Genomic DNA, 144,179 nt, shown 5'->3' on the forward strand with positions numbered 1-144,179 from the left:
TTTGCCCCACAAGGTTCACAGGCCTGACTCTTGATCCCTGCAGATGCCCTTTTAAATGCCCTGCTTCCTCTCAGATGTCCCGACTTCCTTCCCACCACATACTAGTTTCTTCCATTGGGCCACTATCCACATCTGTCACTCTTCCTTAAATACTGGCTATCCATCGGCTTGCTCTTAGCTCAAAGAGCCTTTCCTTAGGCCCACTTGCCAGATACCTAAGGTGCCCTTGCCCTCACCTTCCACAGTTATTTTGTTTCTTCTTAACATTTATTTGAAACTACCACATTCAGTTGTTTATTTCATTGGTGTCTGTTCCCCTATTAAAATACAAGAACTATTAGAACAAAGGCTCTCCTCTTCTTATCTAGTTCATATGTTCCCCAAGTCTAGCAAAGGGGCCTGCGCATAGGAGGCTTCTAAATATATATTGAATGAATAAACAAACATATTTGCAGCTGTTTGTTCAAAATATAAGGTCGTTATTACTAGAAAATGTTTTCTTACACCAAAATAAAATATTAATAAGCAAAATTATTTTAAACACAGTAGTTAAAGAAATTCACTAAAGGGTACTTGACTAATAGGAATCATCACGACATAATTTACGTATCTTCCTTGAAAAGATGCATTTTTGTGGGATAGGTTGATTTTTTTTCCTTAGAGAGTAAAACCATGGTATTAATGGAGTACCTATAAAATAGGTAGGAATATAACAAACTAAAATCTAGAATTAGGTCAGTTGTTGAATAAACATATACAATATACAAAAGAGAAAAATTAGTATCAAAATCCAGAAAAAGTTGAGGTGAAGACAGGAAAATATTCTAAATATTTGAAGATGAAAATATATCTGTGTCCAGTTAGTTTAGTTTAAAAATAGGTAAGTGCCATAAAATGGGTATCATAGTAATGCTGTTCCAATTATTCATTAGGGATTTGATGGCCACAGCTGGAATAACCCTATGGTTAATATTTCACCTTGATTTTGAATTTTCTCCCCATTTTTTTGTTTCTTACTAGCTTTCTTCTCCTCCAAAGATCCCACCTTACAGATGGGGGGGGGATTATGTATTAATTTGCAGAGAAGCAGTTTATTACATAGCCATTTTAAGTAACACCCAAATCTTTGTGCAAACAAGGGTCATGTGTTAAGCTTTTAATGAGTATGAATGCTGTCAAAATAGGATTTCAAGTACTGTAAAGTTTAATGCTAAAAGTGTTTTGTATTCAGTGACTAAAGAGCCATTATTCTGAAATTAAAACATAATTGTGAATACAAAATAGGTAAGGTTCTATCTGTGCCTTTCAACCCTGGTTTCTATGAATTAAAAGTAGGCTACTCAGCCAGGTGAGAATGACCTTCAGATAGATTACCAATCAAGAAAAACACAGAGAGGGCCCAAATAAACAAAATCACAATGAAAGAGGAGAAATAACAACTAACACAAAAGAAACACAAAGAAAAGATTATGAACAACTGTATGCCGACAAATTGGCCATATGAACAAAATGGATTAATTCCTAGAAACATACAATCTTCCAAAACTGAATCAGGAAGAATAAAAAAACCTGAATAGACAGATTACAGCTAATGAAATTGAAGCAGTAATCAAAAAACTCCCAACAAACAAAAGTCCTGTAACAGATGGCTTCACAGGTGAATTTTACCAAACATTTGAAAAAGAACTGACACCTATCTTTCTCAAATTATTCCAAAAAATCCAATAGAAGGGAAGACTCCCAAGCGCATTTTATGAGGTCAGCATTATACTAATTCCAAAATCAGATAAAGACACTACAAAAAAATGAAAAGTATAGGCTAATATCCCAAATGCACATAGATGATAAAATTCTCAAGAAAATATTGGCAAGTCAAATTAAGCAATACATTAAAAAGATCATACACCATGATCAAGTGGGATTTATCCCAGAGACACAAGTTTGGCACAAAATCTGCAAATCAATAAATATGATACATTTCATACAAAATGAAGAATAAAAATCACATGATCATATCAATAGATGCAGAAAAGCATTTGATAAAATCCATCACCCACTTATGATAAAAATTTTCAGCAAATTAGGAATAGAGGGACCGTATCTAACATAATAAAGGCCATATTTGAAAATGCCACAGACAACATTATACTCAATGGGCAAAAACTACAGATATTTCTCTAAAGATTGGTAAAAAGACAGAGATGTTCCCTTTCACCACTCTTATTCAACTGGAGATTCTAGCCATGGCAATCAAACAAGAAGAAATAAAGGGCATCCAAAGTGCAAAGGAAGAAGTAAAACTGCCATTATTTTAGATGACATGATACCGTATATAGAGATCCCTAAAGATTCCACCAAAAAACTTCTAGAACTGAAAAATGAATTCAGCAAAGTGGCAGGATACAAAATAAATATCCAGAAATCAGCTGCATTTTTATATACCAATGATGAGCTATCAGAAAGGGAAACTAAGAAAATAATCCCATTTACAATTGCATCAAATGAAAATAAAGCACCTAGAAATAAATTTATCCAAAGATAGACTAGACCTGTACTTACAAAATTATAAGACACTGAAGAAAGAAACTGAAAATGACAGAAATAAGTGGAAGCATATAACATGTTCCTGGATAGGAAGAATTAACATCATTAAAATGTCCATACTACATATATAGATTCAATGCAGTTGTCACAAGATAACAATGGTGTATTTCACAGAAGTACAACAAATATTCCAAAAATTTATAAAGAACCACAAAAGACCCCAAATAGCTACAGCAATGTTCAGAAAAAAGAACACAGTTGGAGGTATCATGCTACCTGTTATTAATCTATACTATAAAGCCACAGTAATAAAAACAGTATGGTGCTGGCATAAAAACAGACATATAGGTCAATGGAACAGAATAGAAAGCCCAGAAATAAATCCATGGTTTTCTGATTAATTAATACTCAGCAATGGAGGTAAGAACATACAATGGAGTAAAGATTATATATTCAACAAATGGTGTTGGGAAAATTGGATAAATATGTGTAAATAAATGAAACTAGACCACCTTCTCACACCATACACAAGAATAAACCCAAAATGGATTAAAGACTTAAATGTTAGATTCGAAACCATAAAAATTATAGAAGAAAATATAGGCAACAAAATCTCGGACATTTCTTGTAGCAATATTTTTTCTGATACGTCTCCTCAGGAAGGGAAACAAAGAAAAAATAAACAAGGGGGACTACTACAAGTTTTTGCACAGCAAAGGAAACATCAGCAAAATGAAAAGACAACCCACTGAATTGGAGAACATATTTGCCAATGATACAGCTGATAAAGGGTTAATATCCAAATTTTATAATGAACTCTTAAAACTCAACACCAAAAAAAAATCCAATAAAAAATGGGCAAAGGACATGAATAAACACTTCTTCAAAGAGGAAAGATAGCCAGTGGACCTATGAAAAGATGCTCAATGTCACTAATCATCAGAGAAATACAAATTAAAACCACAATGAGATGTCACCTCACATTAGAATGGCTATCATCAATAAATCAACAAATAAGTGTTGGAGAGGATATGGAGAAAGGGGAACCCTTTTGCACTGTTGGTGGGAATGCAGATTGGTACAGCCACTGTGAAAAACAGTAGAATTTCCACAAAAAAAATTAAAAATGGAACTGCCATATGACCCAGTGATTTCACTTCTGGAACTTTATCTGAAGGAACCTGAAACACTGATTTGAAACACTACATACACCCCTGTGTTTACTGCAGTGTTATTTACAATAGCCAAAATTTGGAAGCGGCCCAAGTGACCATTAAAGATGAGTGTATAAAAAAGCTGTGGTACATTGACACAATGGAATACTGCTTGCCCATAAAAAAGAAGAAAATCTTACCTATTGTAACAGCATGGATAGACCTGGAGAATATTATGTTCAGTGAAATAAGCCAGTCAGAGAAAGACAAATAACATATGACTTCACTTATATGTGGAACCTAATTAACATAATAAACAAAATTAAAACAGACTCATAGATAAAGAAAATAGACTGACAGCTGTTAGAGTGGAGGGGTATTGAAATGCTGTGTGAAAAAGGTGAAGGAATTAAGAAAACAAAACCTAATAGACATAAACAACAGTATGGTGATTACCAAAGAAAAAGGGGGGTAAGGGGAAGTGGAAAGGGTAAAAGGGGCATAAAAGTGACTGAAGGAGACTTGACTTGGGGTGGTAAACATACAATATATAGATGATGTATCATAGCTTTGTAAACCTATCATATGCACATATGATATATGTGCATATATCATATTTTTGAACTATAAGACACACTTTTTTACCACATTTTTTGCTTCAAAATTTTTTTTCTATTTTTTCCTCCTCTAAAACCTAGGTGTGTCTTATGGTGCAGACTCCAGATGCACCTAGGTTTTAGAAGAGGAAAATAGGGGGAAAAATTTTGAAGCAAAAAATGTGGTAAAAAAGTGCATCTTATAGTCCAAAAAACATGGTATATAAACAAAAAAGAACACTTAGACCATTCTTCATGTCAAATCAGTTTATACAAGTTTTTACACTAAAATACATTTTTGCCTTTTTTTAATTTTATTTTTCAAGTAGACTTTGCATTCAACACTTTTTTTGTGTTAGTTTCAGGTGTACAGTACAGCAGATACACATTCATATAAGTTATAAAGTATTTCTTCCAATAATTCAAGCGTCCACCTGGCACCACAGATAGTTACTACAGAATTGTTAACTATATTCCCTGTGTTTTATTTTACATTCTCATGCCTATTTTGTAACTAAAATTAGTGCTTCTTAATCCCATCACCTCTTTTTGACCCTGTCCCCAACATCCCTCCCCTCTGACCTCCATCAGTTTGTTCTCTGTATCTTACAAGTCTGTTTCTATTTTGTTTGATTGTTTATTTTGTTCTTTATATTCCACATATAAATGATATCACATGGTATTTGTCTTTCTCTGTCTGGCTTATTTCACTCAGCATAATATCTACTAGGTCAGCGATTTTCAACTGGTATTCTGCAAGAGGCATACTGGTGTGCCTCAAGAATTTTTAAAATATGCAATACCTAGTCAGAGGCACTGATGTCTTTTCCCTCAGATTGTCAAATAAAAAAATGAGACACTTTTATGCTTAATATTTATTTAAAAAATGACAACAGTCATCTGGTATGAATGTCCTGTCTTGAATAAATATATAGGTCATGTAACAGAGTTGCATCTTATTGGTCGCTTTGCATAATAATGTTGTGTCTGATTGGTTAATTCTTGGTACCAGAAATCTTTACATATAAGCAACCTGATTTTTTAAAAAGTCACTTTGGAGAAAAAAATTTAGGTAATTACTATTATTATTATTTTTAAAAATAAACTAAAATTATACTTTTTTACAGATCGGCAAAAAATCTAATATATTTTTTGGTGTGTCAGAGAATTTTAGTAATTACCATATTTTGCTGTGTATATGTGCACCCATGTTTTTGGCCCAAACTTTAAGGAAAAAATATTTTAATTTTTTAATTCAATTTTTAATTTATTTATATTTAGAAAACCTATTACTGTATTCCAGGGCACTCTTTTGCACATGGATATCATTATTGCTTTTTAGAGTTACATTTTCAATGCATTAGCATAAAAAGAAGAATTAAAAACATGTATATAGGTGTGGAATTAGCACTACTCATGTAAAATGCTTTTGAGGGGAAAACAAACATCCTTATTTTTCCCTAAAAAATTTTGGCAAAAAAGATGTGCATTATACAGTAAAATATGGTAGTTTACATGTGCCATGAGATTAAAAAGGTTGAAAATCACTATTCTAGGTCCATCCATGCTGTTGCAAATGGTAAGATTTCATTCTTTTTTATAGCTAAGTAAGATTTCATTGTATATATGTACCATAAAAACTTTATAAGCTGATAATAGCAACATTCAGAAGGAACTATAATTCAGAAGATGTCTAGAAATTGTCAATGTCTTTCAATGTTCTTTTGTGTTCAAGTCACTATTTAAAATTACAGGTATATTACCCACTTCTTGAAGAGATACAAAATCACATCTGCTCATATACCCAATTCATATATACAAGAAAGACAAAATAAATGGTGATGATTCACCTTACCAAAGTATTTACCACTATATATCTGTACCTAACTACTTCATCTGTGATAGAATATGGTTTCTTCATAGAATCATGTACACCTAGGACTGTTTTCTTTTTTAACTAATAAATAGCATTAAAAATAGTACTGCCAATAGTATCACAATGAGTTGTACTATTTTCCCCCAAAGATGCCAAACACACTGCCACATGTGTTCTCTTTCCTACCCTTTCTTTCAGTGGGATTGGTAGTTTAAGGCCTAATCAGCACAATGTTGCCTGTTTTTAGTAATGGGAAACTGAGTGATTAATAGACTTATGAGTAGTTGCCAAACAAGTTTATAGCAAAAGTGGAGTAAACTCTTGATCTCAAGTCTTACCTAACTAGGCAATGTAGATTTCTTTAATTTTATCCTGAGTGGTCACATGTAATACAATAAAAAAGTATATAGTCATTAATAGCTTTTCTATTGAGGTTGCCATACATGCAGCATTTCAGGTAGATTTCAGAACCACAGAACTTATATTTTTAATTCTAAATTAAGTTCCATAATAAAATAAAACAGTCTTTAAGAAAACATTGTATTTATTATTAATTCAAAATGTATCCCTTTTTCCCCACCAAATTGTTGTGTTTTGCCTTTAAGGTATTTGAGACTCAAGGAAATTGTCACTATTAAAAAAAAATCATTGTTTCATAGTATAGCAGATTCTAAAAGAGCATCTTATAGAACTTCTCTTAAATGTGAAAATTTTACATACTTCATTCTCAACTAAAATCTGTGCATCGCAATCAGAGTGCATTTTCCTTTATAAAAGTATTCATGGAATATCATTAGCTTTTAGTCCTTTTTTCATTGCATTTCCCCCCTTTTTAAATAATATTTCACAATGGCCCAACTGCAAGGGGTTAGAAATAAGATATTACTGCAGAAATGGAACCCCAGGAAAATCATAGTAATAAATCAAGTACTACTTATTTAGACAACTGGTGTTTATTTCAAGCAAATGCTTTTGGTGACCTGAAAACTTTCATTTTGTTTTTATTTTTCTAACAATTTGGTGATAAAAACATAGAAAATAAATATAAGCTATTTCTAAATCCCAGAAAATCTTGTTGGTTGGGATACAGGCTGTCCAATTTCCAATACACACAGGGAATGCTCAATAAATGTTACTGTCTCACTGATAGTATTACTTCTGAAGGATTTCTTCTCTTAACCTAAGCAGTTGCTTAATTTTTACTCAAAGTATGACTTTCTTTTCTCATCCCAGCATTTAGATTAATATACCATTACTATTTTAAACATAATATGCATTCATTCAAAGAACAGTTTTTCTTGAGTATCTGCAGATCATATTCCAGGATCTAGAGACTATGACCTAATGACTTAAATAATGACCTAGTAGAATTTTGGGATATGGTGCTCTCAAATAATGAAAAGATCTGCTGCAGTAGTTTTTTTTCTTCCTTTCTACTAGTGGAAAGTCCTTAAGTTTTTAAGTTGCCCTACACCACCACCACATTGCTCTTCCTAAATGTACATCCCATACATTGGTTCAAATTAAGTCTTTAAAGGGAGTTCCAGGTGTCGGACAGTCAAACTGGGGACACTGAAGCAGTAATCAGATTCCCACAGTATCCACCTATGCTTTCTGGAGGCAGGCAGAGAGTCAGGGTTGCATTAAGACTCCTGGTCTTAATGGAACAGAACAGAGAGCCCAGAAATAAGCCCAAGTCTCTATGGTCAATTAATATTTGACAAAGGAGGCAGCAATATAAAATGGAATAAAAATAGCCTCTTCAACAAATGGTGTTGGGAGAACTGGACAGCCACGTGCAAAAAAAATGAAACTTGAGCACCAACTTACACCATATACAAAAAATAAATTCAAGGTGGATAAAAGACTTAAATATAAAACATGACACCATTAAAGTCCTAGAGGAGAACGTAGGTAAGAAAATCTCAGATATTTCACGAAGAGACTTTTTTAATGACGTGTCCCCTAGAGCAAGGGACATAAAGGAAAGAATAAACAAATGGGACCTCATCAAAATTAAAAGCTTCTGCACAGCTAAAGAAAACAGTATGAAAATTAAAAAGAGAACCAACTGTATGGGAAAACATATTTGCCAATGACACCTCAGACAAGGGTCTAATCTCCAAAATACATAGAGAACTTACACGACTGTACTCTAAGAAGACAAGGAATCCAATTAAAAAAGTGGGCAAAGGACTTGAATAGACACTTCCCCAAGGAGGACATACAGAGGATCCAAAGACACATGAAACGATGTTCAATATCGCTAGCTATCAGAGAGATGCAAATTAAAACCACAATGAGATACCACTTCACACCAGACAGAATGGCCATCATAAACAAAGCAACAAACAACAAGTGTTGGAGAGGTTGTGGAGAAAAGGGGACCCTAGTGCACTGTTGGTGGGACTGCAGACTGGTACAACCACTGTGGAAAGCAATATGGAACTTCCTCAGAAAACTAAAAATGGATCTGCCTTTTGACCCTGCAATTCCACTACTGGGACTCTATCCTAAGAATACTAAAACACCAATTCAAAAGAACCTATGCATCCCAATGTTCATAGCAGCACAATTTACAATAGCTAGATGCTGGAAGCAACCTAGATGCCCATCAGTAAATGAATGGATCAAAAAACTATGGTACATTTACACGATGGAATTCTATGCAGCAGAAAGAAAGAAGGAGCTCCTACCCTATGCAACAGCGTGGATGGAGCTGGAAAACATTATGCTAAGCGAAACAAGCCAGGCAGTGAAAGACAAATACCATATGATCTCACCTTTAACAGGAACCTAAATAACAAAACAAAGAAACAAGCAAAATGTAACCAAAGACACTGAAATAGAGGACAGGCTGATGGTGACCGGAGGGGAGAGAAGAGGGAATTTAAGGGGACAGTGGGAAGGGTTCACAGGAACAAACTTAAAGGACACATGGTCATAGACTAAGGGGAGGGTGGTAATGGGAGGGAAGGGGGGGCGGGTGGGAGGGGGAACTGGATTGGGAGTAAAAAGGAGAAAACTGTATATGAACAATGATTAATAAAAAAAAAAAAAAAAAAAAAGACTCCTGGTCTTGAGGTCTGCGACTCCAGGGATTTCCTCATGATTACTGACTATCAACTCTCTACATACAGAACATACATATCTACACATAAGTCCTACTTTCTACCATTTTAATTAGTTATGTGAAGGCTTTTAATCCTTTGTGGACCAACCATGAATCACATACCTTTTTGTTGTTTGATAGTCATATAATTTTTTTGTCCTCTGTAAAATGACTTCAAATCTATTTGCAACAATCAAAATTCTTATCATTCTTCATAGGAGTTTGATGCAATAAGTTCTTTACATTTTTAAAGGGCAAATGTATAAAAGAAACTAGGACTTTTAAATGGATTGGGAGTAAAAAGGAGAAAACTGTATATGAACAATGATTAATAAAAAAAAAAAAAAAAAAAAGACTCCTGGTCTTGAGGTCTGCGACTCCAGGGATTTCCTCATGATTACTGACTATCAACTCTCTACATACAGAACATACATATCTACACATAAGTCCTACTTTCTACCATTTTAATTAGTTATGTGAAGGCTTTTAATCCTTTGTGGACCAACCATGAATCACATACCTTTTTGTTGTTTGATAGTCATATAATTTTTTTGTCCTCTGTAAAATGACTTCAAATCTATTTGCAACAATCAAAATTCTTATCATTCTTCATAGGAGTTTGATGCAATAAGTTCTTTACATTTTTAAAGGGCAAATGTATAAAAGAAACTAGGACTTTTAAATGCTTGGAAAACTTACTTTTACGAGAACTATTTTATTAAATACACACAAATCCTTTAGCATATAAATAAAACATTTAACTTCATAAATCTTACTTTTTGCTAAGCTGTCTTTTAACATTTTTAACCCCATCCTCACCAAAAACTTACTGATGATCTCTTCTAAATTATATCATCTTAATTTCATAATAAATCTTTTACATGTTCATTAAGAGTACCATAACAAGTAATAAAGAACTTAATGTAATAAGAATGTAATGGGACAAGTAGGCATATGAAACTTACTTTTCCAAAAGCTGAAAGCTCAACATCATGCATTTATCACCACTTTTAACAATCTGTTAAAGCAATCAAAATTACATTAAACTTTGATAAGTTCATACCGGGCTTAACCAGTTGATCTAATTTATTGATGAAAAACTGCCTAAAACATTCCATTAGCTATCTCTGCCATAATAGGAGCATAATGTTACACTTTGTTCCTTTATTCTCCTACCCCCTTAAGAAACAGGAATATTATGTGGTCATATTTCACATCCCGGCCTGAGGCACTTGAGTTTGGAAGACTTGGTTTCTACTAAGGTTGAAACACGTATCTCTGTATATTAATTATGATTAAGGACCTAAAATATTCTCTGTCAATTTTAATTATCAAAACATCCTTCAATAACAATACAGTTAAAAAAAATAAATGAAACATTCTCATAGCAAAAAAATTCCTTTGGGATAAAAACTATTTCTATTCTTCAAAGATTAAAGAACTGAATATAATGACTAACTGATTTATGTAAGTGATCATATGACTGCTAAAGCTGTAATATTAATGACATTTTGATTCCCAGCAAGACATCTTAAACTTGACCTAAAAGATGTATTAGAATGTCAAAGTTCAAGAGCCTCCTTCCTCATTTAAAAAAAAAAAAAAAATTTAAAGGAATGACCTTACCATTTTCTTTTGCCAGAAAGTAACTAAAAGATAATAAATTTGCCAGTACTTTCATAGCTGCTCTCTATACTGGGACTGGAAAGGGTGCTTGCTGAATTGTTCTGGTTTTCATGGCCCAGTCCAAACCGTATAACACTCTGGCTCCAACTAAGAGTTTTAAAATAAACAAAGGAAAGAACGGCAACTGTTTAACTCAGTAGGTTCTGCATTTATGGATCCCATAAGCTGATTTCCTGGGGAAAGTGAAAAGTCTCAAGACTTTAAATGAACTCTTGGATGCTGGAATCACAGCAAATACAAAAAAAAAACTAGGAATATGTTGGTAACCTCTAATCTTTCATAAAACTGACTTCACCCTGGGCAAGTAACCATCTCCTGATGCCATTGCTGGAGACAGAATTTCTGGCTGCAAGATCATTCTTCTGACTCAATTTGGCATGCTATTCTTGGTTAATCATCCCCATTTCTCTCAACATTTCACCATTTCACTTCTCTGATTACAGTGGTCAACATGCACTTTCAGGAAAGATTTTGTTAGGGGACTTGAATTTTCCAACCGTCTCCCTCTTTATCCTAGCTAAATCCCCCCAGACCCTATTTCTATCGCCCCTGTTTCACTAAGCTTTCGCTAAACATTAGATACAGCACACGACCTCCAGTGTTCCACTGTCTCGGAACAGACAGATATAAAAACATTGGTGTATTTGCAAGCTTCTCTAGGCTTGGTATTTAACAACCATTAGCTCTTCGACCCTTCAAAAAACTACAGCGCAAAATTTAAATTAAAAAATTTAAATAAAAAAACGCTCCCTTTTCAACCTCTAGCCACGCCCACTGCCTCCCCCTCTAGGCTCCACGCGAAACTGCAGGAAACCGGAGGGGCGGGGTAGTGACGTCACGACGCCGGTGCGTCGCGGAACGGCGGCGGCTGCGGCGCTGGCGGTGGCTGCGGCAGCGGCGGCATTTGAGTCGACAGCAGCGGCGGCCGCGGGACTGCTGCTCCTCCCAGCATCCTTGGCGCGGCCATTTCAGCCCCATCTTGGCCGAAGGGAGGGAGCTGCAGCCGCCGCTTCAGCAGTTTGAATTTCAGTTTCTTCAGGGTCTGCGGACCGGGCATACGGAGGAAGAGCCGAAGAAGCTACAGCCACTACCGTACACAACCGGAGCGCCTCCGCTCGCCGGCCGCCGCCCCTCACTCTTTCACGAGCTGAGAGGGGAGGCCGGGAGTGCCGCCGCCGCCGCCCGCGGGGGTGGCTCCCCCTGTAAGGGGAGGACCGAGCCGGCTTTCTCCTCCCTCCCCTGGAGCGGTTTCCGCCAGAGACGGTCGACATGTCCCTGGGGCAGAGCTTCAGCTAGTGCCGGGGAGGGAGGGCCGCCTGCCCGCGGACCTTCTGCCAGCCCCAGTCCGCGCCTGTTGGCTGAATCAGAAAACCCCGGCTCCGGACCCGCCACTCCTTTCAGCGTCCGAGAGCCCGGAGCCGACGCCCGCACCAGCCTGAGGAGACCGAGTGGGGCAGCACCGCCCCTCACGCCGCCGCCGCCGCCGCCGCCTCCTCCTCCCCTTGCGCCCTCCCACTCCCACCCCCAGCCAAGGCCTGCTGACCGCGCGGAGCGCCGAGCTGGACTGACCACGGCGGCCCGGGGACGGGAGAAGGAAGCAGCTGGACCGCCCCTGGGATTGCTCTCCAGCCTCCACTGAGGGGATTGAATTGAGGCGCCGCCGCTGCGGGAGGCGAAAAAGGAGGAGGAGGAGCGGACGCCGCGCGAGTGAGACGGGGGCAGAGCTGAAGAGACCGACACAGAAGGAAACGGTGAAAAGGATGTCTCACGGAGCGGCGGGCGCCCGGATCAGCCCTTGACTCTCCCAGCGGCGGGCCTCAGACCCCGACGCGGAATTGGACTTTGTGTTTGGGGGCCCGTGCTCTGCCCTTCCTGGTTTCCAGCAAGTTCACACAGGAGCCGGAGTGCCTCTCTGCCCTCCAGCCTTCCTCACCATGTCCAAGATGCCGGCCAAGAAGAAGAGCTGCTTCCAGATCACCAGTGTCACGACAGCCCAGGTGGCCACTAGCATCACCGAGGACACCGAGAGCCTGGACGACCCGGACGAGTCACGCACCGAGGATGTCTCTTCTGAGATATTCGACGTGTCTCGGGCCACGGATTATGGCCCTGAGGAGGTCTGCGAGCGTAGCTCCTCCGAAGAGACACTCAACAATGTTGGGGATGCGGAGACCCCCGGGACAGTCTCCCCAAACCTCCTCCTGGACGGGCAGTTGGCGGCCGCGGTGGCAGCCCCCGCCAACGGAGGGGGAGCCGTTTCGGCCCGGAGCGTGGCTGGGGCGCTGGCCAATACTCTGGCGGCGGCTGCCACCTCAGTCCCCTCTTCGGGGGCACCTGGAGCCTCTCCGGCCTCGGGTTCATCTGCGGGGCCAGGGACTGCAGCCCCATCGCAGCCCCCCACCACTTGTAGTTCCCGTTTTCGCGTGATCAAGCTGGACCACGGGAGCGGGGAGCCCTATAGACGCGGTCGATGGACGTGTATGGAATATTACGAGCGGGATTCCGACAGCAGCGTCCTGACCAGGTCCGGGGATTGCATTAGACACAGCAATACTTTTGACCAGACTGCGGAGCGGGACAGCGGCCTGGGCGCCACCGGAGGGTCGGTGGTGGTGGTAGTAGCCTCCATGCAGGGGGCGCATGGGCCCGACTCGGGAACTGACAGCTCCTTGACTGCTGTGTCACAGCTACCCCCGTCGGAGAAAATGAGCCTGCCCACTCCGGCCTCGCTGCCGCCGCCCGTAGGTGGGGCTGTGGCTCCAGGGTCGGCTCCGATGCCGCGGTTCCCGGGAGCTGTGGCCGGTCCGCCGCAAGTGATGGCAGCCCCGCAGTCCTGCCAACCCCAGGGAACCAATGGACAGAATGTAACCCTTGCGCAGCCCGCCATGTCCCTGCCTCCGCAGCCTGGCCCGGCCTCCAGCGCTTCTGCGACGCAGCAGCCCCAGCAGTTTGCGTATCCTCAGCCTCAGAATCCGCCGGGGCATTTGTTGCCGGTCCAGCCATCCGGTCCGAGTGAGTACCTGCAGCAGCACGTGGCCGGCCTGCAACCGCCGAGCCCTGCACAGCCGTCCGCCACCGGCGCAGCCGGAGCGAGCCCCGCCGCGGCGGCCAACCTTCCGGTGGGCACTGGCCAGAATGCCTCCTCGGGGGCTGCGCAGATCTTGAGCTCCTCTTCCCTGCCTAGTGAAGCCGTGGCTCCGGGTCCGGGACCCGCGCCAGGTGGACAGGCCGCACCTTGTCAGCCAGCTGGAGTTCCCCCCGCCGCTCTAGGAGGCGTGGTGCAACCGGGCCTGGTTCCTCCCGGGGCCGGGCTGCCCCAGTCCGCGCCTCCGCCTCATATGGGAGGCAGCGGTGCGCCGTCTGCCGGGCCTAGTGGCCCTCACGCCATGGTGCCCGGAGTTTCAAACGTGCCTGCCACTGTGCCCGCTCCAAGCGTGCCTAGTGTGTCTACCACATCTGTTACTATGCCAAATGTACCCGCGCCCCTGGTCCAGTCGCAGCAGCTGAGCAGCCATACTCCAGTCAGCAGGAGCGGCAGCATAATCCAGCAAGGGCTGTCCTTAGCGCAAGGTACACAAAGTGCACCAAGTCTACCACAGTCTGACTTAAGCCAGTTTCAGACTCAGACCCAGCCTTTAGTCGGGCAAGTTGACGATACTAGAAGAAAATCAGAACCCCTACCTCAACCACCACTTTCTCTCATTGCTGAAAATAAGCCTGTTGTGAAGCCTCCTGTTGCAGATGCCCTGGCAAACCCCCTTCAGTTAACACCTATGAACAGTCTGGCCACCTCTGTATTCAGCATAGCTATTCCTGTTGATGGTGATGAAGACAGGTATGGAAATTTTATTTTAAATATTTTATAGGAATATTTGGCCAAGCACTGTAGTTTGGGATGCAACTTTGGGAGAGTTCTTTTTTCAATTTGAGGCCCTTTGCAGTTTTAAATGTAACATTTTGTATTTAGTAAAGTTGATTTATCAGTTCTTGAAAAAATGTTAGTTTTAGATTGCTGGTGGGAAAGTGTGTAATGAGAATTAGTCTTGTCATAGTTGCTTAAAAGGACTAAAGTGGATAGGGAGGCCACATTGTTTATTTCAAAATGATTAATTTTTATCTTAATCCTCCCAATTTAGAGGTGGTAGCTGGTAGGTTATGCCCCATAGGATTGTCCCTTTCTTAGATGTCAATCACACTTGAGCACTTATGGCAGACATTTGTCAGTGTGAGTTTTGAGACAATTAGCAGTTTCCCATTCTGGAAAACCAGAAGGCCCTCTAGTAAAGAAAGATACCTTACACATAAGGTATCTATCTCCTCCAGTGTATCTGGAAAGGCTGGAGAGATAATGGTGAAATGTCAAATCTGGCTTTGAAGACCATATCTTCATTCAGCCTTTTAATGAAAGAGAATAGAAAGTGAGGAGGCCTCCCAGTGACTTCTGTTAAGATTTTTTTTTTAAGCAGAAGTGTATCTGAAGATGCTCTTATCTTCCATCAGCCTTTTTACTATGGGAAAGAAAGGTATAAGAAACTCTTTGACAGCAGTAAAATGTATAGTTCTTGAAATTAGAGTAGTTTTATAGTAAAAGGGTACAATGTCAGCAGTTGGCTCCCTCTACTTAAGGGAAGCTTTTTTAGTGGTGTAAGTGAAAATTGGTTTATTTGCCATATCAGTTCTACAGTTGATGTTTGTTTGTGGTTTAATGATTTTAAATGGTTTTAAGGAAATGTCACATGAAAATGTGGCATAAATTTGAAAAACTGATTTGCTACAAAGCTTTAAAATTACATCTAAAGATTACAGAGCAAGTTTCAGATACTTCACAGGGAGACATTTATTTGCTGGGGTTTTTGTTTTCTGAGGTTGATTTTAGATGTTAATAGATCAAAGCTGTTTTTATGAATTTCTAGAACAGTTGGTATGTAGAATGCAATGAGATCTGTTAAAGCTTTTTCTTATGCTTCTGGGTTCCTTCACATTCTTTTCCTAACTTTTCATTTGTTTAGCCTTGTATTTTGTATACTTCTGTTGGTTTGAAAAATGCTCACTGAAATTCATCTTCTCTGCTTTTTGTAATTCAAAGTTCATCTTTTTTTGTAGGTGACTTGCTTATGGGGAGTCTTTCTTCCATTTGAAAACTCTTAGAGACTACCACGTGTCCATAAGTGAGCTCAGCTAGCTAGTTAATTGAGAAATTTTATATTGATGGGACTACTGAGTAAAGCAACTGATTACACAAGCCACTTAGAAAAAATCCTCTTTTGCTCCCATGTTTCACTTCTCACACATAGGTGCACACCTAAAATTCAGTTTGAGTTTAATTGTTCGCCTTTGGTAATAGTCAACAGGTGATCTTCCCTTTTCTAGCTGTCAGAAGCCATTTTTTTCTGATGGGTTGGTAAATAAGCATTTGCTTACCTCTCTGTTCTGTTGTACCATGCCCCCATATTTCTTAAAGAAATGATAACTGGTTTTCCAACCCACTCCCAATACCTATGCACATCTGTGAGTGAAGAATGTATTTTCTCTCTTCACATCTCTCTCAGTTTATAGCATATGTAAATTACATTCCCCATAACTTTAATATGATGATATTACATGAAGCAGAAAGACCTGTTGACAAATAGAAACTCAGGGGTGTATTCTTTAGGGTATACTTCAAAGATGCATTTATTTCTCCTTTCTTTATTAAAAGAGTTGATAATCTCAGTCTTACTTCTAAACATGTGAATGTTTGAACTAATGTATCAGAGTTGTTATCAATTGCAATAGTTAATCCAGTGTAGGAATTTTGATGTGTGTGCAGTCCTATTTTAAATGTAGCACTACCCTCCTGTACCTAATCTTTTAAAATCTCTGTTGCTTATCAAAAGTGCATTTCTAATTTTGGTTAGAGTCTTTCATTTTTAATTTAACATGCTAGTTTCCAAGATGTAATCTTACACATTTGACTACTTTGTCACTGGACCAACATACCTGGTGAAGGAATAAATCCATTAAGTGGAAATTATTTTCTTTCTTTTAAATATATGGAAAGCCTTTGTAAAAGAGGTCATTTTAAAGTTGTATGCTTGATATTAAATAACACAGTTTTTCCAGGTGTATGTTTAAATTACTGAGTTGAATACATTTGAGGTGACAGTACTAACAATTAAAATTATATAATTTTATTAAATTAAAATTTGCATAAAGTTTTAAAATATTTTTATTGACTTTATTGCAATGACTGGTTAATAAAATTATATAGGTTGCATACAATTTTATTTACAATCATTCAAATGTAAAATAAAACATTTGGAGTGAGAAATCTTGAGTAATTATGACTTAAATTGATGAGCAGCTTGAAACAAATTTCCAATCCTAAACTGAAGTGTTTGCTTTTTTAAAAATGTTGAGAAAAGGAAAATGGAAGAGTAACATTAGGTTGACATATTGAAAAATGTCTTGTGAATTTGGTTCCATTATCTAATATAAGGTTCTATATTGGCTCATTTTGAGACCATTTATTTTAAAGAATCAGACGTTATAGTAATGCATCATAATATTATCATACCTTTAAAAGGGCTGATAGTTGTATATAGAAAGTAAGAAAATGTCTTAAAGTTTTTGTTTAATATTGTCCATTGGCCATATATTATTTTTATTTTATTTTAATTATTCAAGTACAGTTTTCTGTCTTTTATGGCCATATATTATTAAGTACCATAAAGTTAATGTATTATATATTTTAGCTTTTCTCATTAGGCATATGGTCAGTTGTTGAAATTCATTAAATTGATTTTGTCTAAACTGAGGGTATAGCAATGGTTGAAAATATAGCTCATAGAAAAATACGTAGCCACTTTTACAGTGAACATTACAAAATTTGTTTACCTCCACACTTAACAGACTCCTTTTTGGTAAATGGGGGAGGTACAAAACGTTACTGTCTCTTTTTGAAAACGAATGCAGTACGGATAATTTCCTATAGAGAGCTGACCAATGTGAACTCTGTAGGCCATATTCCAGGAACTCATGAATAGTTACAGTTGTGGACTGTCAACTGCTACCAAAAGACTGTTGAAAACCTGATTGTAAGGATCACTTAGTGGCAAATATCTCTATATCTTATTCATGGTTTTATTTGTGCAGTTTGCTAATTATTACTGATAAAGTATTATAAATTATGAAAGGTGTCCTATTATGTGTCCTGGTATGTACTATAAATACAAGTTTTGTTTATATAGTTATACATATATATGAGATATATGTGTATTGTACATACACATAGATGTGTATCAGGAGGCAGAACTGTCACTCTAGACACTTAGAGTTCTAAAAGTCTTACTGCATTTTGCCTTTAAAAATAAAAGCTCCTTGCCCTAGCCAGGTAGTTCAGTTGGTTGGAACTTCTTCCCTATATGCCAGGGTTGTGGGTTCAATCTCTGGTCAGGGCATATAGAAGAATCAACCAGTGAATGCATAAATAAAGTGGAGCAACAAATTGATGTTTTTCTCTCTCCTCTCCCGCCCCCTCTCTCTCTCAAATCAATTTTTAAAAAAGCTCCTTACTTAAATCTATATTTCTTGGGAGCTTATTTTTCTTTATCTATATTGTGGAGGTAATTTTGCCCTTCCAGGTTTATAGTTGATGTTTAAATCACACACTAGATAAGATCCTATGCCTATCTAAGTATTTAAGTACTCTTACCAAGGATTTTGCAATCAAAGTGTAAAATCCCATGTGTGAGTGACATATTATTTACTATAAAAACTGATGTTGATTCATTCATCATAGTACCATGTTGATGACTAATATATATTAAGGAAATTATCATAGATTTCCAGAAAGATGGCTGCTCCAAAACTGTTTGCAATTGCCAAAACCAAGAGTTGTATGAGTGGGAATATGGCCTTTTTTATTCACACTGACATTGTTTAAAATGTTGCGTGAACTAAATCATAGGCTGAACATTGATTTACTTTTTAGAAAACGAATGTGCTTGTATGTGTGAGGATAAGATATACTCCAAATAAATATTTTAGTTACCCTTGTTTTTTCCTTGTAGGTAAAGGAGAGTATCTTGAACTTAATTGCCTTTATGAGAAGTAATTTTTTATAGTACTGTTAGTGGGGTGTATATATTTTCTAATTCCTGAGAATAAATGTAATGCAATCTATTTGATAGCACTAATTTGTAAGTAGTAAAACATGATACTGGATTTATGGATCTGATACTTGCTAATTTAGAGTGAGAGTTAGTCTTTCTCTGCACCAGAAGATATTGGAAGCAGTTATGCTCTCTAGTGTCCTCCAGTAACAAGAGCAGCCCCACCAATCAGATGGTTAAGAAACTGCAATGAAACTCTTCCCTGAGGAATGGTTGATAGGGGAGTATAAAATGATCTAGACTTTTTTTCCTACAATGGCAAAAGTTGGGGGTACTTTGAGGGAAGAGTGGTGACAGATAACCAAGACACAGAAAATACAGTGAAATGACATGAAATACAGTCTCAGAAGGAATAGAAACACCAGTTACTAGTGAGGAACCATGGTCTAATTCCTGCTTCTAACGATCACTTAACCAGTATGTATTTCCTTTTCTGAACAGGTAGTTTATTTCTGAAATGCATTACTCTTTAAACACTTGAGAATGAGGAAGAGAGGCTTCATATAAATAGGTCTGGTTAAATGTACCCTGAATGATGATGTTGCCTAAGTAGTTTCTTATTAATGGGAAGAACAGATTTTAATAAGAAAGCTTTATAATCAATGGTATTAAAGGAGGATATTTAACAAAATTGGAATAAATCACTTACTTTTTTTTTAATACTAAATCAGTGGACTTGTGATTTGAGGCTGCCCTTTAGATGGTATAATATGAATTACTGCATCCACAAAGATATGCATACCTGAATAATTGATGGTTGTAATTTAGGTGTTTCGATTCTTGAACATACCAAATTACTCAATATTTGTTACATTCCTGATCTTAATTCTTAAGACAAAAATTGGGACTCTTCCAAAAAGATTTAGGAATAATAGTATCCAGTTTGTATCAATACCTGCCTTCCATGATATGTTTTAATATATATACTTCAAATTTGACTGGTAATATTAAAGGTATATTGATTGTCTACTTTACCTATAAAAAGTATGTACATAATTTCTACTTCTAAATCAGGTGAATTAAATTTCACCTATGCTACTCTGGATTATTTACCTCTCAAATTCAGTGCCCAAAATCAAATATAAGTCTTTAGTTTTCTTTGTACCCAAGCTAACATGTCTAAAAGAATGAACTCTCATCAAGCTGTATATTTACATATGATGCTTATGTGAAAATTCTGCAGATCATTGTGTTAATTTTAATAAGTTTACCTAGTACACAGATTATTAGTAAATGTCTTGCTAAAATATACTAATCAAATTAGATAAAACACCTATGTGAAGTCAAAATGTTAAATTGTGTAAAGCCTTCTTTCCCATAATCTTTCGCTAAAATTTGACGGAAGATTATTGATGTATAGAAGAGAAACTGTGATTAATGTGTCAATTATTGTAAATACTGCTGGTGTACTTTAAATGTTATTTTTAATGTTTAGGCTACCCCTCTTCACTTTTACACAAGTAAATTAAATGAAGGATACCCAAAGCAAAATTTAAAGCAAACTAGCTTCTAAAGTAGAATTAGAATTTATTCTTACTAAATGGTTTTGTAAGTTAAACCAAAACAAATTCTTGCTTAATATATGGCCTACCTAGCCTTTGAAAACAAAAACAAAAAAGGAGATGGAGACTGTTGTTCAAAGAAAATCAATGGTATGTTTAATTATGCATTAGCATATTACATGACTGACCATTATAGACAATGAAGTCAAACATGCCTGGGACCAAATCCAACTTTGCTGCATATTTGAGGCATTTGTCCTTGAGCTATTTATTTAGCCCTCTAAGCCTCTTATTTCCCTATATGAAAAATGGGGATAATGCCTGCCTTTGAGAGTTTGAGAGAATGAGTTATGCAAATAATTTGTGAAAAATCCATACACAACATAAGGCAGTATGTATAGCAAGCATATATCGTAGAAACCTCAGTATTTCAGTGTCCAAACTGCTTTCCTATGTCACCCCTTGACATGCTACAAATCATACCAGCAGTCTTCAGTTTTGATCTAAAAGTGTAATTGCATGGTATAGATATAATCAGAAAAGAAGACATTGTGTAGGCTAGAAAAGTCTTGATGTTGTAAGAAGTAAACAAATTATGTTCTGATGCTGGCTCTTACACCACTTAGTTGGTTTCTTTGGTCAAGTCATTTAACTTCTTTCAGTTTTCCTCATTGGTAACATTAGAATTTGAGACTTCATAAGATTTTAAAGTTCCCTATATATTAGTTCATACATTTAGACATGTTTCGTAAGAGAGCTGCCAACTTAAGCCTTCCCATTGCCATACCCTTTTCTTACCACCAGCCTATTGTGTGCCCCCCAAATGAAGTTTATGAATACTCGGTAAGTAGGTTGAATACCCAAGAAAATATTTAAAGCAACAGTATGTCAGTCATTCAACTATCTTTGTGCTGAGTAGTAAGTATTGGGATACAGATATAGGACTATTCTGCCCTTAAAGATCTCAGGCTGTATGAAAATAATTTGTAAATATAAGGTGCTGATGGGAACAGTCCAGGATATCCGTATGTCAAATTGGTATGGGGAGGAAGTAGTTAAACTGAGTTACCCTTCAGATTAATTTATTCTCTGCATAGGTAATACATCTATAAAGTTAAAAATTTTAAATGTACAAGAGTATAAATTGAAAGCCACTCTGACACCTCTTTCCTCCAGCCACCCAGTTTGCATCCTTAGAAGCAACCCATTATTGTGCATTCTTCTGAAGCTAATTCTTGACCTGAGTCTTAAAAGGGTCATTCATAAATGATAGGTCACTGATTAAATATTAGGTCATTGATAAAAGAAGGGGATTATTTTCCAAGTAGAGGGAGAAGGCAGTTTGTATAACAATGGAAGAGTGAAAATATGTCACATTTGGAAAATGATGTGATTAATTTGACAGGAATTAGAGCAAAGGGCTTACATGTCATGGTAAGAAATTGAGATTTTTATCATTAGTGTATGGTTGCTGTTAAAGGTGTTTTTTGAAGCTTTATTATTAAAGTAGTACATATCTTGGAACCATTACAGTATACTTTTCAATGAATATCCTATTTGTAATTAAAAATCTTGTAATAAAGCTTTGTATAAGGAAATTCTGGGGGAGCTCTGGCTCCCAGAACTCAGGATTCCCATCCAATAAAAAGTACTAAATGGCTTGGTATACCTAAATGTAGCTTAAGTATTCTGTTTGCTTTAAATAACTTGTTTGCCTCAATATTACCTTAAAAATGATTAAATATTTTGGTACATGTTAAGATATTCTACCACAAATTGATTTTTGGTACAGCAGAACTTTAAAAATTATAACCAACCCTACATTAAACACAAACCAAGCTTGTGTTAAGTCTTATGCATACATAACCTGATTTATCTTTTAAGGAACTCTAAGGAAGTGTTTTTATCCCCTCTTTATAAATGAAAGGAACTGAGGCTCTGAGGATTTGACTCACATAGCTAGTAGGTGACAAAGCATAGATTCAGACTCAGGTGTTCTGCTCCCAAAGCCAGTGCTCTTGGAAATTGCCAGAGTTTATTTTATTACTTTGCTGACTGTAAAATAGGAGGAAGGAAAACCTGTAGCCATTGATTTGTTTGTATTGTAACCCTTTACTTGAAGGATATTTTTAATCATTTTAAATCCCTAGATGATAATGTTGGAGATGGCCCTTGTTGTTTTCTGCTTATTGTATTTCCCTGGTTTTATTTTGAGATCTCTAAAGTTGAGTTTTGAAAGAGGAGAAGAAATTTGCATATTTCAGGGCTCATGTATGTACCTTAACCTTAAAACTTCAATGATTTTTGTAGCTTAGTTTTGATGTATAGTATACGTGGTTGGGGTTTTTTTTTTCTGTTATAGTTACCCTGCAAAGATAGACATATGTCACACTTGCATCAACTTTATAATGTATTACTTTTATGTACTTGGAAACTAACATGACAGACTGTGTAGGTATATAAAGTCAGGGAGAAAAGAATATACTTTGTTCACTGGTTTTGAAAAATAATCAGGCTGATCAGTATTCACAAATGGCTTTTTTGAAGTTCTGGATCAGCTAGGTTTCACGGACTTGACTCCTTTAATCTGTGCCTGTTAATCAGTGTTTTGAGACTAATTACTGTTCGAATTTGCTAAAAATCCTTTGTTTATAACAGATAAGCTGAAGTATTGGAGAAACCAAAGAATTCATATTTTATACAACTGTCTTTATCCTGGCAATATGCACTGTTTAAATTTTTCTCTAGTGCATAGATTATGAACTCCATATAGTTTCTTCATTTTTAATATATGTAGAAACTGATTGTTAACTGCAAGCTTTTGCAACCTAAGTGTATTTGTTCTGACATTTAGGTCCATTTATAGTATTTTATTTCACAGGTTCCTTTCTCACCCCAAGAAAAACGACTAACTGCAGATAAGATCTTTTTTCACTTCTACATTTGACTTATGAGAACATTTCATTAATAGTCTGTGCTGTAATAATACTGGAATTTTGTAACTTAAATCACATGACTTCATTTAAAACAGATTTATTTGGCATACAAATTTGATTCAAATTAAATATATATGTATATGTTTTTCTAAAGTCAGGATCTCAAGTTGTTCTTTTAAAGAATGTCATCCTTATAAATATATTGTAAATACTATTTAATGAATCTTACATTTCAGACCTGCAGAATAATTTCCAAGTTTACTCTTTGTTACTTTCTTGTATTTACTACCTTTCTTTTCAAGTCTTTCTGTTTATTTTAAACCCCATGGTCTCCATACAGACCTGTGTGAATAGCATACTTGTTTCCATATAGTCCTGGGTAAGCCTTGTAAAAAAGCCAGGTTCAGTTTTTCAATTGGTTCACTTACCTTTCATTTAATTTGGCAGACCTATTCTAAGTACAGTGAAAAAAAGAGGCCTGACAAATATATCTTGAGAGGATACAAGCTGTTAAATAAATAGCAGTTAGCAGCCTCTTAATCCTTTCCTGATATTAGTAGGTCTAATCAGTGCCTTTGATTGCCTTAAACCCAGTCAAGAGAAAAATAAAGGGTTAAAAGAACAAAAAGGAGTTGAAGTAGGACAAGGAAAGAAAAAATACACATACTGTAGACTCCTTACTAATCAAACCTTAGCTTTGGTGACACTCTGGCATCTAGTTTTGGATCATCTAAGAGGTGCCCTACTGATTAAAGTTAAAAATACCTCTTAAAAATGTGTTTTAAAAATTCAGTAGTAACACCATGAGTCTTAATTTTACATTTGAAGTCATACAATTCTATTACTTGTTTTGTTTGATGATCATTGATACTTGATTGCTATTCCATTAAAACTTGGAAATAGTTTTCTTACTGTACTAATAATACAGCAGAGACTCTCTTAAGGTACCTGTTAGGGGCTCAGAATTGTCATATTGTATCTGAACCTCATTTTGATGATAAAATAATAGCTATTATTTACATTGAATATTTTTGAACATTGACTGTGTGCCAGGAGCTTAACATATAGTCTCAGTTCTTGAACCACCCTGCAAGGGTAGATAGTAATATCATTATTTAACTGATAAAGTGACAGCCTAGAGAGGTTAAATTTTAACTCTGGTATATGTTTAGCATAGTAGTTTTAGTAGTTTAAGAGCATGAACTTTGGGACCAGATTGCAACCTACTAACTCTGTGATGTAAGGCTTCTATCTGACCCAGTTTCCTGGTCTGTGAGATGGGAATAGTAATAGCACCTACCTCTTAGGACTGTTGTAGAATTGAGTTAATGAGTGTAAAACATTTAGAGTAGTGTTTGGTATATAATAAGCACACATATTCTTAACTTGCTGTTGTTACTCTGCTACAGCATGGATCAAGAATTTTAGAAGTGGTGTTTCAAGTTTTTGTTAGTTCCCTAACATACAGGTTGGGGGTGGGAGAGAGTTTGGAAATATGCTGAGCTAGAGGGGGAACTGTTAGAGAGCAGGTTTGTCAAAAGTTTAGTCGCCTGAGAAGCCACTCCTGAGATGTGAGGTGAATCATGCTTCCTGGGAGCTTGCCCAGATGAGCTCATCAGTTAAGATTCTATGGTTATAGCCCTAGGGAAAGTGTCACCAGGGACTAGTAGAAATGGAAGGTAATTAGGTACATAAGCTATTACCCCTTAAAGGGGCATACTACTAATTCTAGAAATTAGAAAGCTGCCATACAATTACAGCACCATTTTTTGCCCTACCCCAGAGAAATCACACATAAATAAATGGATTCTGAAGGTAGAAATTTTGTAAAGTCCAGCCTAGGAAAGGACTCATTCATCATCAAACCCTATCAAATAGATCCGAGGAAAGATTTTTGTATTATGAAGATACAGCTCAGCTTATTTTACATATACCTTAGAACAGCTTTATTAAACTGCTAAACATACAGGGATTTATGAAGGCATCTGATACAGAGTAGTGCTCATTAGGCAATGAACTAGACACACTTGTATGTGTGTGAGTATATATCCACAAACACAATTGAATACTAGTTAATATTTGATTTTATTTCTATTACCCCTTTCTTTTAGAAATGTGATCCTGAATTGTCAGGGTCTGCTGGATTTTGTCCAGTTTTAATTTCACAATGCTTTTAAGCAACTTTATTGTGGCTTTTTCTCTCTGTTGAAGCACTTGCACTGTATTAGAAATCTAAAATCTTTCATCTTTTCGGGAAAAGTAGTGATTTTACTGTATTTTCTCAACCTCGTTTCCATTTGATTCTTGGATCTCACAGGAATCCTTCAACTGCTTTCTACCAAGCGTTCCATTTGAACACGTTTCAGGAATCAAAGAACCTCTGGGATAGGTATGAATACTTACATATGGAATGCATACATGCAAAGGTGTATGCATGAATTGCTTTGCACTGTACTGGTTTCTCATCACTAAAACTGATCTTTGTTATTGGTGGGGAGGGGATCATGTATCTAGCATGAGACAAAGCAGCAAAATAAACCAAAAGGGCAGTCTGTATTTTAGAGGATATAAAACATTTCTTCTTACTAAACTTTTAATTATATTTATTTTTGGAAGGATTTACATATTCCATTGGATTTTGTTATATGAAACATTTACTTACCCTTGTGTATTTTAATGTAAAAATATACTATAAAATAAACTACCTACAGTTATTTTAATTTTGTGCTATTTTTATTTCTCTGTAAGAGCCTTAGTGACTCAAAGCAAAATGTTATTTTATATTAAGAAGTTGGAGGAGGGACAATACCAAGGAATTAAAGTAGCAGTCATTGTTTAACTCTTGGCGAGAAACTTGACCAGTAAGCTTGTTTGCTAGAATTAACTAGATCTGCATTACAGTTTTGTAAACCCCTAAAACAGTTTGTTTTCTCACAGAAATGTGTAAATTTTATTTTTAACTTTTAAAAATACTGAATGAAATTTTGAGTTGTTCATTTATGTAAAAGATACTTTGGTTTATCTTTCTGCTTAATGCACATTTTACTAGTATATGCTCTGTTAAGTTGTTTTGCTGAATATTTATCAGCACTCCATCATTCTGTGTCTAATTAATAGAAGTTGAGCGCAAATGATGTTTTTAAAATTCTCACAAAGCTTTGTAAAATTCTTTTAATTCTGCCTGGCAACGCATTTTTGTCCTCTGGCATAGTTTGGGTAACACTTGTGGACTCAACTCCATCTCTTTCATTAGAAAAGAGTATTGCTAAGTGCATGTCATGCTTAACATGTCATGTTAAGACGTGGTCTGCATTGCCTAGAAATGGTAACAGTCTTTTAATTCTTTGGCTTGATTTGCTGTGTGTGTCACTCTAAAGAAATTTTCTAACAAACTTTCTTTTTGGTGATGTGTTTCTTACTTACTGAAAATGTTTTGAAATAGTTACTTGCAGAAGTTTAAAATTTGTAGTACCATGTTTATAAATTCAATTTTTAAATTTTTTAGCTTATAATATAAATAAATTATTCAGCTATAGCAATAAATTAAGACATAATTGTAAATCGTGGCATGAAACAAGCATGATGGTTTAATCATCCAAATGGCTTACCAAATGTAGCCAGGGTGAGTACGTTGGGGTATACTTTATGCTTTCCCTTAGAAAAAAAGAAAAATAGCACTCTGTGTAAAAATATAAGAATAGCTTTCGGATGTATGGTAATTTATTTCAAGTAGCTAACTTTTGTGAGCTTCTATGACATCAATACGAATGATATATATTGTTTTCATCAAATCAGTGTAGAAAGGTTTGAGCTTTAGTTTTTTACTATTTGGATTTAATACTAAAAGAATTCTTTTGTTTCATTATAAAACAGCCATAGAAATTGCCTGCTCCTCATTTGTTTTTACAGCTAAATACTCCTTATCTGTTTTCTTTTTTAGATACCAGAAACATTTAAGGTATCAGAAATGAGGCAAGTTGCTGTATCTATAGTTTCTCATGGGTTGAAAGTATATTCTCTTCTTGGAGCCTGTTGTCCAGAGCCAAAGAAGTTAACGGATACTTGTCTATAGTATGTTAAACCAAAATATAATCAGAATTCATGTTCTAGATCAGCCATTCTTCACTGTAAGTTGGCCTGTTGGTACCAAGGTGACAAGCCCAACCCGGCAGAAACTGACTAGTGGCTTCTGTGTAACTTTTTAACCAGCTTATTACATTTTTAATTTAGAAGAGTAATAGTGACTAGCTTTATTAGTTCCAGCTGTCTACAGCTTCACTTGACAGATACCTACAGACTTTTTAATTAGCTAAAAAAGTATAGTGGGACTACTAATTTTTTTTTCGTTCCAGGCAGGGGTTGAAGATTTGTATGTGGTAAGCTTTAAAAAAATACCTAGTGTCTTCTGACCTCATTTTTGTTAGATCTCACCAAATTACCATGTTTGTTTTTCACTATTATAAACTTAGAATTTTTTAAAAAATTACAAGTAATTTGGCAAGTAAGTATTTTGCTGGGATGATTCTATTAAATAAAACCATTCGGGAGTTAAAAGGACTGTAAATCCCTTACATCATCTACTTGCTTTGAGGTATAAATCTGCCTATTTCAGGCTCCTATTTATGAAATCTTGGAAATCATTTTCAGGAGGGGCAGCTTTTAAGTCCTATGCCAGTTTTTATTAAACCTGCCCTAAAAATCTGAAGATTCCTGATTTTGCCTTACTTGAAAGATTGGAATCTTTTTCTAGGATTCTTTTCACTGAGTGTCTTCTAATCAAAATATAAGTAACTAATAAACCTGTCTCACATTGACTTAGAGTTCTCAAATGGCCCCTCTGTTTTCTTCCTTATTTAAATTAGAATTACCAAATTGAGAAGCTTTTCATCAATCAGTCTGCTTCTACCTGTATTTAGATATTCTCTTTCCTTTCCCTTTTCTTGTAGGTGCCATCATTGTTTTCTGGCTCCCCCATTTGTCATTTGCAGTGTCCTCAGGGAATCAATGAGATGAAACCATCACCAAGTATAAGGACAATAAATACTGATAACCTCAAAAATAATAAAGCCTTTCTTAGGAATGCCACGTTTTCATGGACTGTTTATTAAAATAAATAACATAGCCTCCATGGTTAGCTTTCTGAGGATTATCTTACCAGGAAGAAGTGTATTGTTAGTGATATCATAGCCTATAAGCATTTCACCATAGTGGCTTTAAAATTTGACTTCCTGTTTTTCTGCTTTAAAGAACAGCTTTCCTTATTTAATTATTGGCATTACTTTGAAAAATCTATAGAATTCGTTTAGAAATTTACCTTGTTGGCCACTGGGGAGCAGGTGCTCCTTGTGATTCCTTTAACTGCAAAAACTCAATAAGAATTTATAGCAAACAATTTTACTGTCTTGTAAATATCATTAGGTCAGTAAGGTAAAGGATTACTAGAGGGGAGAAATTGAGCTCAGGTAGACTAAAAAAGGAAATCAGGTAGCTTGTAAGGATTTAACCTAATTGATAAACAACTTGTAGTATTTCTGCCTTAATGAAGAAAATGCATGAATGCAGTCAACAAATGAGAGTAACAGTTGCTAGGTGCACCATCCCCATGAGTCTGCTTGTTGTTGATAGCACCAATATTTTAAGAGAAATGAATAAGGAAAGTAGTGCACATGGGTTGTGAACTTAAAATTAATGTCTAAGTTTATGGTATGTCTTTTACTAGATATTTGATGATTTTGCTTAAATTTTACACAGTAATCATTTATAGCTAGTTTTTGAATGATTAGATTTAAAAAATTCTTTTTAAAAATAATCTAAAGTATTTTGTGTTAGAAAAGTCTTCCAGTATGTCCTATCATTTTTCCCTATGGGATTTTATTTTTGAAATTAGGAATAAATAAGAACTAAGCTTTTATTTTTTTCATCCTCCAAGAAGCTTTGATCTACCATAACACCCACTTGTTAACCCAAATGGTAAAAGTTAGGTGTTAGAACTTGGCTAATCTAGTTTTTGAATGCTCAGTGATATGACTTTTTAGAAATCTTTTTATGAGAGTATAATTTATATCGGCAAAGTACACCATTCATAAATGTACAGCTCAAACTTAACACACCTTTGTACCCAGCACCCAGGTCAAGGTACAGAATATCATAAACTTCTCTATGACCCCTTCCCATCACTTTCCATCCTCCAACTTATAATAAGTGGAATCATAGACTATGAATTCTGTTTATGTCCCCTTTGATCCAATATTATGTTTGAGACATCCATTATAATTCAGCATAATTGTAGATATGAACTGCACAGTTTTAAAGAATCACCAATAGTGGATTACTTTCTTGAGATGGTTAGTGGTTTAATGCCCTTTCCTAATGATTATGTTGTTAAGTACCTTGAGGATATGAACCTGAGCTGTTTTAGAGCCTCCCCAAATATATTCCCTAATTATTTGTATGTAGTATTTACATAATTTATTATCTGACTACATTTTTACCTATTCCAGTTAAGAATATCTAGTAAAGAATAATCAAAGACACTAAAAATTAGAGGACAGGTTTTTAATGACCTTTGAATCACCTTTTAGTACTGGATCTCAGATTTAGATGAAAACCTAAGAACATGCTTATAAAATGTTCAGATCACATTAAAGCAGAAAGTCATAGCTACTACTGGATGACAGCATTTATAAATTTAATAATCTGAAGCATACAGAAATTGAAAGAACTTGTATGTAAATTCAGGGAGGTTGAATAGGTAGAGTAAAAATACCTTAGTATATTAGTTGACTGCATTTATAGTTTTGGCATTTATAGCCCAAGTGATGGGCCTACCACAAAAGATAATGAAATTTTAGGCAGTATTTCTATAACTAAAATAAATAGGAAAAGGTGACAACAGACCTGTTGTGCTCCATTTATATAGGATAGTTATGCTAAATACCTACCTAACTAGACAATCTACTTCATACTGTATCTGAACAGCCAGGTGGGTGTTTCAACAGGCAGGCTTGAGCTTACTGTCTGAAATTGGATGGTCCTCCCTGAAAAATAATCTTGCCATCACTGGAAATAATAAAGCTGTCTTCTTGGCTGTTAATCAGGAATGTTAACTTAGAGCGAGGTGTAGAGCCAATTACTTTTAAAATCCCTACTCTGTGAAGTTTTATTTCCTGTACTTAGTTCTAAATGGAAAAGAGGTAAGAAAAATCATTAGAATTGAGCCCCTTTACTTTTTGTCATTGTTGGCCATGCCTATCAGGAAACCGCAGAGTCGTATATTTGCTTAAGGAATAGAAGGCTAGCAAACTTCTCAATTAGGAAAGACTCCTACATCATAGGCAATTAAGTGGTGGTCTCAAATAGGGTAGTCAGTGAGCTGGGTCTTAATATGTAAAAAGGTCAAATCGGTAAAAAAACATCATCACCTGATTGAAAATATTAACTATCACTTAAGATTCAAGTATTTTATGCCTCTCAAATACAGCTGGAGGGGTTGGTCAAGGTTTCATTAGGAGGTGGCCTTTTGAGTTGGAACCTAAAAGATGGGTAGAATTTGGTTTGAAGGGTTAAAGAACTGAAGGAAAGGTAATATTCTAGTTAGAGGAAATACTGTGAACCACTGTGAAAGTACAGGACTTAGTGATAAGGATGGTTAAATTTAGTGCATAAAAGATTTAAAGACAACAGACAGGAGATCTTGAATTGGATAAATACTAGAAAGGTAATGAAGGCTTTAATTAGGCAATGGAGATGAGGAAGGACTAGTTATAAGAAGGCAGGAATTATACAATTTTGCAACTGATTCAGTGTGATAAGGAAGCAGTCAAATTTGACTCCAAAAATGTCAAACCTAATTGAGGGAATGGTGCTACCATTGAAAGCTTTAGTGAAAGAATTAGTTTGGGAAGAAAAAAATAGTGATGAGACTCTGTTTTTAGCTACTTTTGGATGAGTTGAAGAGCTGATGGAAAGTCAAGGTGAAAGTACTTGGTGTACAGCTGGAGCTGCAGACCTGCAGCTTGGTAGAGAAGTCTAGAAGAGATTGAAGATTGATTGACTGATTAATTTACTTATTTCTGTATAGCATTTCTTCTCCTCTCTTAGTTTTTCTATGGCTACCTGAAATGGGAACCTGACATGCTGACATTATTTTCAGCACATGACTGGACTTCAGAATTGGTGATGAGAAATTATTAATTACTTATCCATTATTATATGCTTCTGCTCATGTGCATACACCTTCCTTAACATAAGTCACCACAACCTACTCTTGGTAGGTTATGGTATGGATTTCACGGTGAAATTTGAGAAACAGTTGAAAATGGTGTAAGAAAATAGTTCATGAGGTGTCATTGTTTATTTTGTTTTAACTTATCAAGTAGGTTTTAAGTAAACCAAGCTTTTAAATAGAACAGGAACGTGTGTTTTTAACTGTGTTCCTGACTTAAATAATTTGCTAAAACCCAATATTTTTTCTGCAGAATTTAGAACTTCAGCATAGCTTTCTAAGAAAAAATTCTTACTAAACTGTTCAGATGAGAAGGGAATTTATACATAGCCTGGAATTATTGAACAGGAACAAATACGTAACATCTGTTTTGTTTCCATTCTAGTCCTCAATAATTTAAAAATTTTAAACTCATATTTCTTCCTTGTATTTAAATCTGCAGATAGTCTGGCAACCTTTTGAGAAGAAAGAAATATTAAGTGAAATTACTTTAATTTTCATTTTAATTAATATTCAAGTTGATAGTAGTTAGATGAGAGAAATTACTATAGCCTAGCTGACATTATTTATGTGTGTGCATGCACATATTAATATTCTGAATCACTTAAGTCAGGAAATGTATTAGATTTGTGATTGATATAAAGCATTTAAATGGGTTAGCTTACCAAAAATTAGCTTCTGTGTTTAGGTATCAGTTTACTACTTCTAAAATATCTTTCATATTTGACAAGAATAAATTTAAACATGTGATAATTTAGAATGGTTATTCACTGATAAATATCCTTAAGAAATAGGATTTTTATACCACTTTGTTTCCTTAATACTTAAATACAAAGTTAGAACATGCTCATTGTACCTTTTTTTTTTAAGTTTTTAATTGTTGCATTTAGCCCAGAAATAGTGGTATATGTAACCTGTGTCCTGGAATCCAAAAATATATCTTTCTACATGTCTACTTGGTAATTTCAAGATAAGTAAGGTAGTCTTTCCCAAGATCTGTACACTATTAGAAGGGGAACAAGGAAGGAAAAGAGTTGGTCTCACTAATCCCATTCCTTCTGTTCACAGTGGCTATTAACCATTGAGCTTCAGAAAATTTCTGTGTTTATTTGTAATAGCTGTTTCTGTTTTAGCTATTGCTAACTTTTGCAGAAAAATGTCAATTGTATGTCTGGGATTATCATAACTTTTTTTTCAAGAAATGAAATATCAATTCTTAAAAGAATATGTGATGGTATTTTAAATTTTAAGAAATTATATTTTTTCTTTATGTTAGCTATTAATAAAAGCTCAGAGTCAGATATTTAGCTTTCTGTTAACAAAGCCTACAGATCCTTATTACATATATTTGAGTGATGTATAATTGACTTCCACTTACTTTGTTTTTCCATTTTTATCATCTTTTCCCAGTCCCAGCTTCAATTTCTGTATCTCTATAAACTGTTTCTATTTTTAAAAGAATAAGGAGTATAAGTTATTAGTGAATAAACATGATCTATTAAAAATATTAATAACCTGTCTTACTAGAACTATTTTTCAAAGCTATATTAATGAAATTCTTGAAGCTGTACATTTTACATTATCTTCCACCAATAGGTATATTTGATATAATGCATAACGTGCTAAACAACTTTTTTTAATATTTAGTATCTTGGCTCAACCACAGATATATGAGGTTTCCTGTAATTGTGTGTGTCTTTTTATATGTGAATTTCTTGGAACACATTCTTTCCACAGTGTTCTATTAGGTAGGTTTGGACTATTTTTTTTTTCCATAAGTTTATCTTTGCTATTTCTAGCATTATTTCCTCAATACATAATGTATGGGAAGACTGTTGTATAATTTATTGGAGACATATAAGATTGCTCCATTTTCCCCTTTCTCCATTCAAAAATAAGTATTTTTATCTTAAAAGAAGCAAACATTGATTTATCATGTGTAGGATTTCTCAAAAGAGTGTAGTGAAATTTTTAAAGAATGTGGCTTACACTTGAAAATGAAATTTTGTATCAAATGAAGTTAAGCATATTTGTTCAAATAAAAAGTTCCTTTAGGAATGCTTTTAGGTTTGTCTGATTTCACGTATTAGTTTCCAAATAATGACTTGGAAATTACAAATCATTCACCATTTTGCCTCCTTGTTCTTTTGTTCTGTTAATGTGAATTTGCCATAAAACTGGCTAAATAATGGTAAATTTAAGCCTACTTCTTCCTGGACTATACTATAAGAACTTTTAATAGCATATTCCTAGTTAAATGGGATTTTTTCCTCTTCACAAATTAAAAAAGGATGAAATGATAACTATTAGGAATGATCAGGATTTGTTTTTATTGCAATCTTGCCACAGATTCAAGATTATACTTGATATATTAGAACAGATTTCTAAGTAAATATTCATTTTTAGAATACTTCTAATTTCAAATTAATTTTTAAAGGATATCTAATTAATCTCAATTTATCCACAAGCACTTCAATTACCTGATTTTATTTCAGATTTTTAATAAGGATTTTTTGCATGTTGAAATTTAGTGATTGCACTTCATCAGGTGTGACCCCTGAATTTGATATAAACTAATTTTGAAAATGTATACTCAGGAAAATTTTGATATAGATGTTTTCTATTTTTTAAAGGTATATAACTATTAAGCCCAAAATTTACCATAGATTTGTATAATGCACACACACTTTGAATTTTTTTTTTCTGTAAGCTTCAAAGTGAAATGACTAAATTTGCTTTTCATGGCTGGTTTAAATTATGTTTTCCAAAGTCTTTCCAGGCATTTATTATAACAGTCCTTATTGTTAACAGGCCTTTTTACAAAGTGTCAGTATGCCCTTTACAAGACCAGTTCATCCAAGTCTTACAGGCAAGCAAATTACCAGCATACGTGTGTTTCAGGGAGCATTTACTTTGCTTAATATGGCCAGGTTTTGTATCTTCTTATAGGACTTGTTCCACAACAGAGTAAATTATCAAAATAACATTTAAAAAAATATGGTAGTATTTTGGTGGGTAGGAGACAAGAGTTGCATTAAAATTTTCAAAAACCATTTAGGTAATATATTGATGAAAGGACCACAACTTTGAATTATTATTTATTCTCATAAATATGGATTTTTGCCTTCACCAGGTGATTACATTATAAGGCTGTGCTTTGACAAATGACAGTAAAGTTGTATAATTTTATTGAAGTCAAATGTGTTGTGAGATTACATTTGGAAAGCTATTTGTAAAATTGGAAAAGCCTAATAGTTCTTTAGATTGTATGGGAGACTTTAAATTACCATATTAATAATACTTTTTAAAAATCCATTAAAAGTTAAAACTGTGACAGAATAACTCTAACCCCTACATTTGGGTCAAATATCTCTGAAGATAGCTGCAGTTTCCTTCACAATGATGTCTTTGAGTCTTCTATAGCTTTGCACATATTGATCTTCCTTAACAATGGCCTCCTTCTTCCCTCTCCTCCTTGCTCAGTTACGTCATTGCTTTTAGTTTAAGCAAAAATATGCCCATAAATATGTGGGTTGCCTTTCCTATGTATTACTGGCAACTAAAAATATAATTGAGCATTCTTATCAGACAGAAAATGTTAATAATTATCCTTAAGCAATTAAAATAGATACCCAATTAAAAGCTTTCTTATAAAAATTTGATAAACTTAAGATTGTGTTCTTAATGAAGAAATTATTACCATTATTAAATCTTCTTATTTCCAATTTCCTTATGTGCCCATATGCAGATGAACACTAGGACCACTTCTGAATAGGACACATTGTTATGGCTATTACATAAAATACATGAAATAACATTTTATTCTTTCCATCATGTTGTCTAATTTTAAAATTGGGCATGGTAGAGACCAAGTAGGATTTAGCTGTAAAAATTGCTGTCTTGAGCATATAAATGATCACTATAGATTATTACTGATCCAGCCACCTGTACTATAAGTCTAGAAATCATAGATGAATATGGACCAAACAGAATTCCAGTGCCATTCAATAGGACTACAAAACTGTTGATAGTGACTTTTGGTGTTAAATCATAATTTCTGGATCATGATCTTAAATCTATAATTGATTCCAATTCTATTGACTCTTTACTAACAAATATTCCTAATGGCCTGAAAGTCCATGTTGAAATTTAAAGTTTGAAGTATCCAGATCAGATATGAAATTATTTTATATTAAAAATACTTAAGTACAAAATATCAGTTGTGTAATCATGGTAAAACATAAAATTTTGCTATGAAAGATTTTTAAAGGCTATTTGATTAAAACACTTATTTACTTAAACTCTTTGCTAGAATTTTTTTTAGAATTCAGCATCGGAGGAGGAATGTGACATAATAATGATCGAAAGCCGAAAGTTTAAAAGTTGTGATGCCCTCACATGGTTGGAGGGTTATTCTAGCTTCTAAGGACTGAATGTTGTCCACAAGAGTGTCTCATCAGGTCATAAATTGGTAAGACTTAATGGATTAGATTTTATGTATTATACCTGATGTTATTGTATTGAGATGACTATTTATGAACAAAATGAGCACATTGTATAACTAAGAGTATAGTATTAAATATAAGTTAAAACTTGGAATTTTAAATACTTGATGTAATCCTTTCAAAGTCTCATGCAGCTGAAGGCCATGTCTTTGCAGTGGTTTTTAATAGTTTTTTTTAAATAAAGTGACATCCTATATTATAGTAAGATTATTTAAATACTGATATTGCATCGGCTGTAGATGCTTACAATATAGGTAAGAGTCCCAAACACTTTCTAGTTATTATTGCAGGAGATAGTTGAGAAGTAGTACATTAATATTTTTTTAAAAATAACTTACATTTATTTTCATCATAAACTAGAGTTTACATTAAATTTATTGCTTTTGGGATTTTATTTTTCTTAATAAAAGGCATCTTTCTTCTTGATGTCTCTAAAAATCAAGCCAAAAAAAATTTTTTCAGTTTACATTGAGAACACCTAAGATGCCAATAGCAAATGAAAATATGTTAGTAGTCAGTATACATGTTTTGTATGCTCTGAAAATTAAAATATTCTCTTTCAGAATTATATTCAGCTTAGAAAACAAATTTTTAACCTGCTTTGTGTGCCTACTTATTTTGCTTTGTTTTCATACAGATGTATTTTGTAGGGGGATTCTTGGAATAATACATTTTAGATTGGAATGTGATCTTAATCTGCAATCTGAGGATAATCATATTTTGCAGATGAAGAAAAATACTTGGGTTAAGTTACATATCCAAAACCACAGAGGTGTAGAATTAATATTTTTGTTACAGTGTGGTACACAAATCCTGCAAGCCTATTAAACATTATATGAAATTATCTAAACAGGCTACTGTATCTATTTCTTCATTCTGAACCAGAGATAGGTTATGCTCTCCGTTCTACACATAAACACACACATACTCCCTCACAATCATCCTTATTTTTTTTGAACAATGTTCTAAATTGTTTCTGATATGATATTCCATGACTTCATATTAATCATATTCTATAAACTTGGATTTCTTAAACCAATAATTGCAGTCAGTGGTAGTCTAGAAGGAAATACAACACAACAACAGTTGTCCCTTACTTTATATACTTTTTTTTTACTTTCTACAGTAAATTACATGACTTTGGTAATTAGGAAAGTAATTTTTAATTTTTAGTGTAGGATATCCATATTTAGTAGTCAGTAGCTGAACTTCAGGGTATTATGAGCCCTATGGGATTTTGGACTGAATGTTACAGAAGTTCAGGTTTCACTGAAAGGCTCAGAGCATTTGTCAGATTTGTCAAAAACAGTAGAGTAACGTTGCTATTGAATGGTTGTGTCTAAGGGACAAGCCTTATTACACACCTAAGTGTGTAACTTATGAAAGAAATGTTTGATGAATACACTGATTATAACTTACTGATAATTATACAAGGCTAGTTTTATTATGAGTGGCCATTAGACTGATGGAACAAGAGAGGCCTACCTGCTTTTAATAGTTTATGAATTTCATACTGTCAATCTCTGTGCCCCAGTGTTGGTTTCTCCACAGAATAGTTGTGATTTTGATACTGGCTGGTTACTTCATGTCAGACAAAGCTTAGTATTTTTGGCATGTTTTTAAATTTTCACAACAGTCATGTTATATAGATACTATCAATATCCTCAATTTACAGAAAAGGAAACTGTGAGATTTACAGAGATTAAGTAACTTGCTCAGGTCACAGTAGCTATGATTCAAATCTAGCTTTCTAACTGGAACTTGGGTTCTCAATTGGTATGGCAGTATGTAGAGTAACCCTGGAAAACTTGAAGGATAAGAGAGAATTTATAGTGTATGAATACAAAAATTTGATTTCCTTTGAACTTAAGTAGTGATGGCTCATCCTCTATTTTAATACCATCTTTTAAAGCACTTGCCAGAAAATAAATTTGATAAGTTACTTATTATCCAAAATTAAGTATTTATTGCATTAGAAAATAACCTATCCAAATGTAATGCTTATTATAAGCTCATTTATTATGTATGTATTATAAAAGTTTTATTACTTACTAGAATAACATTGTAGTATTAACCATTAAGGAACTCAACAAACACTGTGAAGGGGTTTAAAAAGCTACTTTGAGCTGCAAATGTTTCTTGGTAGGGTGATGAACCCCATGTAAAATCCTCTGTTGAGTGCTACATCAGTTTCCCATTTGTCCTTAGTTGTGAATTATTCTATTAAAGTCCTCTTAATGTCTCCTTTTAAAATAGTTATGTGGCAAAATTTATTTTTTGAATACTTGGAATTTTTAATTGAGAACCTATTTTGTGTGAATTCTTTTGGCCTGTTTAATTTTATTCTCAAATGATCTCCAAACCTAATAACCATTTTCCAATTTTATGAGTTTATAATAAAGTTCCTTTGTCTAAATATGGCTTACAATGAAATACACAATAATAATACTGCTTTAAAAAAAACAAGTGAAACTATAAGAATTTGTTCTTTAGTTAAATTGAAATAGTCTACAGATCAAGTATAAACTTAATTTCTTCAGGTCCATCATTAAAAATGTACAGATAGCCCTGGCTAGTGTGACTCAGTGGGTTGAGTGCTGGCCTGTAAACTGAAAGTTTGTCTGTCGATTCCCAGTCAGGGCACATGTCTAGGTTGTAGGCTGAGTGCCCAGTTGTGGACAGTTGTGGACAGTTGTAGACATGCAAGAGGCAACTGATCAGTGTATCTCTCATATATGGATATTTCTCTCCCTCTCTTTCTCCCTCCCTTCCTGTCTCTCTAAAAATAAATAAAATCTTCTTTAAAAAAGGTACAGATAGGTCATCAGAATATGAGGATCCTAAAGTCTATTAGATAATACATTTGCACATGAGCTTCTTTAGTAGTAATGTATTTCCCTCTTCAATTAATTCAAGTTTTTAACAGTATTACTGTCTCAGTGTTCACATATTCCTTTCCTACCTTGGTTATATTTGCATGGATATTAATAGTTGCAATGTGGTTAAGTAGCTTTTAAGTAGTTTTTAGTGTTCTGAATATTTGTACAAAGCTAATACTCATAGGTTTCGAGTTTTTCACTGATATTTAGACATCTGTGAAACCATCCCTTCCAGTTTTCTTTCTGTTTCTCTGGTTATTCTGGGTACCATTGGCTAGCCTTTCCTTTCTACTTGTCCTTTCAAGTATTATTGGTGTGCTCAGGATGCTGTCTAGACCCACTTTTCACATTCTTCATCATGCTAAGGCATATAGATGATGTTGGGTGACACCTGTATATCATAGGCAGCTGTCAGTCAGTATGCTTTAGGCACCCAAACTTGTTACCTAGGCATCTCTCCTTTCATTCAAACGTCCCTGATATCTCATAGCCAATTAACTGCATAGTACTGCCATGCTTGTCTCCTGAGTATTTCTTCAGCCTTTTCACCTCTCTCACCCCATTCAGGACACAGTCCTTTCTTATGTGAACCTTCTGACTGGTCTTCATTATTTGAGTTTTCTAACATGGTTAACTGTACCTACTGTTATTTTTACTTGGAACATTTTTATGTATGCTCTTTTCATCTCTACCCATCTGTGGCACTTGCTCTACTAAACATTCTTTCCTGAGCCTATTTCTTGATTATGTGTCCCCAAAATACTCTGTAAAATTTTACCCTGTCTTAGCATTTCTTACACCTCTAATTTGTAAACTTGAATCCTGGGTTTTTGTTTATTTGTTACAGTAACCCTATAATCAGCAACATCTGATAAGTGTTTAAGTACATTAAAATCCCTCTGCAATGTGGAATTTCAAAATTTGGTATCTGTAAAGAATGTTAGAAATTATTATATACAATTAGAGTTAAAAGGCAGGTGTAGGAGCAGATCACCTGACTCCTAAGTCAATGTTCTTTATGTATTTTGTGATATTTAGATTTTATCACTAAACCTTACTAATACAAATTATTTAATTAACATATTGGGTGTTTACCTTGTGTCAGACAGTAAATTAATGCATTATCTCACTGAATCCCAGTATCTGGTCTTGTTATTATCCTTTGGAGAGGCTAAGTAACTTGCTGAAGTCATATTGTAAAAGTGATGAAGTTGGGCTTCAAACCTGGGTATGACTCCAGAGCCAAAGTCTTTATTCAGTACCATCTCTGAATTTATCTTCTGAGTCTAAAATTATAAATCTGAGTTGGAAGGGAATTTAGTGGGCATTTATTCCAGCCACTTTTCTCATACTTGAATCATGTCTACAACACCTTCTAAGTTGTCATTTAACCTTTAAACACTTCCACTGATGTTTATCTTGACATCCTGGTCTTTGTTTTTCCATTTTATGTCCAAACCTATAAACTCTTTCTGTAAAAAGAGAACCTAAAATGTGGAGCAGAAAAACCAGATGATTGCCATCACTATAAGCATTTAGTTAAAGAGATTATGTGCATATAAAAATACAAACTACCCTACAAATTCTGTGGAAACATTGAGCTGAGAATATGCTCTAATTAGTTCTTTGATTTCATAGCTGCTATAATCAAAAGTACATGTTTTTGTTCATGACCATAAGTTATTGGCGTTAGTACACATACAGTTCTAAAGTTTTGTGGGGTTTTTTTCAAAAATGGATAAGGAGACATTGTTTAATAAAAATGGGTAAATAGACATTGTTTAATCTATAAGAGATTACAAGAATGTTTTCCACTTCGTAATTATTGATTCTAGTGGTGATGCAATGATTTCATGGGACTCCTTTAGATGTGCTTTGATCCACTAGTGTAAGAAGAGGGAGACATGTTAAAGGCATGACAGTTTGAATTGTCTTCTATATCTGACCTGACCAAACCAGCAGTCTTTTAGCCACCTCTTTCCACCTTCAGGATAGCTATTGATTTCTTTTATTTCTTTTCTTTAGACTCAGTTCTAATTGTCTATAGAGTATGATATTGGGCAATTGGTAGAATCCATAGATGGATATTTATGAGGTCTGAGTATACATTTAAGCCTTTCACTGGGCTAACAAAATTATTTCTCCCAAAATCCATGATTCTAATGTGAAAAGATCTTTATTAAGGTTTTTGTCTAAAAGATCATTAAGAGGTTTTCAAGTCCACTTTATTTTCCTCAGTCTTCTATGACTTTGTCATCGCCACTGTCAGTATATGGAACTGCTGAGTTTCACTGGCATAATTTTGTTAAAAGTAACCTGAAAACCCATAGAGTTTTAGCTATTCTGTTCCTCAAACCTACCAGCTTTTCTCCTTACTTCAGTTACCTATAATATATAGAAACTACTACACTGTCTTCCTCCTCAATGAGTAACAACCAGGCGCAAGGAGCATCACAAAAAGGTTTATTACCTTTGTATTTTAGCTACCTTTGTCAGGGAGGAAAAAACTCAAAAAAGATCTGCCTATTTTTTACTATATTCCAGTGATACCTTACTCTAATTAGTTTCTAATAGTTGAGAGAGCTGGTTAATTTCCTGGTTCTTCTTACTGGCATAATAAGCCTAACATAACATAAGATTATACTGAACTTAGAAATGTAATTAGATAATATATTAAATACTATAAGTTTTATTCCATCTTTGTCTTCAACTAAATGTTTAATGTTAGTTATATAATGAGGGTTGTAATAAATAGACCCTTGAGATGGACACAGTTCCTACCTTAAGGTTTAATTCAAGGAGAAGAATATTCAATAATGGCAACAAAAACAAAATTATCTGTGGAAGAATCAAAGAGGTGAGGCCTATTGGTAAGAAAGAAAGAGAGCAAAGAGAATGTAGGTGAAGCATCCCATTTCAGATGATGGTCTTAACTCTAGAATCTAAATTAAATTAACACATTCTCAGATTATAAATCTAGAATTTATCATTAAATATTTTAAACATTGATGTGTACAAACTATTATAAAATTCTGTTATTTACTGTACCTATATTATAGAATTTTTATTATCTAGAATGCAAGAACGTGGGTCTATATTGAAATGAGAAAAAGTTGTTAGCCATGAAAAAAACTTTTTGTCACTGAAAATGTACTTATTTGAGTACAGTTCTGCTTGAGTGAAAAAACCTTAAAACCCTTTAGATTTTATGGTAGTGCTCTTTTATACTTTTCTTTGTTGTCCTGTACCAGAATCCCTTTTTGAATTAGGTAATTCCAAAGCAGTGATCCTCAACTAGAGTAATACATGGTTTAGAAGCAAAGCAACACTTTATCCCACTCTTTTGATTTGTGTTTAGTAATATTTATTGTTGAAATTTTATATAACACTAAAGGAGGCCATGTGATATTTTTATTTTTAATTAAAATTTTATTTTTAATTAATTCAGTTATATCTCTGGCTTTGGGGAAAAATTTCACAAGAAGTTAAGATTATTTTTATCCTATACAATGAAACATTGAGATCCTATAGAGAATCAGTAAGAACTTGATTAAAGTTCAGTCCACAGGAATGCTGTGCTAATACATAATGTAAGTTTAAATCTCAAGTCAAGTAACTTTTATAAAGCAATATTTTGTGACTGCAATAAATCTTTAACATGTGACTAATTGGTACAAAGAAATCAAGTAAATTTAAGGCATAACTAGAATTATTTCATTTTTGGGGGTGAGACATACATACAAAGGCTGTTTTAAAAACTAATTGTAATTTATTTTTATTTGTACCTTACTGCTTCATTTGTAATTTAAGATATACCATGACCCCATTTTACAGATGAGGAAACCGGCATCAGCATGTTAGCTTGCTAGGATCAACCCACTTGTAAGTAGTGCAGTTGGGTTTTAAAATCAACTTCTAGTATGCTGAAGCCTGTGCTCTTAAACCACTTTATTATTCCTTGAGAATTAAGCCTTTTGCTTAGGCAGACATAAGCTCTTTTACCCCCAAAATGAAGTAGAGAGCAGAAGTTAAGCCAAGTGGTAGTAAACTGATAACCTAGAAAACTATTCAGGGCTTATATTCCTAGTACTTTCTTTATATTTATTGAAGACGAGCAGTATAATTCTGTGTTCAAACCCAAGCCAGTCTGAGTCTTTAAAACATCCCAAATTCAGAAACATTCATTGATTTATTAAAAATAAAGTAGATCAGATTTTTTTTCTGATACGAAATTCTCTTCATTTTATTAAAGGGTGATGGCCATGCTTGGCCCTGTCCCTTTGATCTAAAGTTGAATGAAACAACTCTCTCTTTAAAAACCTCATGATACACTTACTTTTATTCCTCTGGGTTTATCCTTCTTTTGAAACAATTCCTCGAAAACTTCTATTTTTATTACTCTCCCTGAACTTTGGGAACAAATTAGGAAGGGATATAAGATAGTGAAGAAAGATTAGTTAACAATTTAGAAACAAGAACTGAGTTTTGGTCAGATAATCCTAAATGGCTAGCCTAATATAATTTTACTTTGTCAAATATGTTACCTATAGAATTACGCTTTTTCTATAAAGTATTTTAAGTAACATCTCTGTACCCTCAAAACATGGGCATAAATGAAAAGATTAGCTGTGGAATGAGCAAAATTATCTATGTGCTCTTCACTGGTATTTGGCATTCGTTATTCCAGAAGATAGTCTCATTTTCATTGATTTGGTTAAGCCTCATTGTGGAAATGAGATTGAGAGGATTTGTTCAAGGGTAGCTGTTTGGTTGAAAAAAGTGGACTGAGAAAAAGGAAGGAAATATGAAGCTAGTCAATGAAATAAATAATTAGGTTTCCCAAGAAGTGTAGTTTCTTCCTAAGCCCATCTTCCATCTGTCTTCTGTTGAAGCAGGTTCATCTCTCACAGTTTGAGCTACTTACCACATTCTGACAACTCTCAAGTCTACACTTCTAGGCCAGAGATTACTCTCGAACTCTAGATACCTATTTCCAGCAACCTTCTTTCTATATTTTCAGATCTACATTTCCGATGTCTCAAAATTCAATGCCAAGTGAAACTTATTATCATTGTACTTATCATTTTCTCATCTTTATTCCCAGGTTCCTCTGCTACTCACTGTTCATCCCCAGTAAAATCTAGTTTTCTTCCTATGACACCTTAACCATCTCCCCAACTCCTAGTTGCTCCAGTCATCCTTGACTTTTTTTTATTATAGGTGAATCCCTTTCCATTGTCATCTTTCTGATCTCTCACAGACTTTTATGCTTCAGTTGTACAAAACTAACATTTTACCTTGCTTAATGACCATGACCAAACATTTTACAGTGTGCTACTATATGCCCCTTCCCTCTGGCTTGCTGGTAACTTCTTTTCTATACCTATCCTGAATGTATTATCTTTCCCTCTCCCCAGTCTCTTCCCCTTCCTTAGACAAAAACAAAATAAAATAAAAGTTTTGAAACTAATGATGAAGGGAAAAAGCCCAATGAGAGCAACTTGCCTCAGGGCACAGCAAATCTGAGGTGAGGCCAAACTGCAACATTTGTTTGCTATTTCCACATCTAGTGGTCATCCCACTGGTGGACACTGTCCAACTTTGTATTCTCACAGCCAGATTCTTTGAGTGTTGGGCATTGTGCATAGGATACAGATTGGGGTTTATCACTTTTTAGAAAAGTATCATCTAGAAAGGTAAATGTTACTGAGACTTGGCCATATGGGAAATACGAGACAAAGTTTGTTCAGGATTTATGACCCATTGCCTCCAAAGGAATTTGTGTTACCTAGATATATGAATTACATATTAGGCAGCAAGAACATATGGTAAGTTTAGTGTCATACTGAAAATGAGGAATGAGATTAAAGAATATTTCCTCAATTATTTGTTTAGAGTTTAGTGAAAATGATTGTATTACCCACATCCAAGGACCACTTGGAAAAATAATTTTGCTGTTAAGAATAGGAAATTTTGCTGTTAAGAATAGTTTTGGTGGGGAGGAGGTGGTAACCTAGTACAGCTACCTCATGTTATAGCTAGAGAACTTACAGTTGTGATATATTTAGGGATTCAGATTCCTAAGTATACAGTTTCTGAGTCCAGGCTTCTACAGCAAATGAATTCTTTAGTAGATGGCTTTCAGCCTTGTCATAGATTTTGTATACCACACAGACCTTTGTCTAGTAAAAGATACAGCTGTTAAAACATAGCCTAAGTGGTTAGTGCCTTAAGAGTAGTAGTATGGGGCATGATTTGCTATACTACTGAAAAGGTTGGAGAAGCCTTTACAGAAAACATCTTAGCTGAAAGCTATAAAAAATGTTAGAATGTCCATGGAAGTATTCAGATAGTAAGAAAGTACAGTAGAGTGCGAGTAAACCATGGAGGGTCTCAGGGAGTTTAGGATATCCAGTTTAAAAGTTGAGCTGGCATTTGGAGTGAGGGAAAGAATGTAATGGTTAGCATTAGAAATCAGTAAAATAATTTCTGATTTTTTTACCCTTTTGGCCCATTTTTATGTCATTGCTGAAGAATTCTGAATTACTTTTGCAAATGTTAGATGGATTTAGCTTGCATAAAAAAGTTTTTATACTACCGGGTGAAAATTTATTCAATGCATGTTGGTCTCGGAAATGAAACATAAATCTTAGAGTTTTTATTTCCCTTGACATTCTTTATCATTGTTCTTCAGTTTTGTTCATTTTTATATGCTGATGCCATGAAAATTTCCTTGGGTGATGAGAGTGCTATTATTTCCTTGTAGTCAAGGGGGAAAGAATGCTCTTGACCTTTTGAAGGAGAATTGATCTTCATGACAAAATGGCTGTTAAACATAGTCCTTTCCCCAGAAGGCTTTTTCTAAATCTTGATTCTTTTCTTAACCCAGTGGAAGTAATTTGAACTCCTATTTAGGTTTTTAATCTCTTAATTTATATTAAGAATTTTTATTGAATTTTTCTCCTTTTGCATTTAAATTTTGTACTTTCTAGGAAAGAAAGCTCTTAATACCTGTATTGAAGAACATAGATTTTTTACTAGATGAAGGTATACGTTAATTGCTAAATTTGATGTTTTTAGAAGTTCGTTGCCATCAGCTTCTGTCCCAAAAGACTAAAAGAATGGTTTTAGAATATCTGGAGTATATGGAACTACATCCATTTCTTTCCTTTTCAAAGTAACTACGTTATTTACATTTTTGTTTGGTATTCTGAGCTAGACATCAGCTGACAGAATTTGAAATCGTTTCTAATCCCTCTCCCCTTTTTTACTCTTAGGTATCAGTGTACATCTCAGTCTACATAATTGTTAGTCACATACTGTTTTCCCAGTCTCCACGAAGTAATTTAAAGTAGCCAGGACTAGAGTATCAAATTTTCAATTTGAGCTTAAGCCCCTTAGCATGTATCCCTCATTCCCTGATAATGAATTGTTCTGTCATCAAATTATCTATTGCTGCTATGTAAACAGTACCATGAAATCTCTTTCAAGAGAGCCTGCTCTGGCAATGACCAGTGTGGCTCAGTTGGTTGGGTATTGTCCTGCAAAGCCGAAGATCACTGGTTCAATTTGTGGTCAGGGCACATGCCTAGGTTGCAGGTACTGTCCCCAGTCAGGACATGTATAAGCGGCAACCCATCCATGTTTCTCTCTCACATAAATGTATCTCTTCCTCTCTTTCTTCCTCCCTTCCTCTGTATATAAGTAAATAAATAAGTAAATCAGTAAATAAATATTAAGAGCTTGCTCTAAATGTAGGCACTCCAACAATGAGGAAATACAACCTTCCTCCCATCCAGTTCCAATACCCTTTCTTATTTCACACTGACTCAGGAAGGAAATAAATTTTTCATCCTGTCAGACCTTGTTTAATGGTAAGCCTAATAAGAAATAACTACCTAGTGCATATGCTCATTTATCTTAAATAGATATGATTTCATGTTTTTATAACATTTAAATATTTTGAAATAATAGAATATTAATTAAACTGTCTTAGTTTATTTGGAACATTTGGGTTGTAATGGTAAAATTGCTATGTGTATTTCACTTTTGTATTATTCTCTAGTATTTCCAGACTAAATTTTTATATCTTCTTTCCTGAATGTTTTAATAGAAAGAATTTTAGTTCAGCTAGTTGTTGAATTGTTTGTTTAGAGTGGCTCTGCATGAAAAAACTATATCAGAATTTTACTACCAAATACTAAAATAATGCCCTCCAAATGTCATAACTTGGAAATGTAAAGTTATCTGGAAAAAGAAGGTGAAGTTAGTATTAATCTTATCTACATCTTTGGAATGCATTTTTATTATGTAAGTTTACATAGCCTATTATATCATAGATATTTATTACAAACTTTTACTATTTACCTGCCAGAACCACTTCCAACAGAAATTACTGGAAGTTACGAACATTATTTATACCATATTTTAAAGTGACTATAATTCACTCCAAGCCAAGGAAGTAAATTTTACAAATCACAAATATAACTTAACATTGATTGTTGTTTTTTACATTGAACATAGTAACTTATCTTGTAGAATGAAATAGTTCCTAAAGAAAGTGAAATTGTTGGCTCCTCTTCCCTCCTTTATCCCTTTCCTGTTTGCCATTTGTTCATGTCTTGAGTTCACGTGTTACAAGGTAGTAACTCCATGAGTCATTTTCATTTCGGAATATTTTTTACTGTTCTCCAAAACTCAATGAAAGTAGTCTTACTTGTGCCCCTGTTCCCCATCTGCCTGCCTTACCAAACAGATAACCACTTTCTTAGTTTGTATGTATATTCTTTCTGTTTCTTTATGCATAAACAAGCAAATACAATATACAGTATTATCTCCCCCTTCACACAAATGCTAATATACACACATCTATACCTTTACTTTTGAAGATCTCTAGGACACATTGTTTCCGTTTCAGTACACAGAAATGTATCTTTGTGGGTTTTATTTTTATAGATAGGTAGTATTCAGTTAAACAAATGTTTCTACCATGATTTATGTAACCAGATCCATAGTGATAGAAGTCTTGCTGTTATAAACAGGGCTATAATGAGTAGCCTTGTAAGCACATTATTTCCTATTATGTATAAATACCAATAGGTTAAATTCCCAGATGTAAGATCATTGGCTCAAAGAGTGAGTAAATTGTGTGTGTGTGTGTGTGTGTGTGTGTGTGTTTGCAAAATTGCTCTCTGTACTGGTTATACCACTTGCAACAGCATTGCATAAGAAGGCCCATTTTCCCACGGCCTCACTTAACAGTATATTAAATTTAATATGTTTGCCAGTAGTTTTAGGTAAATTGTATTACATTATAGTTTTAATCTGCATTTTATTATAAATGAGATGTTGAATATTTTTCATGTCATTTCTTGTGAACTGTCGTGTGAATTCTATCCATTTTTCTCTTGGGCTTCTAGTCTTTATAGATCTGTAGAAGTACTTTACATTTTAGAGAAATTATTGAAGTTTTTTTTTAATTTTTCTATATTTTGAGACATAACTAGAAAGAGCTTTCCCTCTCCAAAGTATTAGACATTATTCCTAAATGGGCTTTTTTAAAAGGCTGTTAATATAGACGATATATAGGGTTGACCAAAAAGTCCATTCTGTTTTTTTCTATAAGATGGCTCTACTACTGCTTAGTTGTCTTTAACTTCATTGAAAACAATTTTGTTAGATTGATTGTATTGTGACAACTATCATATCAGCGTGCATTAAAAAAAAACACCAAAATGGTTATTTTTTGTATAGCCATTTTAACATTGAAGATGGAAGCACATAAGCAACATTTTTGATTATGCTTTTTTATTTCAAGAAAGGTAAAAACACAACTGAAATGCAAAAATAGATTTGTGTAGTGTATGGAGAAGGTTCTGTGACTGGTTGAGTGTGTCAGAAGTAGTTTGCAAAGATGTGCTGGAGATTTCTCACTAGAAGATGCTTCGCAGTTGAGTGGACCAGTTGAAGTTGATAGTCATCGAATTAAGACATTGAGAACAATCAGCATTATAATCTGTGTGGGAGATAGCTGACTACTTGAAATACCCAAATCAAGTGTTCAAAATCATTTGCACCAGCTTGGTTCTGTTAATCACTTTGGTGTTTGGGTTCCACATAAATTAAGCAAAAGGAACCTTGATGTATTTCCACATACAAATCTTAAGGTAATGAAAATGTTCTGTTTGTAAAACAAATTGTGGGGAGCAATGAAAAGTGGATACTTTACAATACTATAGAATGGAAGAGATCATAAGGCAAGCAAAATGAACCACCACCAACCACATCAAAAGCTGGTCTTCATCCAAGGAAAGTGATGTTGTATATATGGTGGGATTGGAAGTGAGCTCGGTGAGCTCCTTCCGGAAAATCAAACAATTAATACCAACAAGAACTCCCAATTAGACCAGCTAAAGGCAGCACTGGATGAAAAATGTCGGGAATTAACCAACAGAAAAGACATAATCTTCCATCAAGATTACGCAAGATGGCATGTTTGGTTTGTTTGATGACCAGGCAAAAATTGTTACAATTTGGCTGGGAAGTTCTGATTCATCCGCCATATTCACCAGACATTGTACCTTTAGATTTCCATTTATTTTGGTCTTTACAAAATTCTCTTAATGGAAAAAATTTCAATTCCTTCCCTGGAAGACAACAAAATGAACCTGGAACAGTTCTTTGCTCAAAGCAATAAAGAGTTTTGGGAAGATGGTATTATCAAATTGCCTGAAAGAAGTCGGAAGGTAGTGGAACAAAACAGTGAATGTATTGTTCAGTAAAGGTATGTCTTTTATTTTTGCTTAAAAACCAAATGAGCCCTTGCTGGCGTATCTCAGTGGATTGAGCACGGGCTGCGAACCAAAGCATTGCAGGTTCGATTTCCAGTCAGGGCACGTGCCTGGGTTGCAGGCCATGGCCCCCAGCAACCGCACATCGATGTTTCTCTCTTTTCCCTTTCTCCCTCCCTTCCCTCTCTAGAGATAAAAAATTAAATAAATACTTTAAAAATAATAATTGTATAAAAAAATGAACTTTTTGGCCAACCCAACAGCTGGCTCGAGACAGAGTCTGAGGTAGGAGAGATCCTTTGTATTGACTGTATACTTTTGTGTGTGTCCTCTTTGAACTTATTTTTTACCATGTGCATGTATATTTTTTAACTTTCATTTTGAAATAATTACAGTCGTAAGAAGTTGCCAAAAAGAAAAAGAAAAAAGTCCAGGGAAGTTTCATGTTTCCCTTCACCCAGTCCCCCCAATGGTGACATCTTACATGACTCAGAGTATAATATCCAAAGCCAGGAAATTGACAGCAGTACAATCCACACCATGTATCTTTTATTACTCTTTTTAAACATCCTTTTCTGACCAGAATTTTGACCTAAAATTAATTAGATGAATGTAAAATATGCTGAGGGCATTGGTGGGCAAGGTTTTTGTAGGTGCTAAAAATAAATACCAATCCTGATACAAATATTTAGCTGGATTTTTAATAGTTCCTTGGTAAAAGCTTTTATTACACCATTGTAAGACTGGTTACTTGAGAAAATAGTATTTAGTTTTGTGAGTACCCCTTTTACCTGCTTTCTTTAGCATGAGTAATAGCTTTCACAAAAATCACTTATTTTGTGTTAATAATAAAACAACTCAGGGGGCATTTTTGTGAGTTTTTTAAATCATGAAATATAACATTACTTATTTTTACATCGGTATAACTTATGATCAGTAATTAGAATACATAAAATTTTGAATGTTTTAGCTTAATTTACTGTTAGCTTTGATAGTTTTATTCTTAATCACAGAAGTTTGCATGTGGCCAGAGATTTATTAAGTCCACATGAATTTTATCTATTTAAGCTTTTTTTGGATGGAGAATTGCTATTGGCTCTTAAATGAAGTGTTAAGCTATAAATATTTTTTCAGTTCCTCTTACAGAGGAGTGATGGATTTTTGGTCCTATTTAACCTTCACAGGCTTGCTAATAAGCGAGGTTCATTACGTTTATTTTTTTGAAATCAGCTTAATTTTTTTTTAAAACAAAGCATGCATTTCTTAGAGAAAGGCAAAATGTTATCCCAGTTAGAATTAATGCATGTTAGTAGTAATGATGTTATTTATAGAGCTCCCTGTGTGGGGGAGGAGGACAGTATTGAAGGTTATAGATGATTCACTGGAAACAGTAGGTGATTTCTAAGGACTGGCCTCCAAGAATGATTGCAGCTTCTACTTGAGAGTTTATGAAGAATTATTTTTACCTGGTTTGGATAGGGGGCGTTGAACATAAGTATTGCAGATATGCCAGCTCAATCAAAGAAGTCTGTTCTTAATACATGAAAGATTTGATTTTGGCTCTGGCTGGTGTGGCTCAGTGGATTGAGCATCCACCTGCAAACCAAAGGGTCGCTGGTTCGATTCCCAGTCAGGGCACATACCTGGGTTGTGGGCCCAGGTCCTCAGTAGGAGGTGCAGGCAACCACACATTGGTGTTTCTCTCCCTCTCTTTCTCCCTCCCTCCTCCTCTCTAAAAATAAATAAATAAAATCTTTTTTTTTTTAAGATTTAATTTTGTACTTGGGAAATTTCTATAGTGGATTTTATATTGTAACACAGAAAGAAGGGTCTTTGAGTAAAGCAAGGTAATTTTCTTTTGCAAAATTCTGTGTATACATATATTTAAGATACCTTCAGCTTTCTAACAAACCAAAAGACTATTAGTTCTTAGCAAATAGGTAACTATACTGTATACCTAAAGATTACTGAGCAAGCACCTTTTCCAAGAAGTTACCTCCCTTGTTCTCAGAGCTGAACCTCTTCTAGGAATGTACTAGATAAGATAAATGGCAATTATGAATAGTTTTTAATCTTTGGATTTATGCTTATGGTTTCACAACTAGCATGTGGGGCTTAGTCAAAGATCTCTTCATACACAACTCTATTTCCTTTATGTCATTATAGATTGTTTTTTCAGTCTTACTGTTATGGTTTAAAAAAAAAAGGCACTCATTTTGACATTATTAGGTCTGGGTTTGAATCCTGTCCCCAGCATTGTGTTTTTGAGTAAGCTTTTGACCTCAATTTTCTGAACTGTAGAATGAGAATGTTGCTCCTGTTTGTAGTAACACTCACTAAAATAACCTGTGCCTGCCAAAAACTGTGCAGTTATTTAAGTGTTTTCCCCCTCTACCTTGCTGCTTTGTTAATTAGCATTTGTATCCAGGGGAGAACAGAAGAAAAAGTAGTCAACATGTAAGAGAAGAAATTTGGACTATTTCTATTTCAAACAAGTAGCCATGATGTCTCTGTCCACACTAATAAAGAAAAATTAATTTCATTCCTCATAGTTGTGTGTGTGTGTGTGTGTGTGTGTAAGATCAAGTTATTATTACTCTTTGGCTTTAATTTTTAGAAAAACTGGATGGTTTGTACAAATTTGCTGAGCTGAGAGTATGAACAAAGCACTTAGTCTATTAAGAAGGATGAAAATATGGGGAACTTGTAAAGCTAGACCAGGGGTGTCAAACTCAGTTTCACCAGAGGCCACAACAGCCTTGTAGTTGCCTTCAAAGAGCCAAATGTAGAGCTCCTTGCCCCTACTTAAGGAGTAGTTACATTTACACAGTCCTAAATTAATATATTCAGCCCTTTAAAGGCAACCATGAGGCTGATGTGGCCCCTGGTGAAACTGAGTTTGACACCCTGGACTAGAGGTTTCTGTCTGGCCTCTTGTCTTCTCAGTGAAGTTGCGAATGATCTGTTCTGATAAGAATAAGGAGGCCTGGGAAGAAATGCTCTGGTATTGGGGGCCAGTTGGGATGAATTAAAACATGAACAGCAACATGGAAAGCCAAGCTATCTTGCTGTAGCATTGATTCTTTTGAGTTTTACTTCTCCTTTAAATGTGATTTTAATTTACTTTATAAAAACCTTAAATTCAGGCCCATTTGGTTCTTTGGGGGCTGCAATTCTAGTAAATAAAAATCCAACATACAAAAAAAATACAGCCATTCTTGTTGTTTTTCCCCCATAGGTTCTATATTTCTGTCAATTTTCTCCATACACATAATTTTTAATTTATCTAGTAAAGGCTAATGGAAGTATGATTTTTTTCTAAAAGAGTAACCCATTGTAAACAGGAAGTTTCTTTTTTAAAAAGAAAATTATCCCTTGTCTTTATATAGCACTTAAAGTTTACAAGAATAGTTATAAAGTCTTAGAAAACCTTCCCTTAAGGAACTTATGTTCAGAAACTGGTTAGCCATCAAGTTATAGCGTGGTGAATGCAATAATAAAAAGAAAATAACATATACTACTACACCGTTAGGTTAAGAAAGCAAATGAAGGAAAATTATTCATGCTGCTTCAGTCAGTCTTTCTTATTTTAAAAGAGAACATGAAGCCCAAACCACTATGTTGATTTTGAACACAATAGAAAACTTGTTACCCTCATTGAAACTGTATTCTTAAACCATGTTCTGGGATTTTGAAATAGAATACCCTCTTATCTGCTTATTTAAGACTACCTACCATATTGGTATCTTTATTGTAAATCAAGCTATTTTAAAGCAGTGGTGCTCAAACTTTAGGTTTTATCAGAATCATCTGGAGAGGTTATTAAAATAGATTTCTTGGGTCCCACCTCAAGAGTATCTAATTCAAATTGATTTGGGGTATACCCAAATACTTATATTTCTAACAAGTTCCTGGGCAGTGCTGATGCTTCTGGCCCTGGGACTGTACTTTAAGAACTACCGATTTAGTCAAACTCAAAAAGTTTTATTGACTTCCTATTATAAACCAATAATTGTTTCAAATCCAATTACTATCATATTGACTCTTTCAGTATGCATTTGAACTCCTATGTGCCAAGCACTGTGTTCATTCTTCACACAGGTCAAGAAGATAAGGAACCTCCCTCAAGGAGCAGAGTTAACAGTGGTAGTATTGTTTAAACTCACTTAATCATCACAGGAATTTATGAATTAGGGCATGTAATCCTTATTTTAGATGGAAAAAAAAGGTCTAAAAAGGTTAAATAATTTACCAGAATTCACACAGTGAGTATACAGGGAAACCAGAATTTGCTAATCTGCTTTCCTGGTTATGCACTGTAAAAAGTTTGTGAAGATTAGTGGACCATAGGAGCGATGGAGTAATTAGTTCTACCTTAGGAAATTAGAAGGCAGCATGGAAAAGATGGCACTGGAATATGTTAAGGAACAAGTAAAAGATAACCAGATGAATTGGAACTGTCAGCATTTCCAGTTGAGGGAGCAGTTTGTACAAAGGCATGGAAACCTGAGAGAATATGTGTTCCACAGACTGAAAATAGTTACATAAGACTATAATACAATAGGCCAAATGAAGTATGAGAGGAAAGGAAACTGTAGAAGGCAGTGCTCAAGGTTATGAAGGGTTTCGTATACTGGGCTAAGAACTTTTCAAAACAGAATTAAGTTTTTATTATTCTTTTTCTTACAACTTTCATCTCTGTTAGCCCATGGTTCTCAAAATACATTTGATATGGTCTCTCTGGCAGCAAAATCAGCATCACCTGGAAACTTGTTAGAAGTGAAAACTCTGGGCTCCAACCTAGACGTACTATATCAGAAACTGAGTTGGAGCCCAGCAATCTTTGTTTTAAGAAGACCTCCAGATAACTCTGGTGTTAAAGTTTGAGAACCACTGCAGTAGGTTATAGAATTCTCAAATTCTTCAAAATAGTCAAAGGTCACTATAGTGATAGTAGTATCTAACTGAATTCTGTTAAAGTACAATGCTTAACAAAATTGAAGTATTAATACCTCTTAAGGGACATATTTTCAACCTGATTTATTTATGTTTTGAAAACCAGTTTCTCTTGCTGTTAAAAGAGAATCAGGACTAGAGTTTATTAAATCAGCAAAAAAAAATAAGATGCTAATTATTGTTCCTTTGCTAAGGGAATGGTTTGGAAACAACTGATTTTATTTTAATTATCAAAAAAAAGAGGCAGTAAAGCTTTTTTTTAGAGTTTGGGGTTTTTCAATTGGTTGTCAATGTATAAAAACTAGTATTAAAATTAGCATTTAAGGTGTTCTGTTTAAAACAGATGTGTTAAAAGAATTGAATATTTAAGTCATGAGATGGCTAAAACTAATTCAGTTTTTCCTTGACATAGAAATAAAAAATGTAGAAAGTATAATCTAAAATTCTCAGACAAACATTAATCTAAATGCCTATCACTATCTTTTTTTATCAAATTGTAGCCAATATGAGTACTTATTAATGGTAGATACTTCCCAGTTATTTAAGTATACAGAAGTCCCTTTTCATCTTAGAAATAAGCAGCAGCAAAAAGTGAAATAGTATGCTGTCATTAATGTTGTTAGTGCTTAGATAAACAAGCTTAGTGTTTTCCATGTATTAATTCAGTTTTGAGGATTAAGAAGTGGCAAGTCCAGTGAGGCTTTGAGATCAGTCCCTTCATTTTATGGATAAGGAAGCTGAAGTCCAGGGAAGTTAAATAGTTGATTTGCTAATGGTCACATAGGTAGTGAGTAGCAGAACCAGGATTATAATCATATACTTAGATTATAATATAAAAGACACTACTACATCAGACATATTTTTGAGACCCAGTTTGATACAATATTGAAGGTCCACATCTAAAGTAAAATAGTTTCCACATGTCAAAATTTTCTTGGGTAGGGTATATTTTATGAAGAATATTTCGTAAAGTTTTATAAAAAGTTGTTTAAAGACCTCTTTTTATATTGATTCAGAAGACTAAAGTATTAAATTTGTCTTTATAAGAAAACTTAATAACTTCAAAATTTACAAAACACCAAGAGAAAGATAGGGAGCCTCACTATACTTACTGTTTAATACATGAGAATATAAACTGCCAAAGACAACAGTTATTCAGCCTTCTGTGTTACTATCATACAAATTGCTAAGCTGATATTTGAACTTGATATACTTACCAGCTAGACTACCAGTTATTTCCAAGAAAAACTGGTCCAAACCACATACCTTACCTACTAGGTGATTTTGCCAGCTAATAACCTACAATCAAAGCTTGTAGTTAGCCAGAATGTTGACTTCCTTGTTAACCAACCCTGCAAGTACTGTTTGTTCTAAAGCCCTCGGAGTCATTTTTATGAGCCAGATCTAAAAATTTTTAAACCAGATACTAAAATATCAAATCTGTAGAAGAAAAGTCATCACCTGAAGTTTAATGCAATAAGTAACTACTGAGTGGATTTCCATCTGAAAAGCAATTTAGGATATATAGTTGTTAATTGAAGTTTAAGAGTTGTGGAGAGGGTGCTGTTCATTCCAATTTTATCTTTTTAAGTTCACTGAATTGAGAAATCCTGAATAAAATTGTAAAGTAGCATAGTTTGCCCTAGGCAAATAAGAAAAGTTGAAACTACAAAGGATTTTTAGAAGTGTTATCTATGTACTGAGATCCTCATTTTCAAAATGAGAGCTCGCTGAGTACTAAAATTGTGAGAATAGACTTAATAAACTTTAAATTACTATTTTTTTGTTTTAAGTAACACACAGATGTTCTTAATTCTTTTAAGAATTGGAAGGGAGATTAAATTTTTTAGAATAATTTAATGAAATATTCTAATTTTTTCCAGTGCATCTGGGGGAGGTGGTGTAGCCATTGACAACAAAATAGAACAAGCAATGGTAAGTAAAAGTTTATAGTCCTTACTTTATAGATTGTTGGTTGTGCAAAGCACTCGGTTTATGTCACTTGTAAAAAACAAACCTAATTTCCTTAAACCAAGATGACCAAAGGAATTTTTTAATAATGAGATTTAACTGAAGCTGTTAGAACATTGAGAATCTTGGTCTAAAAATATCAGTGGAATAAATATTTCCCCATTTGAACATCTCACATTTTTCTTGCATTGCCATTGATAAGAGCCATTTGGGGGTTATACAGTCAAAATGCATTATGTTTTTCCAAGTATTTCAGCATCAAAAATAGTTTAGAGACAAAAAAGTATTAAAAGTAAAACTTCAGCTAGAAATTTTTGTCATCCTTTGGTCATATGCAGATACTGTTTTACTCAGCTTTAATAAATAGCTGAGTAAATAGCTTGTTTTGTTGATTCTGGTTCTGATTTCTATTACTGTCAAAAATTTTTATTCCCTTAAAGATACTCTGCTCATGTTATAAAATATTTTGATTCAAATTTATTAAAATTGTAGCAAAGCTATAAATAAGGACTGTTAGTCTCAAACTATTTTAAAAAACACAAGGTTTTAAGGTTAGAAATTGCAGGATCACCTTATCTCTTAAAGCAGTGCTATATAACTAATTTAATATCAGGCAGTTTAATATCCTTTGTTCTCTTAGTCCCACATCTAAGCATATGATTTTTAAACTTTTTGAATTCTAAGCTTATAATAAACAATTTAAGGAGCTAGTATTTTTGGAAATCTCTTCAAACTTTGAAAAGAAAATCCTGGGCTTGCTGCCCTAGTTGGAAACTGGATTTTTTCCACCCCATCTCCCTTAGACCCATTCAAGATACAGTAGAATTATTAAAAGCAAGAGCAGGAAAACTGACATAAAAACACCTTTTGTTTATAAGGCACCAGATAGGCTAGAACCAAATAGCATCACCTTTTCCTTTCTCTCTTTTTGACATTCCTAATTTTGTTTTTCACAGGATTTGGTGAAAAGCCATTTGATGTATGCAGTAAGAGAAGAAGTGGAAGTTCTAAAGGAACAAATAAAAGAATTAGTTGAAAGAAACTCTTTACTTGAACGAGAAAACGCACTGTTAAAATCTCTTTCAAACAATGATCAATTATCCCAACTCCCAGCCCAACAGGCCAATCCTGGTAGCACTTCTCAACAGCAAGCAGTGATAGCACAGCCTCCGCAGCCAGCGCAACCTCCACAGCAGCCGAATGTCTCCTCAGCATAAAGCTTTCTTGCCTCATTAAGAAAAAACTGAAAGCAGTCTATCCTGTGTGCCACTGGTGTTCTTTCCACTTTATATGAAAGCAAGTAGCCATGCTTTGGTTGTGTGTTTGGCCTTTTCAGTATTAGACAATCATTCTACAAGAGCTTTTCCTCTCTTTGAGATGACATGCAGCACTGTTGATGTCCAGCTTTACGTCATCAGTACACAAGGAGAATAATAATGGGGGTTTATTAAAGCAAGCAAAGTCTGCCTTTTACCTGGTGGGCATGAGTGGGGTCTTCTAAGAGCTTTGGTGGCTCTTCCATGTTTCTATTACATGGATTTACCCTGAGCCTTCCTATCATATTATAAATAACAGTTCATCTAAAGAGCCACTTTTCTTTCAATATCAGTAACATTTGCCTATATAAGTTTTCATTTATTTGTGTTTTATTTATTACAGGGCTGCTATTTTCATAATGTACATGAACAATGTCACAGAACTTTTTTAATTTTTTGAATAATTATAAGTATCAGTAAAGGAATTGAAAGACAGGATTGCGTTTAATAGATAAAACGTTTAGGCAATAATTGAACAAAAGAATCCTGGCATATTTCTAACACTAATGGCAATTTACCTTCGGTATTTATTTTTAGTAGTGAAGACCCAGCTTGAATGTAAATTTTGTATAGTGTAAGTATGAAGAACATAGTGCAACTGTACAGGTAGTCACCAGTTATTGTGATATAATAAATAATTGGGCTATTTTGATGAAGAAAACTTTGTTCATTTGTTTCTACTTTCTAATAGAAAAATTGCCACGATTCCTCTGCTTTTTGACATTTCGTATGACTTTTTTTTGAGAGGGTGGGAATAAAAAGCTGTGAAATTGTTCAACCTACTTTGTAACCAAAGAAGCAAAGCTGTGTAATGGAGTTTTTGTTTGTTTTTTTTTTTATATATATAATGCACATTCTTTATGTATTTTTTTTTTTTTTAGTGTTTTCTCGGTCACAATTTTCTTTACTGTCTAGCATGATCTGCATGACCTATACTCTTTGAACCACTTTCGTACCTCATGTTTTTATCCAGCACTCTTATTGTAATATGTACTAGTCTGTGAACAATGTCAAATAAAAAAGAACGGACAGGTAGTATGGTGGAGCTGAGCTAGTGTACTATACACTAGTTGTAAAATACAAAAAAAAAAAATGAAGTGAGCCATCTTTTGTTCATTTAAAATGGTGTTTTGAATTTCGTATGCAGAAAACGTTTTGTTACATTGCAGATTTTAATGTATTTAATAAATGCAACTTGCAGATAAAGTGCAGTGTATACTGAGTATTTAAATTAAAATGTACATTTCATAAATACAGTTTCAAGAGAAAGCATCATTTTGTGTATACTAACACATTAAGTGTATATGTCAGAAATTGATGTATAAATATATATTTTAACACATTTTCTGAAATTAAACTGCAGTTTTGTTGAACTATTTGGCTCTATATGTGTTCAAAATTTAATTTGATTAGATTTGTACTTTCACAGTTCAGAATACTCCTTAAATGAAAACCCATGTTATTAAAGACTTAATGATAGTTCTTAAATTTTCAAAGTAAAATAATTTAAAGAATGCAAGAGTGGTGAGCAATATTCATATTATGTCAATGACATTTAAGTAGAAAATCTTTGTCTACCAAAAACATTTACTTGAATTCAGAAAGGTGCCTATAGAGATTAACATGCTCTGTATCTATGGCCTGCTAGCTAATCAGGAGTTAATGTGAACCAATAGTTAGTTCTTCACATTAAAAGAGGATAAATAAGTATTCTTCTTTATCTATTTAAATAGAAACTTAATCAGATTAGCCACAAACTAAATGCATAAAGTTGGGTATATGTGGGATTGTCAACTATTTTATATTTTAGTTATACTGCAGGATATATTGTTCAGTATAAACAAATTTTAATGTTAATAGATACCATTAGGAATAGCTAAAGGAACTAAGTACATAGGCTTGAAAAAGCAACCCTAAAAATGTGAGTAAGATTTTAGGTAGAGCCACCACAGATGAGAGTAAGCAAAATTTCCATGTTGGGATGTTAACCAAAATGCTCACTAGTTGTGCCCCTCAAGTGCCAACAACATGATATTTAATACAGGTGTAGAAAAAATTAATATTAGAAAAGGTAGGAATTTGTGAAAATACAACTTTGGGTTCTGGTGATAGAAAAACACTATAAACATAAAAGTAACAGACACAAAGAAAATGATTAATGTTAAAGTAATTAAAAGAAATTCTTTTACATTAAAAAAAAAAAACAGAAAAGAGGAAACAAGGATAGGCCACAGAAGAAATGGTGGTTTCTAAAGGTCCCGCCTTTAGTAACCTAAAAGATGCAAATCAATATTAAGAAAATTTTTATTTGTCTTTTAAATAGCAGAACCTGATATAGAAAGGCAAGCTTTTCTGTGTCCTTCTAGAAAGCAATTTGGCAATGTGTATCGAGCCTTAAACATTAATACACTTTTCAGTTTAATGACATGAGAAGATAACTCATGGTGCAATGTTCAAAAAATGCAAAATTATAATAGTTCCTATCTACTGCTCTTATTCTTCCCTTTGAACTTGACCTTCCCTTATATACACCCCCCAAAATAACTGAAAGGTTGCCTTTACATCCTACTCTCATAAGGTGTGCTCTAACTCCAAAGTGAGGGCCAAACTTAAGGGTGCAAAAGCTATTGCATTTTTCAGCATCAGATACACTATATTTGGAAACCTCAAACATTCTCCCAATTGATTAGTTTCTTTAATTTCAGTTTTACCTCAGAAATCTAGGGTCTTTGCTCCACGTGGCTGGAATATTAATTTATTGAGATGCCAGTTTTGGGGCATCGTCTTTCTTATAGGAATGCCATCTAAAATTTTCTCAGTGTAATGCCCATAGGTCAGGGTGCCACTTAAGATTTTTGTTAGTTTATTTTAGCCAACTAGAAAATCATAGAACATTTTGTTTCCAATATGGTAATATATCTTTAATACAAGCCTAACTTTCCCCAAAGAAAATTTATTTTCAGTAGTTACAATGTGATTTTACAGCTTACTGCACACACCCTTTGGATATTAAATATGCATTTACTTAACTAATATATGTCCAAAATAGCTGGATATTTCCACTGTTTTTTCCAAAGTTCTAAACTAAGGAGTATTAAGACAAGAATGCTTTATCATCAAGCATACAGTAATGGATAATAATAACTGCCATTATTCACAAAGAATTGTTGTAGGTCAAAGATTTTGGTACTTCTACAAGTTCCAAACTCTAGCCACTCCAGGACCTTTAAAAAAGGAGGCAGCAGTCCTTAAGATTAGAATACCCAAAATACCTGGTCTTCATGGAAATATACATTTGTAGAACCAGAAATAGCTAATTTTCTGGAAATATTTTAAGACAATCTAAAGTCATTTTTAAGGCAGATTTATAGTTCAGTGGCACAAACTTGGTGACATGACTGCAGTCTCTTAAAAAATCCTAAAAAGGACAAAACCCAGCCCTCCAGATAACAGTTTAATCAAGGATGTAAGGAAATCGTTGATACAATGTAATAATGATAAAGATACGTAGTCAAGAATGGCTTTGTCAAGGAAGGTTTCCTCAAGAGATGACACAGGTCATAAGTTAAGAAAACTGCTCAAAATTTTAAAGGAGAGTACAAAGCTTGGTTAGCCACAAATTTGTTTCATGGGTACAGGCAAAGATTACCTCACCCACCTTAGTTGTTTGGTTTCTATCCATTCAGAAGGTAATGACTTACAAATGATTTTAAGCAGTGGGATTGTGATCAAATTTGCATTTTGGAAAAGTTAATCACAACAGTGGCAAATGTGAGGTAGATTGGGAGCTGAAACTGGAAGCTAAGAATTAATTGATAAGGGACAATAATAATCCTGAAAAGAAATGATGAATACATGAGATTACATAGACAATCTGTGATGCTCATGAAGGAAGTCTGTCTTGGGTCTTTCTGTACCATTTTGGCCTCCACAATGAACACTCCATTCCCAACATCAGATGTCCTGGTCTTTCTTGCTCCAAGGAAAGATCAGAGAGCTGCAAGTCTTATCCTGAGTCAGACTTTTCCTTCCAACAGTCATAGGTCTCTAGGAAATTAAAATCTTAGTTTTCTGTTAAAGAAAGTTCAAGAATTTAGCAAAAGGGGAATGAGTAAGAGTGGAAAATAGAGGGTCCTTTTCTGTCACTATAAATTCAGCCACGAAGGTAAGCTAAATTTAGTCCTTTTATGGTGACTAGGATTAGAGTGGCCTGGAAGCTTCTCAGAGCTATCCCTTTCTCCCCAGAAAGGGTAATGTGAGTTCTAGCCCCATTGTAGGTACTGACAACCCGTGTCAGAGTAGGTTTTGCTAGGTTTCATTCAACCTTTCGTTCTTCGCCACTGTTCACAAAGTTTCTTTCCTTCAAGGCCCTCACCTAAGTGAAACTGGATCTTTTCTCCCACCTCCTCCTGCCTCAAGCCTAGTAATCCATCCCTCCATTTTCTAGCAATACTAATACTTTGTTATTTAGTCATGTATATTTTTGCCCTATTTTTTCCTTCTCAACATTCCAGAATGCACCCATTTCATATATGTCTTTATCAGGTCACAGAAGTTCTGTAATAGGATTTATCCTCTGAATGCATGTATTTCCTTTGTCAGTGGAGAGGTTACTGTACAGTGCTATTTAACAGTTTCCTTAGTGGGCTACAGTTGGTATTATGTGCTGTGTTCACAAGTGAAAAAGGCTATGTGAGGCATTATGCAAAGCAAGCTAAAAGTCAGACATTTTTTTAACAGAAGCATCATAAAATAAAGACAGCCTTTTAAAATTGGTAATGGTAAAGTAAGAAACAAATTTTCCAATGGCATAGTCTACTTGGTCACAGAATTTGTTTAACGCACTTAGATGGTGGTTTAGCTTTATAGTGTCTCTCCTCACCAGGGAAACTGATAGATTAGGCAGTTTGGGCTGACCATCAGTTCCCATGGCCTGATGTCATGTGTTGAGCTATAGAAAACACAGCATCTAAGTTTATGGACTAAGACATTGTCTACAGAAGGGAAAGTTATCCCATTGAAAGAGGGGAGAAAAAGGTGTGCTAGGTTGTTCCTAAAAAATAACTGAGGCAAATGCCAGACTTCTTTCTCATTAAAAAAAACTGAGTTTATCTTTCCATTTCATTCTTTTGCATGCCTAAGATACTTCTGTATAATGACTGTATTCTCACCCACTGCAATCTAAAAATCTTAAACGTTCTCCAGATCACAGTTATTGCCGTCATTTTACAAGCATGCAACACATCTATTGATAAATTGTACCTGAACAAGTCCACAGAAAGCAAGGACCATTTTCCCCATAACTGGGCATGAAATATTATAATATCAGATCAAGTTATAATTCTAGTATTTCTACTAAAAATGCATATATAATTTAATGAGGTGGCAAATGGACAGAAAAAAATACATGCAACATTGTAAAGCCTCTAAAAGAAAGGTTTTGTTTTCAAGAAGTTTGGCTTTTACTTTTTATCTTATAGAAACTGTTGAAATGCAATTGAATTCTATTTCTATTCTGGTGCTGCACACTATGCTATGTGTTTGGGGATAGAAAGATGAATGGGACATGATTGGTGCACTTCAGGAGCTCATAGTCCAATATAAAAAGTAAAAGCTAAAGTGCCATTTTATTTATTCAAAATATATGTCATAGTTTATGGCCCTCATATAATTTGTTGAATGAAAGGTTCATATAAATCAACAGTAAAATTGTCATAATGCCACGTGAAACTTTTACTTGCCTGAAAACAACTCTAAATCACCACAAATATTTAACATCAAATAGGGCTTTTAGAAAGAGGGGACCTGGTGAAAAGCCTTCCCATCTTTTCTTTGAACCTATGAGGTGTCTCCTGAAAAAAAAGGAACCAATCTAAGGGAGAAGCTTATACATTTTTTAATCCAAGTTTGTAGAGAGTGAAACTGATCTAAATCAAACTTAACTAGAATTAACTACAATGATGCTATGAACTGTATCATCTATTGTCTCATTAGCAACGCATTTCCTTGTCTGACAAAATCTACCATTCAATGAACTAAGGTAAGAATAACTCAGGTGCCTGATGCCAAAATTAAATCTGGTAGCTGAGAATCTGGAAGCAAAAACATGTTTTGAGTACATGATAAAAGTGACATTTCAAATCAGTAGGGGAAGAATAGTTCATTTAACAAATAGTATTGAAATAACATGACCATTTGAGAAAAAAATAAATTTAGGCCTCTAACTCATAAAAATTAATTCTAGTTAAACTAGTAGTGAGTCTTATACTTTTCTGTCACATATCCTTTTTAGAAATCTCCCTGTGAAATGCACATGAGCAAAAAGTTTTTGAAATATGTTAGAAAGAGATGATCACTCTCAGCAAAATAAAGGAAATGCACATTAAAACACAAGAAACTATCTCAGATCCAGTTGGCAAATATTTAAAATATATATAAATCAAGAGCTGACAAGGCTGTGGAAACATAGGAATCCAACATTGCTGGTGAATATATAAATAGGCACAGCCACTTAAAAATAAAATTAAGTGGTATACATTAAAATTAAAAATTCACATGCCATGTGACTCAATAATTTCAATTTTAATGAAACACACTTGTGTTCACAAGGTTGATTATACTTTTGTAATAGTATAAAATTAGAAAAAACAAAATACCCATCAAGAGAATGAAGCATGGTATATATTACAAAATACTAGGCATCAATGAAATAAAATGAGAATCCTACATATACTAATATGGAAAAAACCTCTAAGATACAATGTTATTTTTTTTCAAAGTTTGGGAAAAAATTGAAGGACAATACATGTACTACATATGACACCATTGATGTTAAAACACATACTGTGCACATTCACACACACAAATACTGTATGGTGTACTTCTTTAGTACCTATTTGTGTATTATAAAAATGTATAGAGAAGGTTTGGAAGGGTAAAACCAAACAGTTAACAGTAGTTTGATGGAGTGCATTAGCTTTAACTGTAACATTTGATGTGTTTGAATATACATTCATGTAATGTTTGTGTAATGACAAAATTAATAAATTAGAAATAAAATAAAATAGATGTTTTCTTCTTGTCTGCTGCTAATGTCTCCCCTGGTGCTCTGGATCTCATCACCTTTAGTCTTCTCCACTCCCCAGGATTATTTTTCTCTCCCGTTTCTTCCACTTTGCTGGCTCCTCTGGCTTCATTGCATCAGTATTCATGCAAGCTCAATAAGTAAATAAATGATAAATAAGTAACCCCCTCTCCTAACTGGGAATGTGCTCCTTCCAATTTGCTTTTTCTGCTACCTCTTCTTCCTTTCCATTTCTTCTGCTGCCACTCACTGCTTGCTTCATGCATTCTGGTTGGGGCCCCCACTGTGCCCCCAAACCATTCTCATCATGGTCACCAATAATCGCTTTGGTTCTAATTCCCTATGATATATTTCAGTTCTTATTTACTGTTTTATCTAATTGCTGCTTATCACTTGTTTAGTCTCATAGGTAGTTTTCTATCTCATTTTCTTCCTTTTCATGTTTTAGGGTTTTTTCTTGTAAAAAAAACATATATATATGACTTTTAACCCAATCTGTCTTTTAATATATTAATCTGTTCCCATTTATTATCATTACTGGCATGTTTGGATTCATTTCTGCCATCTTTGTGTTATCTCATCAAAATGCTATGTTATTTTCCCTTTTCCTGGCTTTTATTCAATTGTTTTCTTATTTATTTTTCCACCCCTCTAATGCCTGGGAAGTTATACATTCCATGTCCATTCCTCCAGTGGTTTAATCTTACAATGTGTCATTTTGTTGTGGAAATTTTTAATCATGCACAAAAGTGAATAGTATAATAAACTCCTGTGTACCTATAACCCAGCTTAAATGATTACCTAATCATGGCCAATCTTGTGTTATTTACAATCAAACCCATTTACCCCCTATCCTCTGGATTATTTAAAAAAAAATTCAAGATATCATAATCATTCATCCACATTTATATACACGGGGTGGGCAAAAGTAGGTTTACAGTTGTGTTGACATTCTTTTGAGCTAATAAAGCTATTGTAATGATAACCTGAATGTCTTTTCCATGTGAACAGCTGTAAACCTACTTTTGCCTATCCATGTATGTTGTATTTAAGTATGTATCTCTAAAAGGTATTCTTTTTTTTTTAATCCTCTCCCGAGGACATGCTTATTGACTTTTAGAGAGAAGGGAAGGGAGGGAGAAAGAGGGAGAGAAACACTAATGTGAGAGAAAAACGTCAATCCTCTGCCTCCCCGACCAGCACTGCACAGGCAAAACAGGCGTGTGCCTGGCCAAGATTCTAACCCATGGCCTCGTGCTGCAGGGGACAATGCGCCAAACAACGCAGCAACCTGGCCTGAGCTGAAAGATGTCCTTTTTAAAAAACAGCAACAAAAACACAATACCGTTCTCCCACTTCAAAATTAATGATAATTCCTTGATATCATTAAAAATCTAGTCGATGTAGCCCAGTAGAATCATCTGTCACCTGTATTTTCTGTAAATTAGTTAAATCTGGAAGCTTATTCAGATTTGGGTTTATATTTTGCCAAGATTAATTCATAAGTGATGGAGTATACTTCCATCATATAGTGTCTGCTTGTCTCAATTTTGTAATTTTGGCAGCATTGATCATCATTGCCTGAACACATTAGTCTGTTAATTCTGTCATTCCTTCTCAGTCATTAGTGAAATATTTCTCTCAAGGGAAACTTTCCTTTATCAACTGCTCAGTTACCTGGAGGCACAGTCGCTATAAGGAAAACAGAGGGTTAACTCTTTCTTTTTATTTCTATTTCTGAGTTGAGTAGCTAGAAATGAATAAAAATAAATGAGCAATTGAAGAAGACTTACATTAATATTTTATTCTGAAAGGGAGAAAGAAAAGAAAGCGAGTTGATCTAGGGTGCTATGTATTTCAGGTGTTATTGGGGAAATGCCGGGAAATTATAACCCCTAGAATTGATAACAGGAAATGGCAACCTGAAAACTTGTCTGTTTACTGCTGAGTCGAGGAGTAACTTGAGTCAAGTGTACCTTGAGGGAAAGAGGGTAGTAGGATCCATATCTGGGCAAAGTGGGAGCTGGCTCAGAAGCAGCATCAGCAGCCAAAAAAAAAAAAAAAAAAAAAAGCAGGTCAGGGTGCCCTGAGGATCCAGGGAGTGAAGAGTTACACAAATGAGCAGTATTGTGTGCTTACTTTCTGCCAAATGTAGACTGGAGATATTGCCCTTACAAGCTGACAACAAGCCAGGAAGTTTCCTAAGAAACACAGCAGGGGATGGGTAACAATTTAGCTTATGCAGCGTTACTTCCAAGCAAGGCAATAAAGATGTGTACTACTGCCTTTGTTAACCACGCCTTGACTGCATGAGGATTGGTTTCTTTATCATTCTATGGTCTTGCCCTAGACACAAGAAGAGGTTTCAGTGCTGTGACATCAGCTTAAGAACCTAGATGGCTGACACAAGAACCTAGGTCTCTGTGGCCCTTCTAGTAGCCACTTCTCTCATACTCACCTTTCCCTTCCTCGACCCATTCTGTCCCCAGCTGACTGTCCTTATTAAACACTCATTGAGCAAGACCAAAAAAGAGCCCCTTCCCAGGAATATCACCCTCTTTTTAAATGGGATACTTGAACGCTACGCTGTCCTCTTCTCCAGAGAGAATGAACAAGCATAGGCTTGGCACCAGCTGCGGAAACGTGGCCAGGCCCTCAGCGATCTCGAGTTCCAACCCTGTGAGTCTTAGCTGTTTCACTGACTTCAGCTTCCTGAACCCGGCCCAGTTCAGCATTAGGTAATGGCTGTGATGACAGCTGACTCATCCAGAAATGCAGCTTTCCTGGAAGTTTCCTTTGCTCAGATAACCACCCTGGGAGGAAAAACTGGTTAATACAAGCTTTCTACTCCTGAATATTCATGAGTTTTGGCACAGAATGGGGAGTCTCGGGGGAGGAGGGGAAAAGACATCAGGGTTCTGGCACCTATGTGGGGGCAGGGGTGGGGGGTGCCGATGCTAGAGCCAGAAGCTGAGTGGCATAAGACTGAATGAGAATCCCCCTTAGCCCTTTGATAGTTGGAAAGTTCAAAGCAGGTTGCATTGAAAGTAAACTCTGTGAGAGAAACTTTTACTTTTTTACTCATGATTGCATTCTTGGTACCCAGTACTATTATTAAATGGATGGATGGGTGAATGAATGAGGGTTCACATTCATGTTACACATTTTTTATTCTTTAGTGTTCTGATCTTTAAGTAAGCCTGAGATCAACAAATTGTAGGTTTGTTGCGGGGATTAAACAAGACAAAATATACGCATCCCTTAACTGGCCCCTGGCCCACAGCAAGCATGCAATAAATGCTTGCTCTCGCTTTCCTTGTGACCTCTTTCCCAGTGTCTTGTTGAGGTGGTGCTCTCAATCACTTTTTGACCAAAAGCTCTAGGAAAAGACTGGCTAATTTTTCGGCTCTGGGGATAGCACCTATGGTAATTCAAGTGACATAAATAAGTTAAACCACCTTCTTCAAAATCTTCCCCCCCTCCTTTATTTCATTAGAACCTCACAACTACCACAGTAAGTCCCAGGAAAGCAAGTTACTCATTTGCCAGATAGGTTCACAGAATTCAAAGAGCCTATAACCTGCCCAAGATCTCAGATCTAGTTGGTGATAGAGCTATATCCCAGGCTGTGGGGCACCATATCCTATTTTGTTTCTCCCCTTTGTATTCAAACGGGTTTGAGGTCACAGGAAAAATAACCCCTTTTCTGGAACAACTAACATTGAGGCTGTATACATGTTATTTCTAATCATTGACTCATCTTCTTGATTTCATTGAGGCAGCTCAGTGATTCAAAAGATAACTGTATGAGATAGACAAAATGACAGCAATGTATGACAATATATCCTCTTTGGAATGAAGACAGGTCGGTCTCCATTCACAGAATACCAAACAGATTGCAATCAGCTTACTGGCAGCTCTGAATTCTGCAGCTTCAATGCAAGGGAGGGGCACTGACAGTTTATTATCAGAAATGTGTATTTTCTTAATAAGTAGCACATGCTCACTGAAAAATTCTTATGAAGTTTTTTTTTAAATGCAAAACACCTCCTTTCTAGTCATTCTCAAACCCACTCTGCAGAGTTCATCTCTGCTATCAAATAGTTTTCTCTGCATATAATTGAGATGTACACATATATGGGATTTTTGTAAAAGATTTTTTATTGTTGTTCAAGTACAGTTGTCTCTATTTTCCCCCCACCCCTCCCCGCCCCCACCCCAGCCATTCCCACAGGGTTGTTGTTTTTTGGGGTTTTTTTGCATAAGTGGGATTATACGAAACCTATTCTTCAACTTGCTTTTTACAAATCAACACTAATCATGAACATCCTTCCCATAATAGCACAGAAGTCTTTATTCTTTTTAAATGGTTGCATAGTATTGTATAATAAGCCACATTATGGCTTTCCCTTACTAATGGACATTTAGATGGCACTCATTTTTCCTTTAACCAAAATTGTTTCTCCATATACCTTTGCCCAGTTGCATGAGAATTTCTTCACAATAATAATGGCATTCGCCAACATTTCTTGAATTCTTTGTCTTAATGTCATGTGGATAAAAGATTGCTGTACATTACATCCTGGTGAGTTACATTTTTTTTTATGGTGGGGGTTTGTACTTCTTATTTCCCTTTAATTTTACAAAAATTAAAAATTTTTAAAAGACAAGAGGATGCCTGAGCCATGGGTGTAAGGTCATTTCACTGTAAAAAATGTAGGGAACTGCCCTGGCTGGTGTGGTTCAGTGGACTGGATACCAGCCTGTGAAACAAAAGGTTCCAGGTTCGATTCCTGTCAGGACACCGGCCTGGGCTGCAGGCCAGGTCCCCAGTTGGGAGTGTGCAAGCTCACACATCAATGTTTCTCTCCCTTTTTTTCTCCCTCCCTCCCCCTCTCTCTGAAAATAAATGAAACCTTTAAAAAATAAAATAAAAATTAAAAAGTAGAGAACTAAGACTCAAAAAAGGTAAAGCTAGAGTTTTTGATAACTAATTAGACCAGATAAGTAATCAGTTCTCTAGTTCCAAAACTCAGATTCCCTTTATCCTCCAAATATATTGATATGTCCTAATGATAAGATATCAAAAGACTATATTTCTTTCATTTGAACCCCTTGTACCCTTCATCCCACTTAGCTATAAAACTACTTGTGTTCAGGAAAAAAGGTGAGTGAATAAAAAAGCAAAAATGGTTAGAATTTAGGTTCTCCCAGGAGACTATTTGAAGGAGAGAAACATTATTTAAAATAGGCTCTTATTTTAATATAGTTTAGTAAACTTTACTGAGGTATAATCCATACACTAAAATGCACCATTTAAAATGAACAATTTGAAGACTTTGGACAATTGTATGCAGTCATGCAACCACAACCGCCGCTGAGAAGAACAATTCTTTCCCTTCAGAAAGTTCTCCCCTGCCCCTCTGTAGCTGAGTCCCACTCGTCTCCAGCCCTCCTCTGTGTTTTGAGACTCCAGATTTCCTGTTCCTTGAATTTCATGTAAGTTGAATCCTGCAGAATTAATCTTATGAGTTTGGTTTCTTTTGCTTAGTGAAGTGTTTTTGGAGATTCATACATGTTGCTTTGTCACTAATTTCCATCAGCTGAGCTTTCCCAAACTCCAATCTCAGTCTTCTCAATTCCGTGGCACTGCTGTCCCCTACTTGAGTCTTCTCTCCCTGTGCAGTTGTCCAGAACTACCTTAATGCAGAAAGCTAAGGTAATCGGGCTCATCTCGTTTGTTTTCCTTCTGTCAGTCATCACAGTCCTGCACTGTCTTTTGTTCATTGTTAGAAAACAGTTGTTTCATCTATTTGTTCAGTTTTCTACTTATTTGCAGCATAAGGTAAAATCTGGTTTCAGTTATTTCATCATTGCCTGAAGTAAAAATCCATTTTTTATTTAGAAAATTTGCTAATTTATCCAAACTAAAACCTGTATAAGCCCCTTACTTAAATTTATCAATTATCAGAACAGATGATCTGATGGTTAATGCATTATTGTATAATTAAAAATTGCTGAGAGTAGATCTTAAGCATTCACACCACACACACACAAAGTTAACTATGTGAGATGATGGATGAATTCATTATCTTGATCTTGGTAATCATTCCATAATGTGTATTTACATTGACTTTTCATGTTCTAGACTTTTTTTTAATTCCAGACATAGGAAGGGGAGGAGAGAGAGAAAAACATCTATGTGAGAGTAATGCCGATTGGTTGTCTTCCTTAGGGGCCCAACTGGGAACTGAACCTGCAACCCAGGCATGTGCCCTGACCGGGAATTGAATCCTCAAACTTTCAGTTTATGGAACAACACTCTAACCAACTGAGACACACCAACCAGGCCATGTTCTACACTTTAAATATATACAATTATATTTGTAAATTATTCCTTAACAAATTTGGAAAAATAAGTTAATTAATTGAATTGACAATTATCACCATTTCTCATTTCATTCTGTGGTGGATTGAATAAATGGTGACCCCTCCCCAAAAGATATGTCCACACCCTAATTCCTGGAACCTGTGATTAATATAGCCTTATATATGGCAAACAAGTGATTATTACCTTATATGGCAAAAGATGTGATTATGTTAAAGATATGAGAGGAGGTACTTATCTTGAATTATCCAGGTGGGCTCTAAATGCAATCACATGTATCCTTATGAGGAAAAGACACAGGGTTTTTGACACAGAAGTGGAGGGGGCAGTGTGAATACGGAAGCAGAGATCAGAGTGATGCAGCCACAAGCCAAGGAACACCTGGAGGCCATGGAAGCTGGAAGGTCAAGGAATGAATTCTCCCCTTGAGTCTTTGGAGGGAGTGCAGCTTTACCAACACTTCGATTTTGAACGCTAGGCCTCCAAAACTGAAAGAGAATAAATTTCTGCTGTTTTAAGCCACCCAATTTGTGGTAATTTGTTATGGCAGCCACAGGAAACCAGTGCACATTCCTTTTATTTCTTTTTTCTTGCTGAAGTACTTTAAAGCAAATAGCTGAAATGTTATCACTTAAGCTTCTTCTCTCCTCCCACCCCACTTCCTGCAAATAGCAGTTATCTCTAGAGGCCCACTTCGATTCCAGCTCCACAGTGTTGGCAAGAAGCTCCTTCACGGTGCTCTGCGCTTCGTGCTGCATTCACATTAGCAGCACACGGGGTCTGACTGTTCCTTAATGCATTTTTAATCAGTCCCAGCTTTCAAATAAATTATACAATCCCTGCTTAAAGACAATTTTCAAACTAATTTTAAACCCACAATCTAAAATGTGTCTTCTAATCCAAGCATAAATAAAGTGTTTCAAATAATATTTGGTTTGGAAAACTATTCCCATTCACACTTAGCAAAATTATCCCCAACTTCTCTTCTAACTCTAGACTAAAAGCCTTGAAGCATCTGTCTCCAGCTATCACTGAGTAACTACCCGTGTTCCAAGGCCCCCAGAATAGTCAAAGAAAGCAGGAAGAAAAGAGACAACTATCAAAACAACATCCACTTTCTACTTTCCATTACATCATGTAATTTTTGAGTATGGATCTTCACTTTTCCTCCTCAGTTAAGGTGTGATGATACCATAGAGACTGCCTTTATTTATTTATTTTTTAGTGAGGATCTCTCTCTTTGGCACTTCACTTCTTCAAATCTCTCTGACCTATCCACTGGAAACTCAAAAACCCAACTGTTTCTTCTTTCCCTGTTCTTCACCTCAAAATGTCTCACTGCCGACCACCCACCTAACAAGGCTGCTGGACTCAGTTTGTTTCCTGGTCCAATACCTAAATACCAGATGTGATTATTTTGGAATAAAAGTTCTTTTGTATTATAAGGAAAGCATACTGGACTAAGAGTCAAAGGGCCTAGAATCAAGCCCTGGCTTGGGCTCTATGTGGCTTAAACCTTTTTGAGGGGAAAGTTACCACATGACATAGGGTAGAGTAGCCCACCCTGTGAGATGACCTGTGTAGACATTCACCCAGCGAAAACAATATTGACTCATATAGAAAGTTATTTAAATTTCTTAGATTAACTCTCAATTTGTGTGATTAGATCACCTCAATTTTGAGCTATTATGTCCCTATCATCTCTATGAAGATTGGTTGTCCTCTATTCTTTTTAATTGTGATAAAAAACATAATAAAATTTTTATCACTAAGAGTACAGTTCAGTACGTCCACATCATTGTGCCACCATCACCACCAGCCACCCACGCAACTCTCCTCGTCCTGACAAACTAAAACTCCACGTTCAACCCCCACTGCCAGCCCTCGGCAGCCACCCTTCTACTCTCTATCTCTATGAATTTGAGTGTTCTAACTACATCATCTAAGAGAAATCATACAGATTTGTCTTTTTTGTGACTAGCTTATTTCACGTAGTATAATGTCCTCAAGGTTCATCAATGCTATAGTATGAATCAGAATTTCCTTCCTGTGTAAGTATGAACAATATTCCATTGTGTGTGTGTACCACATTTTGTTCATCATCTATCAATGTGCACTCGGACCTTCTGCCTATTTGCAAATTATGCTGCTATGACTGTGGCTATAATGTTGGCTATTCTTCCTTCTAATGAAGGGATGGTGAGGCTCAGGCCTGTCTTCAGTAGGCTCCTAAGCATCTAACTGGAATATAACATTTAGAGCTTAGTCTTATTTTTATTGTATATGTTTTCGTGGTTTCATTTTTATGGCAAGTATATTAGTTTATGAAGACTGCCATAACAAAAAACCCACAAACTGGCTGACAAAAAAAAAAAAAAACCACAGAAATTTATTGCTATCAAGTTTTGGAGGCTAGAAGTTCAAAACCAAGCTGTTGGTAGAGTCACACTCCCCTGGGACTCTAGGTAGGGTCCATCCTTGCCTCTTCCTAGCTTCTTGCAGTGACCAGTAATCTTGGACATTCCTCGGCTTGCAGCTGCATCAGTCCAGTCACTCTCTGCCTCCGTAATCACAGGATCGTCTTCGCATTGTCTTCCTTCTATGTGTGTCTGTGTTCCAATTTCCCCTTTTCATAAGGACACCAGGAACACTGGATTAGGACTCACCCTAATGAGTCCATTTAACTTATTATCTCTGTAATGACCTTATTTCCAAATATTGTCATATTTGCATTGGGGGTTAAAACTCAACGTCTCACAGCAAGGAAAACTGGTTTTCCACTTCAATGGTGACACAGAGCATCAGAGTCAAAACCCCAGGGTCACCGATATCCTTCACGAATGAAAAATGAGCAAGCTCTCCTTTAACAGGCAGAAATTGCACATCGTTCCTTTTCTTCTTAAATTTCCATTTTCTATTTCACTCCTCCCACAAAAGTATAACCTAATGCAGTGATTCTCAACCATGGGTGATTTGGCCCCACAAGGGACTTTTGGGACTATCTGGACACATTTTTGGTCATTATAACTTGGTGGGGGGGGGGGGGGATGCTACTGGTATCCAGTTGGTAGAAGTCAGAATGCTGCCAATTATCCTTAAAAACATGGGGAAACACCCCCCAAATAGCAACAGAGAATTAACTGCCCCATAATATTGTGGTTAAGAAACCCTGACTCCATGTCATATATTCTTAAGCCTGAAAGTCTTGATAACCCTATTCAACTTACTGTAATAAAAATATCTTAAGAGAGTCAAAATATGTTTTTGCATGATACTGAATGTTTATGTTCCCCCAAAAATTCATATGTTGAAATTCTAACTCCCAGTGAGACTATACAAGGAGGCAAAGCCCTTGGGAATGATTGGGTCATAAGAGTAGAGCCCTTGTGAATAGGATTAGTGTTCTTGTAAAAGAGATGACAGAGAGATCCCTCGCCCTTTCTACATGTAAAGACACAGCAAGGAAATGGCCATCTGTGAACCGAGAAACAAGATTTTGCCAGATACCAAATCTGCCAGCAGCTTGCTTTTGGATTTCCCAGCCTCCAAACTGTAAGAAATAAATTTCTGTTGTTTGTGAGCCATGTAGTCTAAGGTATTTTTGTTATAGCCACCTAAACAGACTAAGACAATTTTTATTACCCTGGACTATAATGTTCTTTCTCAGTTAATTATCATTATATCATTATAATTATATAAATATATAATTTTATCAAAAAAAACACAAAATATAATGAAAAGTATGATAAATTTCAAATTTAATAAGAAAAGCTATTCTGGGAACACATATCTTAATAAGATGAATATGGCTGATAACTTTTTTAAGTTAACTCATGTATTCATGGATGAATATTACTGATTGAATGAGATTTAGCATCCATTCTACTTATGTTTTTCATTTTTATAGATGTTACCTCTGAAAAACATTGTTGACATAAGTAGATGAGAATCGGAGTTTTGTTACATCAATGTCGATCTTCGAATTCATTTGAGCTCTACTCCAAAATGCACATAGTGATGTATTCTCAGATATTATTTTTAGTGATCAACAAACTAAAAACTCAGTTAGGTTTTTAAATCTTGCCAAAAGCAAAACTTGAGAAACCCCTATTTACAAAATGAATTGTTACCTGTCAATACCCAAGCTGATATTTTAATTGCTTATTTGTTTGGACCCCAGAGATTTTTATTCCCCAGAGCAAGGCCACACAATAAGAACAGAGTAGAGAGAGGGGAGAAGGGAAGGGCAGATTCTCAGGGCAGGCCACTGTTAGGAAAGGGTACCTGTTGAGGGTGAAGATCTGAAAATCAATGGCCTTAAAACTATGCTTGCCTGGTTCCCTTTGTAAAGTTATTACTCCCTGCTTTGAAGATTACTAATAAAATTTATTTTTATAATATGCCTCATGTAAAACAAAAAACAAAAAACAGTCAATTTAAAAATATACCTTAATCAAAAAATAAAGCAGTGGTACACGTGGCAAAATTTTAACAGTGAATGAATGACTGAAACATAGGGAATCCTGCTATGGTGAACACAGCACAGGTTTGACATCAAACAAATACAAATTTGAGGTCTAGAGACCTTGCACAAGTCAGTCACTATATCTCTCTGGGCCTCAGTTTCCTCATCTGCACAATGGCAACAATATCTGTTTCACAGGGTGTTTCTAAGGGCTGGGTAAAATAATAGAAAAATGCTCCTGTAGGTCATAAAAGAAAGTTATAAAGCCTTGTGTTTTCTCTCCTTCCCCTCCTCCTCAATATTAAATAAATTAATAGCAGATATCTCAGTAAAGGAATATCATCCTCCCTTGGGCCTCAGTCCTGGGCTGAATAATCTAAATTCAAGAGTTTGCTTCTTATATCAAAAAAAAAAAAAAAATGACCCAAAAGTTAACTCTATAGCATCTATCAGCATTTATTTATTGCCTTGCTAAATGTAACAATTGTGTCCTAAGCCATAAAGCTTCAACAAATACTAAGGTTGCTTCCTACCCCAGAGTGCTAGGAAAGTGCAGAAGAAAGATACCTCACATGTGAGTGCACGCCTGCCAAACACAACCGCCTCCTTACACATCCTCTCCTGAGGACCACTGCCCCATGGCAGGCGTCCTGTCTCACAGTTGCCATGCACCTTTGAGGTTACTATCTGATGTTTACAGCACGATATATTATATACATATAATATACAAACTTGTTCCTCATGCTGAAAGACAAAACGTTTTCAACGAAAAACAGTCTTGTAGCTCAAAAGCTTTGTGCAAATTAAAAGAGGAAAATGGTTGAACACATCAACATAAAAATGAATGAATGTACCCATCAGATTCCAGAAAAATCAGCAGAGCTATCAAACAGGATATAATTTTTAGAGTATCTAAATTAAGAATATATGAGGATCATAAAATATATTGTTTATGTGCTTCTTTGTTACACTGTTCTTATATTTTAAAAATTGAGATTTTTAAAATATTGTGCTGAGACAACATATAACAAGAGATCTGATATTTTACCACACATAAAGTTTTTACCCCAAAACAGTATTGCAGCTATGAAGCTAGCTATGTGACAAAATAACTCCAAAATGCTATTTTTATTTTGAGTTTGTTTTTATGTCATATTTTATAACAAAATATAAAATGAGAACATTTTACTTAATCTCGGTCTACTTTGTTCTTAGTAAAATATGATGATTTAATTTTCATCCTTATTATTCTTCCTGTTATAAAGATTTTAAAATGCAATAAATTAAATTTATATCATTTCTTGCAGTATTAATCTGTTCAGGAGACATTGTTTAGCTATTCCTTTAATTCAAATACACATTGTCTGCTTAGAGTTCTTGAGGATATGCAGTCAAAATACATTCTCATTTTAAAAGGGTTCTGAGGTCAATTAAATTTGGTAGAAATTAAATTAAACATTTAAAATCTGCGGGTGTTCAAAAGATTTGGCTAGATATGTAATGACATAGCAGAACATCCATGCTCCATTGCCTAATGAAAACTTATAGCATAATATCAATTAATTGTTCTGTTTTTATGTATGGATATTTTAAAAATCACAAAATATCCTCCAAACTGTTAGCAATGGTTATTTGGGGGATTGAGACCGAGAATGGGAGCAGGGTACTAGAAGGTTTTCAGATTTTTATATGCAGTTTTATTGAATATATTTATAATGTGAAAAGATCATTTATATAGAATTTTATTTTTAATTACAGTCAACTGGGGAGGTAGGTTTAGCAGCAACACAACCAAGTCAATTGTGAAAGTTACTTTTAAAAGTGGGGTCTCTACCCTACCAATATATTCAAAATTTGTCTGACTTAGCTATGAAGGAATTTGAGAACATCTACTCCAATGCCTGCCCAACCCTCTGAGTCCAGGAGCTGCCTGCCTCACCCCACACCCTGCCCCAGTATGAAACGCTGGAGGCATTCTAGGCTCATTCTGTTGGCACTTCTTGAACATCTGCTGTGTGCTAGAGAGGTGCTGTCCAGAACTCCAGGGCAATGTTTTCAGAAGAGGTTCCCAGGCTCAGCTCACTCAAATGAAAGACAGGTCATTTCATTCAGTTTAGAAATGTTTAGATAATTCTTTTTAAAAAAAGATTTTATTTATTTTAGAGGGGAAGGGAAGGAGAAAGAGAGGGAGAGAAACATCAATGTGCGGTTGCCTCTCCCTCACCCCCTAATAGGGACCTGACGCACAACCCAAGCATGTGCCCTGACTGGGAATTGAACCCATGACCCTTTGGTCCACAGTCCAGTGCTCAATGCACTGAGTCACATCAGCCAGGGCTGTTTAGATAATTCTTAGCTGTTAAATTTCTGGTTTGAATTGCTTATTTCTTGCCTTAAACTTGGTTTTTCTATAACACCATTTCTGCTGTGTAAAATCGTTATGTTCTACAGATTCCCTGGTCTCCATATTTCTTGCAAAGTGTCTCCCAAACTTCTCTGATCACAGGAATCACCAGAGTCATTTGTCAAAAATAAGATCCAAGCCCCTGTGCCCCACCCAGACCTGCTTAGTTAGGGTTTCTGAGGTACTTTTATTTTTTTTATAATTTAACTTATTTATTTTTAAAATTTTTATTGTATTTTTTCCATTACCATCTAATCCTCTTATGGCCCCTGCTCCCCTGCAAGAAGCACACTTGTCCATGTCCACGAGTCCTTTCTCCTTTTGGTTCGATCCCTCCACTCGATAACTTCCCCCACCCCATAGCTGTCATCCTGTTTTCTATCTATGAGTCTGTCTCTATTTTTCTGAGGTACTTTTAAATCACCCAGGTAATTCCTATGATCAGGTAAATTTGAAAAACATTGCTTTAAAGGAATAGCTTGACGAATTCTTAAACTTTTGTGACCAGATGAATCCTAGCGATGTTCTAGGCCAGTGGCTTTAAGCTCTAGCACTCATCAGAGCTACTGGGAGTGTTTGTTGAGCCATAATCGCTGGGCTGCACCCCACTTTTGTTTGATACTGCAAATCTGGGGTGAAATGGAAGAATTTGCCTTTCTAATAAATTCCCATGTGCCGCTGCTGCTCATCTGAGGGAGACACTTGGAGAACCGCCTCTCTAGTCCAGTCGTTTTCATTTTTTTTTCAAACCACAAGCCACAACAGGAGGAAGATTTCACATCAGCACCCAGTACTCACACACATTCATCTGACAAGCTTCACAGAGCAATACCTAATTCTTACTGCGACCAGTGAACTCTGCTCTTTTATTTCACTCTTTAAAAATCTACTAAATTGATTGTGCAACCAACCAATAAGTTGCAACCAGTAATTTGAAAAAATACCAATCTACCCTAATCTTCAAAAGGTGTAGATTCACACTTTTTAAAATCGTAAGACATTAACAGTATTACATTTTTGAGCATGCACTTCCAAAAGTTGTACATTTACAAAGGATATATTTGTATCTTCTTGATTCAAATGTCAAATGTTAGTAAAGCTTAATATTTTTCTTCATATTTCAGATGGAAAAAAATGTAAGTAAAGCTCCTAACATTTCTTCCAGCTCCCAGTGGATCACTCTGGCACAGGCCCCGGGCATGTGTGCTCTAGTTTTGAGACCCAGACACCCCGAGACAGTGAATGAGCAGCCCAGGTTCACACAGCTGCTTCCAGTGAAGCATTTCTTGTTCTTGTTTTCAAGAAAACGAGTAAGTAGGCACTTGTTAAATAAAAAGACAATGTTAACTTTTTGTTGTTGTTGTTGTTCCATTTTTAAAAATCCCCAGATGGTATAGGAAGAAATGTGAGCGCTGTTGCATTCTTGTCGAAAGACTACCAACTTTCACCTGATGCACTTTCACAGGAGCCTCACATATTAGGAGAGGCGGTGATTCACCGTGCCTGTGAGATGGGAGATGGGTCCTTCTGAAACAGTGAGGCTGGTTCAATACCCGGGTTACTTTCTAGTTTACAGTGACAGCTATGCCACACAGTTTACTAGACCTTTCATCTGGACAAGACCCTCGAAGAGAAGTTCTGCCCATAACTGGAATCTGGCTCTTAATTTCATCGCATCCAGTTCCTGATAAATAAGGAGAAGTGAAGTGCAGACACAGGGCCATTTCCCCTCTTTGTGGTCAGTTATAGTGACTGAAACTTTTGGATCCCTGAAGAGGCAGGAAGCAGAGTCCCCTGTTACCCAATGTTCCCCGAAGGGAAATTCTTTGTTCCAATCATAGAACATCTTCACAAGGCCCTAATTAGGTATGCAGCCACATGACCTGTTATGGCTCACACACACAGAGGCAATGGGTTTGATCGGTGATGTGTGGCCACTGGAATTAGTATAACTTCCAAATATGATGGTATGAAAACCCCTTACTTAAAAAAAATAGACACAAGGCTACCTGGCTGTTTCTGAATATTAAATAGCTCATTCCCAAGGCAACCACTTGAAGAAGGAATTTTAAAAACTCAAGTGATTTCTTTCCATGGGGTGGGAAATTTTTCACGTGTGAAGGAAAAAGGAATCTTCATTTTTAAATTAAACTTTGAAGTTTGAAGTAAAAGCAGACTGAAGTCCCAGTTCAGAAAGGGAATGCTTGGAGGTTAGTCAGCTTTTGAGAGAGCTCTGTGGGACTGCTGACCTGGTACTCCCGATGTACAGGAACAAGAAGAAGGACCAAACCAGTGCTGGCCCCAAGACAGACAGTCGGCCTCGGCTTCCTCTTGGCTTCTCTCTCACCCTCTGGCTCCACTGCTCTCCCATGTTTCGCTCTGTGTAGGCCTTTCTGCGTCTGCTTTTCTTTCTTCCTCATTCTTTTGCTACTGTTTTTATCTCCTTCATCTCACCCATCCTCTAACAGGCAATCATGTAGCAAGGCAATATATGTACTTTTGTTAAATTTATTTAAAATATCCAGGTTTCCCACTTTTAATTTTAAACATCATTCATCGATTTGAAGACATTATGGTTGTCTTCCCAACGTTGTGTTTGTTTTGAATTTACATGTGGCTTTGAAGGTCAGTGGCTCACTCATAAGACAAAAAAATAATTCTCCATGCTCCTGATTCAGCTCAAGGAATTGTTCTGTATAAAGCAGATGTACAGGGAATATTTTTATTAGTTTTGTATGATCTCCATCTGGTGGCTGAATATCAGAATACAAACCCTTAATGGAAGGAAAAAAAAAAAACCCTTGTCTCCCTACTCTCTGCAAACACAGAATCCACAATGAGGACTGACAGGTTGCTTTACAGTCAGTGGCCCTACTGAATTGTAAGCTCCACGAGGGCAGGACCAATGGCTCGGCTTGCTCACTGTTTCCTCAGACACAGTGTTTTACAGTGAACAACAAATGTCTTATGAATGAACAAGTAAGTATAAGGTACTTTATATCATTTCATTCACAATGTCTTTCCTTGCCCTCCTGTTGTTATTGTTCTTTTAACATATCATAATTACACTTTATATATATTTTCATTTCATAATATTGCATAGAAATCAGAACAAGTCATATACACGGACTGTGTCCTGTGCTCACTGTCCTCCAGGCAGCTGCTGTGACACAGTTGTCACTGCCTGTGTACTCATGACCTTGGTCATGGCTATCTATATGGTCTCCTCTTCTGTTGAGTTGTTTGCATTGTCCTCTTGAATGTGTTAGCTTTGCTGCCCCTTAAAATGTCTTCAAAATGCTTACACTATGATTCAACATTGAAGCAAAACATCACTGTATACAAAGAAAGGTCTAGTAGTGAAGGTGTGGGACTTCAGTTTGATATTTGTAAAGCAAATATTTGTTGTTGGAGGAATTACTGCAGCTCTACTTTTTTTTTGCAAAGCAATAAGCAAGTGCTTTAGAATACCTAAAAAAGGAAGATATGCATGAGCACATGAAGAGGGGTCCCATGTAGTTAAAGAGATACATGTAAAAGCTTGCCTGTCACGTTTCTGCTCCACGACTGCTGCACAACCAGGAGCATCGGCATTATCTGGAAGCTTATTAGAAACACAGAATTTTAGGCCCACTCTAGACCTACTAAATCAGAATCTGCATTTTAACAAGACTCCCAAGTGATTCATGTGTCCAGGCCAGTGTGAGAAGCACTGACATATCACATGCCAAGAAATGCACCTGAATGAACTTGGCAATGTTGCCAAATCCCTCCCTCAGAATAGATGAAAGAATTCTCAAGATAATGAGAGATTAGTGTGACCAATTATTGCCTAAAGCCTTTAGCTGAGGCACTGTGTCATAGTTTAACTGGCAGCTTTCTTTTTTGTTCTTAGTGACACAGGCATACCTCAAAGATATTGCAGGTTCTGTTCTAGACCAACACAATGAAACAAGTTAAACTCTTTTTGCTGCTGGAGAGTCTTACCCTTAATTTGAAAAAAAAAAAAAAAGCAACATCTGTGAAGCACAATAAAGTACAATAAAACAAGTTATACCTGCACATACAGTGAAATAATGGTCCTTCCTAAACCAGTGGCATCTTAGTTTTGATGAAATGCAATACTATTGGTTTAAGACTTTGTTTGCTCTAAAGGACCATGGTCACAGGCATGGAGACCCAAGAAGAGATAATGTGTCACAATTTACTGTCATTGAAGCAGCAAATCCTCAAATTAATAATGTTTTCCATTTTCAGCTCTTGGAATAGCCCCGTTAATTTTAATACTATCAGTGAAGGAGAGAGACAGACAGACACAGGGTCATTCTTTGGAGACAAGGTAACAAGCCACATTTTCACAGGTGATAGAAGAACATGAAATACTACTCTGACTGAAGATTGAAGGAGCATTCAAAAAATTCAAAAGAAGAGGAGGTAGAAAAGGAAAAAATATGCAAGAATGCTCTTCATTTTAAGAGGTAAATTGTCTTTAAAATTTTCCATTAAAACTTTATGATAGTCCTTCATTCTTCATTATTCTGGTCTACAGTGGGGGATAGCATATAAAAAAATGAATAAAATTGGTGGGAAAGTTACCAATAAAATTATTATTAACAATAATGATTATTTTTTAACCACCTCAAAATTTTTAATAGGTTCATACATGAGTATATGAAAAATATACTTATTTCAAACTATCAGACACATTACTTGATATTATAGAGGTTCATTTAAAACCATGGGCTCTGAACCTGACTACCAAGATTCACAGCCCAGCACCAGGACCTACAGGGTGACTTTGAAAAACATAGTTCACTTCTCTGTGACTCAGTTTACTCTTTTAAAAATAGAAAAAGCAAAAATTATTATAAAGACAAAGTGACTAAAGGACTTAGAATAGCATCTTGTATATAAGTGACCAATAATATAAGATGTGATTCTTTTCCATTATTACTATTTTTACCCTTGAGCATTCATTCTCCAAGAGTGGTCCCCAGACCAGCAGCATCAGCATCACCTGGGAATTTGTTAGAAATGCAGATCTTCTGAGCCCAGCCCAGACCTGCTCAATCAGAAGTTTTGGGAGTAACACCTGGCAACAATTTGTTTCAGCGTGCCTTCAGGTGATTCTGATACAATCTTAAGTTTGAGAATGCCTACCATTGGGAACAGCCTTTAGTAATGCCTGGGTTCCCTGCTCTTTAGCTCCCTGCTCTTCAGCTTTTTAGCATTGGAAAGAGCCCGTGGAGGCACCAGGTCCACTTATGATCTTGTGCAGGCCCACTCAGAAGGCTGGCAACACTACTTAGATTGGAACGAGCAAGTTGATTGAAAAGCAGGTCGTAATAAGGATCAGGCTACACAAAGAAGGGAAGTCAAGTGAACAGGAAACTAAACTCCCAGACAAAGTACTTAAAGCACAGCTACAGGAGAAGCTCAGATGTCAAGATTGTAATAGTAACATGTAAATACAGGGCACCAACTGCAGTTAAGAAAAAGGAGGCAAAATCAGCCAGAGAAAAGATGAAACAGCCAGAGATGTCAAGGCTGCTGAGTTGTGAAATACGACACATCCCCAGCGTTCAATAAGACACAGAGCCCTTCTGTGAATTTTGTTTACTTATTCCTTAGGGAATAGTGCCTTTAAAATCTAGGTTACTGACAGTCACAATATCGAACATGTCCAAGGTCTGTGGTGAACTACAAAAGCTGGGATTGAATTCCCTTCTGGAAATTTGGAGCAAGTTTTCTTGGTTGTTTAACCAGGAATGCCCGGGTACTGGCTGCCATTCTTTTGATATGATAGATTTTTATTGGCTCCTGTTGGCAATGATCAAGAATGCTCACTGAAAATGCTTTAAAGGACCAAAGTATTGTTTACTGAACTTTAGACATAACTGAAGAGTAGATTAGGGACTTGCAGCCATGTGTCTAAATGCTGCTTTTTCATTTTTTCTAGTCCTGGAGACAATTTTCCAAATTCACTAAAAGCTGTTGAGAAGACACTCTCCCCCTTTTCCAATCTTCCCCTCCCTTTCCCCAAGAGTCCCCAAGACTCTTTCCTTATGACATGTTAGATCTGGAGATTTCACTGTCCTATGAAGGGCACTGTACTGATTACAAAATACATTCTCAGAGAACTTTTAAAATGTTTGCTTGATTCAACTGATCACATGATATTTTGCAAACATGTGCTGTGACATAAAATCTCAACTAGAAAGAAATAGTACCTCTGATAAGTGGATATATTTGATGGTGCCATCTAACACTTTACTGTGTTCTCAGATAAATTGTCCCAAAGTAGCCATGTGACTCATATTCAGTTAGACAATAATCCCAGAAGAACTGAAGACTGTACAAGGAGGGTAAGACAAGTGATCAGAGGGTCACAAAGTCTAACACAATGTACCAGAATTTTCTTCCAAGACTGTATAGCCACTTAGAATAAATATACAAATACCATTAAGTGACATATTCTGTTTGTTTTTCTTATAAATATATGTTGTCCTCAAATCACAAAAATATTCCTTATAGCAAAAATAATCCAAAAAGTTAAAAGGTGGAAGCAATTCAAGTGTCTATCTAATAGATAAACAAGATGTGGCATAGTCATATCATGTAATATTATTCTGCCTTTAAAAAGAAGGCTACTCAGATATATTCTGACATATGCCACAACATAGATGAGCCTTGAGGACAGTGTGCTAAATGGAAAAAAGTTAGTCACAAAAGACAAATACTTATATGAGGTATCTAACATTTTCAAATTCATAGAAACAGAGACTAGAGTGGTAGTTGCCGGGGCCTGGGGGATGTGGGACTGGTAAGTTACTGTTTGATAGGTATAAACTTTCAGTTTGGCCAGATGTGGACAAAAAAGAGGCCACATGCTAAATCTGACAAGCTCAGAGAGGCCCTATAAACCAAGGCCACAAGTAACCACACAGGATGGTCTGAACATAAAAATTCTTTTTTTGTAAAGATTGTGTGTGTGTGTGTGTGTGTGTGTGTGTGTGTGTGTGTGTGTGTGAGGAAAAGGGAGAAACAAGAAAGGGAGGGAAAGATCAATTGGTTGCCTCTCATACACTCCTCGATCAGGACTGAACCAAACCCACAACCTAGGCAGCATGTGCCCAGACTGGGAATGGAACCAGCAACCTTTCACTTTGAGGGACAATAACCAACCAAGACACACTGGTCAGGGCTGAACATACAAGTTCTTAACTAACGTGAGTCACAGTGGGTAGTCACCTCTTAGGTCTATAGCTTCCTTGACAAAGGTCAATTTTTACCTTAAGTAAGCCTGTCTATTATCCTTTTGCATCTAAGATAACTTAAGCTTGGAATGTCAGAGTAATCCCCCTTCTTTTCAGATCCCTTAGTGTACATCCACTGCACCAGGGCATGAAACCACAGAACCCCTCATTGTTATCTTGTTCCCTGCATACCATCTCCATGTGCTGCAAATGTTGACTCTTAACCATCCTGTTCCCACCAATGTAAAAGAAGTATGTGTGTCTCTCCATTCTACTTTTTATTCAATCACAGAGATTTCTCTGCTTTGCTTTCTTCTGCCTCTCTAATCTGCCACCAATGAATTTTATGTAACCATCCCCCCTTAAGTCTCCTTCTTTGACTGTGATGTATAAAATAAGATGCAAAAATGCCATTTTCCAGAGCTTTAGATTTTGCTTTCTGGTAATTGTCATCAGTTTGGCTCAAATAAACTCATAAAAAGTATCTACAAGTTTGGATATTTCTTACATTGAAAAAAAAAGTACTGGAGATCTATCTAGTTCACAAAAATCTGAATATACTTACCATTACTAACTTTACACTTAAAAATGGTTAAGCTGATAAATCAATAATTTTTTACTACAATAAAAAATTGGCTTCCCATAAAATTGGATAAAATGACAATTTATGTGTGGTTTACCACAATTAAAAAGAAAAAAAATACATGTAAAAAAGGTAAAAATAATTAAAAAACCAAAGTGCTACATAAGAATGCTACACTTATTTCCTTATACTTGAGTTTGAAAACAGTCCAATTGGACAGTAGCTTTTAGTGAAATAATAATGTTTTATTTTATTTTATTTTTTAGTTTTTTCAAGGATTTTATTTATTTGTTTGTTTTTAGAGAGGGGAAGGGAGGAAGAAAGGGAGAGAAACAACAATTCAAGGCTGCCTCTCACGCGCCCCCTACTGGGGACCAGGCATGTGCCTTGACTGAGAATCAAACCCTTTGGTTCCAGGGATAGCACTCAACCCATTGAGCCACACCAGCCAGGGATAATGAAGAGGCCCAAAATATAACCTTAGAGTGTCTGCCTTAGCATCTGCTTTGCTGAACTAAACAATACTCATACAACAGAAAAAGAGAAACAAGTTTGAAAAGAAAATACTCCTTGTCAATCCAGGGACACTACTGTGGTCTGCAGTTAGGGATAGATTGTGCCTCTGATCCTGTGAGTATAGCTAAAGTCTAGAAGTACATGCCCTTCTGGGAGAGGTGATGAGCAGCTGCTCCCTGTTAGTTCTGAGAAAGGAACGAGAGGCATGAGCCTAAATTTCATCAGAGAGATGGGGATGAGTATTTGCAAAAAGTTTCATCTGCAGAAATAACAAGTGAACATTTCTAGAGGAAAGTGGTAGAATTCTCTGGAATACTTTTTCTGGAATGTTGTTGGTGCAATGCTGTGCAAGGTCAAAAGGATGAGAGGAAGAAAACCTCATCAGGGTTTCTTTTCAACTCCATGATTCTTGTTAACTAAGGTTGTTTGCATTCCCCAGAATTTAAGATGAGGTCATCAGGAGCTCCTGTGCTTACCAATTCACTGGGTAACAAAGAAGAAATGAAACTGTGGTTGTGAAAAATTACCAGTGTGTGTGTGTAATCACAGAAGTGGAGTTGGGTCTGAGACTAGACCAGAGTAGAGGTAAGTATAATTTCTCCATTTTGACTTTAGGTTTTAGATATGTTCACGGTTTCCAAATGGCGTACAATGACAAGTATGATCAGGAAAAAATAAAATAAAACCAAAAAAACCCAAACAACAAAAATTTTCTTCCAAATCTGTAGCAGTGCGCCCTCTCTCTCTCTCTCTCTCTCTCTCTCTCTCTCTTTTAATCCTCACCCAGGATATGTTTATTGATTTTAGAAAGAGAGGGAGAGAGAAAGAGAAACATTGAGGTGAGAGAAACAGTAATTAGTTGCCTCCCATACAGTTTCTGACCAGGAATTGAACCTGCAACCTAGATATGTGCCCTGATTGTGGATCAAACCCAAGGATGTAAAAGACCTGTACTTGGAAAATTAGAAGATGCTAAAGAAAGAAAGTGAAGGAAATACAAATAAGTGGAAGTGTATACTGTGTTCATAGCTAAGAAGACTTAACATTACTAAAATGTTCATAGTGCCCAAAGCAATCTACAGATTTAATGCAATTCCTATCAAGATTCCAATGGTGTATTTCACAGAACTAGGAAAAATAGTCCAAAAATTTATATGGAACCACAAAAGACCCTGACTCCCCACATCAATCTTGAGAAAGAAGGACAAAGTTGGAGGTATGCACAGTACCTGATATCAAACTATACTACAAGTCCATAGCAATGAAAACAGCATGGTACTGGCATAAAAGACATATGAATCAATAGTACATAATAGAGAGTGCAGATATAAACCCATGCCTTCATAGTCAATTAATATTTAACAAAGAAGGCAAAAACATACATTGGGATAAAAATAGTCTATTCAATAAATGGTGTTGAGAAAATTGGAGAGCTTTGTGTGAAAAAATAAAACTATACCACCTTCTTACACCATACACGAGAATAAACTCAAAATTCAAAAAAGACTTAAATGTTAGACTCAAAAGCATAAAAGTCCTAGAAAAAAACTTAGGCAGTAAAATTTCAGGCATTTCTCATAGCAAAATTTTTTTTTCTGATATATCACCTCAGGTAGGAGAAAAAAAGAAAAAATAAACAAATGGGACTACATCAAACTAAAAAGGTTTTGCACAGCAAGGAAAACCATCAGCAAAATGAGAAGACAACTCACTGAATGGGAGAACATATTCACTGATACATCTGATAAGGGCTTAATATCCAAAATTTATTTAAAAACTTATATAACTCAAGACCAAAAATCCCCAAACAATCCAATTTAAAAATGGGCAAAGAACTTGAAGATACACTTCTCCAAAAAGGACATACAGATGGCCAAGAGACTAAAGAATGAATGTTCAATGTCACTAATCATCAGGGAAATGCTAATTAAATCTACAACGAGATATCACCTCATACCTACCAGAATGGCTATCATCAATAAATGAACAAACAAGTGTTGGTGAGGATGTGGAGAAAAGGGAACCCTTTCACCCCACTCGTTGGTGGGAATGAAGACTGGTGCAGCCAGTGTGGAAAGCATTATGGTGTTATCTCATTAAATTAAAAATGGGGCCTAGCTAGTGTGGCTCAGTGGATTGAGCACTGGTCTATGAACCAAAAGGTGGCCAGTTCAATTCCCAGTCAGGGCAACATGCCTGGGTTGTGGGCCAGGTCCCCAGTGGGTGTGTGCTAGAGGCAACCACACATTAATGTTCCTCTCCTTCTCTTTCTCCCTTCCCCCTCTCTAAAATAAATAAATAAATATTTAAAAATAAATAAAGTCCTGCTTTAGGACTCAGAAATTTCCCTTCTGGGAATACATCCAAAGAAACAAGAAACACTAATTTGAAAGATATATGTACCCCTATGTTTATTACAGCATTATTTACAATCACCAAGATTTGGAAGCTACTCAAGTGCCCATCAGCAGATGAATATATGAAAAAGCTCTGGTACATTTACACAATAGAATACTATTCAGCCATAAAAAAAGAAGGAATCTTACCTTTTGCAAAAGCATGGGTGGAATACTATGCTAAGTGAAATAAGCCAGCCACAGAAAAACAAGTATTATGTGATTTCACTTACATGTGGAATCTAATGAACAAAATAAGCTAACAAAATAAAAACATATTCATAGATACAGAGAGCAGACTGACAGCTCTCAGAGGAGATGGGGTCAGCAGCTTGGTAAGGATGAAGGGATTAAGCAAAGAAAAAAGAGGCTCATGGATAACAGACAACAGTATAGAGATTGCCAGTAGGAAAGGGGGTGCAGGGAGAAGTACAAGAGGGTAAAAGGGTAATAAATAAAGGTGATGGAAGGAGACTTGAGTTGGGGGTGGTAAACACACAATACAATATACACATAATATACTGTAGAATTGTATATCTGAAACCTATATAATTGTATTAACTATTTTTTAAATTTATTTTTATTGCATTTAAATGAAGTGCAAGAGAAAATGATGAACAAGAGATGCAGTAAATATGAGATGTATGAGGATGCTGCCGGCTTAACACAACATATGATTAATATTCCTTCACCATGTTTAGGTTTCCCCCTCATTATCTGCTAATCACACCTTCTTTGTAATATCATAGATGTTATATCTACTAGTGCTCACTAGGAGGCAGTATGGAGCTAATCCCAGCTCTGTGACACACCATAACTCCGAAAAAGTACTCCTGTTTACCTCACAGGACTGCTGCTAAAAGCCAAAAGATTATATATATATACATATATATATAGTCTTTATATTTAGTATTTACATTGAGATACCAGATAATAAATATGAAAACTTTATAAATTGATAGAAGTCACACAAATGATTCTTTTAATGATGGAATCTCCTAAAAATTATGATTCCCTATACAGTAAGTGAAAGCTCTGAAACAGCTTCCTCCAAACTGGCCTTTGAAATGAATCTAATAAACTACAAATACTCCATTCTTAAATCTGAAAATAAACCTAGTCAAAGTCAGGAAAATAATAGTGTTTGGTAAAAGACATTATACCACACTAGTAAATAGTGGCAGCTGTTAAGATGTTTGATAACAAATTATCTGAAAAATATATACATTCACCAATTAACTGTATTGTCTGGGGACCAGCAGCATCAACCTCACTAGGGAATTTGTTAGAAATGCAAATTCTCAGGCCCCAACACAGACCAACTGGAAGCAGAAGCTCTGGGGTGGGACCCGGAAATCCCCACTTTAAGGAGCTCCCCAGATGATTCTGGTGCACACAGGTCTGAGAACTACTGCCGTACCCAATTACTTATTTATGTAGCAAGGGCTTTATAGGTGCTCAAACGTTTCAAACACCTGGCTTCAACGTGTAGGCACTGGACACGGACTCTCTGACTTTAACTCTCCTTTCTCATTCTCTGCCCGGGTTATCTGCTCTGTGCAGTGTGAATCTCAGGCCACTCGAGGAGGAGGAAGATGCCATTTTAGTCATGGCTGGGCCTCTGCCCTTCCTGAGCTATGCAGCTCCTGGGAGACATCTATGGAGCAAGGTGATGGGTCTATTGTCACTAAATGGGGTCTTTGCTCATCGTGGGACTGGGGGACTCTCTGCCTCCACACTGTCACAAACAGTGTTTGTTGAATAGAACAGGAAGTCCTAGCCCCAGTAAACAGGCAAGAAGAAAAAATAAAAGGAATCCAAATTGGAAAGGAAGAAGTAAAGTTGTCATTATATGCAGATGACATGATACAGTACATAGTGAACCCCAAAGATTCTATCAAAAACTACTAGAACTGATAAATGAATTCAGCAAAGCAGCAGGATACAAAATTATTATCCAGAAATCAGTTGCATTTTTATATGCCAATAATGAACTAACAAAAAGGAAAATTAAGAAACAATACCATTCAAAATTGCTTCAAAAAAGAATAAAATAGTTAGGAATAAACCTAATCAGGAATGTAAGAGACCCATACTCGGAAAATTACAGGATACTGAAGAAAGAAATTGAAGAAGATACAAATAAGTGGAAGCACATACCATGTTCACAGATAGGGAGAATTAACATCATAAAAATGTCCACACTACCCAAAGCAATCTATAGATTCAACGCAATTCCTACCAAGATTCCAATAATGTATTTCACAAAACTAGAACAAATATTTCAAAAATGTATATGGAACAACAAAAGGCTCCGCATAACAACAGTGATTCTGAGAAAGATGAACTAAGTTGGAGGAATCACACTACCTAATATCAAACTATACTATATGGCCATAGTAAATAAAACAGCATGGTACTGGCATAAAAACAGACACATAGATCAATGGAACAGAATAGAGAACCCAGAAATAAACCCACACCTCTGTAATCAATTAATATTCGCCAGAGGAAGCAAGTACATACAAGGGACTAGAGATAATTTATTCAATAAATGATATTGGGAAAATTGGACAAATATATGCAGAAAAATGAAACTGGATCACCTTCTTACACAACACAAAAGAATAAATTCAAAATGGATTAAAGACTTAAATGTTAGAGCCAAAACCATAAAAATTGTAGGAAAAAAATAGGCAGCAAAATCTCAGATATTGCTCCTAGCAATATTTTATCAGATTTACCTCCCCAGGCAAGGGAAACAGAAGAAGAAATAAACAAATGGGACTACATCAAACTGAAAAAAATTTTGCACAGCAAAGAAAATCATCAACAAGAAAAAGACAACCCACAGAATGTGAGAACATATTTGCCAATATATCTGAAAAGAGGTTAATATCCAAAATTTATAAAGAACTTACAAAACTCAACACAAAAGAAACAAGCAGCCCAATTAAAAAACGGGCAAAAGACCTGAATAGGCCCTTCTCCAAAGAGGATATACAGATGGCCAATATGAACAGCTGCTCAATGTCATTAATCATCAGAAAAATGCAAATTAAAACCACAATGAGACATCATCTCTCACCTGTCAGAATGGCTATCATCAATAAGTCAACAAACAACAAGTGCTGGCAAGGATGTGGGAAAACGGGAAATTCTTTTGCACTGTTGGTGAGAATGCAGATTGGTGCATCCACTGTGGAAAGCAGTATGGAGATACATCAAAAATTTGCAAATGGATCTGCCTTTTGACCCAGCAATTCCACTTCTGGGAATACATTCTAAAGAACCCAAAACACTAATTCAAAAGAACATAAGTTCCCCTATGTTCATTGAAGTGTTATTTGCAATCACCAAAGTATGGAAACAGCCCAAGTGTCCATCAGTAGATGAGGAGCCAAAACAACTATGTGACATTTACACCACGGAATACTACTCAGCCTTAAAACAGAAGAAAATTTTACCCTTTTTGACAGTGTGGATGGACCTGGAGAACATTATGCAAAGTGAAATAAGCCAGTCAGAGGAAGACAAATACCATATGATTTCACTCATGTGTGAATCTAATGAACAAACTGACCTAACAAGACAGACTCACAGATAGAAGCAAGATGACAGCTAAGGTCAGGGCGATGTTAGGGTGTGGAGGGATTGAGCAAAAGGAAAAAGGACTCATGGACATGGACAACAGTGTGGTACTTTCAGGAGGGTAGTAGAGAGGGGCATAGGGGGACTAAATGGTAATAGAAAATAATATAATAAAAAATAAATGGAAGTGTTCATTGAGAGAATAGAAATGAGATGTACAACTAGGAAACATAGAGATGGGAAAAGGGAAACAAAGAAATCTCAGTGGATGTTCCCACACATGGCACCCAGCCTCCTGTGACTGCTGTGCTCCAGGCACCAGGAAGGGAGAGACCGACCCAGATCTCCATTGCAGCCATGCCCAGGAATAAAAGTAAAAATAGGTGCAGAGGTAAGAATGATAATGAATCTGAAACAAGGGAACTCATATTGAAGGAGAATGGACCACTAGGCCCAGCTCAGCAAATGTTGGGATAATTAGAAACAATGTGTTTTGACGATCAGGAGAAATTGAGGGGGGAAAGGGTTGTTGGTGGGCTTGCAAGACTACTGGATAGCAAAGTTCCATAATTTTTCATAACATTGCTAAGGAGGCTGGACACCTGAGTATATCTTGAGTTTCCAAAACAAGCTACAACCAAAGGCAGGTTACATGAGTTCCCAAGGATGATGCCAAAATCCAGTTTGATGATGGAGATGATGATGGAGACATTGAGAATCTTTTCATTGAACTCAACATTTTACATTCTGATTTTTCAGAGGATTGTTGCATGATTTGGATTATAGCCACAATCCATGAAAAGACTAAAACATCATTAGCATGAGTAAGTTTGTTAAACAGATGGTTCCCAATGTTTGTTTTAAAGTATTATGTTTCTTTCAAAAGTTGTGATACTAGCTTCTCTTAAGTCAGATGTTAACTCTAATTTTTCTGCAGTTTACTTAAAAAAAAACAAAGAACCCCCCCATCCCCTGGCAAAAAATCATAACATCTGCTGTTTAGAAAGATAAAGAAAAAAAAAGTGTTTTCTTGCTATGACCACTTCATTTGCCATATATGAGTGTTTTGAGTAAATTCTATGCCCCAGGTTCATCATGGATTATGTGTAAATCCCTAGTTTTGACTAGTCTGTGCACTGATAAATCTTTCTTTATGCTCCAGCTGCTTTGATGTCCTCTTGAGATTTGGTAAAATTTAAGGGAGGCAGAAATCTGCATTTCATCTCACAATGCATCATAATGCAAAAGAAGAATGTAATTCTTCTTTTAACATTGCAGTAGTTTGTGGAGTACTTTTTTTTACTAATTTTGATCACATACATAGTTTTTATAATCTTATGTTGCCACAATAAAGAAATCAACAAAAAGCCATTTACAAATGCAGTTTGACAGGTTGGGTTTGATAGTAGTTGCAGAAATTGAACACTTGGTGGCGCCTAGTCATCATAAAAATGTTAAGGTGCTTTTTAAACTTAATGTGAAAAATTTTTCAAAAACAAAAAATTTCTTTCAAATATTTTGCTAAATATGTAGTTTTAAAACTTATTATTTGGAAATAATTACAAAGTTATAAAATATTGCAAATATAAAAATAGTACCTAGGCAGCAGGCTGGGTGGAGGGAGGTGAAAAGAGAAAAAATGAGAAATCTGTAATATCATGAACAGTTAAAAAAAAAGTAAAAAAAAAAAGTTGGGACAACTGTAATAGCATAAAAAATAAAATATTTAAAAGGAAAAAATAGTACCAAAAGAGTCATACACGTTTTTATCTTGATGTACCTATCATTAACATTTTATACCATCCATTTTTACCATTCTCTCTTTCTTCCTGTCTATAATTATTTTCCTGAACCATTTGCAGATAAATTAACATATCATGAGTCTTCATCCCTTAAATATTTTAGCACTTCCTAGTAATAGGGATATTAAAAAGAGTCTGTCTTTTGATGATAAGTATTTAGAGAATATTTCTATAGTATAAAAGATTAAGATACAATAGTTCTCAAAAGTTTTATGTATTATAAACTACAATTCTGTGTGCTTTATATACACTTAAGTTATAATTTAGAAATTAAAATAATTTCATGTTAATTTCTACCAAATAAACCTTTCTCAAATTATCCTGAGACTGAAGGAAAGGAAGGAACTACAACTTAATGAAAAGATGGTCTCTAATTTCTGAAATGAAACAGCCACAGGTAAAAGTTATAATAATACATGTCAGGGCTGCTGAGATAGATTTTACCCTTAAGAAAACCAAAAATCCTAAACTCAGTCAATCCAATGGAAAACAGGAGTAGAAGTGAAAAATAAGGCAAACAAAACAATTTTAAAAATAATAAAAGTAGTCCTCACTGGGATGGCTCAGTGGGTTGGGCATCGACCCTCAAAGCAAAAGGTTGCCAGTTCAATTCCTGATCAGGGCACATGCCTGAGTTGCTGGCCAGGTCCCTGGTTGGGGGGTGGGGATGTGAGAGGCAACAGGTTGATTCTTCTCTCATACACTGATGTTTCTCTCCCTCTCTATCTTCCTCCCTTCCCTTCTCCCTAAAAATAAATAAATAAAATCTTTAAAAAAAAGTAAAAGCCTATGGTAAACAGAAAATAATAAATATGATAGTAGAAATCATTCTAAAGTGTTAGTAATTATAATATACGTAAATGAAGTAAACACAGTTTTTTTAAAACCTACATTAAAATGTATCAAAAATTCAGGTATACATTAATTAAAATATATACCTAAACATAATGACATAGAAAGATGAAACACAAAGGCATAGGAAAAGACACTACACAAACAGCATCCAAAAGGTGACTACATATAGAGATCAATATGTTCAACTTGAAATATAGATTAAATAAAAAATCTTTACTAAAGGATGGGATTGATACTACATAATGGAAAAAACTATCAAAAAGGTATAAGTTAAATATACCTAGTTAGCCTCAAAGTATTTTTAAAATGTACAGAAATAAAATAGAAGAAACTTACAAACCCATGTGCTTCTATCAAGAAGTTAAAAACTATTAATAATCTAGATTTTAAAAACATAATTAACAATTTGATCAAGGTAAAAACACAGAACTGACACCAAAAACTAGAAAATACACATTATTATTTTCAATCATATACAGAACATTATAAAAAGTAATCACACAGGGATTCTGACTGGGATTATGAAACAGAGCAAACTTAATGGAAAGGAATTTGATAATACCTAACGGAATTCATCCTTTGATGCAGAAATCTCACTTCTAAGAATTTATCCCAACAATACAAATGCAAAAACATGAAAAAATATGACCATATATTCCAGTTCAATTTGTAAAAGCAAGAACACTGTCTTCTTGCTATTTACAATCTTATAGATCTTGGCACATCCTGATGATGCAACTGTAAAAGGAAGTGAGGAATATCTATTTACTGATATGGACTGATGCCCAGATTATATCATTTTTATTTTCTCTTCCAGGATATGTTTGACGTGAACAAAGCAAAGTGAAGTACATGTATGCAATGCTATCATTTACCTAAAAAAGTGATGATACCTGTATATCTATATCTATACATACATATGTCTTTACCTATATCTCTATATCTGTCTATCTATGGAAGAATAAAACAAAAAAAATAAAGCATATCTCTAACCCAGCAATTCTACTCCTAGGCATATACCAAAGAGAAAAGAAAACATGTACAGCCACACAGAAGCTTGAGCAGGAATGTTCATAGCAGCATTATTCATAATAGCCAAAAATGGAAACAACCCAAATGTCTATTAACTGATACGTAAGTAAACAAATTTTCTTTTCTCCATACAATAGAATATTATTCAGCCATAAAACAGGAATGAAGTATTGATTCATGCTACAAAATGAATGAACCTAGATAGACTACATTATGCTAAATGAAAGCAGTCAGTTACAAAAGGGCACCTATTAGAAAGAAAGTAGATTAATGGGTGCCAGGGGCTAGAGGAGAGGAGAGCTGGAGAGCAACTATTAACAGGTGTAGGATTTCTTTTGGGGAAGATGAAATATTCTGAAATAAGACAGTAATGATTGCACAACTTTGTAAACATAATTTTCAAAGCCACTTAATTATATAATTGAAAGGGTAAATGTTATCATATATTAATATTTCAATAAAATGCTTTTAACATTATCAATAGAAAGCGGCAACAGAGTAGAAAGGATAGGAATAAGAACTGGATTTCTCTGAATATACATGAACAGATTTGATTTTAGAATCATAGAAATATGTTATGTAGTTATAAAATCAAACTGAAAAATTAAATAGCAACTCCTAAAGATCTGCATTTCCAGCATGGCAATATGAGAAACCTCATGGTCTCACAATGAAATGGATAAAATCATTTTAAAAAGTTCAATTCGTTATCAATGGTTTTTAGACTTGATAGCAAATGAAGACACCTTTATTCCAGAAAACCTACTAAAAACTCAGTGAGAACAGCAAGAGTCTATAGCATCTGAACATGAACAACCTGCTTCCTCCTCCATCCCAACTCAGAGTGATGGAAACTCTGCTCCGGAGGGGTACAGCCAAAAGCACAGGGGTCCATCTTCCACCCAATTCCTGCTCATGGAACAGAGGCTCTGCCTTGGGTTGGCACACTGAGAATACTGGGATCTGATTCCCTTCAACCCAATTCATTCATAAAGCAGAGGGTTCATGCCTACACAAGCAAGCCAAGGAAACCAGTGCCTACAGAGTAGATATTAAAGAAAGAGAGAATAGAAAAACATAGAGGAAATGAATAAACACAAAAGTTGGTTCTTTGAAATGCACAACAAAGTTGAAAATCCTTTAGCCAGATCAATCAAGAAAGAGACAGAAGGCTCAAATGTAAGAAGGGACATTACTACTCACCTTATAGAAATAAAAAGAATTATAAAGGAATATTATGAATAATATGCCAATAAATTAGGGAACTTAGATAAAATGGTCAAATTCCTTAAAAGACAAAAACTAAACGAGTCTAGAAGAAATAGAAAATTTGAATAGACCTAAACAAGTAGGGAAACTGAACTTGTAATTTAAAAAACTATCCAGAGCTTATACCCAGATGGTTTCACTGATGAATTCCTCCTCCATTTTTAAAAAATATTTTATTTATTTATTTTTAAAGAGAGGGAAAGGGAGAGAGAAAGAAAGGAAGAGAAACATCAATGCGTGGTTGCCTCTCACATGGTCCCCAGTGGGAACCTGGCCAGCAACCTAGGCATGTGCCCTGATGGGGAATCGAACTGGCGATGCTTTGGTTCACAAGCCAGCACTCAATCCACTGAGCCACACCAGCCAGGGCAGAAGCTGTTCTTTGTCTCATGTTCTCATACACCAGATGAAGTCCGTATGGTGATCAAATATTCCCAATTATGGGGGATTCATATCAGAATTTGATACCCCTGCACATACACAGCCTTCGGGGAAAGGTCAGAAAGATCTGACTATAAGTTACAATGAACATCACCCTGGGACTTTTGGATCTATAAACCCTATTTGGAATAAAATATACAGCTTCCTGTCTAAAACACTTCTCAGAGTTGAATTTGCATATGATTCACCTGGGGATCCTGTGAAGATGAAAATTCTTATTCAATGGCCTTGTGTGGAACCTGAGACTTTACATCTCTAAAAGGCTTCCAGGTTCTTGATGGTCCTCTGGCCACACTCTGAGTAACAGATCACTCCATTTAGATCCTCGACACAGGCTGTATATTAAATTCCACTGCTCTGCTTCCTGATCTGCTTTCCTTGTGCTTACTTGGCAGTGAAGATGGACTCTTTACATAATGTTTGGCAAAAAAGGATCTCACCTTCAAAAACATCCTGATGCTGTTCGCAGTCAAGCAAAAATGACTTCAAGATTTTGGGATGGTTTTCATTCTCTGTGGCACTTTCCTTCTTCATGTAGTCCAACTGTAATTAACAGGTGGATTGCACCGGAGTAACCAAGGCTAGAGATAGGCAGAAACATGCTTGAGTACTCCCAGTGTTCATTTATCTTTGTGATTTGAGTTTTGTCAGAAATACTAATCTATCTCAATCCCGGATGCCTTTCAGCCTTGGAATTTGGTCCAAGGGCACTCCTGGGTGCCAGGATCTAAGAACTGTTCCTGAACTAACTGTTCTTTCCATGCTCTGCATGTCTGTATAGATGACATTTTCCCAGAGAGGCCCTGGCAGTCTCTGCACAATGTTTGAAAGCTTGTTTGGTAATCAGGCCACATCCCAAATGTTAGTCAACGTGGTATGAATTTACTATAGAAAATTCATTTCTGAAGGGAGAACACACTATCACTCCCAGAGACCAGATCTGGTATTGGGAGTAAAAAGCAGTTCTGGTTCCATGGTCTGGTGTGGAGAAGGGCACACCATGAGGCATCTTTGCCCTTCCTGCACCCTAGAATAAGACTGGAGACAGAGGCCAGCTGACAGCCCACAGGCACCTGTTCTAAACAACAAGTGTGTTTGTTTGACTCTTTCCTTATAACCGGACAGACTGGTGAGGTGAGGTGTCAGCTTTCTTTATAAAACACTTTTTTGTTTTCTCAATGACACTTATTATGAACAGTCCTCAAACATGACTGAAGGACAAATACCACTGTTGATATATGTGCAAATATCAAACCTATCCTGGGAGTTTGTTTCAAGGGCAGACTGACTTCTGGTGCTGAGCCCGCCCATTAAGTAGAGGTTGCCAGGATTGGAAGAAGTTAGGGTAATTGTTGTGTCAGGGTAGATGGTTTTACAGAACATGTTCTTAAAGATTATTCCAATATAATAGGACATTCATCATTCTCCTTCACTTGATTACTCAACCAAAATGCTGAGCTCCTCCTACATATGTACAGTTTCATACTAGCCTTGCATGGGGGGACAGAGCAGTGGTGAGAGCAGACTTTAAAAAAAGACTGAAATAGATATGGCATTAGTTCTTAACGATTCCATACTCCGGCTAAGAAACTAAGAAATAAAGCTAATAAACATGGCAGTATGGTAACTGGTCCAGAGTCATAGTTCCCAAAGAGGATGTTTCTGATTCCAACAAGGAGGAACTTCACAGAGGTGAAATTTAAGCTAGACTTTGAAGTACAGGCGGTATTGTAATGCAGGGGAAATGAACAAAAACAGTTAAAGAAAGCTCAAGTTAACTGAAAAGTGAAAGTAGACTCGTTAGGCTGGAACGGGTCTATGTAGTGAAGCTGCGGGAATAAGGCTGAAAATGTAGGTTGTTGCCATGTTGTGAAGTATCCTGAAAATCAGAGCTAAAGGGTTATTTCAATCCCATGGCAGTGGGAACCCACTGAAGTTCCCTAAATTTTCAGATTTTACCCTAATGGAATACTCATGGGGTTTCCTGAGATCAGTATATAATCTCCTAAAGTAAAAGGAGACATTCCTACAGAATCCTAATTCCGTGGCACTCCAAATACTAAGGAGCCAGTTTGGTCACCACAAAACCAGTTTTCTTGCTCTGCTACAGGTTCATTGGTAATGGGAAAGATAACTTCTCCAGGCCATCATTCCTTCAATTATAAAATAAAGGGGTTAATCAAAATCACTTCTAAAGTTCCTTCTAGCTCTGAAATCAATTATTCTGTCTCCTGTTTGACAGACTTTCTCCGTAACAATGAGGAAAGAAAAAACTGTTATAATCCAATTGATGACATCGAAATCACAATTTTAATTATTTAAATTTGCAGATTTGTTCTAAATCTATCTGCAATGCAAAGGAGAAACTTGAACACAGGAAAAGTCATACGTGATTTATTCACTGAACCTTTGTCATGCAAAGTATCTAAGGAAGGCATGAAGGCACTTTTTGACAACTAAATTATCAAATAAAAATGATTTTTCAACATCACAGCTGATAATTTTAAAGCAAAGTTCTTCTTAAAAAGTGTACCCTTGAATGTTATAGTGCATAACACTAGTGATTTGATCTTTGCATTTTTGTGCTGTACAGGAAATGCCAACAGTAAATTTTCAAGACACTGCATCCACATAGGAACAAGGTTTTTTTTTAAACTTTCTTCAAAGAGCTCCTGAAAACAGAAGTGCTCTGTATGGATGTTTTGCAAACACTCCTAAGTTTCTACAGGGTACACTGAGTCAGAAAACCCACTTCCAGTTTCTGCTCTACCCCAACTAGCTCTTAAGGAGGGCAAAGATGTCCTTTATCTGGTTTTCTCCTTTCTACTTATCACAATTCTGGTCATTGTCTTTTCCCTTACTACTGGACTGAAATACTTGAGTGCTGGGACTCTAATCACAGTTCTGTCTCTATATCCAGCACCTAAATTACTCACTAGTCATTAAATTGTTTTGTCTGTCAAGTGAGGCAGTTGGGACAAAATTTCCCATGTCCTTTCCATTCTTGATTCTAATATATAAGACTTTGAATTATCAAAATGCACAGTTGAATTTTTTCCCTTCAGCTTAATTTATAGCCTTTTATTGCATACTAATACTTTTTCTGAATTAGGACATTCTTGTCTGAAAACAACTTGAGGATAAAGCAGTGTAAGTGGCTAGACTGGGACTAGGTTTAGACAAGGATTCTCTGAGGAGCAATGTAGATTGTGTTGTTGAACGCAACCCCAACCTTTTGAAGTTGTGGTTTGTGCCCAGAAGTGAAAAAAAAAAATAGACCCAAATCAAACTTCAGCACAATTTCCAAGTATCAGATTTGATGTCTTAATTTTACAGATGCTAAAGCACAATAAAATTTTGTTGAACCTCCTGAGAACATAATCCAGGGCCACGTGGTAGTCCTCTGTATCCACAAAACTCCAGTAGCCTCGGGGAGAAGAGCCATGGCTCTGCAGTTGAGTGTAATATTTCTTCAGTAAGTCAAAGCCCATTACAATGCTTCCAGTTACAATGAAAATCTTTTACTTGTTCTGAAGACCACTCAATTATCTTGATCAAGATTATATACAACCCAACAGATACGATGAAATCCTTGACAGCTCTTTGAAATGTAGCTAAATTACAAACTAATTGGATAAGGTAGACAACTGCAATAAAGCATTTATTCTCATATTGTGCTTGATATAGATGACATATAAAATTCAATTGGGGAAGGGAGATCAAAATAACTATGCTTCTCCCTTGAACCGGACTCAGAAACAAATGAGATTAGGGTAAATCCTAGGTGGGGAAGTATTTAATTCATTGTGCTTTTACATACTTTTCTCACTACCCATTCCCATTTATAAACCTTAAATCTGTGCATCTGGGTCCTATTTATTTTATCCCAAGTACAATATAATACTATTAACTGTAACAAGTATACTCAGATAAGAAGTCTGTAAAGTCATTTTCTTTTAGAAGGCATCAAATAATCAGGGAACTTTATTTTTAAGGAATAAATCAAGTAAGACATAGTTTTCATTGATCCAAACATGCATAATCCATCCTTAATATAAAATGCACTCAATTGAAAAATTACACGTGAAATACAAAGGGAATGCAACTTTACATATGTAAAATGATTGCTAGCTACAGCAATTTAACAATCAAGTTAATAAAGACATTGTACATTTTTAAAAAAACCAACACCTTAAAGTCAATTATTTATAGTACACCAAGGGAAATTCTGATATGGAATGGTTTGACTCAAAGCAAAGAATAAGGCACCTGCTATGAATTTAGAACAATAACTTTCATTTTTAAAGTTACGATAAAATAGAATTAGTTAACCAAGACACTTGTTTCAAAGAGGGAAACAAGTATAGGGGTTGATTTCCTGCGTGAGAAAGGCAAGTAACAATGAAGATAAAAACCTGCTGGCCCCAGGTCAGCTGATTCCTTTCCTGTTCTAGGGTAGGCCAATTCCTGACAGTCCTTAACCACCCCCCTCTCTCTCCTCCCCATACTTCGGGCCATCAGAAGCTCTCTGAGGTTCACACTGTGTATGGACTATGTAGCAGATTTCCCTTCTGTTCCTCTTAAAACAGCTTATTTTAAAAGAAATATCCTGAGGCAATTAAAGCAAACAAGCAGCTTTCTTTCCAATTCATTAATACATAGACACCTCTCAGGCTTTTTTAATTAAGTTATGGCTAAGTATTTAAATAGCCAATACTTGCAGTTTCCATCAGAACCAGAACACCCCAAATCTGCCTTTCTCACTCACCCTTACCAACAGTAAAGAATGTGATCACAACCCATAAAACCATACAACAAAGGGAAGACCAAAGATCCTTATCAGTAAATCCACTTAATTCCAGATAATACTTTAGTTGGATGTACCTAGAACCCTAATGGAATTTTAATCATAAACCTAGAAAAACATTTCCAAACTAAGTGTAACTCTTTAGTTGATGTGCCTTTTTGATGTTAAAAGTGCTTTCAACATGCTAAGATGTCTTACGGCACACTGGACTCAACAGTACATCCTGTGGAGGCATCGATTTTTAGTAGTATTTTCCCCTAAAATGTTATCTAGCATAGTAGACCCCTTTGATATATTAAAGTAATTCTGATGAAATCAATGTGACATAAACAAACCTTCCCTGACTTTACTCCACCATGATATCTTTTAGTGAAACTGAAATGACTGATTAAGTTAAAAAATGCTTAACCAAGTTTTCTTATGGCAGCTTAGATTAGTATATTCACTCATGCAAAATCCAAGGTAGTGTGATAGAAATATTGTTAAAATAAACATGGCTATAAGCATCTCCCTTTACATTAGACATTTAGAAGCTTTTAAAATTTTCTAGGTGCTGAAGATTGTGGGATTTTTAGACTAACTGTATAGCTGTTCCATTTATAAGCACCTTATTACAGGACAGTTACATGACCCTATTGGGAGTGTGCTTTCAATTCAAAGTATTGTAATAAAGTGCCTAACTATAGAAAACCATAAGATTCCGAATTTTAAATTAAGCTAATTTCATTTACATGTTAGCATTAAAAATAAAAACTAGACCCTGTCTACACAGACTTAATCTAATTACTGATGCTATATACCATTTTAATAACCATATTAAAAAACTTACTCTTAAATGACTGAATAAGTAGGGTCCACTACTATAGCTTAACAATCAAATTTTATTGCTTTATTCATGTGGTGCTTTTGCAAGGCACTGTGGTATGGACCAGAAAACTTGGAATGACTCATGAAGAAACCTTGGAATGACACATGAATGATGATATGAAAAGTCATTCTGAGGCAGGATGATTTACTGAATTGTTTTTAACCGGGGCATCAAACACTGGGAATGAGTTCAAGTTAAAATTCACAGGAGAATGGAAACATCTTAAGGTCAGTGACTTCACATGCCCATCCTGATACTTTGAATAATCTGGAAAATTGCTGTAAAGAGAAAGAGCAAATATTAAAACATGCTTTGAATAAATAAGTCTGGCAAGTGGCAGATATTTATTAAGACATTTTGAGCCCGAGTACCCTTAAACAATTATTTGCAAAGGCTATGTAACTTCACTGTAGTAAGAAATTGAAGACAGGCCTACCTTAATAAAATAATTAAATGCCCATAAGCTATTTTTAAAAATCTCAGCTTCTGAGTTTTATATCTAAATGTCCAAGAGAATTTGAAAATAAGAAATCACTTCAGAAAGAACTTAAAGTACCAAAACAAACAGGTTTTTCAAGCATGGAATTACTTTGGTTTATTGCTAAATATTGTGTCCTCTAAAGGCCTGGCCTATAATACATGTATGTTTCCTTATTCTCACAAAGCTGAAATTCAATAATCTTCAGGTTATATAAATTGCTTGGCTCTTGGCCATTTATCAGGAAAACTTCCAGTTGGTAAATTTAGGAAAAAGGCAAAGTGAAAAAAAGAAACCTCAAATAACTTTATAATGCCAGATGTGAAAACAGAAACATGTACCTTAGTATCAACAGCTTTTAAATTACAAGAGGAAAAACATTCTGTAATCTATTTGCAGAGGCAAGAATCTATTACTCTAACAGCAGGCTGCCCTGATAATGAATTTTTCCTACCATATGTCAAACGTTTCTTTTATTAATCTAAAACCATTTGTCACATATTAAATTGCCACGTTTCTCTACAGTGAATCAATTCTTTGCACTAGCTTTATCCTGTAAAACATACCCAGACTTGACATAAAGATGTTAGATTCTGGGACATGTTAAACTAAGCTCGAACATCCATATGTACATAACGTTCAAAAGTTTCGGTTTTGCAAAGGTACTGATAATAGGATTGCAAAACCTTTTATCTCCTTCTGGGACACGTTTTCGTTTATTTTGGTCTAAACTTCCAACTTGATCATTGCTAAGGACCTGACCTCCTTTTCTGATATCCTGTGAGCACAAATCAAGCTGAAAGAAGTTTCTGGAGCACCACCCTCTGTGCATATGTGGGACAAGTAAATTAGTTCAAATGAAATAGAATGATGTGGAGCTCGCGGCAGGTGGGTTGAGAACTACGCGGTTAAGATTCACCACTGATAGGTCACCACGTCATCCCAAACCCGTCCTCTAACATCCAGCCCAATGGTAGCCCCCCAAACACTTACCAGAACCACAAACAACAAAAATGAAGAGAGCCAATAACCAAGGTCCTACAGATGCCTTCTCTTCAGGAGCATTTCTCTGCAAAAAGGAAAACCCACCGTTTCAAATGCCATTCCGACCCAGGGCTCCCACAGCTTGCACTCCACGCCAGGTGTCCCCTCCGTTCCCAAGCCGCCCATCTCCAGCACCCACCTCCCCCAATTTAAGAGTCCAGATCGCGGCCTCGGACCCCCACAGTCGGCCGGGTCTGGGGAAAACTCGATGCGGCCCTATGCTAGGGCCTCAGCTCCGGCTGCAGATCCGAGGCGCGCCGCTCTTCCCTTACCGAGGTCTTGGCGACGTTGCCGCGCTGGGTGATGTTCTTGCTGTGCTTCTCGTTAGCCATACGGATCCGCTGCTTGGCGACCATCTTCGCGGCGCCACCACCTGCCCAAACCACCCCTCAGATTCGCTCGCCTCCCCTCGGGCCGCTGCGACACTCCGCTCCCGGTGCCCGAGCCGCCGCCGGAACGAAGAGGTTCTCAGGCCAGGCACTAGCTCCGTACACAGGGCCTGAGCGCGGGCGCTGAGCGCTAGCGGGGCGTGGGCCGCCGACTGAGGAACTCCGGGCTGACCAGCTCAGCGTGGAGGGCGCGCGGGAGGACAGCAGGCCGACGGGATAGGCTCGCCCTGCCGCCGCCGGGAGCGTGGACTGAAAGAGGAAGGAAAAGCAACAAGAGGATCGCTCAGTTCGTCTGCTCGAACTACTTCAGGTTCGGCTGCCAACGTCAGCACTGGGCGAACTCCGCCCCACGGAAGTGCGGGCTCCGCCTGCTGAAGAACGGGATGAGAGAAGACCACAGCAGGTTTAGGGGCCCTAGCCCAACCCTAACCCAACCCTCCCAAATTCTGTCGTGTGGCCCAGAGCTGCGCTTGCGCGTTGGGAATCCTTTTCTGTTGCTGGCTCCAAACGGAAGTGAATTGGCCCCGAAGTTGGTGACCCCGGAAATACCGAGTTGCCGTCTCCACGCCTGAGTAGACGTGTAGGGGCCGGGTTGGCCCTCTTGAACTCTGACCCGAGCTCCTGGGTTTCTTTTTCCGGGACGAAATGGCGCCGTCCACGCCGCTACTAACAGGTGAGTTCCGAACGAGCCAGGGACTGCCTTTTTAAAACAGTTTCTTTTTGTCTCAGTCCTTGCGGAGTACCCGAGAAGCCATGGAGTCTGATTGGTCTTTTCTTGTGGCTTGCGGAAAAACCTGAGGGCCTTTTGGGTTTTTTAGTGTAGTATGGCATTCTGAAGTGAGGTCCCTTGCCTCTGGGCTAGTGCATTCCCCTCCCTTGTGCTCATTCAGCCCTCTTCGCTGCCGCTTCAAGTTCTACAGGAATAGAGGAAGGGAGATATCATAAAGTGCTAGGTCAGTTTGTTACCATGGGTTTCCACGAACCTTTATCTGTTGGCAATGTGAAATCACTTAATTCTGTAAGAGGGAAAATATAAACATGTGACTCATAAAAGTGACCAGTCATTAAAAACACGTGAATTTATGTAATACCAAGTTTTGTACTCCATGCTTTAATGAAATTTGTAGGAGTGACTTGAAAGAATGGAGCTGTGGCAGTGCATGTTTCAAGGGATGAAACTGTGGTCTGGGATGGTAGGTAGCATTGAGCATTATAGAGATAATCCTAAAAATGTTTGATGTTGAAATGGTCATGTGTATTTTAGAGTTAGAGTATTAGAGGATTCCTGAGATTTGAAACTAAGGCAGTGTTTATAATGCTGGGGAAGATAATAAACTTAGTCTTGGACAAAGTCAGGGAAGACTCTGGACTAGAGTAATAGCTGGGAGTGTCATGTGAATATCAAGTAAGGAGTTGGGAGTTGGAAGGGAAACGAAGGCTTTGAGAAAGACACATTGTTTAATTTGTGGAAAAGTATGATTTCTCCCTGAGACTTGCAAGGAAACTTTTTAGCTTTTGCACTTTTTGCCATTCTACATTTTAATATCTTTGTTATTACTCTTATGCCACTGACATTCAGTCTCTCTACCATAGTTTTTCATGGAACATTTATCAAATATTGACTATTTGTTAGATAATATGCCAGGCAGATACTGTTATGCCAGGCAGGCATAAATATATAATCGAATGAATTTTTTTCCCTAGCTTTATAAAGGTAGCTTGTATGCTGTTCACAATGTGACAATACTAAATGCTTATTTGAAATCTAATTTTAAAAATTAGTACATTTTAAAATCTGATCATTTTCTCCCCTTTCAGAATCTGAGCAGTGGCTCCTCACTGCTTACAAGGTAAATTTCATCCTGTTGAGCATAGCATGTGAATCCTTTACAATCCTTCTGTAACCAAATGCAGGTCCTGCTGCCTGCCACTATGAAAGCCAATATTTGAGAGCTAGGTGCTGATGTAAATGAAAGTACATTATTTTCAGGTGCCAGCGACCTGGAAGATGGGGGACTCGTGTTGCAAAGCCCATCTCCTCCTCTCAGTGGAGGCAGAATTTTTTGTAATGAGGGAGAGGGGAACAGAATAAAGAGATCAAGGAAGGGGGTTGAAAAGTTCTCTTCATGCAGACAAACACAGTCCATTCTGATAAGGCCAGTGATGGTCTGGTGTACAGCATCCTGGTTTAGTCATCCTGCATTCTTGTTATCCTGGTTCCACCATTGAAGGTCAGCAAATCTGGAGCTAGAATGCCTGAACATCAGAATCTGTATATTTTGAAGTTAGTTCCTAGGATTCTTATACAAACAAGTTTTTAATCTACAAGCAACATATTATTCAGAGTTAGCATTTACAGAAACAATGTGAAAGAATGGTGGGTGGGTTAGAATTTCCCAGTGTTACATTCTTCCACTGTTACACGTGAATAGCTCTTGACGTTCATTTCCTTGTCATTCTATCCTATTTTGTGTTACATCTATATTGAACTGCTTATAATTCCCTTGAAAAAACCTATGTCTTCAGTCTAGGACTTTCCTATTTTTCTTTATTTGGCTAGCATCTTCTTATTTTTTAAAAATTCATTTCAGACATAATTGCTTTGTGAAGTCTTTCCTTCCCCTTCCCAGGTAGTCACTCCCCAGGGCTATTTTTGTATCTCATATATACTTGAATTTTTTTTCTCACTTACACATTTGACAATTATCTATCTAGTTAGATGCTTTTGTTCCCTGCTAGACTGTGAACTCCTCGATTGCAGAGGAATAGTCTTACTCCTTCCTGTCAGTTTAGTACCAGCTACTGTGCTTGGTAAACAATAGATAATTTAAATGTTTAATGGAGAAATAAATTAATGAAAAATAACCACTTCGTTTATAGTCAAATTAACCAAGAATGACAGTTTTCTTACAGTGCTTAAAATAAGGGACTTTGTATAAATTTAAAGGTTATCTAGTCAATTTACCTATCATATTCTCATATTCATGGAGGCCCAGAGAGATTAAGTGGTCAGAGTCGCATGGAAAATTGGTTGAGTCATTATATTCGGTCATTCCACTTCATCGTTCTTTTTTTTCCTTTTCCCACTAGAACATACTGATTGTTGACATAAGAAATGTCAAAACCTGTAGAGAATTTTTTTAAGAGTTTGAGCCAAACTGATCTCATATACAGGGGAACAAGATCTCATATGCTCCAGAGAATACCGTATTTTGCCATGTATAATGCACTTTTTTGCCCAAATTTTTGAGGGAAAACTAAGGATGTAAATTGCACATGGGTAGTACTGATTCCGTATCTAAATAAATGTTTTTATTTCTTTTACTTATGCTTATGCATTAAAAGTGTAACTCTAGAAAGCAATAACAATAATCCATATGCCAAATAATACCCCGGAATACAATAATCAGTTTTGTTTCTAAATATAAATAAGTAAAAAATTGAGTTAAAAAATTAAAACAGGATTTTTTTTTCCTGAAAGTTTGGACCAAAAATGTGGGTGCACATTATACATGGGAGCACATTATATGCGGCAAAATATGGGGTAAGTTTTGCAGCTTCTTTTTCACTTGAAAGTAAGGAGGGAGCTTACAAAAGATTATATGAAGGTGGGGATTGGATTATAGGATTGTTAACAAGATTATGAGCTCTTTTAAGGGTGCTATTTCAAAGGTGTGTTAACCTAGATGCACAAAAACAATGGACAGGGCTTGCTTAGGGCAAAGAAACCTTTTACTAAAAAGTGATATGCCTGGGATGTGTCTGCCCACTGTGACCTACCCACTTACAGATTTATGAACTAATCACCCTGTACAGATACTTTCCATAGAATCCCCACCTTTTTTGCCCACATGATTAATCTTTTAAACATTTTTAGAATAGATATTTTAGTTAACAATAGGTTCTTTTACTTAAGAATTTTTAAAACTTAGACTCGTGGGATTTGGAGTTATGAACAATTTGGAGATTATCCAGTAGATTTTATTAGTCACGACTTTTACCTGGAAATGGCAAAAAGCCAAAGAATGTGAAAAGGAGATTTTTTTGAAGAAAACTTTATGTAACCATAAAACTTTGATATTGCCACATCTAGGTATTTGCATGACTCCAAAAATCTTTATCCCTGTGCTCTTGATTTCTTCTCAATTAAATTCATTCTTGGGCTCACATTCTACTTGGGCGGTCCAGGTTTACATTCAACCAAGTTAAGCAGCCCCTAAGGAAAGGACACATTTTTGCTAGTTACAAGGCTGGCTGTCTTTAGCTTGGCTTAGCTCTTGCTCATCTTTGAATCACTTGATTGTTAATCTTATCACCAGGACTAAATTAGATTCTCATCCCTGAATACTTTCCAAAAGAAAATTAGAATCTCCTAAAGTGGAGCCTGGATGCTAGGCATGTAAAACAACAGCCTTAACATGTAACCCACATTGTCTGATCAGCTTGCCTAGATGAGGCCATTGAGATAATTTATTAAAATTTGAGTCGTTTTCCTAAGTTCACACATACTTCAGCGGATGTAAAGTTCAGAAAGAGTATCATTATAATAACCACCATATCCCTGGCATAGGGCCCTTGTTTGTTGAAGCCCAGTAGTTTCCTCGTACTCGTATTAACTCAGGCCTAGAATAATAAATTATACCTGGGTGCCTGGAAAGGACTGTAAGTTTAAAAAATACATTATGTATGTACACTACTGAATATAATTATTGTTTTTAAAAAGTTACTTTGTGTGAAATTGGCACTGGTTGCTTTAGTGAAAAGAACTGTTTGCATCCTGGATTTTTCTTTATAATAGAACATATTGCCAGATCCCCTTTTGATGAAAAAAGGGAAATTATTAAAAACAAAATCATATCAAGTCTCAATACACTATTAAGCTAGCTCCACATTCTATTCACTGTTTCACATTCAGTCACTTTCAATTAAAAGTAATTCCTCATTAGAAAGCCCTCTGTAGAAAAAAATTGTTTCAATTATTGAAGAGTTTTTTTGCAAAAAAATGAAACTCAAGCACCAACTTACACCATACACAAAAATAAATTCAAGGTGGGTAAAAGATTTAAATATAAGTCGTGACACTATTAAAGTTCTAGAGTAGAACATAGGCAGGAAAATCTCATATTACACGCAGCAACATTTTCACTGACATGTCAAATAGACTAAACAAACAAATAGAATAAACAAATGGGATCTCATCAAAATAAAAAGCCTCATGGCTAAAGAAAACAGTATTAAAGTAAAAAGAGAATCAACCATATGGGAAAATGTATTTGCAAATGATACCTCAGACAAGGGTTTAATCTCCAAAATATATAAAGAACTTACACGACTCCACTCTAAGACAAGCCACCCAATTAAAAAATGGACAAAAGGCTTGAACAAACACTTCTCCAAGGAGGACATACAGAGGATCCAGAGATACATGAAAAGATGCTCAATATCACTAGCTATCAGAGAGATGCAAATTAAAACCACAATGAGACACCATTTCACTCCAGTCAGAATGGCCATCATAAACAAAGCACCAAACAACAAGTGTTGGAGAGGTTGTAGAGTAAAGGGGAACTCTAGTGCACTGTTGGTGGGACTGCAGACTGGTACATCCACTATGGAAAACAGTACGGAATTTTCTAAGAAAACTAAAAATGGATCTGCCTTTTGACCTGGCAATTCCACTGCTGGGACTATATCCTAAGAACCCTGAAACACCAATCCAAAAGAACCTATGCACCCCAATGTTCATAGCAGCACAATTTACAATAGCCAAGTGCTGGAAGCAGCCTAGGTGCCCATCAGTAAATGAATGGATCAAAAAACTATGGTACATTTACACAATGGAATTCTATGCAGCAGAAAGAAAGAAGAAGCTCCTACCCTTTTCGATGGCATGGATGGAACTGGAAAGCATTATACTAAGCAAAATAAGTCAGGCAGTAAAAGACAAATACCATATGATCTCATCTTTACAGGAACCTAAACAATAAAACAAACAAACAAGCAAAATATAACCAAAGACACTGAAATAGGGAATAGGCTGACAGTGACCAGAGGGAAGGGGGGAGGAATTTCAGGGGAAAAGGGGAAGGGTTTACAGGAACAAGTATAAAGGACACATGGATAATAACAAGGGAGGGTGAAACAGGAGGGAGGTGGGGAGTGCTGCGAGGTGGGCTGGGATGGGGGTAAAAGGCAAAAAACTACTTGAACAACAATGACAACTTTTTTAAAAGTTTGTTTTGAGTTTATATTTATTTTTGCTTTTATTACCTTGTAATATAGTTTGTATTCTGTTATTAACCTGATTTTGTGTTTCTTCCAATAAACTGTATATGTTTATTCAAATTTGTATAAAAATTTGCTCATAATGATTAAACCCAGTAAAGTATCTTTAGCAGTACTAAAATGTCTTGTAGCACTTTCTTGTAGTTATGCTTCTATGAAGGGAGGTTTGAAGTAAAATATTTGTTTTAAATAATGGTTTATATGTATGAACAAAACTGTAATGACTCTATGATTTTTATGATGAATTCAATTTATAATTCTCCTAAAATAGACCTATCTATTGTAAAACATCATGTGCAAAGAAGGTTGTCTAATTTAATGGGTACTTTTGTCTTGTGGAATACGTTTTTTACCTTAATATAAAAATCTTGGTTTATTTAACTTTTGATTTTAATGTAACATTTTTGAGAAATTTTGAAAAACTTTTCATTAGTTTAATTTTTTGCTGTATTTTGAGCAAAGCATTACCAAAAATGATAGGCTTTTTAAAGCCCTTTATTTTGATAGTCATAATTTAAGACTATAAGAAGTTACCAAAACAGTAAAGAGAGTTTCCATGGACCCTTCACCTAGCTTTCCCTGATGACATCTTATAAAACCATAGTACGTTATCAAAACCAAGAAATTGACGCTAGTACAGTAGTATTTACTAAATTACAGTTCTTTGTATTTTGCCAGTTTGTGTGTGTAGTCTAAGAAAATTATTCATGTATTTGCCACTGTTGGAATATAGAACTGCTCCATCACCAAAGAAGATACTAACCTTTTATATAGCACTTCATTCCAACTCTAACCCTTGGCAACCACTGATTTGTTCTCTATCACGATAATTTTATTATTTCAAGAGTGTTATATAAATAGAATCATGGCATATGTAACCTTTGGATTTTTGTTTTTAAAGGGGTATTTATGTAGAATGCAAGCATGTGCGTGTTGAAAAGGAGTTGATTAATTTGATAAGATTTTCACTTCTGCAGACACATTAAAACCAGGCATTGAAAAAAACCACGTGAGACTGAATGCTACTTGTGCGGGAAAGACCTGACACTTTCCCCCTGACTTTTCTGTCAAGTGTTACCTTGTAAAGTTTGGGGTTAATCAATCTACATGAAAGAGTATGGGTTAAATGGGGTTTTCCTCCCTATTTCTCAGTGTGTTCAGACTTCTGTAACAAATACCACAGGCCGGGTAGCTAATAAACAATAGAAATTTATTTCTCACAGTTCTGGAGACCAGAGACTCCAAAGTCAAGTCACTCAGGTTCAGTATCTAGTGAACACCTGCTTCCTGTTTCATAGATAGCTGTCATACTCTGTGTCCTCACATGGCAGAAGGGGCCAGGGATCTCCCTAGAGTCTCTTTTATAAGGGCACTTACTTATATTACCTCGCAAAGGTCTCACCTCCAAATTTCGCCACATTAGGGATTAAATTTCAACATACGGACTTCAGGGGTGGAGTGCACAAACATTTAGTCTAGCAACTTCTTTGGGGTCTTTGACCTATCATAGTTTGGAATGCAGGTATGAAATAGAAATTTAGAAAAGGAAAGCTTTGTACGGGTCACTTTGAATACCCTGAAAATTTCCACTGTTGTGGCCAGAAGGCTATCTTAATGGGTTCTGAGGTACAGCTGCCACTTGAGTATAATGTACAAAAACTTGGAATTTTCCCCAAGTAAGCATTGTGGTCAGTGATAACAGCAAAACAAGTATGAGGGCCAAGGCCACTAGTCACAGGTGTCAAGAGAACATTAGAAGCCGAGTTGGGGAAAGCTTTTGTTCTTTTTCTTTTTCTTTTTCTTTTTTGCCAGTCACCTCCAGCATACATTCTTGGGCCTGCAGTTAAATCAATAGAACATGGACTGATTGCATCACCATACAGCACATTTTTTAATTACACTGCAGCTTCATCAGGGCTACACTGATGATATATCATTTTGTTTTCCTAGGAGTGCATGTGATTTCTAAAAGAGCACACACTGTGTTCCATTGCCACTGCAGCTGTGGGAGGGACCTCATTAGGCTGACAAATGTTATATAACCTAGGATTAAAGTGAAATCTAGTAACTGAACTCCCTAGTTTAGGAAACTTACTTTTTATCAGTCCCTCAAATAAGTGTTTGTTAGAACCTTAATTGCAGTATTAAGAAAAGAATGGCCTGTTCTCTTATAAATCACACTATCATATGCAGTATTGCAGCATGTGGTTAATTTGGTGATAAGAAGTAGCACTGTATTATCTGTGTGGTAAGAGAATAGTCAAAAGGTCAAGAAGCAATTGAGAATATTGATTCTAAAGAGTTGAACTTTTTATTATATATTTTTATTTTTAGAGAGAGGAGAAGGGATGGAGAAAGAGGATAGAAACATCAATGTGTGCTTGCTTCTGGGGCGCCCTCTACTGGGAGCATGTCCCCTACTGGGAATTGAACCAGCAACCCTTTGGTTCACAGATGGGCGCCTAATCCACTGAGCCACATCAGCCAGGGCAAGAATTGAACTTCATAGTATTTAAATCTTCTAGAAAAACATTTTCTAAATGTCTTTAGATTTTTAGAATAGATATATTTAATATTTCATTCAAGGTGTAGCAAAAGATTGAGCTCTTTTGAAATCACCTTGAGTGCAGTGATGGATTATTATTATTATTTTTTAATCCTTAATTCCTAGCATGTGGAGCTATGCAGGGCCAGGTCATATAGAGAGAGCCTTGTAGACTGTGGTGTAAGGAATTTAGATTTTGATATATGTAGTATATTTTGCTAAGTTCCATTCTATTTCTGGGTAAACTACCCACAACAGTTTGGCAACTCAGTCCGGTTCTCTGCATATGGTAACAGAAAACATGATCTCCAGTTATATATTTGTAAATGTCTGAGAAACGCATAATTCAATTATGTATTTACTTATTTTCCATCTCTACAAAAATGTAAGCTGCATGAGGATACAGATTTTTATCTTGTTCATCAGTGGTTCTTTTACTTTCCTTCTAACTTTAATTACTTTGGGAGTATAAATTACATTACTTTCTATATCTGAAAATTGAGCTCCTTCTCAGGCAGAATATTAGTGAATCTGAGAACTGTTCCTGGAGAAGGGAAAGGAAATACTAATTAGAGTTGGAGGCAAGAGCAGTCTGTCTCTACCAACTTTGCAGTTTTTCCAGTAGCCAAGAGAAGAGTGGAAGATTTGTGAACAGCTGGCAGAAAAGGAAGCAATTGTAATTGTGGTCATGGACCTCAGTAGAACTTTTTCTTTTCAGCTCTTAAGCTATTACTGCTAGCAAGAATTTTAGCTCATAAAATAGTAACTCAGTCACCAAGTCCTGTCAATTGAACACTCTTTCTTCGCTCTCCATTTCCATCACTCCACCCTAGTCCAAGTTTCCTTCATCTCTCCTATGGGGCCACTATAGAACTGTCTTGATTAGTCTCTTCACATCCATTCTTAGTCCCTTCCAGTTTATTCTCTAAACTGACCTTTTCAAAATGTAAGTCTGGTTTTAAAAATCTGCTTACAATCCTCTTGAAGCTGCCTACCACTCTTAGACTATACACCAACTGCCTAACTTTGGCCACAAGATTCTGCTTGGTGTGAGCCCATTTTATTCTCCAGCTCCATCTCCTTCTAGCCACACAGGCCTTTTTTTCCATTCCTCTGATGTTTCCTCATCTCTCTTGCCATGGAGTTTTTGCACTTGTTGCTGTTTTCTTTGCTTGTTAACTGCTGTTGGTCCTTCAGATCTCAGCACATAAATTATTTAATTAGGACATGTTCCATAACCTTCCATTTTTAAATCAAAACTCTTTATTATTCCTCTACTAGCCCCATATATCTTTCCTCTGTAGCACTAAACAGTTTTAGAATTCCTTATATTTGACTAATTATTTGATTAATGGGGTCAGGGACAAGGCTGATTTTCCTCCCTCTGTATCTCCAGTATTTCAACGTAGGGGCTAGGAGGTAGTTCCCTCCCCATCCCACCCCCCAATAAGCATTTGTTGACTATTGAATGAATTTAGTTCAGCTTTAGAAGCTGCTAATTCAGCCATTTTCAAAAGTATAACCTAGTTGTATAGATTTTTGTTCTTATTAAATCTTAAATTTTGTTCATGCAGTGTTTTAAGATATTACTATCATTGGGGACTTTGTAAATGAATGTGTCTAATCCCACTTGCTCTCAGTTTGAAAAATTATAAATATATTCGTAATGCCTTATATTAAGAACTTTGGCTATATACTGTATTTTTGTTATTATTTTATACAAAGCACACAGCCACCCTCTACTCTAATATTTTCATTCTTACAAAGCAGGAAACAGATTTAGAGGTGGTGATATAGCCAGGGCTCTACAGCCAGGTAGGAACAGAAGTCTGCCTCTGCATTTATGTCCTTTCTACTACAACACAACTACATTAAAGTTACAAGTTTTTATTTTTAAAAGTTACTTGAGAGAATAAGCTAATACAGAGGAGATTGAACTTAGATTCAGCTTCTAATTCTGTTTCCAATATCCACACATTCTGAAATTGAGATTGAAAATGTGAAAATCTAATAATAAGATCACTTCTTTTTCATTTGAATGAAGGAATATGAGTATGAATGTTGTATCTTAGTGCACATGCATAGATTTCTTATAAAATAGATAAAAGTGGATTTATTGAAATAGTCTCCTTAGAGACTAAATGAATATTCTTTATAGGAAAAGAAATAAGAGTGACATTACCTCTCTTAGTTCGGACTGCTGTAACCAAGTACCACAGACCAGGTAGCTTATAAACAACAGAAATTTATTTCTTACAGTTTTAGAGGGTGGAATTCTGAGATCAGGGGTCCAGCATGGTCTGGTTCTGGTGAGGACCCTCTTACAGGTTGTAGATTACCAACTTCTGTCTGTATCTTCACATGGCAGAGAGAGAGCTAGCTCTCTGGGCTCTTATAAGGGCACTAACCCCATTTCTGAGACCTCTACCCTTGTGACCTAATTATCTCCCAAAGGCCCCACCTTTCTTTTTTTTATTGTGTGCATATATATATATATATTTTTTTTAATTGTTACTTGAACAACAGTTTTTAGCACACACACACACACAACCTTTGCCTATCACATTGGGATTAGGGTTTCCACTAGGGGATTTGGGAGAGACAGACACACATTCTGTTGCATTACCTGTTTATTCTCAGCAATTGCATGATTTTATGCAATAGGGTAAGAAAATTGTCCTTTTAATGCTAGCATTCTATAGTTCTAGGAATTGTTTAATGATGTTATTGATACTTTTACTGAAAGCTTTTTGTTATTTAAGACATTTGTGGTGATTAAGTATTTATTAACAAAGTCATTGTGTTCTTTCCATCTCGTTTCTTTAGTCCGAGGATCAGAAGGACTGTACATGGTGAATGGACCGCCACATTTTACAGAAAGTACAGTGTTTCCAAGGTATGATTTATTTTGTTCAGTGATGTTAGTGGGAAATATATAAGATTCTAAATTATTTTTGCCATTGTTATTTTCTGAAAAACAAAGAGAAAGAACAACTACTTTCTTGGGACATATTATATAATATTAACAGACAATGGAAGAAGTTGCATAGACTTTATCAAGAAAATGGAGCTTTAGATTAAAAAAGAATAGCCTAAGCATGCCCAAAAGAAAAAGTGTAATTACAATAATGTAATTGAGTTTAAGCCACTAGCTTAGAAGAATTATATCTTAGAGAATAAGGAAAAGTTTACAAACATGATAGCCAAACCACTGCCAGTAATTTTCATGAAATCACACAATGAATAAGGTATAAAAAGTGAAGAAAATATATATACATAATATGTAGCTAGGTAGATATAGATACATTTTTCTCAAGAAGAAACATTGAATGGGTTAAGCAAAAATGAATCAAAGTGAATATTGGGGAAAGAGAGTTACAGGACACAGGGGACGTGTCTGTGAATGAATTTTGGTATGTATAGTTTTGTCTTTGGACCATGTTATTTTAAATTAAAAAAATTAAAGTGGAAACAAATAAATCTTGCTTTATATTAAGTTGGTAGGATAACCATATAATGACCTGAAAATTCTTAAAAGCATTCAACAGTTTTATTGTTAACAGAGAATTGATACTATCATTTTAAATCTATTGTAGAATAAAACAGTGTTATTCAGAACTAAGATTTTCATAATAACAGTGAAGGGGTAGACTTGCATATGTCAATATGACCACATGATTTTTTTTTTTCATAAAATTACTTGTATTTCCTAGTTGTATCCATTAAAAAGGCCTAAAAGCAGTGATAACACAGTAGCAGCGAACACCCCTGCATCACTGGCTGTGATCTCTAAACACCGTTCTTCACTAAAAGGAATCAGTTCCTTGGAGAAGGGGCTGACTGCAGGTCTAGGGCAGAAAATGTGCAAGTTGAGCTGGAGACATCTAGTGCCAAAAAGCACAGAAGCTGTAAAAGACTAATGGGGTTTTGTTAAAGCATCACAGGAGCCAGCTTGGAGGGATTCACACTAACCTAAGAAGGGAAAGTTTGAGCTTGAAGACAAATAATGACTAAAAGGATTAAGACAAATCAAGTATATAAACACTTCCTCATAATTCCCTTTTCTCCAAACTTATTGGTCAACATTAAAGATTGATGTGGTACTTGCTTATTATTTTGAAAATTAATGAATAAATAGGAATCAGCATTTATCTTGCCTTTCCTGTACAAACTTTTTCAAAGTAACCAAATTGTTGACAAAGTAACCAATTGTTGAGGAAAATCTCTTTATAGAAGAAACCCAGTTAATGCAGAAGGAATGATGGAGTTAGATAATCACTATTTTGTAATTCTAAAGAAATCATGTATCAGTGGTTCTCAAACTTGAGCATACATCAGAATCATTGAAGAGAATATTAAAACGTAATTTGCTGTTCTCTCCCCAGATATTTTTATTTAAATCTGATGTGGGAGCCAAGAAGTTGAATTTTTAACAGGTTCCCAGGTAACGCTAATTCTGCAGGTCTGGGGACCCTAATTTGAGAAGCACTGGTCTAGACAAATGATCATTAAAAAACATTGAAACTGGGATAAACTCTTAATGGGGAACTTTTTAATGAGGCTGACATCATCTGAAACTGTTGATCAATTTTTATTAGAACCAGTTCTCTAGAATCTTGTTATGGAGGCATAGGCCCAAGGCTAGCCAAGTGAGTGTCACCTTGAGCCAATGCAGAATGTAACACCTTAGTCCCTACCCAGCTTACTGAATCAGAATCTGTACTTTAACTAGATCCTCAGGTGATTTATAAGCACATTAATGTTTGAAAAGCACTACTCTAGAAAATAAGAATACATTCCAGAGCTTTTGTGCTGCACTTCATTGTGCTTTGCAGTCCAAGGCATCAAGAAAGGGAATGAGCCAAAGAAGTGAAAGCAAATATAATGTGGTGTACTGAGCTGACCACAGATTCCCAAAATGCAGCCAGGTTGCTTGGTCATGCAGAGTGTCTCTAGAGAGGCTATATGGAACCACTGTGCCTCCAAACAATCTTGTGGAGAGGAAGGATAAGAAATTTACCTGCAGCCACTGCTTCTCTTGGTCTGTTAGGGTTGAATCTGAATGCCAGAGCTCCTCTTTCTGCTACTGCAGTTGGCATAATAGAAGCCATGCTGAAATATGGCCCTCACTTATGAAAAGTATGAGATGACAGTGGTGTTAGGGGATGAAGTAGCCAGGTCTCTTCATTGAAAAGCTGATGCCTGGGAGCAGGAAGGGTTATGTGAAACTGAGGAGGTGCATAATGAATTCAGTACAATCTCAGCATCACTAAGAGTAGAACAAGGAGACATTATGTGTCTCCTGGTGAGTTGTAATAGGAGCTACATGGTACTTACCTCCTATGAAGGTGAAAAACAAAACAAAAAACCTGCCCTGGCTGGTGTAGCTCAGTGGATTGAGTGCTGGCCTGCAAACCAAAGGGTCACTAGTTTGATTCCTAGTCAGGGCACTTGCCTGGGTTGCAGGCCAGGTCCCCAGTAGGGGACGCATGAGAGGCAACCACACATTGATATTTCTCTCCCTCTTTTTCTCTCTCCCTTCCCCCCTCTCTGAAAATAAATAAAACCTTTTTAAAAGAACCTGGTTTTAATCAAGCTTTTGGATGAATGATTCTCAAATTTGATTGCATATTAGAATGACCTGAGGCACTTTAAAAAAAAACCCTGGGTATCCAAGTACTGGGTATTAAATAATAGTAGGGAATTATTGTTAATTTTGTGAGATGAAGTAGCATGGTAGTAATTATGTCTTTTAAAAATATTCTCATCAGTTAGAGATGTATGCTGAAGTATAACCTAAAACGATATGAGATCTGGTTTTGCTTTATAATATTCTGGCATTAAATATAAAAGTAGGCATTAAATTAAACAAAATTCGCCATGAGTTAATAACTATTTAAGCTTGGTGATAGGTACATTGGTGCATTATCATACTCTTTCTCTATTTTGTATATATATATATGAAATTTTTTATTTAAAAGATTATTCCAGAAGGAAATAGACAAAATTCCTCAATTGCCAAGATTAAGAAAAGAATTAAATTCTGAATACTATAGTCTAGTGTAGTAAGCTTGTCTTCAACTTTAAACAGAATTGTAGAAGAAGTTATTAAAAGGACAATTTACAAGCGTGGTATGAGGGGTGATTATTGAAGTCAAAATGAGCTTATTAAGAAAAAGTTGTTTTAAGCTTATCTCATTTCCTTTTTGAGTAGAATTTCCAGACACAGAATAATCTATGCACATGATTTTGGCAAAGTATCTGAGAAATGATGACGTCTGTTGGTTGAGTGATGGTAATGGCAGAGTTGTCTGTGGTTAGGAGCTGTGGAATCAGCTGATTTAGTGAATTGATTTGAGTTTCATGAAGAGATTATTGGTGAGAGACAGGGTCTTGTTCAGAGCTCATTCAGCATTTTAAACACTTAATTTAGATGATAGCTTAGAACAATGTTTTATAATTTACACATTCCATAAAGCTGTAAGGAATAACTGTGTTTTAAACAGAAAAGTCAAGATGTAAAAAGATCTGAGTAGGCTGGAATAATAAGCCTAAACCTCAGTGGAATTGAATATGATCATTGTAAAGTTTTGCCTTAAGATTCAGAAATGAGTTTCACAGTATAGAATGGAGGACGTCTTGGTCATAGCTGTTTATTGTGAAAGAAAAAAATAGTATTTTGGTAACCACAAACTGAATATAAGCTGCTACTGTTGTGTGATTGCAGAAATACATATGTCATCTTCAGATGAATTAATGCAAAGATAGTAACCAGTATAAAAGGGATGTACTGGTTAGCTCTCAGTGCACTGTTACTTAATAATTCAGTGTTGATTAGCCATGAAGTTCTGACCTAATGTTGTGACTACACATGGACATCTACATGTACACACATACATATTTCAGTTCTGCGCCTCATTGTCACTAGGAGATGTAATCATAGGAGCCATCTGCAGTTGAGAGACACAGTACTTCAGAGCTTGGGTCACTTGGTAGAATATTGCCAAGAAGTCTAATTTCCACAAGTTTGTTTTTATATGGAATCCTGGATCTGCATTTATTTAATGTGAAGATCCTCTTACTATTATGCTTTCTGTCTCTACACATGAGAAATTTATGGAAGGTATTCATCCTTCAAATCCTTGTTGGCCACTTGAGAATATTCTAGTCACTGCTGTATTTTATGTAAGTGGTCTGGGACATCCTTCCCAAAGTCTCCTTTTCACACCCTGTAGCACTTTCAGTTTCAGGGCTGACTTCCGCATTCACTTATGTTTTTAGATTGTCATACAAACTAGATATTCACTCAAAAGGGCTCTTTTTTTCTTTCCTAACCTTGGCTGTTGGTATAAAATCACTTTCCAGCTTACTTCACAATGGTTGTTGACTCTGCATTTTAAGAGATAAAGTATTTGGGTAGACAGAACCATTTTGGAATTATTTTCTAAAATTTATATACGTTCTTGGGTGTTAAGTAGTAAGATTGTGAATTTTTAACCAGATTTTTTGGAAAATATTAATGCTTATTAATTTAAACTTTTTTTATTGTCCCTTTCAGGGAATCTGGGAAAAATTGCAAAGTCTATACCTTTAGTAAAGATGGGACCTTGTTTGCCTGGAGCAACGGAGAAAAGTTAGTGTTCATTTATATAACATTTTATGTATGTGACATTAATATAAAACATAACTGGCATTATTTGAGTGATATGTATTTGATTGTCATTCATAAAGTCCCTCTTTTAATGTCATGATACAGTTAGGTATTATCTCTAACATAACTTCCATGGAATACCTCCATAGTTGTTAGTTTCAGTTTATGGGCCATGATTCATTTGAGTTATCTAGTTACTTAGAATTAAAAAATAACATATGAAAAGGGGTATTTAATGTTGAATAATCTGAGAGGTTGTTTTAAATAGTGTTCTAGGTTATTGGTTAGAGTTCTTTAAATTCTGTGCCAAAACTTAGAGAATAATTCTTTACTTATTTACCCTAGATTTAGATACTTTATAACTTTGCTGTGAAATTGGTAACATTGTCTGCAGTTATTGCTATTAGTTTTTTTGTATATAAAAGTGTGTACCTCTGCACTGGCTGGTGTGGCTCAGTGGATTAAGTGATGGCTTTTGAACCAAAGGATGGCCAGTTGGATTCCCAGTCAGGGCACATGCCTGAGTTGCAGACCAAGTCCCTGTTTGGGGGCATACAAGTCGACGTATCTCTCATACATTGATGTTTCTCTTCCTCTGTTTCTCCCTCCCTTCCCATCTCTCTAAAAATAAATAAAATCTTTTAAAAAGGAATTATTAAACAATTAGGTATATACCTAATTATTTGTAAGGTAATCAAAAGTGTGTTTAGTATAGTCTATATTACATAAAATAATCAAATTATAAAATGGTCTTGCAAAAAAGTAAGTATTTTGATTAAATGCTCATAATTTTGCTAAAAAAAAAAACAGTCCTTTTCAATTTTTCCATAGTATAATACTTCAGTTCACAGAACTTGGAAAATGACCAAATATTTGTTGCTTGGGTGAAAGTGAATTTTATTTTAAGATTTAACTTATTTATTTAGAGAGAGGGGAAGGTAGGGAGAATGAGAGGGAGAGAAACATCAAAGTGCATGAGAAACATTAGTTGGTTGCCTCTTGTATACACTCTAATGGGGGACCAGTCCTGCTACCCAGGTATGCACCGCGATGGGGAATTGAACTGATGATAACCTTTGGCTTTGCAGGATGATGCTCAACCAACAGACCATGCTGGCCAGGGCTTGTTTTTAATCAGATGTAAAATCTTAGGTTGTTTTTTTTTGGGGGGTTTTTTTTTTTTAATGTGAAAAGACATATGTTCGTTTCAAAAGTACATGTTTTTAAGATTTTTTATTTTTTTATTGTTAGAGGGGAAGAGAAGGAGAAAGAGATGGAGAGAAATATTAATGTGTGGTTGCCTCTTGTGTGCCCCCTACTGGGGATCTGGCCCACAACCCAGGCATGTGGCCTGACTGGGAATCGAACCAACAACCCTTTTGTTCTCAGGCCAGCACTCCATCCACTGAGTCAAACCAACCAAAGCTCAAAAGCACATTTTTAAATTGATTTTTATGCAGTGGTAATGTATTCTGAAATCTTTCAACTATTAGGTCAGATTGGATTAAATGCATGGTTTTTAAAAAATTAATGCTAAAGAGATTATATTGAATTAATTGATTCAGCTTTTATGACTATAAGCTGGCAGGATTAGCTTTCATAATTAAAAATTTTAGTATTTTAGTATTTTTATTTTTAAAATTATTAAATCTAACCGATAAACTACTACTCTCAAATCACTATGTATATAATTATGTTGGATCTTACCCTCAATGTTGACAGTCTTAATCTCACTTCAGTGAAAGCAAGTACTCTGAGATTTTCTTATGATTTATTAATATTACTTTTTTTGGAGAATATTTTGTGGGATTTTGGCTTTTATTTTTTAAATCCATATTTTAGTTTATACTTTTTGAGTATTAAGTTCATAGGTATTTACTGTCTAATAGGACCCGTCATACTTCTTTTCATTGTCTGTATCTTTTTATGGTAACCCTGTTCTAGCTTAAAGTTTGTTAAGTAAATCAGTTTTTACCTTGGCAATTATTATAATTATTTTATATATCTCATATCTCCACTTGGCTTTCCATTGGATTCAACTCTGAATCTTTTTAATGTGTCCCCATGTGTTATGTCCATCTTTTTAATAGGTTTTTTCTGTACCTGGTTCTAGCATTTATTTCCTTAAAGTGCTGTGGCTACATGATATATTATCATGTTCTTGGGGCAAGAAAAACAGATGGAGTGTTTGTTGTCTCTGCCAAGTTCATAGTCAACTAAGTCAGACTAACTGATTTTTCCTTAAATATATGACTTTTTAAAAATCAAAATAAAACCCTTTGTTAAACTAAAAATAACTAATAAAAGCTATCAACTATAAAAAAAGCTTCATGTAATTCTAAAATACGTAGTTTATAGAAAGTTGTAAAAATCTTGTGTGTGTGTAAGAACAATATGCAGTAATCTTGTATTCTTACAAAGTTCTGTTTATCCTAACACAGCATCCTCAAACTTGAGTACAAAAAAGTAACTTTAAGCAATTTCTGGAATAAGATGGATTATCTTTTTTTTTTTTTACCCTAAAGAGTACACAATAGCAAGTCACCAACCTGATTTTAAAGGTTGGCTCTAGCATTAATCAATGTCACCATTTGTAAAAAGGAGATAATACCTATCCTGTAAGACTGCTGTGGGTATTAAATTTAAAAATGTAGATAGAGTGGTTAGACAATAACATGGTATGTCCTAAAAACTGGAAACTTTTTATCATACAGTTATTGTAAATCCTCTGTCATTATCATCTCACAATAATTCTTACAGTCTGTTCTTTGGAGCAATGGTGTCCATCCAACCTTTTGGCGTCTCTGTGCCACTGTGGAAGGAGAAGAATTGTCTTGGACCATACATTAAATACATTGCAACATGTAATCACACACACACACACACACAAAATCTCATAATGTGTTAATTTACAGTTTTGTGTTGGGCCTTATTCACAGCCATCCTGAGCTGCGCGTGGCCCCTGGGTGACAGGTGGAACACCCCTGCTTTGGAGACTGCTTCTGAGATTTTGATAGACGTCAGAAGTCTCTTCGCTGATCTCCTCGGCTGCTACAGCTTTCATTTACTCACTTTAGAATACACTTATTCTGTGATGAGAACTCAAAAAGAAGGCAGCTTTGTGCCAGCCAGAAAGAGGATCTCAGCAGGAACCAGATCCACCAGCACCTTGAACTTCCTAGCCTCCAGAACTTTAAGAAATGAATGCCTATTAATTAAGCAAAAATAAATAAATAAAAAATAAAATTAAAGTAAACTATACTTCTGTTTTAACACCTCTTTTTTTCTCTTTGGTTTGATATACCTCAGGTTAACTCTCTTCACTTAAAGGCCTATTTGTTTTTGTTTTTTTTTTTCAGCTGAAGGTGGAATCATCTGTTGTGTCTTTCTACTAACTCTGTATTATTTCTCAACACCAACCTTATATAGGGGACTTTTGTTAAAATGTATACTTCTTTCAGTTAAGGTGATTATTGGGTATTTTCTAGAACTAACCAAAAATTGATTTTTATGAAAAATGAACAAAGAGTGATCTGTATTTGAAAAGAGATATGAATGTTTTTGATAGTGCTGGCTATTGTGAAACCATATTTCGTTGCTGAAGTAATTTCTTTTGAAACCAGAGTAAATATTATCAGTGTCACTAACAAGGAACTGCTGCACTCCTTGGACCTTCCAAAGGCAGTTTGCCTTGAATTCTCGCCAAAAAACACTGTCCTGGCCACCTGGCAGCCTTACACTAGTAAGTACTTTGCAATTATAAAAATATTCTGACAGGACCAATTCAATACAGTGGGGGGAAAAGAGAGTTTATAACCTTTCAGAAAGTAATTGATCTTTATGATAGTAAGTAGTGTAAATATTTTTAATCGACAATGAATCTCATATTCCCCAAATATAATGTACTTTAATTAATTTGAAAGTATAGTAAGTTAGCGAAAAGATCCATCATGAGATAGAGGAAAAGAAAAAACTAAGGGAAAATTTAGACAGTAAATAACCACTGAATAGAGAAGATCTCAAAAATTAAGACTAATAACAACCTTTAAAATAAAAAAATTTTTAAACATTATAAATGAAAGAGAGCATACAGTAGACTCAACATCTAAGAAATGTTATGGTATGACAAAGAATAGGAAGTGGTGTGCCGCTGTCTAATACTTTTGGAGATATAATAATATGTCATGTGAACATTTTATACAGCTGTGCTTCATAGATGGGTAATAAAATACTGAGAATTGGTATAGGGATTTATTTTAAGAAGAATGTTCTAATTATGTGGATATTGTTAAGTAAATATATAATAGTTCGTTGTACAATTGTAAACCTTCTGGGTTTGTTCATTCAGGAGGCATGGACTCTAATGAATCTTCTTTTTCCAAGTCAATAAAAGGAAAATTGAGAATCAAGAATGGTTTTATATAACTGTGTGTATGTGAGCGACTTACAGATACAAGGTTTCATAAGACAATTTCATCCACTTAACAGCAAACCATGTCAACCTTAATAAACAAGAAATCTCTTATATAATGTTAAAATCTGTAGTAATTAACTCATTTCAGAAATGCTGAAATTTTGCTCAAACTGCTATCATTATGCCTTTAGGAATGGGTGAGTAAATCCTTAATTAAAAATAGTGGGGAAAGTTTATTTAAAGCAACGCTCTTACTTGATCTGTATAATCTTGTTCAAGTTTATTCTAAGAATGAAATCTTTGTCACTAGTGTTAGGGGACAATTACTATTAAAAATTTTGTTTTTATTATAGCTTCTAAAGATGGCACAGCTGGGGTTCCCAACCTACAACTCTATGATGTGAAAACTGGCACGTGTTTAAAGTCTTTCATCCAGAAAAAGATGCAAAACTGGTAAATAAGTGCTTTAAAATACTGATTATTTACAAAACAATTGAAACATTTTTATTATATAACACTTATTCCTTTGGGATTGGTTTAGAAAATAACTTGTGAGACCAAAATCTAGATATTTATGGATTTTGTATGTAGGCATGAAATAAACACTTGATTTTTCTATTGTTTAGTATTTGGCTGAAAAGGAGTAATATTTTTCTATTACATATGCTAACTAAAACTATTTGTAACTGACTTAACATCTTAAGTAATTTTCCTTAAATATAAGCAATATCACAAACTTTAGCATGTTAATATGTGATGTTACATTCTATCTAAAATGTTTTTATATATTCTTTCTCTTCACTGTAGGTGTCCATCCTGGTCAGAAGATGAAACTATTTGTGCACGAAATGTTAACAATGAAGTTCACTTCTTTGAAAATAACAATTTCAGTATGGAAAGATTTATGAAATAATTTTATTATTTACTATAAATGTATATAGTTTTTATTGTTTTATATGGTATCATAGAGTTGTCCAAAATAACACTATATTAATTATATTAATACACTGCTATATATTATATATATGCTATATGTAAACGTAAAATATGTTATAATTGCTGTTATATTAATTCATTTGGATAACTAATAAATCTAAATGTTAGTAAAATTTTATACCACAAAGATTTTCTTTTAAAATAACTTTTTATCATCTAAATTTCTACTAGACTAAGACATTTAAGTATCTCTTTATGAATTTATTTACTATTGAAATTATGTGATACAAATAAATGTTTTATTGCATAGAATTTAAACACAAAATTATATACCTAGTCCCAATAATTATCAACCCTTTGCCAGTCCTACCTCATCCGTATACCTATCCATCTTCCATCTCATGTTCTGCTACAGCAAATCCTAGAGATCATATAATTTTACCTGTAAATATCTCAGTATGTATCTCAGAAGATTAGGACTCTTTAATTTTTTTAACTTAATCAAAATGCCATTATCACAGATTATAAAATATCTGTTCAGTGTTAAATTTCTAATAATTGCAATGTTATAATTACCGTATCTTAAAACTCAGGATCCCAGTAAGGTTTCTCACAGTACAGTTATAAGCTACAGTTTCCCCCTCTATCTCTTTTTTCCCCTCTTGCAGTTTATTACTTAAACAAGGTTACTTGTGCTATATGTTTTCCTTTGGTTTGAATTGTATCCCATCCTGTAATTGAACATGTTCATCTGTCCTCTGTAAGTAACTATTGAGTTAGCCAAAAAGTCCATTTAGTTTTTTCTGTAAAATACACATTTTTCATTTTCATTGATTTGGATATTTTTAGTACATTGGCTACCTCCTGCTATTGACTTCTAGTGGGTAGAGGTCAGGGGTGCTGCTAAACATCTTCTAATGCGTAAGACAGCTCCACGGCAAAGAATTATTTGGCCAAAATGTCAGTAGTATCCAAGAAACTTCACAAACCACTTTTGATACATTTGATCAGTCATAGCACCTTCTCCATACACTGCACAAATCTTTTTTTGCATTTCAGTAGTGTTTTTACCTTTCTTGAAATAATAAAGCATAATATACCAAAAATGTTGCCTATTTTATTCCATCTTCAATATTTAAATGGCTGCACAAAAATTCACCACTTTTGATAAGTTTTTATTATTTTTTATGTTTATTCAGTTGTCCTTGCCCCCCTTCCACCCAGCCCACCCCTATGGCCCACAGTCAATCCCCTCTCCGTTGTCGATGCCTGTATGTCATTCATACATGTTCTTTGACTCCTTCCTTACTCATTTGAGTCCCTTCTTCCTCACACCATCTCCCCCCACCCCCTACACCTCTCAGTCTGTTCCATGTTTCCATGTCTCTGGTTCTATTTTTCTCATTAGTTGATTTTATTCATTAAATTCCAGTTATAAGTGAAGTCATATGGTATTTGTCTTTTGCCAGCTGGCTTATTTTACTTAGCATCATAGTCTCCAGTTCCGTCCATGTTGTCACAAAAAGTAGGGCTTCCTTCTTCCTGCTGCATAATATTCCACTGTGTAACTGTACCACAGTTTTTTAATGCATTCATCTACTAATGGGTACTTGGGCTGTTTCCAACACTTAGTGATTGTAAATAGCCCTGCTATGAATGTAGGGGTGTATAAGTTCTTTTGCATTGATGTTTCAGGATTCTTAGGGTATAATCCCAGCAGTGGATTCTCTGGCTCACAAGGCAGTTCCATTTTTAATTTTTTGAGGAAATTCCATACTGTTTCCCACAGTGATTGTACCAGTCTGCATTCACACCAACAATGCACTAGGGTTCTCTTTTCTCTACTTCCTCGGCAGCACTTGTTTGTTGATTTATTAATGATATCCGTTTTCACAGGTGTGAAGTATTATCTCATGTGGTTTTAATTTGCATCTTTGATGGCTAATGATGTTGAACATTTTTCATATGTCTGTGAGCCATCTGTCCTCCTTGGAGAAGTGTCAGTTCAGGTCCTTTGCCCATTTTTTAATTGGGTTGTTTGTCTTCCTGGTGTTGAGTCATGTGAGTTCTTTATATATCTTGGAGATTAAACCCTTGTCTGATGTATCATTGGCAAATGTGTGCTCCTATACAATTGGTTCCCTTTTTATTTTGATGATGGTTTCCTTAGCCATGCAGAGACTTTTTAATTTGATTTAGTCACATTTGTATATTCTTTCCTTTATTTCCCTTGCTCTAGGCCTATATATCTACAAAATATTGGTACATGGGATATCTAAAATTTTACTGCCTATGTTGTTCTCTAGGACTTTTATGGTATCATGACTTATATATAAGTTCTTCATCCATTTTGAGTTTATTCTGGTGTGTGATGTAAGCTGGTGGTCTAGTTTCATTTTTTTTGCATGTACCAGTGCAGTTCTCCCAACACCATTTATTGAAGAGGCTATTTTTACTCCATTTTATGCTTCTGCCCCCTTTGTTGAATATTAACTGACCATAGAGACATGGGTTTATTTCTGGGCTCTCCATTCTGTTTCATGGTAAGTTTTTTCTTTAAGTGCACACTGATATGACAGCTGTCACAGTGTAATTTAACAAAATTGTTTTGAATGAAGTAAAAGACAACTAGGCAGTACTGGAGCCATTGTATGGGGCGGGGGGGTGGACTTTTTGGCCAGCCCAATAATTTGGATCTAGGGTTGGTCAGCTTCAGTTTCTTACTTTGTGGGAGAGGTGAGGATAAGACTACATCATAGGACAGTGTTGAGTTCTTTTATCAAGAAGCACATACTGCAATCTTATTGTTTTGAATTTTGTAGGGGTTTAGCTGACATTCATGTTCAATGCTTAGATCCATTATTTGTGAGTGGTTGTGAATTGGTGATATTCTGATTACCCTCCTCCTCTCTCATGTATTAGCTGTACTACTTCTATAAAGAAATTTTCTCATCTACTATCTGGTTACCTGGTACCACTTATATGGAAAAGAAAGAATTTCCTTTCCCTATATCACTTTTAATATAATGAATTCTTTCTCTAGCAATCTTTACTGCAACTAATTAACTTCCCCACCCTAACTCCATCTTTATGAACTATGGATTTAAATCTATATGATGTATTTTCAGTACATTGCAATTATTATTTTTGATGCTCAAATTATTCCATCATTGGTCAATTAGTCTTTAATGACTTTTTTGCTGTGTGGTAAGACAAGCTGATTTAAGATTATTTTGTCTTAATATTGCCTGCTATATACCTAGAATAAGTCAATTCTTCTAGACACCCTGGTTCCTTTTAGTGGAAAGTGGTATTTAGAGAGCACAGTTTGGGTAGGGGGTTCTTACTGCTACTGTGTTGATTATTGTTTCTAGGCCTTTTTTCTTCTTTTTTTTATATCTTATATTTGTATTGTCTTTTGCCAACACCAGGAATCCTGATTCTGTGGGATACCATGGATGACAGTTTGAGAATATCACATTCACATAATTATTCCTTTGCTTTGCTGCACATTAACCACATAGTGTTCTTAGAATAACAATGCCAACAGTAATACCAGTAACATCATTACTGAAAATAATTTAAAGAAAAGGTTCTGCAGTTCCTTATCCCATTAGTGACACTACATGTTTGACTGTATTGAAGTAGAATAAGAATTGGTAACCTTGTTCACGTGTACCAAAGGTGGCATGCAGGCTAATTTTAAGCACCATTCACATAATCATTATAGCTGTATACTTCATTTTCCTGCTTTTGAGACTCATTCTGGTCCCCACTCATTTAGGGTTCACTTGCTGGTTTATCTTACTTGCCTATTTGTGAGCATGCCGAAAGAAGGGGGCTGCCAGTTTTGCAGTTTGGTGTGCTACTTTTGAACAGGTGTTGATCTCTGAGTTTGAACAAAGGTGGTGTAATAGCTCTCGATCCCATTAACTATATGAGCAATATTGTTTAAAATATGGGTTCTGACTGCCTGGCACAGCATTAGTAATTAATAAATATCAGCCATTTTTACTCTTGTGACCATTATTGTTGTGTACTTAGTTATAGAGTAATTATATCTACAGTCTATATTAGTATGCCAAAGTTATCTTTCCCTTCTAATGCACCTTAAGACTACTTCATTTCAGAGGCTGAAGGGAAGAGAACTGACATTTATTGAATATTTACTATAGCCTAGCACTGTGCTCTTAAATATCAATCACTGGGAATTAAGTGTATAATCTCATTACTTGCGCAAGTTCACACAGCTAGTAAGTGACCGAGTAGGAATTCAGGTGTAGATCTGTCTTGCTCCCACCCCATGTGTTGCTCTGCCTCACCCACATGAGACTGCAATGAACAAACAGTGTTAGTACACAGTTACATTAACTTTCTATAATGCATTCAGAATTTAACATATCACTATTAGCATCTCTCATCAATCTAACACCCTTTACTTTTTTTTTAGACACAATTGCATATAAATTGCATTTGCAAAAAATTAATGATTTTGTGTTATCACCTGGACCCCAACCATACAAGGTAATTGCTATGTTTTTGTTCATGTGGAATATTGTAAGATTAGCCTTTTTCTTAGTTTTTAGTGATATCCATCGTAGTTCATATGCTTCAAAAAATTAAATGATTTATATCTGTGTATCTTAGGTGGCTGTTTATGTTCCTGGAAGTAAGGGTGCCCCTTCATTTGTTAGATTATATCAATACCCCAACTTCGATGGACCTCATGCAGCTCTAGCCAATAAAAGTTTCTTTAAGGCAGATAAGGTTACAATGCTATGGAATAAAAAAGGTATGAGAAATATATTTTATCTCATTTTGTTAAGTATTGATTTAATTTGTTATGTGTACAGGGAAAAAATATCAGTGCTTATCTAATGAAAATTTACATGGCTTTGTTATATTGTATAATGTATTTTTTATCACCATTAGGTTAATTTATGCTTTAAATCTAATTAAACTTTTACTGTTATAGCTACTGCTGTGTTGGTGATAGCAAGTACAGATGTTGACAAAACAGGGGCTTCCTACTATGGGGAACAGACGCTGCACTACATTGCAACAAACGGAGAAAGTGCTGTAGTGCAGTTACGTGAGTATTTCAGTGGTCTTCCTTTGATGAAAAACAAAGACAGTAAAAAATGATGATATAATCTAAATCCTTGATCAGGTGATAAAACTCACATATTTTATAACCTTTAAGATAAAATTCCTCTTAATTAAGAAACTTTACAATCATCTCCAAAGACCTTATTTTGACAGAACTGTTTTAGTTAGTTTAGTTATACTAGTAGAAAACTCACAGAGTGAGGCAACTCCATTGTCCTAGCTCTTTTGGGACTAATTTAACTTATTAGGATAGTAAGTTGATCTAGTGAGTTTAGCACTATTCTTCAGAATTGAAGAATGCTAGCACTTCATCTTTTGCTTTAAGGAGCTAAATTAACTGTAAAATAATACAGTTTTAAAATTCTGGCAAATCCTTATTTTTCCATTTTGAATTGAACTTGTAAAAATGAAAACCATTCTATAGAAGAGGTAAACAAAACAAAGATGACTTCCCTTTCCACTATTTAACATTCTGAAAGAGCTAGTCAGTGTAACTGATCAAAAGATAAACATACACTTGTAGCTTTTTCGGCCAGAACCGCCATCTTCCAGTAATTCGCCGAAATGATTAACACAAAGGGAAAGAGGAGAAGTACCCGTTACATGTTCTCTAGGCCGTTTCGAAAACATGGAGTTGTTCCTTTGGCCACACACATGCGGATCTACAAGAAAGGTAATACTGTAGATATCAAGGGAATGGGCACTGTTCAGAAAGGAATGCCCCACAAATGTCACCATGGCAAAACTGGAAGAGTCTACAATGTCACCCAGCATGCGGTGGGCATTGCTGTAAACAAACAAGGGCAAGATTCTTGCGAAGAGAATTAATGTATGAATTAAGCATCTCAAGCACTGGAAGAGTTGAGATAGCTTCCTGAAACATGTGAAGGAAAATGATTAGAAAAAGAAGGAAGCCAAAGAGAAAGGTACCTGGGTTCAGCTGAAGCGTCAGCCTGCTCCGCCCAGAGAAGCACACTTTGTGAGAACTGGAAAGGAGCCTGAGCTGCTGGAACCCATTCCCTATGGATTTATGGCATGATAAGTGTGAAAAAAATCAAACACTTCTATACTGATAAAAAAAAAGATATACACTTTTAAAAGGACAAAATAAAGTAATCTCAGCTAATAGATGAGGTCACAGTATAAATGACAGCCACTTAAAAAAAAACATCATGGAAGGAGGGTTTCATATATAGCAACCAAAAAAAACCAAATAGTATAGGTCTAATAGAAAGAAAACTTCAAAAACTTCTAAGAAACGAACTGACCTTTAGTAAGAATTTTATGAAGATGTCATTACTTTCCAAATTGATCTGAAAATGAAGTTAAAACGCCAGTAGATTTAACTTAGGTAAGCTGATTCTAAAGTTTACTGAAAAATAAACATGGGAGAATATTTTGAAAACTGCAAAAGAAGAGTAGGCTGGGAGGTTCTGACACTACTAGATACTAAAGTGTAAGGCTGTTGTAATTAAGACACTTTGGTTTTGGCTGGTGGATAGACAGATAAATCAGTGAAACAACAGAATCCAGAAAGAGAGCCATACTTCCACAGCTGCTGCTGTATAACAAAGTCAAGACATGAAACAATGATGGAAAATACTGACTTTTTAAAAATATATAGTAAACCATCTAGCTATTTGAAACAAAGTTAATAATGCTGTCTCAACACCAAAATAAAATGCAGTTGGGCCAAAAATTTTTACCTAAAACTACAAAACTAAAAGCAAATATTCAAGATTTTTTTCCCTAATCTTAAAGTAGAAAAACATTTTCCAGAGAAAAGTGATAAATTGTAATATATAAAAATTATAGATTTCTAGATTGGAGGAAGAAAAGATTTCATAAATTAAGCAAAACAAAAAAATGGGAGAGGTATTTTTAGACAAGGGACAGGTATGAGAAAAGGTGAATTTTGTTAACATCAAAGAAGTCAATAAAAGACCAATAACTGAAAAATAGTCATGAGACAGTAAAAAGTAATCTGCTGGAAAAGAAATGAAATTATGTATAAATATGTTTAGAAGATGCTTAGTTTATAATAAAAGAAATAAAACAAGATACAGTTTTTCACATCATTAGCTTGGCAAAGGTAGACGTATGGAACCACACAGCATAAGTGAGAGTGAGGGGAACTGTGTATTGTCAAAAATCATGGATAGTGTAAGTTGGCACTTCTTTGAAGGACATCTTGGTGGTGTGTCATCCAGGGAATGAAGGTGTGCACCCTTTGACCAGACAGTTTCACTTCTGCAGATGTATTTGTGAACATGGGAGAATATAAATAAAGGTTTGTAATGGAATACAGTGCAGCTGAAAAAGAGTAAGGCAGGTTATAAGGTGCTTATGTGAAAAAATCTCCAGGACAAGAGTATTAAAATAACAGAGGTTTAGAACTTTGGGGTTTTTGTATGTGTTTAAAAGAGAGAGACTTAATTTCAACAAAAATAGTCTGAAAGCATATACAAGAAATATACCAGAGGGTTGCCTTTGTGTACCAGGGGTGTCCAACCCATGGCCCATGGGCTGCATGAGGCCCAGGATGGCCGTGAATGCAGCCCAACACAAAAATCATAAATTTACTTAAAACCTTTTTTTTTGCTTGTCAGTTTTTGTTAAGGTTTGTGTATTTAATGTGTCGTCCAAGATAACTCTTCTAGTGTGGCCCAGAGACACCAAAAGGTTGGACACCCCTGGTAGAGGGACTTATTTTTGTGGCATTTTTTATATAGTTTATATTTTTATTACTATGTACATATACTACCTAGTTCAATAAAAACTAGTTTGTTAATAACTAGTAGTAATGACCTATACTACTATGAGCCCACATTGCCAAAATGTAAAAGAAATTAAGATTTGCTAGAGACTCTTAAATAAATTTATGATTATACATTAATTTCCATAGTATATCATGTAAAAATACTTTAATTTTAACATACCATAAAATTTTTGGATATTTTTTACTTTTTGACATGCTTGGGTATTATGTTATTTAATTTGTATTAATAAACATTATAGTAATATAAATCATTGCTAATTTGGGCTTTATATTATTTTTCTAGCAAAAAATGGCCCCATTTATGATGTAGTTTGGAATTCTAGCTCTACTGAGTTTTGTGCTGTTTATGGTTTTATGCCGGCCAAAGCGACAGTTTTCAACTTGAAGTGTGATCCTGTGTTTGACTTTGGAACTGGTCCTCGTAATGCAGCCTACTATAGCCCTCATGGACACATATTAGTGCTGGCTGGATTTGGAAACCTGAGGGGACAAATGGAAGTGTGGGATGTTAAAAACTACAAACTTATTTCTAAACCAGTGGCCTCTGATTCTACATATTTTGCATGGTGCCCAGATGGTGAGCATATTTTAACAGCCACGTGTGCTCCCAGGTTACGTGTTAATAATGGCTACAAGATTTGGCATTATACTGGCTCCGTCTTACACAAGTATGATGTGCCATCAAACGCAGAATTATGGCAGGTTTCTTGGCAGCCATTTTTAGATGGAGTATTTCCAGCAAAAACAATAACTTACCAAGCAGTTCCAAGTGACGTACCCAGTGAAGAACCTAAAGCTGCAACAGCTTATAGACCCCCAGCTTTAAGAAATAAACCAATCACCAATTCCAAACTGGTAAGTCAAGTTTTACTACTTTGGTAGGAAAAGGTTTCTAGTGTGTGGAGTTCTTTACACCTGCTTATCCTCAGGCATGTTCTTGTGTTACTTAGTACCTGATTAGATTATAAACTCAAGAATAGAAACCATGCAGAACCTATTGCTGAAAATGGTGAACAGCTCATATTAAGTTGACAAAGAGGTTAATGTGAAACAGTTCACATTTTGCATGTCTGAGATAGATAACTGAGCATGGCACACTGGCTTTGTAGATCATGGGCTCAAATTCAGATGCCTCTCAGGTTAGGCTGGTAATGGAAGGCAGTGGTGATTGGGAGAGGACGGTGGCAGGAAGAGATCCTGCCCTCCCTAAAGGCTGCACCACCACACGGCAGCAGCTCATGGTTTTCATAGGAGATTTTAGGCCCAGTTTGCTAAAATATTTGATTTTTCAAGATAAAACAAGTCTGGATGTTTATGTAAAATTTCTCTATTTCCAAAACACTGTTGCTCAAACAGAAGATTTGTTGTCCTTAGGCCATCAGTTTCTATCTCTGTTGGAAAGTTATTACCACTGCATTGGTCAGATTCTTAACTGCTTTAAAATGTTAGCATTTCAGAGCTCAGGAGAAAGCATTTATAAATGATCTGAATTTTGGGATGATGTTAAGGAGTAAAGTTGCTCTGTAAGTCTGTCCATTATTTATTAGAAAGATGACAATACAACAGATGTAAACTAAAACTGGTCCAAGTAAACAGGGATATATAGTTACTTAATTATTAGACACTCAAGGAAGTAAATACTTTTTAAAAGGGTAAAGTATTTGCCCTAGCTGGTGTGGCTCAGTGGATTGAGTGCCAGCCTATGAACCAAAGGGTCACTGGTTCAATTTCAAGACAGGACACATGCCTGGGTTGCAGGCCAGGTCCCCAGTTGCGGGTGAGAGAGGCAACCACACGTTGATGTTTCTCTCCCTCACTTTTTCCCTCCCTTCTACTCTCTCAAAATAAATAAATAAAATCTTTTTTTTTAAAGGATGAAACATTCCTTTGCCTTCCTTGTGCCACTTCTAACCCTCTCAAAACAAAAATAACAACCTTCCTTTTCTTTAAAATGTAGCAGTGGTCTGTGACTTCTTAAAATGTTCTGTTTAAACATTTTTGTTGTATTAAATTATTTAGTAAATATATATAAAAACTTACTTAACAAATTAAGCCCTATTTATGATATTTTTATTAGATCAAAAAAGAAAGTATATTGTAGTCTTTAGCTTTGTCTGATGTATATTGAAATGTTTCTAAGATAAAAACAGGAGTAACCTCAGCCTATCCTGTTTTTTAAATCTGAGTAAGATAGCAGAAGTAGAATTTTGAATTAGTGTATATTTTTATTCTCTGACCCATAAAACTAGTTTGTTTTGGTGGAGGAAGGTAGAGAAATTAATATAAAAAGATTATAGTTTGAAAATGGTGATAAAACTAGGTAAGAACTTTTTAAAACCAAAATTTTTTAACATTTAAGGTGTTCACCGAGTTTTTGCTTTTGTATGTGACAAGGTAATTATGTGATCCTGACAAATCATTTTAGTTCAAGTAACCACTAATAAGTTTTTGTTTGTGTCTAATTCCAGAGTTAAGTAAATGACAAAGAAAATGCTGTCAAGAAATTACTAGAAAAAAGATGTTCTAGTTGACAACTTCACAAAGGCAGGGGAGTTACATAGCAGAAGGGGGGGAAAAAAAGGTGCTGGGATTCTTCCCCTTGAAGAAAAAAATTGTGTTTTTTATAAGTAAAAATTTGTATATAAGTTATACTTTGAAGGTGTTTCTTGGCTTTCAAAAAAAACCTCCACTTTTATTTTATGTCCATCAAATAGTTACATAATAGATATAACTGAAGAAACAAATTGTATTAGGGAGAGTGAAATTCTGTACAATGGGCGCATAGTACTAAAGCCAGAAAAGCTCATGATCTGTAGTAGCTGTGTGGATTTTTTTTTTTTGTCTTGAATGAAAGTCCGTCAGTCTACATGGTGCTCATAGTGTTGAAGAGATTTGTAACTCATTCTTTCTTCTTGCATCATTTTTAATTGCTTTGTCATTTTTTGAGGTTCTCATCAGTAGAAACTTGGAGCTAGAACAAGGTACTGTAGAAGAGCCCACTACTGAAAGAATTTTGATGTATAAAAAAATGCTCAGCACATATTAGTATATCTTAACTCACATTGTATGCAGTGGAGACAAAAAAAAGGAAATGACAGAGGCGTGGTCTCCAAGTTTTTCTGTTTTGCATTGTGGGTTTTTATATGCAGAGTGGGACAAAAGTAGGTTTACAGTTTTTCATATGGAAAAATACTACAATAATTAATAAATAGTAACTGAAAAATAAACTCTGTTTCGTGTACTCACAACTACTTTTTCCCCACCCTGTATTCCACTGCTTCAAGTAGGGATATGTATGCACAAAGAACTTTGATGATCTGAAATAGTTAATGCTACTGCTAAGATAAAGTCACTGTGGTTTCTTATTTATTCCTCTGTATCTTAAATGATTGAGCCCTGCCCATTTCCTCGTAACACTTACAAATACAATGCTGATCTGAGATCTAGTAATCAAGAAACTTCATAGAAATCTGGTCCTTGTGATGTGCCAAGTGTGACAGAGTCTAAGAGACAGTTAACACTAAGGTAATAGCAATTCAGAGAAAATCAGTTGGTAGATGAAGATTTTTGCTTAGGGTGAGAACATTTCTGTTCTGCTTCTTAGCAAATTTCATTTATACCACAGGTGGCACACACAAGGCCTGCAGGCTGAATCTGGCCCTCCACTTTGTTTTGTCTGTCCCAGCATCTTATTTCTACCCAGTGGCAGCAGTGCTGAGCTCCTTGCCCCTAGTTAAGGAGTAGTTACATTTATACAGTCCTAAAGTTGCATATGGCCCTTTGAAGGCAACCGCAAGCCTGATGTGTGGCCCCTGGTGAAAATGAGTGTGACAGCCCTGGTTCATACAATACAGTGTTATTTACTGTAGTCACCATGTTGTACATTAGATGCTTCTTGATCTTAATTCACCGTCTTTCTATTGTGGAATATAGTTGATATCTCTCTGGTTATATAAATATCTGATTATGGAAATTATTGTCCATTTTCATTGTATAATCTGACCAGTTACTTAGATTTTTGTAGGCCACTTCACTATGTTAATCCTGGATTTATAATTATGCAGTTACTTACTCCTTTCTATTTAATTTATTTTTCTGTTCTAGTTTTCCTATTTGCTTTTATTTTTACCTTCTAATCCCTGATTTTGCAAGTAAAAAAACTAGAAAATAGCCCTGGCCAGGAAGCTTGGTTGGGTGAAGCATCATTCTGTCCCCCAAAAGATTACAGGTTCAGTTCCCAGCCAGGGCACATACCTAGGTTGCAGGTTTGATCCCCAGTCAGGGCACATACAGGAAACAACCAGGCAGTGTTTCTCTTTCTCTCTGTCTCTTTCTCCCTCCCACCCCCCACTGCCTCTCATTTTAAAATCAATAGACATATCAAGTGAGGATTTCTTTAAAAGATCTAGCAAATAATTCTTAGTGCAAAGAAAATAAATGAGGAAACTGGCTTTCTGTTGGCAGCAGTCAGATCCAAAAAGATTGCAGAAGAAACTATTGTTGATATCTAATTCCACAAGAATCATGTGTCAGTAGTGATACTAAAAAAAAAAATTCCATTGTTTAAACAAAACTGAAGTGAATTTTGCCAACTCTTATGTAAGAAACAGATATCTATGAATAGGAAGATCCTCTTAAATCCATCCCAAAGTCGGAATGTGCCTACTAATCAGAGTTTTGAAATCTTCTTTGCCGGTGATCTTAAATTTGATAAAATAAGTTTATCCCAGATTAGCAAAGTTTTTAAATTTTGTATGCATTTTAAAAAACATGGACTCTATTTCAAAGTTGTTTATTTTACGTTTTTCCATAGCATGAGGAGGAACCACCTCAGAATATGAAACCACAACCAGGAAATGATAAGCCGTTATCAAAAACAGCCCTTAAAAATCAAAGGAAACATGAAGCTAAGAAAGCTGCAAAGCAGGTATTAAAACAAAATAAATTAGCTTTAAACCTTAAAAGTTTTGTTGATTTAAAGACTTGATTGTTATGTTATAGAATGAAGTAACAGCTGGAGTTAGACTTAGAATTTCTTTCTTTTGTGTTTGATTGTGAATATTATTAAAGTATTCTCATGTATGTAAAAGGAGATAAAGGAGACTGGCTCTGATCTTTAAACCTGAAACTCTTATTGGATTCTGTAGTATGTTACTTGCTGTAGACCTTTGTGTTTAAAATTTTGTGAAATGGTATAGTTTGCTTTCTTGAAAATGTGTTTGTTAAGAGAGAGATAAAGTGCATGACTGTGAAGCCATTTTATCACTCAGTATTATATTACTTTAGGAAATTATTCATTTGGGAATCTAAATACCAGAAGTACCCAAACAATAGAGTTGTTCTAAAGTAATTTTTAATATAGTAATTTTTAATAAAGTAATTTTATAGTTGCAACACCGTACCAATGTAATAATAGACCAATTGTGGTCATGTATGACTTACAGTGGTAGACCTCCTAGGCTAAGACTTTCTGGTTAGTGAAGTCATGGTAACTACATACTAGTGATTCAAATAATGTGGTGTTGCTGGTAATACTTGAATTTTTTTGGTAGTTCTAGGTTGCTTATTTGTTTTGGTAGGCAATAAACTGTTTTAAGGTGTAGAATTGCTTTATACAACCATATTCTGGGCTTTAAAAAAACCAGGGCACTCTTTTGTAGTTAATAGATTTCATCCAGTAATATCTTTAAATAGTTCAGGTTTAGGTCATTCTGAGCTAAGTAATATACTCCTTGTATTAGACTTGTACAAAAGCAGGATGTGTGCTTTCATCATTATTGGCGGAGACCTCTGCTAGCCCTGAATGTTACAAGTTAGTAGTGTCCTTATAGCCACTAGTAGATAAGATGCCTTCTTACTTTTTTCCTAGTTAAATATACAATATAATTGACAAATAAAAAAATTTAACTATACAATGTGATGATTTGATATAGATGTACATGGTAAAAGGATCCCCACAGTCAAGTTAATTAAATGTCTATCACCTCACACTGTCTTCTTGGGGGTGAAAACACTTCAAGTTCTGTTCTCTCATCAAATTTTACTGATACAGTACAGTACTATCAACTGTAGTCACCATGTTCTACATTAGATCCTCAGACACTATCTTATACCTGAAAGTTATATCAACCTCTACACTTCTGCCACGCCCCAGCCCCTTGCAACCACCATACTACTCTCTATTTCTGAGTTTGATTTTTTTTTAGATTCCACATGTACAGTGATACCATCCAGTATTTTATCTTTCTCTGTCTGGCTTATTTCATTTAGCATAATGGCTCTGGTTCATTCATGTTGGTGTAAATTGCAAAATTTCTCTTTTTAAAATACATGTATGTATTACATATACATGTGTAATTCATATATGTACACACACACACACAGAGTCCAGTAGAAGTAAGGCCTACTTGAGTGTGGTTGGTAGGATAATAATATGGGTATAATAATTTATAGTTTTCATTTGAACATTTCACCTAAAATAGTATATGGTGTGCTTGAGTGTGATAGTATTATATTATAGAATTACATGCTTATAATATTGTTATAAAATATTGTATAATAAAAAAGGGACATTATTTGTGCTGTACCCTGTATACACACACACACGTGTACAATGTACACGTGTACACACACACATGTGTGTGTAACTTAACTGTGTTTCACACCTTGGCTGTTGTGGATAATGCTGCATTGAACATGGGAATACAGATGTCTCTTTGAGGTAATGATTTTGTTTCCTTTCGGTATATACCCCAAAGTGGGGTTGTAAATCATATGATAGCTCTTTTTTAAATTTCTTTTTTTTTTATTTTCTTTTTCATTTTTTATTTTTAACTATAGTAGACATACATTGTTATAGCAGTTTCAGGTGCACAACCCAGTGATTAGACATTATGTAACTTACCAAGTCATTACCCCAGCAATATCGTGCCCATCTGACACTATACATATTTATTAGAATATTATTGACTGTATTCCTTATGCTGTACTTTACATCCCTATGACTGTTTTGTAACAATCAATTTTCACTTAATTGCTTCACCTTTCATCCAGCCATCAACTCTCCTAGTTGGCAACTGTCAAAATGTTCTCCATATCTGTGAGTCTGTTTCTGTTCTGTTTGTTCATTTATCTGGTTTTTAAGATTCAATTGTTGACAGGTATGTACTTATAGCAATTTTATCGTACATATTTTTATCTTCTCCTTAAAAAGACCCTTTAACATTTCATATAATACTGGTTTGATGGTGATGGGCTTCAATAGCTTTTTCTTGTCTGGGAAGCTCTTTATATGTCCTTTAATTCTAAATGATAGCATTGCTGGGTAAAGTAGTCTTGGTTGTAGGTCCTTGCTTTTCACCACTTGCAAATCCCCTCTGACCTATAAAGTTTCTCTTGAGCAATCAGGTGACAGTCTTAGGGGAGCTCCCTTGTAGGTAAGTAACTCTTTTCTTTTGCTGCTGTTAAGATTCTCTCTTTGTCTTTACCCTTTTACATTTTAATTATGATGTGTCTTGGTATGAGCCTCTTTTGTTTCATCTTGTTTGGGATGCTCTGTGCTTCCTAGACTTGTATGTCCATTTTCTTCATGAGGTTAGGGAACTTTTCTGTCATAATTTTTTCAAGTAAGTTTTCAACTTCTTGCTTTCTCTCTTCTCGTTGTAGCACCCCCATGTTGCAAATATTGGTACATTTGAAGTTGTCGCAGAGGCTCTTTATGTTATCCTCTTTTTTTTTTAATTCTTTTTTCTTTTTGCTATTCTGATTAGGTGTTTTTTTGTTTTCTTATATTCTAAATCACTGATTTGATTCTCAGCTTTATGTCCTCTACTGTTGATTCTGTGTAAATTATTCTTCATTTCAGTTAGTGTATCCTTTACTTCTGACTGGTCCTTTTTGTGCTGTTGAGGTTTTCACTATAAGTTCATTGAGCATCCTTATAACCAGTGTTTTGAACTCTGCATATAGTAGGTTGTCTCCGTTTTGTTTAGTTCTTTTTCTGGAGTTCCATTCTTTCTTTTGGGCCATGTTTCTTTATCTCCATATTTTGACAGCCTCTCTGTATTTGTTTCTGTGTATTAGATAGAGCTGCTGTGTCCCCCAGGCTTGGTAAAGTGGCCTAATGTAGTAGATGTTCTGAAGGTTCTAGTGGTACAGCCTTCATGATCACCCAAGCTGGGCACTTAAGGTGCATTCCCTCTGAATGCATTCCCCCTGAATAGTCCATGCAGGGACATGGACTATGTGTGCTCTCCTCTTATAGTTAGGCCTTGATTGTTGAAACATCAATGGGAAGGGTTTATCCCCAGGGGAGTCAGCTGCAAGGACCAGCTGTGACCATTAACCTCTGGCCACCATGGAGGATCAGCTTGTCACACATCATGCCTTACTTCAGTGGGGCTCTGGTGCCCATTGAATGTGTTGCTTCAATGAGGGCTCTGGTCTGTCTCTTGAATGTGTTGCTTGTCGAGGTGATTTGGTGTTGGTGCTTCACTGTGGTCTGAAACTGTTCACCGGGTGTGCTGGCTCTGGAACCTCCCAAGAGGTTCAGGCCAAGGTTAGCCACCGCCTGTGTTCTGTCCTGTCCCATGA

At 35.7% G+C, this 144,179-nt stretch overlaps 3 protein-coding genes and 1 pseudogene across 9 annotated transcripts in view; 3 read left to right on the plus strand and 1 right to left on the minus strand.

Annotated features, from left to right (window-relative positions):
* The first annotated feature begins 12,894 nt into the window (after window positions 1-12,894).
* Window positions 12,895-59,406, plus strand: TSC22D2 (TSC22 domain family member 2). 6 transcript variants are annotated; one of them, XR_006787139.1, is made up of 5 exons: window positions 12,895-14,803; window positions 25,877-25,948; window positions 36,096-36,254; window positions 56,797-56,848; window positions 57,841-57,910. XR_006787139.1 is itself a non-coding variant. In XM_045851050.1 (4 exons), the coding sequence occupies exons 1-4, from the start codon at window positions 12,903-12,905 to the stop codon at window positions 58,099-58,101; spliced, it is 2,286 nt and encodes a 761-aa protein (XP_045707006.1). In that variant the 5' UTR covers window positions 12,895-12,902; the 3' UTR covers window positions 58,102-59,406. The 6 variants fall into 6 exon arrangements, 4 of the variants coding, with proteins under 4 accessions (XP_045707006.1, XP_045707007.1, XP_045707008.1 ...); XR_006787140.1 differs by lacking the exon at window positions 25,877-25,948; XM_045851050.1 differs by lacking the exon at window positions 36,096-36,254 and having other exon boundaries at window positions 57,841-59,406.
* Window positions 59,407-102,231: 42,825 nt separating this feature from the next.
* SERP1 (stress associated endoplasmic reticulum protein 1) lies at window positions 102,232-106,132 on the minus strand. Its single transcript, XM_045850867.1, has 3 exons — window positions 105,752-106,132; window positions 105,429-105,504; window positions 102,232-104,235 (listed from the first exon to the last, which is right to left on the minus strand). Exons 1-3 carry the CDS (start codon window positions 105,833-105,835, stop codon window positions 104,195-104,197), a joined length of 201 nt encoding a protein of 66 aa, XP_045706823.1. The 5' UTR covers window positions 105,836-106,132; the 3' UTR covers window positions 102,232-104,194.
* Window positions 106,133-106,367: 235 nt separating this feature from the next.
* The window catches only part of EIF2A (eukaryotic translation initiation factor 2A), a 44,714-nt gene continuing 6,902 nt past the window's right edge, over window positions 106,368-144,179 (plus strand). Inside the window, exons 1-11 of one of the 2 annotated variants that reach the window (XM_045850865.1) lie at window positions 106,368-106,541; window positions 117,525-117,594; window positions 122,257-122,331; window positions 125,973-126,091; window positions 127,117-127,216; window positions 127,571-127,653; window positions 132,150-132,223; window positions 132,347-132,491; window positions 132,675-132,791; window positions 135,871-136,442; window positions 140,401-140,514. In XM_045850865.1, coding sequence (XP_045706821.1) covers window positions 106,514-106,541; window positions 117,525-117,594; window positions 122,257-122,331; window positions 125,973-126,091; window positions 127,117-127,216; window positions 127,571-127,653; window positions 132,150-132,223; window positions 132,347-132,491; window positions 132,675-132,791; window positions 135,871-136,442; window positions 140,401-140,514 — 1,497 coding nt within the window. In that variant the 5' untranslated portion in view covers window positions 106,368-106,513. The remainder of the gene's footprint in view (window positions 106,542-117,524; window positions 117,595-122,256; window positions 122,332-125,972; window positions 126,092-127,116; window positions 127,217-127,570; window positions 127,654-132,149; window positions 132,224-132,346; window positions 132,492-132,674; window positions 132,792-135,870; window positions 136,443-140,400; window positions 140,515-144,179) is intronic. The other variant, XM_045850866.1, reaches the window with a different exon arrangement.
* Window positions 133,250-134,086, plus strand: LOC123826790 (annotated as a pseudogene).

Source organism: Phyllostomus hastatus, unplaced genomic scaffold (assembly GCF_019186645.2).
Source record: "Phyllostomus hastatus isolate PE091 unplaced genomic scaffold, TTU_PhHast_1.1 phas_contig_86, whole genome shotgun sequence".
NCBI lineage: Eukaryota > Metazoa > Chordata > Mammalia > Chiroptera > Phyllostomidae > Phyllostomus > Phyllostomus hastatus.

What these genes read in the sequence shown, in the direction of transcription:
- SERP1 (XM_045850867.1), bottom strand. Translation starts at nt 105,835, where the DNA reads ATGGTCGCCAAGCAGCGGATCCGTATGGCTAACGAGAAGCACAGCAAG. An exon ending in GCAACGTCGCCAAGACCTCG is followed by an intron (nt 105,505 to 105,751) that starts GTAAGGGAAGAG and finishes TCCTTTTTGCAG; the next exon opens with AGAAATGCTCCTGAAGAGAA. An exon ending in TTTTGTTGTTTGTGGTTCTG is followed by an intron (nt 104,236 to 105,428) that starts GTAAGTGTTTGG and finishes TTCTCTTTACAG; the next exon opens with CAATTTTCCAGATTATTCAA.
- TSC22D2 (XM_045851050.1), top strand. Translation starts at nt 12,903, where the DNA reads ATGTCCAAGATGCCGGCCAAGAAGAAGAGCTGCTTCCAGATCACCAGT. An exon ending in GTTGATGGTGATGAAGACAG is followed by an intron (nt 14,804 to 25,876) that starts GTATGGAAATTT and finishes TGGATCTCACAG; the next exon opens with GAATCCTTCAACTGCTTTCT. An exon ending in ACAAAATAGAACAAGCAATG is followed by an intron (nt 56,849 to 57,840) that starts GTAAGTAAAAGT and finishes TGTTTTTCACAG; the next exon opens with GATTTGGTGAAAAGCCATTT.